The sequence below is a fragment of the Tamandua tetradactyla genome, chromosome 13, assembly GCF_023851605.1.
Source record: "Tamandua tetradactyla isolate mTamTet1 chromosome 13, mTamTet1.pri, whole genome shotgun sequence".
Classification (NCBI taxonomy): Eukaryota; Metazoa; Chordata; class Mammalia; order Pilosa; family Myrmecophagidae; genus Tamandua; species Tamandua tetradactyla.
Genome location: NC_135339.1, coordinates 75,725,809 through 75,869,987, shown reverse-complemented (window position 1 = coordinate 75,869,987; position 144,179 = coordinate 75,725,809). Strand labels below are relative to the sequence as shown.

The window sequence follows — 144,179 nt, the reverse complement described above, 5'->3', positions numbered from 1 at the left end:
GTTTAAAGTCTTGTGTTTGTGGGGTGGATGTGTAGCAGGATGTAGGGTATGGGGAGGGGCACAACAGTGTGGTGATGCATTGCAGCACAGGTAGAGGTGAAGGTTGGGGCTGTTAGGCTGGTGCTCACAAACATGGGCACCCAGCGGCCAGAGAGAATGTAGCTGTGCAGGTGCACAGGTCTGGGGGGCATAGCCCTGATGTGCATTGGTCTGGGGCATGGAGCCTTTTGTGTGCATGCGTAGAGCTATGACTTTGGGTTGGCGTTATGTCTTCATGGGCTGGGAGTGGATGTGTCCCAGCTACACAGGTCAGCACTTTCTCAGACCTGGGAAGCATGACTGAGAGCCGTGCACATGCATGGGTCTAGGAGTGCCATAAACAGGTGTTCCCAGAGCCAAAGGATGTGTTTGGGGGCCATGCACATGTATCTATCTAGGAGTGCCAAAACTAATGCTCAGAGCTCAGTGGGGGAGGGGAGCGGGGTGAGGCTGTGCTACACTATGGGCGGGGTTGGGTGTAACCTGGGTATGGAGGTTTGAGCCCACAGCCTTTATGTGCTGGAGACAGCCTGCAGGGAGCAGGGAGGGGAAGAGTACTTGGGAGGGGTGCAGGAAAGGTGGGTTGGGCTGTACTTGGTGAGGGTGTGTGGGGCAGGTACACATGCTGGAGGTTGGTGGAAATCATCACATCCGTGTATGTGATGAGTCATTTTTTTCTTATTGCTCCCAAGATTTTCTTTTTGGATCTGTCTTTCAACATTTTTAGTATGATGTATCTAGATATTCATCTCTTTGCATTTTCCACAAATTCTTTGGAGACTTTCTAGTGTCTTGGATATACAATGTTTTTGAACAAATTTTGGAGGTTCTCAGCCATTATTCAAACATTTTTCCTGCTCCTTTCTCTCTCTCTCTCCTCCTTCTGATACTCCAATACTGGTGGTCTAAATGGTGTCCCAAATTCCTCTGAGGCTGTTTTTCTTCATTCTTTTTCCTCTCTGTTTGAATTGTACAATTCTATGTATCTTCAAGTTTCTGGATTCTTTCTTTTGCAGATTCAAATCTACTCTTGAACCCCTCTAGTGATACTTTTACTTTAGTTGTGTTTTTCACATCCATAATTCTCATTTGGCTCTTTTTTCCCTTATAATTTCAATTTCTTTATTGCTATTCCATATTTGATGAGACACTGTTATTACACCTTCATTTACTTCTTTAAGTATGGTTTCTTTAGTTCTTTGAACATATTTATAATAGCTGCTTTAAGATTTTTCTCTAAGCCTGATATCTGGGTATTCTTAAAAGTTTTTGTTGCCTGTTTGGTTTTTTTTTTTCCTTATGTATGGGTCATAAGGAAAAACTTATTTGCATGTCTCATAATTTCAGGTTGAGAACTGGACATTTTAGATATTATAGTAATTTTGGATACTGGTCACCCTCCCCCCACCCTGGGGTTTAATTTTGTTTTTGTTTGCTTGTTTATTTATTTAGGGACTTGGCTGGACTATTTTAGTGAAGTCTACTTCCCCTGCAATGTGGAACTTCTGATATCCTGCCTCAGAGGGTGCAGCTTTGGGCCTGCCCACAGTCACTTTGGAATGACAATGGTTTTAGCAGGGCTCTCTTTGTCTGCCTCTATCCTTGATCTCTCTGTTAAGCTGGGTGCCTCTGCTGGTATCACATCCAGCTGTTAGACTCCAATAATTTTTCCACTGGTCGCTCTATTGTTCCCAACAATGCCCTAGGGCACAAATTGTTTTACAATCTGATCCAATAAAATTCAGGCTTCTTTATAAGAGTGGTTTTTGAAACCAGTCTTTAAGGTTTACTATGAACCCAGGAAAGCTCTTAGCTGTCTCTTACCCTGTTTTTGTTTGTTCATTTGTTTGTTTTTCTGGTAAATGAGCTGGCCTCGCTCGGGTTTAGCTTATTGCTCTCCTGGAGCTACCAACCTTTCTTATTTGCTTTCAGTCAGAATTGGCACTGTTTCCAGGAGCATGCTTAGGCTTGAACATCCCTTATATTGAACTTTACAATATAAGCAAAGTTAATTTCCTTGTGGAAAGCTTCCCAGCTCTCCATTCTTATGGGCTGCCTCTCTCTCTCTAGGCAAAGTCTCTGTACCACTACTCCAGTGCTGGGGTTGAAGACAAAGCCCTACTTTTCTCAGAGTGACTGCCCTACTTTATAAGCAGATTGCTTGGTGTGAGTGATAGCCTCTGGTCTTCTTGGATTCCATTCCCTCTCCTGGCTTGGAACCTATGAGCAAGTTGGGGTGAAGGTGTTCAGGGCCCCAGAATTCTCAGTTTGTCATGCCTGGAGAGGGCCTGCACTCTACAAGAGTTGCTGGTATAGGAAGGAAACCCTCAATTTTTTTACTGTACTCAAATGAAATTCAGCCTCTTCAATCCAGTGCTGGTGTAGGTGGGATGAAAATTTCTGCTCTACTGTACTTCCTGGGGAATTATCATAAACTTTGACTATCAGTGGGCGAGAGAGTGTCCTATTTACTTGGTTAAACCCATCTGGAGTGGAGCTTCATTCACACTGATCTGGTTTCCTGACTGGAGTTGGGGAAGGAGGGAGAGAGTCATGGCACCAGTGCCACAGATTATCTCAATTTAACAAGATTTGGATTTTCTTGACTAAATGTTTCTTCATTTACTGTATGCCCTTAGGAAATTTCCAGAGATTTTAAATGGTTATTTTTTAAGAATTTTCATCAATTTTATAATTGTTCCTAGGGAGAGGGGCCTCAGAGTGCCTCACATGCCATTCTGGAAGTAGGTACTAATATCTAGCATTAGTTATCCGTTCCACAGAATATATTTTTTAATTCTTGGATTTAAAAATTCGGGATGTGAATAGTTTAAGAAGGGTTGAACAGGAAACAGAGGACTGGCAAAGAGGGCCTATGAAGAATATACATGAGGAATTAATGTTGAATTGAAGAAAATGTTAGAGTATGAAATGATCAACTTTGAAAAGGAAGGTCAGGGTGACTAAGAGCTACTGTACATGCTCACTGGGCAACAAACAAGCAGAATGCTTAACATGTTGAGCAAAGTACATAGCTTAGACATTAGGAATAATCTCTTCACAGGGATGTTAAATAATGCAATGTACTGCCTATGAAGGTTGCAGAATAGCATTTTAAACAGGCTAGATCCTTATTTTGAGGATGATCGATCTGATGAGTGACTAAAATGCAGCTTCTCTATCACCTTACTTGTTATGATGGAATTCGGCAGATGCTGCTCAGTCTATGTGCTTTATCAACATAAATTACTAAACGACTTCAGTGTTGTATCTTTCACCTACAACAAACAAAAACACTGAAGTGTATCTTAAGGTTTATAATAACAAGGTGCAAGTAACCAAATAAGATTCTGGGCCATGCAGATGATTACCTTGTTCTTCCTCCATAAAGTTAAACAAATAATAATAGCTGCCTTTTCTACTGGATTCTCTGCAAAGCTTACTTTGGCTTATTACTGTCTAAAGACAGGGACAGGGTAAACAGCCTCATTACAGCTCATGCAATGTTGAATTCTCAGGTTATGTCACTTCCTGAATATGGGTGAGCTATTGTTTTTCCCCTCTCCAGGATGGGGTGGTAAACCATACTTCAAATATTTATACTCCTTATCCTGCCTTCTCTAATAAGGGTTTTGGTTGCAGTGTCATTTCAGATGAAATGCTAAGCATAGATCAAGTACAATTTGAAGAGCTAGATACAATTTAATAAGAAATGACTCTTTTCAAATTAAAATCTTAAAAACATTATGGAAACTGAATGCTTCTTGTACATTGGTGAGACTGAACTTGGCTTTTCTTAGTTTTAATCCTGCTCTTCTAGTGGCAGTTCAGTGATTTTTTAATAGGGAGTAGATGTAAAAACAGATATAACAGCAATATTATCTGTTAGCTTTTCTTATCAACTGAAATACATGCTTGGCATATATTTAAATCATAATTTGCAAAGTTTGATAGGTAAAGTTTCTATTTATTATAGCTAGTACTCTAAGATTGACTAGAATTTGACTTTCAGATCAAAAAGAAGAAATTAGAAACTGCAACTGGTCCAATGCACACAATATTTTGTAGTTATTTATAAAATAATAGAGATACAGCATGATTTAAAGGTTATAGAGACGTCTTCAAACTAAAAAGCTAAACTGTGTTTGAACTAAAAGAAAGCCAGCTTAAAGTGCTTAGGTGAACCTTATTCATTAATATGAAAAACAAATTCTCATTTTAGTTTATGAAAGACTAAGACTTAAAAAGTGATTTGAAGTGATTCCATTACTTTTTGAGGGGTTTAGCCCCTTTTTGAAACAATTACCCTGCACTGATACTTCACTGGATGCTGATGGGGGTGGGTGGTGGGTTGCTTCACATAACTGAAAGGCAAATTGCAGATTGCAGGAGTTTGGAAATGCATTTGGCTGTCATTTCATTACCTAAGTTCCCTGATTATATCGCCTCCTTAACAGCTGTCAAGACAAGAAATGAGCACAAAATATTATAAATGTTGGATGTATTCCATGTGTCGTGGGAAAAAAAATCACATAATAAAGAGCAATATATTTTTTTGAAAGTTGAAATCACAAAACAGCAAGATTAATGTATGCTGGACAACTCATGGTTTTTAAAATAAATTTCAATTTTGATGAAGTTCCAAAATATCCTAAAGTTTTATGTATAAAAAAGATATTTCAAACATTTTTCATGGTATATTCATGAAAAAAAGGGATAGGAATGAATATTCAATTTTTTTTCTCATGACACTTTTCTCAGGTCTGAAGTATGTTAACAAATTAGGAGTTCAAAAATATAAGTTGAATCAGCTAGAGATTGGAGTTATACAAAATTATCTCCACTAACAATTTGCATCTGGTTGGCTAAAAGTATTTTAAATGATTTTCTGAGTCCTACTAAAATATCTGTTTCTTTAAATTTACCAGTATTTGAGTTGGTTTGTAGTATGTTTCAGTGTAAAAAAGTCCTAAAGCATAAGTAACAAATTATTGTTTTGAAATCAAAATAAGAAAACAGATTTTTCCATATATATTCTAAATCACAGAATCTTTGAATGGCCCAGAACTTGCAATCTTGGTTCCATTTCCCACTCAATGTGATAAATATTCAGATTAACTGCGTAACAGCATCTATTTGAATATGTTCACTGGCAGAGAACTCAGCGCTCTCCACAGCATGAATAATTCAACGTTTTGAGCATTTACTAGTTGGCAGTCACTCTGCTAAGTGCTTTTCCTGCATTATCATAAAATAATTCTGAGAGGTATTAATATCCAGTTTTATAGATGAGGAAACAGCCTTGAAAACTAAGTAATTTGCTCAAGGCCATTCTGTTAGTAAGCGACATTGTCACACAAGCTTGCACCAAAGTTGGTGTTTTGAATATGACGTTATGTTGTGTGATAAGTTTATGCTCATTTTATATGATATCTCTTCAAATATATATATATATATTTTTTTGTTTGTTTGTTTTTTTGCATGAGTAGGTACTGGGAATTGAACCCGGGTCTCAGGCATGGCAGGTGAGAAGTCTGCCACTGAGCCACCATCACACCACCCTCTCTTTAAATATTTTAAGATAACGTTTATAGACATGCTTCCCCCAAAATTTATTTATTCAGCACTGTTTCTCCTATTGTGCCTAATTACCAGCTTGGTTATCTTTCCCAGAATATTGGCAAAACAAGCAATGTGACTGTGAAAAAAAAAATCATGTTTTCTGCACTTTATTTTGCTCTAAAAATTTACAGTACTAATTTATAGAAATGCAAACAAAACAAAATATACATGGTGCATCACATTCCAGTATATGAATGGAGCTTCATTTAATTAATATTCACCTATTGATGGACATTTAGGTTGTTTCTAGTTTTTCACTATTACAATGTTGACACACTTTTGGGCACATATGCAAATATTCTAAATAATCCATTTCTACAAGTGAAATTACTGGGTAAAAATTTTATGCATTTAAAATTTTGATAAATACTGCCAAATAGCCCTCAATAAAGATGTACAATTTATATTTCTTGAAACAGGTATAAAAGTGCCCATTTCCTGGTGTTCTCACTGAGACTTCTTAAACTTTGCAACCTCATGGGCAAAAAGTTAAATCTACCAGCAAGTCCTATTGGTCTTACCTCCTAATACTATGCCAAATCTGTCCATTTCTCCCATACTTGTCCCAACCACAATCAGCTCTTTATTGACTAGACTAAAACGACAGCATGCTAACTGCTTCCCTTCCCCTGCTTAATTCCTCAAAAAACATTTTTCACACCAGTAGCCAGAGTGATCATTTAAAATCATAAACTAGATCATCTGATTCCCCTGTTAAAACTCTATAGTGTTCTCCAGTTCAACTTTAGAAACTCAGAACGCAAATGTCCCTTAAGATTTGGCAGTGGCCACTCCACTCCACCCACTCCTCCACCCCCCAGCCAGTAGCACAAGTTTGCTCCAGCCTCATTGCCTTCTTGAAAAATGGTATGCAGGTACACAGAATTGTATTATTCATAATCCTCGGTTCTTAACCCTCCCATCATTTGTCCATTAATGGCCCTTGTTTTAAAAAATAAATATATAATAAAAACTCTTGACATCACTATTTGACATAAAAGCTAGGATCTTTTTTCCCTTTTTTGTGGAAATAGGCCTTTTTATTATATTATATTTATTTAAGTACATATTTTTCCTCCATAAGACTGCACAGTTGTAAAAATTGTGGTAACATATATGCAAAACATACAATTTGCTAGTTTGACCATTTTTAATGTGTACACTTTGGTGGCATTAATTACATTCACAGTGTGGCACTACCATCATTTCCACCCATTATCAAAACTTTTTCATCACCACAAATAGAAACGCTACCGATTAAACAATAACTTCCCATTGGCCTCCCCCCCAAAGCCTAGTAACCTCTAATTTACTTTCTGTCTCTACAAATTTGCTTATTCAATATATTTCATATGAGTGGAATCATACAATATTTATCTTTATATGCCTTGATTATTTCTATCACAGCATAACGTTTTCAAAGCTAATCCATGTTGTAACATGTATCAGATATTCATTAATTTTAATGGGTGAATACTATTTGTGTTAGTTTGCAAGCTGCTGGAATGTAAGATACCAGAACTGGAATACCTTGTAAAAAGTGGAATTTAATAAATTACAAGTTTACAGTTCTAAGGAAGTGAAAGTGTCCAAATTAAGGCATCAACAAGGAGTCACCTTCACTCAAGAAAGGCTAAGAGGTCAGGAACAACTGTGTCAGCTGGGCAGTCATGTGGCTGGCATTCGCTTTTCCTTTGCTCCTGGGTTCCATTACTTTCAGCCTCTTTTCCTGTGGAGGGTCCTCACTTTCCTTCTTCAGAACTGGCTTTCATCTCTTGGCTTCCCTTGGCTTGCTCCAGGTTCTGGAGAGATGGATGAGATGTTTAACATCTCACGGCAACATCTGCTGGGCTCCAAGCATCTTCAAATATCTATCTTTCTGCTCCATGTGTCCACATCTGTGTCAGCTCTGCTGTGAAGTTTCTGTCAGTTCTGATGCTTCTGTCATATCTCTAGGTTCTGTCATTTCTCACTCCAATATATTTCCTCTTTTAAAGGATTCCAGTAAACTAATCAAGACCCACCTGGATTGGGTAGAGTCAAAATCTCCATCTAATTAAAAGTTAATACCCACAATTGAGCACGTCACTTCTCCATGGAGATAAACTAATCAAGAGAAGAGGACTGGTTGCCTCCACAGATTGGATCAGGATTAAAACATGGCTTTTCTAGAGTACATAATACTTTCAAACCGGCATGGTATTCCATTGTATATATATATTCTACATTTTGTTTATCCATTTACCTACTGAAGGACACTTGGGTTGCTTCTATCTTTTGGTTACTGTGAATAATGCTGCTATGAACATTGGTGTACATGTATCTGTTTGAGTCTCTTCTCAAATTTTTTGGAGATACTATAGAAGCAGCACTTCCCAAATCTGTGTTCATCACTTGGCATGGCTAACAGAAGTCACATTGACTGGGGCTGAGGAGGAAAAAGAAGTTTACTTACTCCTGTGGGAGGACTGGGGAGATTTACCACATCGAACTCCCCGAAGTGATTTTTCAATTGTCCTTTATTCAGGTCAGAGACAAAGGGGACAATCATCTTAGTTAACAGGTTACAGAGGGCTGGAGAATTTCAGTAGTTTGTCTTAGTTTTTCCTATTTCCTTCAGGATTGATATCTTTTGACACTGGGAAACATGCCTCTTAGTCTAGGGCATCTTTCATCTAGATGAAAGCTTTAGTCATATCTGGGAGTTCCAGGAACATAGTCAAAAGCCTTTTCAAAAGTGAATGCAGACTTTACATTTACATATTGCTCCACTGTGAGACTAAGAGCTCCCATGAACAGTTTGCTTCCAGCTTTAAAGTTACATTTAAAGGCTTTTTTTTTCAAAACATTTTAAAGGCTACATTCCAAGGCAACTTCCAATTTCCAGCCTGCTTACCATTTTAAGATTATATTTAAAAGTTACTGTTACAGGGAGACAGGGCAAGATGATGGCATAGTGAAGGGTGGAATTTAGTTTGTCCTCCAGAGCAGCTGTGGAATGGTACAGAACAACTGCTGGGGGAACACCAGTGACTGGAGCACACAGCATACCCAGTTCCAGGTGGAACGGCTGATATCCCATACAGAACTGTAAGTTTCCCCAAGGTACAGAGGCCGGTGCCCCTCCCTCACAGGCAGCAGGCTGATTCCCTGAGGGGAAAGGAAACAGACTTTTCTAGTAGCAAGGGCTCAGCTTAACCAAGCTCCAATTGCAGAATTAATTAACAAATTCTGACTGCTGAGAACAGGCCCCCAGCATAGATAAACCTGGAAAAAGCAACAAAGGAACTAGGAGTTTTTGCCCCAGCAGAGAGGGGGCAGGGCTGATGGAAAAAAAAAAAAAAAAAAAAACAGAGGCTTTTTGAGTTATATAGCACAAAATACTGGAAAAAGGGGTGGACCCCAAGAATAGGGGACACTTAGAACCTGGAGATACATAGAGCCATGTACCAATTTAAGCTCTTGACTGACAAATTCAGAGCTAGGGGTCCAGCTCTGAAAAGGCTTTTTTGCTTTTCCTTACTTCTTAAATAGTTCATTAGATAGAACTGCCAGCACTGTCAGGGTCTGGCACTACCCCAGGTGAGGGCAGAGCCAAGGTAAGTCTGAGAGACAGAGTAACTAATCAGATGAAAGGGGTCAATTCAATAAAGGGTGCATCTTCCCCAAGAAAAGGGGGACAGGGCCCAGTTCAAGTTGAATCCTTCCTTGAATTCAGGCCCCAGGGGCTGGAAAACAGAAGAAATCAAATTCCACCTACTGTCTCACCTCTGTCTCAACCATGAACCTGGCAGGGAGATTGTGCTGAAATTAAAGGCATTGTATCCCTTTAAGCTTGTGGGAAGCCATGGGTAGAAAAGCATCACAAGCTAGGCAGGATAGGAAAGAACCGAGTCTAGAGCTTTACAGAAAAGTCTACAACGTGGCTACCAGTTTCACCTTCAGGGGAAACTGATGCTGGCTATTCTCTCCTCCTGAGACATGGGACTGCCTGGTTTGGAAATATCTGGCTGGGGTCTATAATACCTAGGGAGACCCAGGTAGGGCAAGAAACAGAAAAATAGGAACTGAAAAATTCTGATCAGTTAAACAGAACCTATGCTAGAGGTCTACAATCAGTTGAACTGAATGTCAAAGAACAGATAGAGAACAAAGACATCCAGCAAGAAAACCCTAGGTAAAAGATGAAAACAACCTCAAGAAGAAACTAATTAAGGGATTCAAATGCCTAGAAGCCAGCAAAAAATAACGAGTCACACTAGGGAAATCAAAGATGCAGCCCAGTAAAAGGAACAAACCAAAACTTCAAATGAGATACATGAGTTGAAACAACTAATTCAGGATGTTTAAACAAACATGGAAAATATCATCAAAAATCAAATTAATGAGTTGAGGAAGATATAAAGAAGACATTCAGTGAACATAAAGAAGATCTCGAAAGTTTGAAAACACAAATCACAGAACTTATGGAATGAAAGGCACAGTAGAAAAGATGAAAAAAACAATAGAAACATACAACAATGGATTTGAAGAGGCATAAGAAAGGATTAGCAAACTAGAGGACTGGACATCTGAAATCAGATACACAAAAGAAAATATAGGAAAAAGAATGGAAAAATATGAGCAGGGTATCAGTGAAGTGAATGACAACATGAAATGCATGAATATATGTGTTGGGTTTCCCAGAAGGAAAAGAGAAAGGAAAAGAAGGAGAAAGACTGATGGAGGAAATAATCATTGAAAATGTGCCATCTCTTATGAAAGACATAAAATAACAGATCCAAGAAGTGCAGCATACCCCAAGCAGAATAGGTCCAGATAACATATTCCAAGACATTTACTAATCAGATTGTCAAGTATCAAAGACAAAGAAAGAATGTTGAAAGTAGCAAGAGAAAAACAATCCATCACATACTAGGGACGTTCAATTAAGACTATGTGTGGATTTTTCAGCGGAAATCATGGAGGTGATAAGAGAGTAGTATAGAATATTTAAGATTCTGAAAAAGAAAAACTGCCAACCAAGAATTCTATACCCAGAAAAACTGTCCTTCAAAAACAAGGGGGAGATTAAAATATTTTCAGACAAATAATCACTGAGGTATTTGTGACTAAGATACTGGCTTGACAAGAAATACTAAAAGAGCACTACAAGCAGGTAGGAAAAAACAGGAGAGAGAGGTCTGGAGAAGAGTGTAGAAATAAAGGCTATCAGTAAAGTAAATAGAGAATAAAAATAAAATATTCTTTTTGGACATATAAAGTCCAAAAGACAAAATGGTAGAAGAAAGCACTGCCTTTACTGTAATAACATTAAATGTTAATGGATTAAACTCCCCAATCAAAAGTCATAGACTGGCAGAATGGATTAAAAAGCAGGACCCATCTATATGCTGTCTACAGGAGACTCATTGAGACAAAAGGACAAAAATAGGTTGAAAGTGAAATTTTGGGAAAAGATATTTCACACAAACAGCAACCAGAAAAGAGCAGAGGTAGCTATACTAATACCTGACAAATTAGACTTCAAATGTAAAACAATTAAAAGAGACAAAGAAGGACACTATGTATTAATAAAAAGAGCAATTCATCACAAAGACATAACAATCATAAATATTTATGCAACAAGCCAGAGTGCTCTAAAATACATGAGATGAACACTGAAGGGAGAAGTAGACACCGCCACCATAATAGTTGGAGACTTCTATTCCCTGCTTTCATCAATGGATAGAACATCTAGACAGAGGATCAATAAGGAAAGAAAATTTTAACAATATGATAAATGAACTAGACATAACAGACTTTTACAGAACATTACACTCCACAACAGCAGGATACACATTTTTCTCAAGTGCTCATCAACCATTCTCAAGGACAGACCCCCTGCTGGGACACAAAGCAAGTACCAACAAATTTAAAAAGAGTGAAATTACACAAAACCATTCCTTGGATCATAATGGAATGGAGTTGGAAATCAATAACAGGCAGAGGATCAGAAAATTCACAAATATATGGAAGCTAAGAAACACACTCTTAAATAACCAGTGGGTCAAGGAAAAAAATATGAGAGCAATCAGTAAATACCTCAAGGCAAATGAAAATGAAAACACAACATATCAAAATTATGGTATGTAGCAAAGGCAGTGCTGAGAAGGAAATTTATTGCCCTAAATGCCTATATTAAAAAAGAATGAGCAAAAATCGAGGATTTAACTGTTCATCTGGAAGAACTAAAGAACAGCAAACTAACCCCAAAGAAAATAAAAGGAAAGAAAAAAATTAGAGTAGAAATAAATGAGATTGAGAATATAAAAACAATAGAGAAGTTGGTTCTTTGAGAAAACCAATAAAATTGATGGACCCTTAGCTAAGCTGCAAAAAAATAAATAAATAAAGAGAGAGAGAGAGCAAATAAAATCAGAAATGGAAGAGGGGACATAACTACTGACTCCACACAAATAAAGGAGGTACTGAGAGGATACTATGAGCAACTATATGCTAATAAACTAGTCAATATAGATAAATGTACAATTTCCTAGAAAAGCATGGACAGCCAACATTGTCTCAAGAAGAAAAAGATGACCTCAATGAACCAATCACAAGTAAAGAGATTGAATCAGTCATAAAGAAGCTCTCCCCCCAAAAAAGTCCAGGATCAAATGGCTTCACATGTGAATTCTACCAAGCATTCAAGAAAGAATTAGTACCAATCCTGCTCAAACTGTGCAAAAAAATTGAAGAGGAGGGAAAGCTACCTAACTCATTCTGTGAAACCTATCACCTTAATACCAAAGCCAGACAAAGATTCTACAAGGAAAGAAAATTACAGACCAATCTCTTTAATGAATATAGACAGAAAAATCCTCAACAAAATACTTGCAAATTGAATGCAGCAGCACATTAAAAGAGTTGTACACCATTACCAAGTGGGATTTATTCCAGGTATACAAGGATGGTTCAACACAAGAAAATTAATTAATGTAATACACCATATCAATAAGTCAAAGCAGAAAAACCATATGATCATCTTGATTGATGCAGAAAAGGCATGTGAAAAAATTCAGCATCCTTTCTTGATGAAAATAATTTAAAGGATAGGAAAAGAAAGGAACTTCCTCAACACAGTAAAGGGGATGTATAAAAAACCAACAGCTAACATCATCCTCAATGGGGAAAGACTGAAAGCTTTCTCTCTAAGATCAGAAATAAGAAAATGATGCCCACTGTCACCATTGTTATTCAGCATTGTGCTGGAAGTTCTAGCCAGAGTAATTAGACAAGAAAAAGAAATAAAAGGCACCTAAATTGGAAAGGGAGAAGTAAAACTTTCACTGTTTGCAGATGACATGATACTATATGTTGAAAATCCCGAAAAACCTACAGCAATGCTACTAGAGCTAACAAATGAGTACAGCAAAGTGGCAGGGTATGAGATCATCCACTGTTGGTAGAACTTTAAAATGGAACAACCACTCTGGAAGTAGTTTGGTGGTTCCTCAGGAAGCTAAGTATAGAACTGCCATATGATCCAGCAATCCCATTGCTAGGTTTACATTCACAGGAACTAAAGGTAAAGACAAAAATGGACATTTGCACACTGGTGTCTATAGCAGCATTACTTATGATTGCCAAGAGATGGAAATAGCCCAAATGTCCATCAAGGGACAAGTGGCTAAACAAGCTGTGGTATATCTGTGCAATGGAATATTAAGCAGCTGTAAGATAGAATAAAGTTATGAAGCATGTAATAATGTGGATGAACCTTGAGGATATTACGCTGAGTGAAATTATCCAGAAATAAAAGACAAATACTGTATGGTCTCACTAATATGAGCTAATGTTAATGAGTGAATTCTGAGAATTAAAGTTAAGAACACAGGTTATAAGGAGATAGAAAGGTGGTCGAGATTTGATATTTGGTGTTGAAGAAAAACAGACTGTGCAACAAGATTGATTGTAAAAATTCAGAAATGGATGGCACAATACTACCTGATGGTAGCACATAATATAAGTGCACTGAATAAAGCTAATGTGAGTATGGTTGAGGCAGAAGTGCTGGGGAGCACGTATGAAACCAGAAGGAAAGTTAGGAGTTAAAGACTGAGATGGTATAACTTAGGAATGCCTAGAGTGGACAAAGATGGTGATTAAATGTACAAATATAAAAATGTTTTTGGGTGCACAGGTAGTTCAGTGGTTAGAATGCCTGTCTTCCATGCAGGAGATCTGGGTTCGATTCCCAGACCATGCACCCCTACCAAAAAATGTTTTTGCATGAGGGAGAACAAATGGATGTCAACATTGTAAAGGGTTGAAGTGGATGCTTTACGGGAAAAGGTATAATGAATGTAAGCTAGGGTCTATAGTCAACAGTAACATTGTAATATGGTTCCAGCGAATGCAGCAAAGGCATTTTGCTGAAACTAAATGCCAACAAGTGGAAGGCATGGGGGAGGGGCATAGATTCCATGCAGGAGTAAAGGTAATGTGTTCATATAAGATTATGGTGGTGAAAGCATGTCTATTTACTTAGGTTGGATTGTATGATGTAAAAATAAATTTTTATTTATAATTAACCAATTATAAAAATAAAAGCATTTTAATAAAAATAAATTAATAAATTAATTCTAAAAATTAATTTTAAAATGGATAGAGAGAGGACTTCTGGGAAGATGGCTGACTAGAGTAGCTCAAGATTAGCCTTGCTCCACAGAAAGTTTAGAGAAGGGACAGGAGGGCAACTGAGGTGGCATTCAGAAGTGCAACTGACCTGGGATAGCCTTCTGTACCACATGTGGCAGCCCCGGTTTCAGAGGCTGAGGAATTGAGAGGCAGAAAGCTGGAGCCTGGTGCAGAGGTGTGGAGCCATGGAGCCTGTGGGAGTGCATGGATGGGAACACGGGACTAGGAAGTCAGCCAGGCCACATTCCTTGAGTGCGTTACCCTCATCAGCGCAGCCCCATGACTGGTGACTCACCCCACACCCCACACACCTGAACCCCATCACCCACTCCCATTCCCTGCATTCCAAATACCCCCACCCCACCAGCCCTCAGTGCATATACCTGCCCCACATCCCACCCGAAGTGCAGACCAACCCACCTCTCCTGCACACCTCCCAAGCACTTCCTCCCCCTCCCCCTCCCTGTTCCCTGCAGGCTGCTGCCAGTGCATAAAGGTTGCGGGCACTAACCTCCATACCTAGGCTGCCCCTGCCCCGTCCATGGTGTCACACAGCCTCACCCTGCCCGCCCTGAGCTTAGCACCTCCATTTATGGCACTCACATTATGGCACTCACAGGCCCACACGGGCGCATAGGCCCTCAATCATGTCATTAAGCTCTGGGAACGGCACTTTACAGCAATCCTAGAAGCGTGCATGTACACAGTCCTCATCCTCACTTTCCAACTCTGCGAAAGTGCTGACCTGCACATCCAAGTCACATCTGCCCCCAATCCATTAAGGCGTAATGCCGACCTGCTGCCACAGCTCTACGCATGCACACAAAGGGCCCCATGCTTTAGACCAGCACACACCAGGGTTATGACCCCAGACCTGTGCATCTGCACAGCTACATCATTCCTGGCCACTGGGCACCCACATTCATAAGAATCAGTGTAACATCCCCAACCTGCACCCATACCTGCCCTGTAACAAATCACTGTACTGAGTGCTCCACCCTGTGCCTTGCTATCTGCTGTAGAACTGTCCCACAAACACAAGGCCTTAGACTACTGAAAGACATCAATTCCCAAAGCAAATCAATCAAGACATTTACATGTAATGAAGACAGTACAAGATCACTAAGCAAATCACAATGCAGACAGATATAGCCCTGCCTAATGACCAAATTGAAACACCCGAGGAGCCACAGACATTGGAACAATTAATCTAAGATGTTCATACAACTCTACTTAATAAAATAAGTGGGATAGCAAATGACATAAAGGAGATCAAGAAGACAGTACAAGAGCACAAAGAGGAATTTGAATGAATAAATAGAAAAATAGCAGAAATCACAGAGATTAAAGACTCTGTTGACCAATAAAAAACATACTAGAGGCATGCAACACCAGACTTGAAGAGACAGAAGAAAGAATAAGTGATATAGAGGACTGGATAATTGACTTTGAAGACTCAAAATAGCAAATGGCAAAAAAAGATGGAAAAAATTGAATGGAACTCAGGGAAATGATAGACAAAACAAAGTGCACAAATAAAAGATTCATTGGTGTCCCAGAAGGAGAAGAGAGGAGTAAAGGGCTAAGAAGAGTAGTTGAGGATATAATGGGGGAAAACTTCCCAACCCTCACAAAGGACATAAATATACAAGTCAAAGAAGCCAAAGAACTCCAAACAGAATAAATCCAAATAGGCCTTTCCAAGATACAAACTAATCAGTCTGTCAAATGTTGAAGAGAAGCAGAAAATCCCGAAAGTGGCAAGAGAAAAACAATCTACTACATACAAATGGGAAATCAAATAAGACTGAGCTCAGACTACTCAACTAGCACCCTGGAGATGAGAAGGCAGTGGCATGATATATTCAAGATCTTGAAAGAGAAAGACTTCCAGCCAAGAATCCTGTACCCAGCCAAAACATCCTTCAAAATTGAGGGAGAGATTAAAGTTTTCACAGACAAAGAAGTCCTGAAAGAATTTGTCAACAAGAGACTAGCCCTAAAAGAAATGCTAAAAGGAGTTCTGCCAGTTGAGAAAAAAAAAAAAGATAGGAGAGGGAGATCTTGAGGAAGACACAGAATTGAAGAGTACCACTAAGGGTAATTTAAAGAATCAAAGAGAAAGAGGGAAAAGGATATATAGCTCTGACAAATATAATAAAAAAGATAAGATGGTAGAATCAAGAAATGCCTTTTCAGTAATAACTTTGAATGTTAATGGACTAAATTTACCAATTAAAAGATACAGAAACATAATCCAGCTGTATGCTGCTTTTATAAGATGAGACTTATCTTAGACACAAGGACATAAATACATTGAAAGTGAAAGGATGGAAAAAGATTTTCCATGAAAGTTATAAATAAAAGAAAGTAGGATTAGCTATACTAATATTGGACAAAATAGACTTTAAATGTAAAGACATCATAAGAGACAAAGAAGGACACTATATACTAATTCAAGGGTCAATTCACCAAGAAGATATAACAATCATAAATGATTATGCACCCAATCAAGGAGCTCCAAAGTACATGAGACAGACATTGGCAAAACTAAAGGGAGTGATAGATGTTTCAACAATAATAGTAGGAGACTTCAATACACCACTGTCCTCTATAGATAGAACAACCAGACAGAAGATCAACAAGGAAATAGAGAAGTTAAGCAACTTGATAAATGAATTAGACCTAACGGACATATATAGGTTGTTGCACCCCAAAGCACAAGGTTATACATTCTTCTCTAGTGCTCATGGAGCATTCTCCAGGATAGATCATATGCTGGGACACAAAACAGCTCTTCATAAATTTAAAAATATTGAAATTATTCAAGGCACTTTCTGACCACAATGGGATGAAGCTGGATCTCAATAACCACCAAAGAATGAGAACATTCACAAATACATGAAGATTAAATAACACACTCTTATACAACCAGTGGATGAAAGAAGAAATTACTAGAGAAATCAGTAGCTATCTGGAGATGAATGAAAATGAGAATACAACTTATCAGACTTATGGGATGCAGTAAAGGTTGCGCTGAGAGGGAAATTTATTGCCTTAAATACCTATATTAAAAAACAGAAAGAGCAAAAATCAAGGGCTTAACAGCAAACCTGGAGGAACTTGAGAAAGAACAGCAAAATAACCCCAAGGCAAATAGGAGAAGAGAAATAACAAAGATTAAAGCAGAGTTACATGAATAGGAGAACAAAAGAAAAATAGAAAGAATCAATGAAACAAAAAGTTGGTTCTTTGAGAAATTCAATAAAATTGATGGGCCTCTAGCAAGACTGACAAAGAAAAAAAGAGAGAGGTGTAAATAAACAAAATCAGAAATGAGAATGGTTGTGTTACTACAGACCCTGAAGAAATAAAAAAATATCATAAGAGGATACTATGAATAAGTATATGTCAACAAACTAGACAACTTAGATGAAGTGGAAAAATTCCTGGAGACACACAAACAAGCTACACTGACTCAGGAAGAAATAGAAGATCTCAACAAACCAAGCACAAATAAAGAGATGCAATCAATCATCAAAAATCTTCCTACAAAGAAAAGCCCAGGGCCAGATGGCTTCACAGGGGAATTTTATCAAACATCTCATAAAGAACTAAGACCAATCCTGCTTAAACTTTTCCAAAAAACTGAGGAAAAAGGAACTCTACCTAACTCATTTTATGAAGCTAATATCATTTTAATACCAAAACCGAATCAAGATACTATAAGAAAGGAAAACTACAGGTCAATCTCCCTAATGAACATAGATACAAAAATTCTCAATAAAATATTAGCAAATCGAATCCAACAGCACATTAAAAGAATTATACATCATGACCAAGTGGGGGGTTATATCAGGAATGCAAGGATGGTTCAACACAAGAAAATCAATTAATGTAATACAGCACATTAACAAATTAAAAGGGGAAAAATCATATGATCATCTCGATTAATGCTGAAAAAGCATTCAACAAAATTCAGCATCCTCTTCTGATAAAAACACTCCAAATGATAGGAATCAAAGGTAACTACCTCAATATGATAAAAGGAATATATGAAAAACCAATAGCCAGCATTGTACTCAATGGAGAGAGACTGAAAGCTTTCCCTCTAAGACCGGGTACAAGACAAGGATGCCCAGTGTCAGCACTATTATTCAACATTGTGCCACAGCAATCAGGCAGGACAAATAAAAGGCATCCAAATTAGGAAAGAAGAAGTAAAACTCTCATTACTTGCAGATGATTTGATACTATACTTGGAAGATTCTGAGAAATCTACAGCAAAGTTACTTGAGCTAATCAACAAATTCAGCAAGGTGGTGGGATATAAAATTAATATGCAAAAATCAATAACATTTCTATGCACAAGCAATGACCTAGCTGAGGAGTCAGTTAAGGAAAAAATTCTATTCAAAATACCAATTAAAAGAATCAAATACTTAGGAATGAACTTAACTAGGGACATAAAGGCCTTGTACACAGAAAACTACATAACATTGCTAAAAGAAATCAAAGGAGATCTAAATTGGTGGAAAGCCATTCCCTGCTCATGAATAGGAAGGTAAACACAGTTAAGATGTCTATTCTCCTCAAATTGGTCTACGAATTCAACACAGTACCAATCAAAATTCCAACAACCTACTTTGAAGATTTGGAAAAGCTAACTACCAAATTTATCTGGAAGGGAAAGACACCCCAAATAGCTAAAAGCATCTTAAAAAAGAAGAGCGAAGTGGGAGGATTAATACTCCCTGACTTTAAAACCTATTATAAAGCCACAGTGGTCAAAACAGCATGGTACTGGCACAAAGAAAGACGCATTGACCAATGGAATCGAATCGAGAATGCAGAAATAGACCACCAAATCTATGGTCAACTGATTTTTGACAAGGCCCCTGAATCCTCTGAAGTGGGGCAAAATATCTTTTCAATAATTGGGCATGGAAGAACAGGATATCAATAGTCAACAGAATGAAAGAGGGCTCCTATCTTACACCCTATACAAAAATTAACTCAAAGAAGTAGCACCATAAAGCTTCTAGAAGAAATGTAGGAAAACATCTTCAAGACCTAGTAATAAGAGGTAGCTTCCTAAACTTTACACCCAAAGCACGAGCAACAAAAGAAAAAAACAGACAAATGGGAACTCCTCAAATGCTTCTGCTCCTCAAAAGACTTTGTCAAAAAGGTGAAGAGGTAGCCAACTCAATGGGAGAAAATATTTGGAAATCACATATCAAACAAAGGTTAGACTTCCTATATATACAAAGAAATCATACAACTTAACAACAAAAGAACAAACAATCCAATTATAAAATGGGCTAATGATATGAATTGGCATTTTTCTGAAGAGCAAATACAGATGACTCAAAAGCACATGAAGAGATGCTCATTTTCACTGGCTATAAGGGAAATGCAGCTCAAGATTACAATGAGATATCACCTCACACCTATAAGAATGGCTGCTATTAAACAAACAGGAAATCATAAATGTTGGAGAGGATGTGGAGAGATGGGGACACTTATGCACTGCTGGTGGGAATGTATAATGGGGCAGCCACTATGGAAGACTGTTTGGCGGTTCCTTAGGAAACTAAGTATCGAATTGCCCTATCACCCAGCAATAGCACTACTTGGTATATACCCAGAAGAACTGAAAGCAATGACACAAACAGATATTTGCACACCAATGTTCATAGCATTATTCACAATCACCAAAAGGTGGAAACAAACCATCTGCCCATCAACAGATGAGTGAATCAACAAAATGTGGTATATACATACAATGGAATATTATGCAGCAGTAAGATAAAATGACATCCTGAAGTACATGACAAGATGGATTAACCTTGAGGACATAATGCTGAGTGAAATTAGCCAGACACAAAAGGATAGATACTGTATGATTACACTTTTATGACCAGCATATAGGTATAATCAGAGGTTTATAATACAGAATATAGGGTACTTAGAAATACATAGAAGCTAGGATGGGTGAACCATTAGCTAATGAGGTTGAACTCCAATGTAAGGGAGTAGATAGGAGTGAATGTGGTTCTCTAGTGGGTCTAGAAGTAATATTACCATATTGAAGATGAACAAGATTGAAAGGGGTTGTATAGACCTATGTGTCCCACTGACTCATACTAGAAATATGAATGAGTTCTTGTATGAATTGCTTCAAAAATATGATTTTTGTATAAAGAGTGTTTCAGTCCAGGGTATGGGTACTCATAGCTATTGCATGCTATGAGCTATGTTCAAAAGGTAGCCATCAGCACTACCACAGCAACAGCAAAGGTAAATAGTGGGGTGAGGGACAAAAGTTAAGAGGAGATTTAGATTTCCTATTTGGTGAGGGTGTGTTTATTGGTTTTCTGTCTCTTGGGAACAATGAAATTATCTAAAATTGAGAATGTTGAAGGACTGTGGACTTTGGGGCCTATATATGATGCCTGATGAATGCAGGTGGCTGAAGGATGCACTGACGGAGAATTACATTGGTGAATACAGCAAAGGTTGTGCTGCTACAAAAAGGAAGAATGTAAGGAATGCAACGATGTGAATGAACATGTGGGACATTTCATGAGACAAAATAAGCTAGGAAGAAAAAAAACAATAATGGTATGCTCACCTTTAGAAAATGCTTATAAGAAAACAGGTGCCTCGATTCTAAGCTTTTAGAGCAGATATGTCAAGTCTGGAGTGGTGATTATTGTTTCTGGATTTTGAGAGGCTGTTTTATATATATAACCTGATATTTATAGGTAAGAACAAAGTCGAACAGGTTGGGGTTAAAGTAACTCAGAACATAGGGGTAAGGAAGACAGCGTCTATATTTTAGAATCATACATACTCTTTGAGATCAATGGAAGAAAGGTTTACTTGATCTGGAACTGAAATTTTCTGTAGTGTATAATCTAATTCAATCTTTCTGCATTGCTCATTTGAACAACTGAAACACAGAATAAGAAAGAGGTCCTTTAATCCTGTATAGATTATTGTAATGCCTGGAAACATCGTAGAATATATTAAGCAGATAATCAAATAGTATTGGCATAGTCCCCAGAGAGAGGGGAGAAAGACTATGGAACTATTAAATCTTACCATCAGGGAATCCCTGATACTGTGTCCAACTTTAGGGATACCCAAATCAATAGGCCATGCCCTCAATCATGAGGTTTACTCTTGTGAAGCTTCTGTAGGTAGTGGAGAAGCTTAGACTACCTACAGGCATGCCTAAGAGTTACTTCTGGAGGACCTCTGTTATTGCTCAGATGTGCTCAGTCTCTCTAAGCCAAACTCTGCAAGTGATATCATTGCCTTCCCTCTACGTGGGACATGACATCTAGGGGTGAACGTCTCCCTGGCAACGTGGGAGAGGACTCCCAGGGGTGAATCCAGACCTGGCACCATGGGATCAACAATTACATTCTGATAAAAAGGGGGAAAAGAAGTGTAATTAATAAAGTATCAGTGGCAGAGAGAGTTTGGATAGAGTCAAGATGCTACTCTGGAGGTTGCTCTTATGCAAGCTTCAGGTAGACCTTGCTACCTATCATAACCTGCCAACCTACAACCAGGACCATTCCAGCAAATCCTAAAGAACACCTAGTGCAATATATAAGATTCCACAAGGGTTCCAGCCACTAAAGTAACTTCCCTAGAAACCTACAACCTCCAGAAGGGACCCTGGCCCAGATAAGTCCTGAAACCTTGCCCAGCCTCTACAGAACATCAGATAGTTTCATCTCCTTACCCCATATTAGTGACAGACCCTTTCAATATCAAAAATTCAGAATTGCCAATGCCCAAACAACCCCAAAGAGAGGGATGGAAAGATCAAAGATGATAGTGGAATTATACATAGAAGACAGGACTTAAATGAATATGAATGGTGAATCATTGCATTGATAATGCTTTTAGTCTCCAGTATTTTAGAGCAGCTAGAAGGAAAAATATGAGAGGATCATATGGTAGTCCACGACAAACTCTGGGACCTATCCGGTAACCACTTCTTGAAGAGTGCTTTGAAAACTATTGCTTTTTTATTTATTTGCCTTGTATATATGTTATACTATACAATTTAAAAAGTTAAAAAAAATAGAGAGAAACAAGTGCTAGAGAAAATGTGGAGAAAGTGATGTACTTATTCACTGTTGGTTGGGAAACTGAGAGGTGCAACCTCTCTGGAGAACAGTGTAGTGGTTCCACAGGAGGCTAGGAGGGGGTTTGCCATATGATCTTGCAACCCCATTGCTAGGTATATACCTGGAGGAACTTGAGAGTGAGGACTCAAATGGACATTTGCCCACTGGTGTTTATGGTGGCAGTGTTCACGATTCACAGTAGTTTAAGGGTACAATGATGAGGAATGGAAGGGGAAACTGTGGTGTTTACATACAATGGACTACTGAGCAGCTGCAAGAAGGAATGAAGTTGTGTGGCATGCAGCTAGGTGAATGGACCTTAAGGACAGTATGTTGAATAAAATGTCAGAAGCAAAAAACCAAATATTATTGTGCCTCACTCATATGGATTAACTATAATACATAAACGCAGAGAATTGAGCTCAAGAGCATGGGTTATCAGGTTGGCGCCTATTGTAAGCTCTTAACCGCAATCACATATGTTTGGGAATTGTGACTGATGTTTTTAAATTTTGAGATACTGAGCTATTTGTATATAACTTGGTCATTCCCAGACTTCGTATGTTTATGTGACAGCTGAGAATCAGAGTTACAGCAGCGGAGCTATGAAAGTCAGCATTACCCCATACAGCAGCTGTTTAAAAAGCTGAAAAAGTGATCACACTTCACCTAGAGATATGAATGAAACTGATCTGGATAGACTAAGGTAAATCAGAATACCAGGTAAAGTACGATATGGCCGTATGTTTACACTTCAACCTCTATGTGAGACCAAAGGGAAAGATGTTTAATTGGTGCAAAATTTATATTTTGGGTAGCACACTGTGATAGATTCAGTTGTCAACTTGGCCAGGTGAAGGCACCTAGTTCTGTTGCTGTGGACATGAGCCAATGGTACGTGAACCTCATCTGTTGCTGATTACATCTGCAGCCTGCTAGGAGACGTACCTGCTGCAATGAATGACATTTGACTTAATTGGCTGGTGCTTAAATGAGAGCTCAATGCAGCACAGCCCAAGTAGCACAGCCCAAGCAGCTCGGCATACCTCATCTCAGCACTCGCAGCTCAGCCCAGGCCTTTGGAGATGCAGAAAGGAATCACCCTGGGGAAAGTTGTTGGAACCCAGAGGCCTGGAGAGAAGGCCAGCAGAGATTACCCTGAGCCTTCCTAGGTAAGAAAGAACCTCAGATGGAAGTTAGCTGCCTTTCCTCTGAAGAACTTATAAAATAAATTCCCTTTTATTAAAAGCAATCTGTTTCTGGTGTGTTGCATTCCGGAAGCTAGCAAACTAGAACACACATTATCTAATTAAGTTGTGTGGTCAGTTTACTTGAACACCATAATTACATGGAATCGAATTGGGTGTGAGATCTTATTGGTTTGTACAAGTTAGTATAATACCCCAATATACTCCAGAGTATTTGAGCAGAGAATAAAAAAGTATTTGCAAAGTTCCCTTGGGGACTGCGGAGAAAGGAGGAAATATTCAACTTCCCCATCTGGGGAATTCCTGATATTCTCACCAGCGGTGGGACCAACCAACTCAATAGGATGAGCCCTCAATCTAGGGGCTTGCCCCTTGAAGCTTATTCCTGGAAGGGAGAGGCTAAGCCTACAGATAATTATACCTAAGGGTCACCCCAGAGAACCTCTTTTGTTGTTTAGATGTCGTCTCTCTTTAAGACAACTTGGTAGGTGAACTTACTGCCCTCCTCCACTACATGAGACATGACTCTCACGGGTTTATATCTCTCTGGCAACATGGGACCTGACTCCTGGGGATGATCTCGGAACTGGCAGCATGTGAATGAAGAAGGCTTCTTGACCAAAAGGGAAGAGAGGAAAATGAGACAAAATAAAGTCTCAGTAGCTGAGAAATTTCAGTCGGGAGGTTATCCTGGAGGTTATTCTTATGCATTTTATAGATCTCCCCTTTTAGTTTATCGTGTATTGGAGTGGCTAGAATGAAATACCTGAAACTATTGAGCTGTGTTCTAGCAGCCCTTACTCTTAAAGAAGGCTGTATAACTATATCACATTTACAGTGTAACTGTGATTGTGAAAACCTTGTGTCTGATGCTCCTTTTATCCAGGGTATGGACATATGATTAAGAAAAATAAGGATAGAAAAATAAATAATAGGGGGAGATAAAGGGTAAAAATTGGGTAGATTGAAATACTGTGGGTCAATGAGAGGGAGGGGTAAGTGGTATGTGATGCATGAGTTTTTGTTTTTATCCTTTTATTTCTTTTTCTAGAGTGATGCAAATGTTTTAAAAATGACCACGGTGATGAATACAAAAGTATGTGATATTGTGAGCCATTCATTGCATAATATGGTTGGATTGTACATGTGTGGATATTTCTCAAAGATATTTTTTTAAAGTTATTGTTACAATACATCTAAGAGTTGAATTGCTGGGTCAGATGATAACCCTAAATTTAAATTTTTATAAACCGCCAAAAGGCTATCATAGTGGCTGCACCATTCTACATTTCCACCAACAATGCAGAAGGGCTCCAATTTCTCTGCATCCTCTCCAACACTAATTTCTTCCTTCCTCCCTTCCTCCCTCCCTCCCACCCTTTTTAAATAATACTCATCCTAGAGGGTTTTAAGTGGTATCTCAACTTGTTTTTTATTTGCATTTCCCTAGTAGCAATGATATTGAGGATCTTTTCATGTTTTTTTGATATTTGTATTTTGTTAAATGTCTGTTCAAATCCTTAGCCTATTTATTAATTGGGTTGTCTTTTGGTTGTTGAGTTGTAGTTCTTTATATATATATATAAGTAAGCCTTTATCACATATACGATTTGCAATTATTTTCTCTCATTCTGTAAGTTGTCTTTTCACTCTCTTTATATCCTTCAATGCACAAAAGCTTTCAGCTCTGATGAAGTCCAATTTATCTTCTATTTTGTTGGTTGTGTATTTGGTGTCATATGTAAGAATCCATTGCCAATTTCAAGGTCAGGATGATTTACCATTGCTATCGTCAGATTTTAGCTCTTATATTTAGGCTATTGATCCATTTTATTAATCATTGCATATGGTGTGAAGTCAGGGTAAAGCTAGGATCTTGATAAGTTAAATGTACTATGCTTCCCAATCGCTGCTGCCTCCCATCCAAGGTAATCACAATTTTTACTCTGAAGTTTATAATTTCCTTGTTTTTCTTTTTAAGATAAATTTATCTCATCTATATATACTCCTAAAGTATATTAGTTGTTCAAAAAATCTAAAGAAATTATATCACGGCAGTGTGAAATCTTCAGGAAGTTTTTTTCCCCATTTTCATCCACTCTATGACAACGGTTATTTCTAAGTTTTTGCTATTAGGAACACTATTGCTGTGATTTTTCTAGTGTATGTATCCTGGAATACAATACTTTCAGGCATACACTTTGGAGGGAAATTGTTGAGTCACAGTTCTCAGAAAAAGATCCATGGACATATGGAGCTTTAGAATATGGCAGAGGTAGCATGTCTTTTAAGTGAGAGAACATCTTTCAACGAAGAAAGGTAGAATAGCTTTATCCACAGGGAAATAACACAATACTGGATTCTTATCTCATACATACACAAAAATTAACTTCAGATATATTAAAGACTTAAATGTTCAAAACAAAACAAAACAAAAATTAAAAATCCCTAGCAGAAAATTATTAAATATCTTTATTGCTTGGAATAGGAACATATTTTTTTTTTTTTTTTTTTAAAGGAAGGAAAGACAGAGAAGGAAGGAAGGATGGAAGGAAGGAAGGGAGGAAGAAAGGGAAACATTTTTAAACATTTTCTTGTTTTATTATATTTTGTTTGTTTGTTTGTTTTTTACATGGGCTGGGGCCGGGAATCGAACCGGGGTCCTCCGGCACGGCAGGCAAGCACTCTTGCCCGCTGAGCCACCGCGGCCCGCCGGAACATATTTTTTAAATGAGTGACTAAAAGCATTAACCATAAAAAAAAAGAGAAAATTCGACCACATTAAATTGATGAATTTTTGTTCAGAGTCACCTTAAAGAAAGTGTAAAGGTGAGTTACATATTTACAGAAAGTATCTGCAATTACACAACTGTAATAGCATTACAAGTCAAGAAGAAAAGCACAAACAACTCAATAGAAAAAAATAGGCAAAAGACATGAATAGGCATTTGCCTACAAAAGAGTAAAAATATATGGCCAAATGGAAAAACATAAAGAAAATGTTCAGCTTCACTGGTGGTTATGGCAGTGCAAATGAACACTACAAGGAGATACCATCTTAACACCTGAATAGCAAAAACTCAAGACTGATAATTATAGTGTTAGAAAGGATGTGGATTCAGTGGCTCTCATATAGTTTGCCAGTGTGAATGTAAATTTGGAACAATTACTTTAGAAAAAAGAGGCCCAGATGACTAATGCACTTCCGTCAGTGGTTTGCATGATTGGCTTCCTTCATCATTTAAGTAAAATTGTGAGACCTTGACTCTATCTCTGGTATTATAGCACTGTTAGAGCAGTTAACCTGCTTGTCTATTTATCCATTCTCATGTTTTTCCTCCCAACTACACAGCAAGCTCTAGAAAAGGAACCTTGTATAAAATAGAGCATAAAATAGGTACTCAACAAATACCTGTATAAATGAATGCACATTTCTTGAATTAGTGGGGTTGATCATCTTTTCATTACTGTATCTCTTGTGACTTGCATGCTCATATCATTTGCCTAGTTTCCAAGCTCTTAATTAATTTGTAAGAGCTCTTCACATATTATAACATAAATACTATGCCCATTTTAAGGCTTGCAAATATTTTCTTTCATTTTGTAATTTCCTCTTTTCATTTTTGTTCAGATGCTTACAATTTTTATGTAGACAAATATGCAGTCTTTCCCAATATTGCTTTTGGGTCTTAGGTCATTCTCAGGAATGCCATCCCCACCCAATATTACAGATATTCTCCTTTATCTTCTTCTGGCATTTTTGTATTCTTTTATTTCTATGTTAAGTCATTAATTCATCTCAAATTTTGTGCATAGTATCAAGTAAAGATCTAATTTTCTTTTTGTTTCTTTCAAATGTTCCCAACACCATTTACTAAACAAATCACCTTCTCTCAAGGTATTAAAAATTTTTTTCTATTGTAGCAATGATTATATGATTTCATTTAAAAATACTTGCTGGCAGGTTTTTTTTTTAAACTAAGTATTATGTTTCTCATTTACCCAAAAGCTCAAATAATAAATCATGAAATACTAGTTTCTAAGTAATAAAATTACCTCATGATATACTTAAAACAGAATGCTTATTAAAAACAGAAACATGGCTTTAGAGAGAAAATATTTAATCTATTTCATGAAAAAATGTACAAAGTTTTAGAAAAGAGGCATTAGATTTCAGTGTACATTATAAACACATTCTTGCTCTCACGTATGAAACTTTTTCTGAGTTGGTAACAAAGACCACTTCATTCTCATTCCAAATGTCTATTGTTAACCCATGCACTTGAAAAAGTCACTGAAGTATACAGTCTTGAAATAAATGTAGAAATATACTGCTCTATAAAAATATATCAATTGGGCAACACGAAACACTTAAAAAATGCACACCAAGTAAATTATTTTAGAACTAGACTATGTCTAGAAATATCAATATATGAACTTGTAAATTGGATTTTAATTGCACATTTTATCTTTGGAGAAAAAAGTAAATATAATCAATCTTTGGAATGACAGATATGAAGTTAGCACAGCAGGCCAATTTTAATCTCAAAAATAAAACCACAAACTTTATCACACAAAAGATGGGAAAGAGTCTGTGTCCCTAAAATTTGACAGTTATGAAATGTTATAATTTGAAACAGTAATACATACATACCACATGACAAATTCTGAAATGTCCATAATTCACAGATAAAGTAATGATAGCAATTAAAATTTCTCTAAATAGGTTCTCAATGCACCCTAATAGTAAGAATTCAAAATTTTTGCTATGCTATAAAATATAATTAGGAAAGTATACTTCAAAATAGACAGAAATGAATTTTAGGCCACATAGGTATCATATCTTCTTTGAAAACAAATATTAGAAACTAGAAAAAAAATATCTACCACAACACAGTTATTCTGCCACATGTGCTATTTGTGAAACCATGATTCCTCAGTGCAACTTCTACAGAAATCATCACATTGTTTTTAAAGAGAGGGAAACCTAAGGTGTGGAGAGGAAGTGGTAGTATATTTTTTACAGGTAAATTTGGTTAATGAACATTGCAGGCATGCATGTACAATACATTTCCATTCTATGCAAACAAAAATTTGCTAGCATTTTGAACAATGTAATGAACACAGCCCATAATGTAGGTGCTCATGAAATTTGAATGTTTCTGATCAGATTAACGATAATGACTTAAAATTCTAAAAGCAGAAGTTAGTTACATGGCACAACTGTAAGTTTTCAGAAAAAAACCTGTCTGTTCTCATTCTTTATGAACATAGTACACTAGATAATCACACAAATACTATTTAAACTGTGCCTGTTTTAATCTGAAGGCTGTTTTTTTCTCTACTTCCCAGTAACATGAGCTCATTCCACTTTATTTCACATGTATATATATATATATAAGCAAGTATATTAAAAGCAGGGGATTTAATGGATGCCCATATAATTCATACTTTCAAGTTCTCAACACTAAAAAAAAAAAAAAAAACCTGACAATTTTGCTTAATTCCTTATTTCTGGAAAACCACCAGGTTTGTAAGTTGCTGCTTAAGAGGAAGGAATTCATATCATGTTCTTAGTTACAAAAATGCTTTTTAGTATATGCTTGTTCAGAGCTTTTTAGCGTATCAGCTTGCTGACACTGGTGGGGACATATATCTGGAAATATTTATGATTCATTCCTTTTAGTCCTGGGGCTTTGAATGAAACAAAATGCCCTTTGGTACACTTGAGCTTGACATGCCAGTGAAGAAAAGGGATCCACCAAACAATGAATTACTATAAGTAGGCAAACATTCCACAGCTATAGTTTTAACTTTCCAACTCTCACCTTTGAAAATAATTAAACCAAATCAGCACACAAAGAGATGAAGGGTGCAATCAGAGAAGCTGATTAGGGCTGCCTCTTGTTTCACTTCACCCAGGTTTTTTGTGGTCAGATGAGCAGTCTGAAAGCTAGAAACAGCCAGTCTAAATTGCAGTCTAATATGCGAAAGGGCCAAGGTTTGTTGATCATGGAATATATATAGGCAGATTGGTCAAGGCTCTAACTTTCTATTCTATCACTCTATTGCAAAGAAATGGGAGGAGAAGCAAACAATCATTCAAGAATAATACTGACTTACAGCTAGTGTGAATTCATTAAATAAACCATGTTTGTGCTACGAGAGGAGCAAAAGGCAATCTTGGCAATTAACAGTGAATTCTACTTTTAGAGTATGACTTTATCACCATCTCCTTAAATTGATTTTCTTACGGATTTCAAGAATGAGATTTTATAACATGACTAACAAATGCCTGTCTGCACCACAATACCATTTAATTTAAATTAGCAAACTAACAATGAAAAGATATTTGCTTTCTTGTATCTCGATGATCTTGAATCGTAATTACTGATATGTAGCATTTTGCATCTTTTTAATAGTAGCTACTGCTGGAATAATGGGTTGACTGTGGAGAAAACTTTACTATCATAGAATTGCATATATCTGAATCACTGTGGGGGTCCAATACCATAGTGATATTTATGAAGCAAGTAGAAAACTTCATGCGTATTAACAGATTTTCCAAATATTATGTTCCTAGAGCTCACTTTGGTTATTAAAACAAAATTTCCTTGAATATGAATAAGTTTCTTATGGTTTGAGATAGTCCTGTGCTAAGAATTCTGTGGCTTTATTATGATAAGCTCATCGAAAGCTATTTAACATATCTATTTGTTCCTCTGATGTACCCACCCCCCCAAAAAAAATTCAGGATATACCTGACTGAATTTAAGAGAAAAAAATCTTTTGGGAAATAATGACTATACAGCTAAAAGTGTATATTTAAAAGTCCAAAAGCTTAATATAATTCAGCATTCATTTTAATGAGTTATTTTTGGTTTCTTTGGCTTTATTAGTTATTATATAAAACTTTGAAAGATTTTTTTTTTAAAAAAAACCCGCAAAACTACTTTGAGAGGCAAAATAGCCTGGTGATTAAGCAGACTCACACCTAGCTCTGCTATTTCTTTAATATGTGATCTTGATTATGTTTGTATAACTGTATAATCTCTCCTTGCCTCAGTTTTTTTCATATGCTAAATAAGGAAAATAGTATCTCCCTAAGGTTGCTGTGAGGACTAAATAAATTAATGCGTACTAAGCACTTAGAAAAGTGCCCAAGGCACTCAAAAGATGTCAGCCATTATTCTAATTACTTTATTTAACTACCCTAAAGGTTTAAGAAGGCATTCATAAAAGTTTAATTAATATAAGTTGTTTTCATTCTTGATCTAGGAGTAGAGGTAGGAATTAGAAAACAGGTGCTAGGATAAAAGAACCACCACTCAGTATTCAGTCTTCAAAATACGTCAGGCACAACTCTAAGCATTAGACACTGATTTGGGGGCTTTCAGACCTTAAGATTTGTCACCAACATTCTGAAGCTTAGTTTCCATATCTGTAAAATGGATAAAACATCTGTTGTCTGATTCATAAGGTTTATTTTAAAGCTCAAATGAAGCAATATACATGAAGACACTTCGAAAACTATAAAGCACCATTACAGTGAAACTCTTTGTAAAGATAAAAGTATTCTGTTGCAAGCTGTTAGGCACATGTTACAGGAACGTGGTTCAGAATAAATATGTCCAGACTCTCTCCAAGGAAGTTCATAGGTCTAGTAGTCCCAGAAAGTCTTTATTTTTAAAAATATATATAACTGTAGGTATGCTTTATAACTATAATATGCTTTTTAAAACAGTGATACCCATTTTAAAACTGTTTTCTTCTTCTTAAATCCTAACTCTATGGAGAGTATTAACATATTGAATACTTGGTAGAGAAATATTTTACTATAGAAATTAGCGTTGCAAAGAAAATGTCAAGTCATGTGTCTTTGGTTATAAATTATTATTATCAATATTATCAACTAAGCCAATAGCTAGCAGGCTCATTAACTAATGTTAAGTGCTTTACAAATAATTTTTCACTGATTCCTCATAGCAACCCCATGAGGCAGGTATATTAGCCCCATTTTACAGGATTAAAATCCAACTGACTGCAAAGTACATACTCTCAACTACCTCACTACATTACACAATTAAAAACACCAGCAGGAGAAAAAAGCTACACATTTCTATCTTCACTACACTAAATGCTTAAGCAAAAAGAAATGGTAGATAAAAGGAATCTAAACAATGTTCTCATCTTTGTTAATAAAAGCGACTTCATAATAAGTGTTTACTATTCAGTTAATTTTAAATCTTTAAACATTTAATTTTTTCTAGTTTTGAAAATAATATATTGTTCAGTGTAAAAAAAATACAGAAAATTGGAATTAAAATTAAAACATCAATAATTCCATCATTGAGGATAGCTATTGTTGATATATTTCCTCTGCACATATTTTCATGCAATTGTGGCCTATGGAATTTAGTTAATTTTGGATGCTTGTTTTAAACAGAATGCCAAATTATGGCTGGACTGAAGTATTTTTGATTATCAGATATAAAATAATAGTAAATTTTGTGCAGGCAGAAAACTTTTATATCAGAGATGTCTTTAAAATATCTTTTAATATCTACATTTATTTCAAACTATGGAAAAACAATCAAAGGGCAATTTGTCTTAGTGGTATTAGCTCAAAAATATATCGGCCATAAAAGAAACGTTTATGAGAAATTCTTGAATTGATCTTATCTGTGTATGTATATACACACACACACACACACACCTATATACACAGACACACACCCACACATACTAAACTCCTCTTAGCTGTGTTAAGATTTTTAGCTTTCTGTAGGCTTGATAACACTAGAACTAAATATATTAAAAACAGCTGAGAAAAATGTTTTCAGTTACTGAACTTGGCCAAAGGTACACTTGTAGGTGATTAAACTGCAAAATTATCCCTTGTGAATAAGTTAAATATTTGCTTAAGACAAAATATTTAAGATAAGCAAAATATTACAAGGATCATACCCATTCTGGGTAAAAATTTTAAAAACGTTAACTATTTATAAAACGACATTGCAAAGATTGGAAGAAAAAATATTGACAAGCAGAATAATTTAGGACTAAGATTTCCAAAATTTTACCCTTATTAAACTATCACTGGAATAAAAATTTATGTAATAACAAAGGGAAAAGTTAAAAAAGAAAGTACAGAAGCCCTTATAGAAAAAGGAACACACAGGAGAGTCAAAAAGTTTTAAAAATAAATTTTCTAAGTGCTTCCTTTTATGTAAGAGGCTTATGTGAGTCAGATATTCTAGGAACCTTCTTATATTGTTTTAGTACGATTTACTCAAAGCCATACTAATCTATTATAAATAACATTTTAAATGTAAAAAAAAAAATGCAGACGTGCCTAAGCAACTATGAGATTGTTCAATAAGTTAGTTTTGAAAGCCAAAAAATACATAAGTCAAACCTAAAACTATCTAGGAAAACAAGGAGAAAATTACTGGATTCTAGAAAATATTTTTGGATTTTTAGTTAACATGAAATACATACATATGTAAAATACTTATGTCTATGTGTGTATTATACTGGAAAATAAATTATTAAGTATTTCTAAATTATTCAGTTAAAATTGTGTATACTTTTTTTAGAGAGTGAAACTATTTATGTCCTTAATTAGGAAATAACTGACTCAAAATATTCTCATCCCATCCAACGGAAAGGAGAAGTATAATAAATCAAATGTGATTAATAAATTGACTAAGACCTATTTGTAATAGAAGAGAATATTAATGTTATACATCCTTTTTTGGTTTTTGGAGGAAGAAAAGGTTTATGAGGCAATTAAAAGATTCCTTTTTATTTTAGATTTATGCTTCTCTTTGAAAAACTAGCTTTAGTAGATATACAAATTAAATCAGCCATGACCCATTATGTAGTTCCTGACTTTTGTGATTTTATTAATCTGAATAAAAGAAGACTGTATTTTCAAAACTATTTTAAAACGTAAAGGAAAGGACTGATGATGGTGCTTGAAGATAATAGTTGAAATTTAACACTGATTTTGAAGGGGGAAAAGGCATATCATACCATTTTGTCCATAAATATTTACTGATTAAATAAATATAGTTTACCTGATGTTCTAAAAATCTCATAAGATGATTAAATCATAAACATGTTGAATCAGTTTTAGGCAAAACAATAATAACAGGCTTTTAAACAGTTATATAGATAAATTATAATATCCATAAAAAAACTTTCAATATCTTCAGTGCCTATTTCTTTTGAGATTAAATGAATAAAATTTAAAAAGTGTTATCAAGTCACTAAGTTTTAGCCTTAATATTTTAAAGACTAATACATTAGAAAACACTACACCCATTGATAGCATTAATGTGCTTCACACTGAATTTTTCACTTTGAAGGTTTAAAAGTGGTTTTCAAAACCATCACACTAAATGCTCATAATTTAAATTCTGAATGTGGGAACCAAAACAAACAAACAAAAAAACCCACCAACAAATCTGCATTTAATGCATTTGCTTACAAGTAAAATGTAAATTTCTAAGACAACACATATATAAATTATCATCAGTTTCAGCTGTTATAATAAATTCTTTAAAGTCAAGTAGTATGACAGACAGTAATATGTCCCTAAATCTTCTTCTCTTTGAAAGTCATGATATTTCTGAATCTTATTCATCATGTGGTAAGAATGTACTCATTCAGAAAAAAAGTGAACAGAGTGGGTCCATATGTTCTTAGTGACCCAACAAGTTTTTTCTGTATAAAGTTATAAGGCATTAATCAGGATATGTTAAAACAGCAAACAATTTGTAATAAAAATAGATTATCACTCTCTTTTAAATATATCACAACTGAGAAAATCAAAGACAACAAAGAACATTTACCACTCAGGTACTCTTTAAACATCTACCATAATGAAAAGATTGTTTTTCTTAGCTTAAAACAGATCTCAAAGCCTTAAATGACAGGTGTCCTCATACAAGCATGGGGACTGGATTTTAGGTCAAAATATTTGATATTATTATCTGTATTCACGGTAAATTATATTATGATATATTCTATACCACAGTGTGCTATTAGTCTTAGGCCAAATAGCAGCATGAATTATAAAATCATGGTTTAAAAGATGGTCAATGACTTGGCTAGTCCACAGCCAGAATGAAGGAATCTGTTTATAATAAATAAGTAGAAAAGGAACACAGCTTTATTTTAATGTCAATTGCTAGAACTGAGCAATGGGTTTCTTGGTATCCCAGAGGCAGAAATAAAGCTTTTAAGTTACAGTGAAGATGAGAATGGGGGATGGGGCAGCTGTGGCAGTGGGTGGCTAAGTAGCATGCTAAAATACATACCTAAGCTCCACTGGAGCTATGTAACCTTGTTGTATTTCAGTTATTTGTAAAGGCTGAGTGAACGAAATTCCTTTCATCATACAGGCACTGCTGTCTGCGCTACAGTAATAAAGAAACACTCTTATAGATATAATGGCTTCAAGAGATAAACAATCACCAGGAATCTGTAATGATATTGTTGGTTGAGTGGAAATGCTCTCTATTTCTCCAGATGGTATCTGTCCTCGAAGAAGCCATTCATTGCCTAGAAAATAAAAAAACTAAGTCATTAAGACTGTATAAAAAGACAAGTAGGAAAGTAGAAAAACCTTTTGAAGACTTGATCAATAAATATTTATTCAAAACATCAAGTGCCAGGTATCGTGCTCTATGCAGATAAGATATACTGACCATCAGTGAGAAGCTACCAGTCAAATGATCTTTATATCAAATTATTAATATTTTCATTTGAATACTGTAAAATAAATTATTAATTTCTACCAAATCAAGCTGAATTTTGCAAATATGATCATCAATTCTTAATCTCTGAGGTGAAAATGAAACCTGCTAGGTTTCTGAAAGAAACACAATATATATATTGTGTATATATGTGTATATTTGAGAAAATAGATCATTTTTACCAAAAAAGATAAAAGTCTTACAGGATATAATATGAAAAATACAGAAAAAAAAGACCTTTAAAAAATACAAATGTATGGACAACTCTAGTGACTCTCAAGATTACTGAATATTCAAAATTAACAGTCAAAACATAACAGGGATTTCTTTGGAAATAGGTAACATTACATATATTATTTCCATGGGCTCAAATAATGTAAAAACTAAGAGATTTTGTCCACATCATTTTAATTCATAAAACTCCACCTAGATAGAGATAGGTTCTTTACTGGGATTATAAGTAACAGTGCTGAACTATCTGTGAATATAACCATATATTCTAAAGGGGTTATTTAGAATCATTTATGGCAGCAGAAGGAAAGCTAGAGGATAAAATATGGGAATGTGTAACACAGTGAGCCTTGGGTGGATGATGTTTATGATGAACACTACAAATATAAACGAGTTCTTTCACAAACTAGAACAAATATGCAACATTTGTTCAAAGAGTTAAGAGGAGAGTGGTATATGGGACAACAAGTACCTAGTGCACACTACAGATTAGAGTTAACAGCAATATCTCAATATTCTTTCATTAACAGTACCAAATGTACCATGCCAATAACAGGGGTCAACAAAAGGGGGAGCGAAGAGGATGGGGTGCTTTGAGTTTTCCTTTTTATGTCTATTTGTTATTTTTCTTTTTGGAGTAACAAAAATGTTCTATAATTGATTGTTGTGATGACTGCACTGATTATATTGTGAGATAGTAACTGTACACTTTGGATGGATTATATGGTATATGACTACATCTCAATAAATTCTGCATGCAATACGCAATAAACTTCACATAAAAAAACCAAAAAACTCTATTGAGACTTAATTTTCAGTATAACAGAAGTCTAACAAACCATTAAAAAATGTTAAGCCTTTTCATATTATAATTTCTCTAAATATCTTTATACATCCAGGGCCTTCTTTCAGAAGGAACACGTGTGTCATATTGAGGAAGTACAGCTTATACTGACATTCAGCTTTAGAACGTAGCAGATATTAAAAGCCAGGGTTTAGAAACGTATGACATGCTTTCCTGCCATCTTAAATAAGGCATACTGAACATAATTAATGACTTGGGGCCATCTTTATAAAAACAGACTATTGAGTAGCGATGAAATTCTATGTCTACTTTTTAGCTTTTTCTGTCTCTTTCCTTTGCTGGAGTCAACATTTTTGATGCCAAAATACCTGTCTCTACTGGCCCTTTCCACGTCTCTTTTAGTATACTGTTTCTAATATTCTGCTGATTTTTTGATGAAATATCAAATTTAAGATAAACATGTTAAATGAGAATGAGTGAGAAGGTGAAATGTGATACTCTAAAGAGTTAAGTGCACAGCTTTTATTCAGAAGCTACTGAACAACCATTTTTAGTGTTCTTTGGCATTCTTGGCTTATTTCTGGACTGAATATGTTTTACTTAATGTGTGATTTTGAAAGAATTCAGATTAGTAGGGTATGTTTTCTATTTTTAGTCAAAATAGGAAAATAATGAATTGTGATATTTTAATGTCTAATTATAGAAATAAAATATTTTAAAAATATTTTTATTTACATGGCATGTAGGATTTGTGAGGTTAAAGTTATGTCAGTGATGCTTTTATGTTACTTTTTATGAAATGGGAGAAGGCTTAAAACTTTTACATTTGCAACCACTTAATCTGATTACACAGATTAAGATCCAGATAAAAGAATTATTTCTCTCTCTAAATAACCAGGCAATAAGAGAAAATGTCCTTTAATCTTAGGTATACAAATACAGCCTATAAAATAAAAAATTTTCAAAAGTCTTAAATTAGGATTCTTGCCTGAAAACTTATTCACCCCTGTTAATAAAAATGGAGCCAACATCTCAGACAAATGATGACTACCTAATTATTTTCTCTATAGACTACTTCACTTCCCTTAATACTACCTATATATCTCAATGACTCAATATTAATTAATTTGTGTTTGACAGAGTTAAAATAAACACATTAATATGTCAATATGCCATGCTAAAAATCAATACACTGCTCTTTAATAACAGAGAGAGAAATTAAATTAACAGTGACTTCCAACTGATGTAACACTTCCAGACTCAAGGTCACAAACAGAACAGGTAAACTGGCTGAGGAATGGCCAGGGTTTGAGTATTCTTCTGTCCACACACACCCTCCTATTTCTGCACAGCGTGTGTGTATGTGTGTGTGCAGGAAGGAGGGTTCTATGAGCCTGGAGCTCAGTCACTCCAGAGCCATTCTATCAAATTCTAACCCACTAGTTCATTCTGGCTAGTCTAGCAAGATCTCTCTGTCCTCTTTGGTTTGGATACCTATTTGCTGTTGCAGAACCTTAGCTGCTGCCACTAAGAATGTACAAGGTAAGAAGGCATAAAGTCTGGATTTGGGTAATGTGCAAAATAAAAGTGTGTGAGAGGGTATGGGAGGAGGAATTGAGAAGGAAATGGAAGATTGAGTGAGAACATGTGAAAGAGCATGAGACCAGGGCAGGGAAAATTAGAGATAAGAAGTCATAATTTAGAGGTACTGGACCACTAATATTTTACTTTAAAATTGTTTTCATATTCTCCATTACAGATGTTGGAAAGCACTATTATAAAGTAAACCGTATATAGACTCCTTATCACTGATTTATAAGATACAATATTGAAATAAGGAGCTAGTTTACACTGACTCACATACAAATTCTAGCCTTTACATAATTTACAGTAACTGAATACTCTGAGAGTGGACTCAAATAACAAGTGTCCTTTGATTTAAAAAGACACACGTTATTAGTGAGGGTAAAATCTCTGTCTAGATTTTTTTTTATATTAATTCATTCGTATTCAATTACATATTCTCCAACGTTTTATTTCTCTACTACAATCATATGGAATACTTTTTTTTTGTATGCTGTAAGGCGAGGTCACACGTCATTGTTTTTCCTTGTGAGTATCTTGTAGTTGTAGCACCATTTTGTTAAATTTCTGCTTGTTTGTTTTTTTGTTCGTTTGCTTGTTTGTTTTTTTTGAGAAAGTGCATGCGCCAGGAATCAAACTCGGGTCTCTGACATGGCAGGCAAGAATTCTACCACTGAACTACTCTCACATCCCCATATGGAATACTTCTAAAACATAGTTTTGTGTTTTTTTGCATTGGTAGGCACCGGAAATCGAACCTGGGTCTCCAGCATGGCAGGTGAGAATTCTGCCACTGAGCCACTGTCGCACTGCCCCAAGATATAGTTTTGACATCCATTTTTGTCGTAAGCTAATGGGGTTCAAATTCTACCTCTGGTATTTCTAAAGAAAAAAAAGCAGTTTCAGGCTTAATAGCTCATATATCAAGTACTGATTCTATTGGGATAAAATGAACAGTAATTGAAAGCTCCAAAGCATTTAATAGGCATTATTTGGAAAAGTAAAAACTAATAAATAAAACAACCAAAGAATTGAATTTGAAAGGTCTTATGTCAAGTTACTTCAGTTACAAGAAAGCAGATGTTTTTTCAAATTTTATACTTAACTTGAAAATCAATTTAATTCTTTAGAATAAAATCTGTGAAATTTTTATCACTGCATTACTGGAAAGTATAGAAGTAAGCACAATTTATGCTGGATCAGGACTCTAGAAATCTAGGTTGATAGATCACCTGACTTTGAGGCAGAACTGCTAGTTAACACTATTCAGAGTTTCTACCCACACTGCCTACATATTTGTGGCTATACTTGCCTGGAAAAAAATAAACTCCCTGTTGACTAGTCTGACTTTAAATTCCTGACAGGTAAGCTCAAGTAGACCCTTAAGGCTGTTCAGCAATCACACTATATTTCTCTAGTCTAGTCACTCTCCCACTATACCCTCTTCTCTCTTTAAATTTCTAAAACCTTCTCCTTCCCTCTCTTACTCACCCTAAGCTGATGGCCTTGCTCCCCATTGTACTGAGAAAACAGAAACATTCAACAGAGCTTCCACGAGCATCTCCCTCCACAGGTACCCATCTGGGCTCAGGGCCACACACCTGGGTCTTCTTTCCTTACTAAGGAAATGTTCATCTTCCTGTCAAAGGTCACCTGATTCCATCCCCTCTCACATCTTCAAGGATACAGCCCCACCTGCCCCCCACATATCATCAAGTGTTCTGTTAGATCTTTGACCTCAATATAGCAAACATGCTGTTTTCTCAACTCTATCTTTCCTTCTTGCAACTGCCATATTTTGTTTTTCTCTCTCTAAACTCTTGAAAGAGCTGCCTAGACATGCTTTTTCTAGTTTCTCTCCAATCCTTTTTGATCCTGTTCTAATAAGGCATTTCCTCTACCATTCCAAGAGGGCTCTGGGGAGGATACCAATGATTTCTACTATATATATCAATGATCAATTCTCAGTCCTATCTTACCTGATCTAGCAACAGCATTTGACATAGCTGATCACTCTTTCCTCCATGAAATCCTTGGCTCCTAGGAAACTGTATGCTCTTAGTTTTCTTCCTACTTGCTTTCCCACTCTTGCCTTCTTTGCTGGTTCCTCTTTAATTCCTTTTCTTCCTTGATCTCTTTGTGTTGAAATGCTCTAGAACAGTGCTGCTCAAAGTGTTGTCTGTTGACTGGTGCCAGCCCACAAACCATGATGAGTTAAGTACAGAAACTGAGAGTAAACATTTGGAAACCTTAATAGCATTTGACTTTGTTATGACATCCAAATGTGTAATCAGTTGTTTTGAATTTTGTATGCTTTAAAAAAAATTCACTTCATTTCTAGGACTCTACAGTTGATTTAAAATGGAATGGCATAATGGAAAGAGCAGAAAACTAAGAACTAGCAGAACTGGATTCAAATTCCAGCTTTTGACTTAATTCCATATATACCTTTGGGCAAGTAACTTCATCTCCTTGAACCATTAGTTTCCTTATTTATAAAATAAGGGGATCATAATAGATGGTGTCTCTTGGTGTTCTTCAACTTTAAAATTCAAGGACCGATAATATTCTGAGACCACAGTACTCTGCTTCACGTGGTGGACTATCCTAAGAGGAAAATTATTATATTGCCTAGAGGCAATTATGATTGAATGGACCTAGTCTGAGTTAAAGAGCATTTGTAGGATTTTTCCTCTGAAGGGAAAAAGAAAAGCATCTTTAGCCAAACACCTAACGCTTGAAAACAATAAAAATTGCTTTTTTGCTTGTTATAAAATGTTCACAACCAGCCCTTACAATACCAACAAGTATTCTCAAAATACTATTTAGGAATATTTGATAGTCTTGATATTCCTCTAATACCATCCCAAATCAGTGGGTGATGCTGAAAACTCCCTTTACTATTTAATCCCTTTAGTCTAACTTGTTAATTTCTGTGAAAACAGACTGAAAATAGACTTAGTGTATGAAGGACCAGAAAGAGATTCAGAGGGGAAAAAAAGGAGTGCATAAAGATTACCGGAATAAAGAATTTTAGGAAAAGATGTTAAATAAGAAGGCCCTGCTCTATTTTTCTATTTCAGACATACAACTCTAAGTGGTTCTTTTTGGGAAAAAGGAGAAAATGAAGAACAAAATTAGAATAAAGGAAGAGGGATAGGGAAATCCATATTCCAAAAAACAGGACTAAAAACTGACATGCAACTTTGGGTGAGTGACTTTGTTCTTTGATAAAAAGGAACAAAAAATTTCAAATCTGCCAAAGTATGGTTAGATCTGGATTCATTTCCTGCCCAACTATAGAGTAAAAATATCATGCAACAAACGAGAAAAATTACTAAAATAAACATCAAGAACTTATGGAATATTTGTGCTTGCAAGATTGTACTCATACCTTCAGCTGTTAGAAACCAGCAACTGGCTACTCCTTCAGTTAGCTTTGTTTCTGATGGGAAGTCTAATCTTAGCTTGAACTGAAGAGTCTGGCCTGGAGATGCAGTCACTGAGGACAGCCTAATGTTTGGAGCAGATTTAGGCAGTTTGGGTAATGTCTTTTGTTTTTCTGCTAGGAATGGACCATCTACTACAGCATTTTCAGATGTGAAGACTGGGAGCTATAATATAAGAAAATGTGTTATTAAAGCACAAGTACTTTATGATAATTATAAGGTGAGAATGCTTATTTTTAGGCTTTAGCAGAAAAATGCAAGCTCTATAGCAATGAAACCTTAATTGCCATTCTAGTCTATCTTCAAAATTATTTTGTAGATACAGAAAAATACCAACACAATAACTGAGACGTAACTAAATCATCTAAAATGTCTATAAATGGTGACAAATTACAGCAAAACTTTTATCAATTTAAATGTAGTGGATGCAATATACATTCTCATTATTTTCATTACCTACTAGAAGAAGATGCACTCATCTCATATCAAAGATCTATGTCAAGAGAAATGATATTCATGTTACGGTAGTAATCTGTTTTTTATTTTAAATCACATTCCATGGAAATTCCTAGAGTTTTAGGGAGAAAAAAATGACTGCACTTTTTTTTTCAAGCAAATGTGACATTTCAGGAGATAGTTTGTAGGAGACATTTAAAATTCCCCTTTAAAATGTTAAGAGATATTAGTGACAGACCCTTCCAATATGAAATATTTAGAACTGCCATAGCCCAAACACCCCTAAAGAGAGGGATCGAAAGATCAAAGGTGATGGTAGAGTTTTACAGAGAAGATAGCACTTAACAAATGAATATGAATGCTGAATCATTAAATTGATATCTTTTAGTCTCCAGTATTTTAGAGCAGCTAAAAGTAAAAACCTAAAATTGTGGAATTGTAACCCAAGTCAATCTCTGAAATATGTTCTACAACTAATTGTGGTGCTGTGCTTTGAAATTTATAGTTTTGTATATATGTCATTTTTCTCAAAAAAAGAAGGAAAAAAGTCAATTGTGATAAAAATATTTGAACTCTCTAGCCTCCTATATTCTGGAGCAGCTTGAGAGGATCGTATGGTAGCCCATGACAAACTCTGGGATCTGTCCTGTAACTACTTGTTGAAGAGTGCATTGAAAACTATTGCTTTTTTTTTATTTGCTTTGTATGTATGTTATACTACACAATAAAAAAAAGCTATAAAAAAAAGGATACTAGATGCTTTTAATGGGGAAGACACAGGGATACAATGGAGGAGCAATCGAACTTGGACGGCTCTGCCAGAAGGTTTCCCATTGAGGTAAAACAATGAAAAGTTAGAAGAGATTATGGTGCATGTTATGAATGAGTCAGAGATTGCAGCTGTTCAAAGATGACCTGGGTTTTGTTAATTTAGTGTTTGGTGGTGTGGGTGATAAAATTCTGTACAATGGTAGAAGCTCTGCTAATACTAAAATACCCAAAGCGGGAGATCTCAGCTTCAACTCCATACCTTCCCCCCAGCTAGCCTATTCCCACAGCACCAGGCACTAAGAGAGTTCCAGTGGGTCAAAATCTGCCCACTTCTTACAGCACCTTCCACAGTGTTCTTTGTTACTCTCTCTGATTTTTCTCATTCCCTTGGTTCTGACATTTTTGACTCTTTTTTTTTTTTTAATTTTTCTTACCTCCTCAAATTTAATGATCGATATGGTTTCTCTAGCTTGAATCACTGTTCCCAGATTTTGAGAGCAGAGTTTTAAATTTTCCCTAAGATTCTGTGCATTTTCTGTGGCTCCTGAAATCTATTCTGCGGCTCCTAAATCTATTCTGCCCTCTTCTGATTTCTATTTACTCCACTGGTTTCCATATAACTGCAATCCAACAAAATGCAAACTTTCTAAGATGTTGCATATATTTACTATGGAATTGTTCAACATTTAAAAATAGAATGTAAAATTATTTGATCTGTGTAAACTAAGCTTTCCTATTAATAAACAAACCATGTATACATTTAAAAAAATGTTATGAGAAGTCATGCCTTTATCTCTAAAATTTGACCGGAACTTATAAGTTTCTTCCAGTTTAATTTTCAATGTTTTGAGAAACATGGCTTCTAGGGCTTCCTTTGGAACATTATGTGGTAATGGATTAACCACAGGAAACAAAGATTACATTATCTAAGGATTAATGTAAGAATCATTAAAAAAAAAAAAAACCCTAAACCCAACCCACACAGTACATATGTATACAGATTTGAGTCTTAAAAACAGATTTGAGTCTTCTATTTTTTTCATCTCAAACTTTCAGCATACACAGAACTTTTATTTTAAGAACAAGATATCTTTAAAGTAGTCCTACTTTCTAGTTATCAAAGTATACATCATACACATTCACACACTGTTCTACCCACCATCTATCAAATATACTGATGGAGATGGCCTACCCCAAAATTACTTGGTCAGTGCTGTGAGACTCTTAGTATGATCCTTAAAATAATACTCATTAACTTATACTCCAAGGTTACTTACCAGAGAAATTATTTTTGTTTCTAAATCTATCACTTTGATCTGATGATTATTTGTGTCTGCTATATATAATAACTGACCATTTTCTCCAATACACAAGCCTCCTGGTTCATTAAAAGTTGATTCTGTAAAATCGGAACTGATAACATTACTTGCAACTCCTGTTCCTGCGAGTGTTGCACAGTTTTTTGTTTTTGGATCCACAACTTTAATCTAAAGAAGAAAGAACAAAAATTTATGTATTTGAAGATCAATCTCATATGGTATGGAAAAGTGTATATCGAGCAAGCTAGAGAATTTCCGATTGCCATTAGTATTCTCAGTATATCTGAGCTAAAAAATTAGTATTTTCAGAAAAAGAATAGGCATTTCCATATTTTCTTGAAAAGTCAAACATTCAAATTACACGTGTTTAAGTGTAATGGAGACATTCCATTTTGAGAGCTAAAACTGATGTAAAATTTCTAGCTATAGCTTGTCTTCTAGACATAATCTCTGATGGAATTATTTTTGAAATTTTGTACTTACATTTTTTTCTTTTTCTTCACAATGGGTCATACTTTCACAATTAAACTGCTTTTCTTCTTATGACCATCTAACATTGGCTAAAAATTTGTTACTTTTGTTAAACTTAATGATTCCCAATTATGTCCTGATCTATTTATGGTCTCTTATCATGAAGTGTTAACATTTATTCTCCACTGGCTTGTATAAAAAAGGAAAATGCAATAAAAACTGAAAAAATTTAATAGACAATGCAGTAAAGACAAAAACAGAAAAACTGCTGAAAATGGAATTATTTGCTAACAGGCAGTACAACTATAAAACAATTCAAATATGTTTATTTATTATCTGACATTAATTTCCCTATTACCAGCCTTCTCCTTATTTACTGAATATGCTACTAGCAGCTTTGATGGGCTGCAATTCACAACTTTTGGTCATAGCCACTGGGGCAGTTTAGTGCCTTCCCCAGTTCAGCATACTTGCATAATCTCTTGCCAAGAAATAACCAAAAAAAGAACAGAATAAGATTGAATATAATTGTCCTAGACTGTAATCCTCTCTATATTTTAAAGTGGCAGTTGTAGGAGGCTCTCATAGATCTTTCTGCATGATATGAAATACCAGATATGAAAAACAGGGTATCATATAATTGTCAAGACTCACCTTATGATTATAGGAATCTGCCACATAAAGTAAATCCCTTTTCTTGTCCCACGTTACTCCAAGTGGGTGCTGAAGCTTTGCATTGATTCCTACTCCATCCACATCACCAAATGCAAATAAATTCTTTTATTTTTTTTTTTTTAAAAAAAGAAAAAATAGTTACAAAGCTTTGTTAAGGTATAAAGTGAAAAATTAGATAGTTGTATATGTTATTTAAGTTAAGGGGGGAAGGTCTGATTTTCAGATGAAAAGAACTGGGTGCCTGATTCAGAAGACAAGAAAAAATGAGAAAATTTTGAACCTATATTAATTTGCGGTGTTTAATGCACTAGTCAGTCACACATTTGGTCAGGAACAGGTCAAATCTGCTGGTCTAGTATTTTTCCACACCATTGCCAGATACTTAAATCATAGTTTTCTCTTCACTCTAGTGATAAATATTTTATCCTCATCTTCTCCCTGAAGTCTTAACATTTATATACAATGTAATAGAGCCAGTTCACATATCTTTGATGATTTTTTAACTTGTGTTTCTTCATATTCACATTTCCTACGATCTGACTTCCATTTTAAGTTATTAGATCAAGAACTATCTCCCCCAAATTTTTATGAACTCTCTACAATTTAGGAACTTGAAAGGTTGTTAAGCAGGCACACTATACAAAAATGATTTTCATTACCATGGGATCTCTTACACCTCCTATGAGGTGCTTCACTGCTCCATCCTTCAGCGAGACCATTCTCACAGTACTGCTCTCACTATCTGCTACAAATAGGCAGCTCCAGGGTTCTTCAGAGGCCAGTGAAAGACCTGAAGGTTGGGCAAAACCTGCCTTGTGAGGATATGAGTTGTTTCGATTCTCTTCATTTCCACTTCCAGCAAACCGAATGCAGGTTCCTTTTTTTAACTCACTAAAAAAGGGAAATTTATAGGTGGACATAACATTGGCATATTGTTTCCAATTTAGTTATTAACTGAATGTATGTAAATAACATCAGTGATGATAAGCATTGTAAATTTTTTAAAAATCTAGTGCTGTTAGCTAATTGTGCAAGTCAGCCTGCACCATAGTTTTTCTAATCATTAACTTATTCACTGTGTAGAGACCCTTCTACTTTTCTTTGATACATACAAAACTGAAACTATTCTCAAAGGTCAAAAAGGAATTTCTGCCACGGTCAGGATTATATGAGAAGAATAGTAATCAGATTATCATAGGGATATATTTTTCTCCCTCTCACTAATGGTCAGAGATAGGTATAGGAAGTATAGCTGAATCCCATCTAAATTTTTTTACCTTTGCTTCATGCAGTGTTAAGTTCTCGCAAAGGGAATTAAAAAGATTATTTGGCTTATGATAGTATAAAACTTAAGTTTTCATTAAAACATTTTTGTTTTCTTACATCTAAGTAGAGACTTGCAAAAGGAATTAAAGATTTAGTTTTTAAAAGATAGCTGAGTTAGGCATCACCCACTTTAAGAAAATGATATGGGGTTATCTGCTTTAACGTACTGATTGTACAAATCTATGTTTTACAGAGAATTTCTATTTACACTCATATATGCTAGGGAAATTCTATTTAAAGGCCTATTGCAAATTAGTATTTGAAATGCAGAGAAAACTTCAGCCCCTGGTTTCTGTTAAAAATAGTTTATGCAAGAGGGATAGTAAGGAAGACATGGGAGTGTCTTATGTTGAGGGAAGAAGCTGATTTAGGATGCAAAATGAGAAACTATGGTATAATTTCCAATATGGCACAGCATGCAAAAGTCTAAAATGACCATCAATCACTTATTGGCTGATATACTCCCAATGTTAAATTAGGGAGGAGTGGGTGGGGGATAGGGACATAGGGCTACAGAGTGTGGAAAATATGGTCACTTACTCAAGGAACTTACAAAATAATCTAGATAGAGAAATACATGTAATTAACATTCAAAACATTCAAATTAAAAGGTAGTTACTACAAGGAATCTTAACACTTAAAAAAAAGTAACTTCCTTAATTAGAGATACTAAGAGAGGGGAAAAACAGTAGCTATCACCCAGAACAGCATATTCTGGACATTTCTGTTTCTTTTGTTTTGCTATTTATAATAATTGCCTCTTGTAAAACATTATGGGTAATCTTACTGTTCAGGCTACTATTATCTTTCGCTTGGATGCTAGCAACAGCCTCTTAACAGGTATCCCTGTCTCTAGTCTTACACCAGTCCAAATGCTGCCAGAGTTCTTTCAAAAACACAAATTTAATTGTATCACTTCTCGGCTTAAAACCTTCCTATAAAGGCTTGTAGAATAATGCCAAACCTCTTAAAAGGACTCACAAGGCTCTATGTTATCTGGCTCCCATTGACACCATTAGTGTCATCTCTTGCCTGGAAAACCTCCCATACACCCTAACTCCTACTCTATCAGGTTTCAGCTTAGTAGCCACACACAGGAAGCCTCTCTTGACACCTCAAATCTTATTGATATGAGTTTTTTTTTATTTATATGAGAAAGTTTCAATTAAAGGACTGCTGCAGTGATTTCTTTTATATACAGCACTTGGCTTCTGAACTAGTTTTAAATTTTTGCTGCTCTGTTTCTTCCTCTGCAAGCCCACTGAGAACAGCAACCACATCTTTTCATTTTATTTTTAATACAGCAAGCATATCATGTCATCTGTCCTGTTCAGCATAGTGCTTAGCATATAGATTTAATAAATATTTGCTAGATGAATTAGTAAATGTTGTAAAACATCTTATAATGTTTTATAAGATAAAACATCTTATAAACGTATTATAAAGCAATATGCACACACACTATTTAGAAAATCTGATATTTTGGATTATCTATTCAACTACTCTTTCCTACTAATAAAGGTAGTAACTCAGGAGAACTCACTTTCTATGGTGATTTGGTAGCCTTTAAGTTCTGTGACTTTCATTCATTCATTTTATTCAGCAAACCCTTACTGTGGTTCTATTATGTACCAGATACTGTGCTAGGTACAGGAAACACAAATATGAAGAAGAGAGTACCCCTTCCCTTAAAAGGCAGCCTAGTAGGAGGAAAGAGTTAAACAAAAAAATAAATGCAACAAAAGGGGAGGCAGGGGGGAAAAAAGGAGGGAAAAAATATTTATATAACTCCACACAAAGTATAGTAGGGTCACAGAGAGGAGTAGGGTCAGTTCTACTTGGAATGTTTGGGAGAAGACGAAAAGCTTTATAGAAAAGATGTAAGAAACTTTGCAGGGACACTACCTTTCCATCTTTTATCCCTAACAACGGCATCAAAGCTACCTATATTTATAATATATGCCCAGCACTATGCTGAGCACTTGGCATATATTATTAATTCTCAAAATGACTTGTCTTAGATTTAAATAAGGAAACTGAGGCTTAGAAAGTTAAAGTGGCTCTCCTGAGCTCATACAGATAGTAAGTCAGAATCCAATCTCAGGCCTGACCACAAAACCTGACCTATTAACCACTCAACTATGTGGTACTCAAATATTTGAATTAATGATTGGAGATATTTGAGCCATGTCTTAGAAGATAAGCTCCATCAAACATTTCCAGTTCTCTGTTCGGATAATCAGAAAGATTGCTCTTCCCATGTCCCTGAAGTTAGGTGTGGCCAAGAGACTTGTTTTGGCTGGTGAAATGTTACGTAGAAGTGATGTGTGTCACTTCTGAGTAGAAGCTTTAAGAGCTAATATGTGACTCATGACCTCTCTTTCTCTCTGCTAGGTTGACTGGCAAAGTTCCAGATGGTGGCTGCTTCATCAGCCTTGGCAGAGTAGTGCTCCCTGACAAGTCTGTAAGAGAGCAAGAAGTAAACTTTGTTGTTTAGAGTGACTGGAAATCTGAATTGTTTGCTATGGTAATATAACCTACCATTTAATGATTAGTACAGTGACTGTTGCTGGGACAGTGACTTTGGAAAAGGGAAATCTTTGAATTCCAAATAGTGCAGTACTGCTATGGAATTAAAACACAAGGTGAAGATCTTTTATTTACCCAAACAGTGATGTTGCCACTTACTTTTTCTTTGGTAGTTTGCCATCTTCCAATAAGAGTGCCCATATCTGATGAGTACCTGCCATGGCTATCCACAGAATGTCATTTCTTTGGACCTCTGAATCTTTATAAAAATAAATAGTAATTATTATGTACCTATCTGGTAAATACAAACACTCCAACTGTTTCAGATGTTTAAATTCAGGGATGACAGCAATATGCTTATAAATTACCTGACAGAGGAAAAGAAAAAATTTACAATGTTTTATTAAGTTGTTTTGAAAATTCTCCATTTTCCTGTGAAAGGTTTACTCCTTTAGACATTACTCCTTTGTAAATTTTACCGGTCAGAACTTCCCAGAAAACCAATGTGTTCTTATCACTAATATGTTTCTGCATCTATGGTTACAATGTTTTCAAAATGTTTGATTTCTTATTTTACCTGATAGAAAAAATGGACTGACACATACTTACCAAAGGAACGCACTGACAAATACCTAGCACCAATCAACTAACTTACATGATTTAGTAATTGTTTCTTTCAATAATTTCCATTGTTAGAATTAAATCTTTTAATAGCTTAAGAAATGTGAGTAATCACACAATATTTGAATTTCGACTGAGACACATATCTGAACAGCTATTTGAAAATCCATTGTTCACTGGTTGTAAAAATTTTCAAAATATAGTTGACATTAAAAAACTAAGAAAACAATATATTACAATATAGCTCTGCTTACTAACTAATGATAAATAATTTTATATTAATATTTTAGAGATGTCACAATTTTTTAAAATATGGCAAGGCTGTATTTCTTAAATGAATTCTACTGTTAAAATATTTAATCATTTTAATTTAAAATGTATTTTGAGGCTGCTTTTAAATTTAATGGAGACATTTTTAACTAAAATAATTTAAATACATGTTAAAAGAAATATCTTGTCAAGGCTATTTTATTTGTATTTTCTTTAACTTCAAGTAATGCTCAGAAGGAATTTTTCTTCCTTAACTTGTACTATTTTCCTTATCTTTCAATTTAGCAAGAACAATAACAAAAGATGATGATGATGACAGTTCTCTATAAATTATAGTTGCTGGGTGTCAAGCACTTTACAGACTGTCACTTAAATTCTCTCAAAAGCCGTGGGAGATAGGTATTGTTATTAGGCCCATTTTACAGATGAAAAAACTGAGGCTTAGAGACATTGAGTAGCTCTATGCTCACAGAGCTAGTAAATGAAGCAACTGGAATCTGAACCCAAGCCAGTCTAACAGCAAAATCTATGCCCTTAACCGTTTCACACGTTGTCTCTTTCTCTCTGTTCTTAATTACTATCCTATAAAATCAAATTCCTTTTTCATTTACAAATATATTTGTAAACAAACTGTATTAAAAGAGACACTGGTATTCACATCTTCTGAGAATTCAGTCTCTACTTAATCACCTTAAAACTAGATCAAAAGCTTTTCATAATAATTTTTAACGTATCACATTGCTCTTTCTGTTTTTCTAGGGCCACAGTCTAAGACCTCTAGAATGAAAAGGAAACCTAAACCAATAAAAAATTCTCTGTTATTATAAACAGGATGCCATTCAAATGACATATTCAAAGTATGTGAAGCACTTAGAACAATGCCTGGAGATAGCAACATTCAAAGGTTAGCCATGATGGCTGCTTAATGAATTCAGATGTTAAGTTTATAAATAAAGTTGTGATAGAGGAGTATAAATACATTTTAAAAAGACACCACTGAGGGTGAAAAGTATAACACAATCTCTTCCACTTAATAGGTTTAATTTTTATAGCCAGCATTAATATTGCCACCCAAGAAAGCACTTGGTTTAGATTTGCTCACTTGTTTAGAACTACTGCAAATCCAAGATAATCAACTTTTCAGCATTAAACAATGACAACTGTTTTATGTTCCTGCTTAGTCACTGATATTAACTAAGGAAATGATCAGAAAAGTACTTTAGTACATAGTACAAACAAAAGACAAAGAAAGTCACATAATGAATAATCTGTTAAAATTTAACTTAATTTGGATTGTTTTCCATTCACAATAAACTAAAGCCTTTTATTTATCCAACAATATTTTTAGAATGCTATGTGAAGAACTGTAAATGATTATGTTTTCAAGTCCTCAGAATGGAACTAAACTAGGCTTTGGTGGTCTTACAGAACCCTAAGAAGCTCCCAGAAGCGTCTTTCTATCCAATGCCTTGGCTTTAGAACCAGGTGGTTCTAAATTTGAATCTGGGCTACATCACTTTCTAATTGTGTGTGCCTCATCTGTAAAATGAGGAAAATATCACCATGTCATAGGATTACTGGGAGGAGTGAATAAGATAATGTACATAAAATGCCAAACAAAGTATAGGTACTCAAGTGTGCTCCCTCTCTCCTCCTCCTGCAAAGCTTCTTCCCCAGATGTAGATCCTGTCTACTTCATCTATCACAGCACACATACCTATCACTCTCTTGCCACTTGCCCGGCCTTATTTTCCTTTGTAATACTTAATTGTTATCATACATGTTATTTATTTATTAGTTTATTTTCTTTCTCCTCTATTAGAGCATAAACTCTCAGAGGGCAGCAGCTTGGTTTAATTCATGTTTGTATTACCAGCACCTAAAATAGTGACTAGTACATAATAGATATCTAACAAATATTTGTTGGATAAGTAAACTTTTCCCCAGATACCATAAGAAAAATGCTCTAATTTTTATCATTCTGCCTATAAGCACTAAAACAGTTGGCATTTCCCAATAGTACTAATGATTCATCTCTAATCAAGAAAATCTACTATAAATGTTAACCTGTGACATTATCCTATAAAATGATTCTCAATGGGGTGGCATCACACCCTAGGAGATGCTTAGATGTCTGAGGGATAATATTTTGTACTGCAGTATAGGCATGCTAGAACTTTACATAATAAATACATTATTTTATTATAAACTACTCTTATTTCCCCCTTATATGTTTGAAAAATATGTGTAGGTGTGTTACAGTATCTATGAATAATTTTATTTCAGGTATGGTAAATGGGGCTTTAAAAATAAGTTATTATAGAAAGGGATTGGGGATCTGATAGGGATGAGACACATACAGTCTTTGACATCTTTAACAAGTTGCCATTCATGATAAAAATTTTTAGCAAACTGGGAGCAGAAGGCAATTGATTTAATGAGATATCTTTTAAAAATTTGTATAGCAAACATCATATGTAATAGAAAAATATTGAAAACATTTCCCCTGAGAATGCAAACGAGACAAGGCTATCCACAATCAATACTCTCATTAAGTAGCAGATGGTGGTTCAAGCCTGTGCAACAAAGGGAAAAATATAAATAAAAAACATAAACACTGGAAATAAAACTAATTATTAGCAGATGATATTATGTAACAGAATACCTTTAACATTTTACATACAAACTATTAGAATTCATCAAAGTAGTAAGGTGGCTGAATATGAGGTCAATAAAGAAGAACAAATTCTATTTTTATACTAGCAAACAAACAGAAAAAATGTATAATGGCATTAAAAACATCAAGTATTTAAGAATAAATCTTAAAAAAAAAAAAAATGTACAAGCCCTTTATACTGAAAACTGCAAATCATTACTGAGAGAAATAATCACAAATTTTATAGAACTCAGCTTCACTGAAAAGTCAGCCCTGGCCAATGTTAGGACCTTGTAGATAACCAGGTTGACCAAGGAAACAAAAATAAAAAAACTACATTCCTCCAGTTGCTCAGGTCATAAACCCTAGACTCATCCTTAATTCCTTTTTTCTTTCACATGTCACATCTAATCCATCAGCAAATCCTTCCTGACTCTTCATTCAAAATATATCCAGAACCTGACAACATCTTACCACTTTCACCTGATCTAAACTACCATGGGGAATTCCTACAAGGATGGCCTCCTTACTAGTCTGTCAACCTGTTCCCACCCTGAAAACAGCATCTTTGTCTCTCATCCACAGGAATATCCTACTTTGAGAAAATCTGGGGGAAACAAGGTAGACAAATTCAGTCTAATCCTTAGGAATACAAACATTTGATTTTCTTGGCATGCTTTTAATGGCTTGGTCTTAATAGAGCAGAGCTATATTGGTACATATCTGAATGAAAGATCAAATTAAGCCTTCTTTATATAGTTCTCCAAAAAGTCCAGTCTAGCTCAAACAGCGTCTCTATGAAAGCAAAAGCTTCATAGTAATAAAGTATGGCATTGGTTTGGTCTTGTTCTCTGTGTACTTATTTCCTTTAGAGGCCATGACATGTCAGGATTCATATGTAGAGGATTCTATATATCAGATGAGGATGAGGATGATGGTCATAATCACAAGAATCGAGAACATTTCCTATGTTTTATTTCCTTTATATTAACAAACTTAAGAAGCCTTATAATTACATCTCCTTTTTAAAAGAAATTGAAGTTTAAAAAGATTTCTAATAATGTACTGAAATTTACATAGCTAGTAAGTGATAGACGTGGAATGCGAATGCATTCATGAATCTGACTTCAGATAATTAGTGTCCTAATCAGAATGAAAGAACTATGGAAGTGAATTTGTGTTGCTCTGTTCAATTCTCTGCCTGGCTCTTTCTCTAACCCCTCCCTTCTGATCCTGCCCTATGGACTTAACAAGTGCATTTTCATGTGTGATCAGAAAAAGGGATCTGATAAAAGCCATAGCTTTCCACTTCAGGATGCATGGCTGGGCTCATTCCTTTTGCCGTTCTCAGCTCATAGCCTTTGGAATGGGTTTGGGTAATCTCTTTCATGTAATTTTTTCCAGCCTTCCCGTTTTTGGTTTGGTTCAGATTATCAGCATATCTGTATGACATTAATTTTTAAGACAAGACTGTACCTTATAACAAAAAAGGATTAGCAAACATTAGCATTCTGTATGTGCCAGGTGTTGTAAATACTTAACATATTTAATTCTTATAATCCTGAAAAATAAGCCTTAGATCTCATGCGATCTTCAATTTGTAGATGAGGAAACTAAGGCATAAAAAAGTTAAGTAACTTGTCCAAAGCCATGATGTGAAACTGATTAAATTAGTATGATGCCCTAATATATCCCAGAGTAACGTGGGCAACAAATAAAGTATTTGTAAAGTCCCCTTGGGGAAATGGGGAGAAAGGAAGAAATATTCAACTTCTCCATTCAGGGAATTCCTTGAAATTCTTACAAGCAGTGGGGACAACCAACTGGCTCCACAGTCTGCTCAAATCTGAAATGCTACACTGCTTCTCAAGAAGTTTTTATCCTCCCTGATTATTTCACTGAGGGCCAAAAAGTTTGTTTTGCAAATTAAATGAAAGTTTTAAAACAAAAAGGTAATCTGGTATTTATAATGCCTATCAAACTAACAAAAGAGTCATATTAATAATATAAACTGTTCATCCAGATTTTGTACTTTAGTGCACACAGTTATATCTCTGAGTATAGGTGTTCTAGTTTGCTAGCTGCCGGAATGCAATATACCAGAAACAGAATGGCTTTTAACAAGGGGAATTTAATAAGTTGCTAGCTTACAGTTCTAAGGCCAAGAGAATGTCCCAATTAAACAAGTCTATAGAATTGTCCAATTTAAGGCATCCAGGGAAAGATACCTCGGTTCAAGAAGGCCGATGAAGTTCAGGGTCTCTCTCTCAAGTGAGAAGGCACATGGCGAACACAGTCAGGGCTTCTCTCTCGGCTGGAAGGGCACATGGCGAATACGGCATCATCTGCAAGCTTTCTCTCCTGGCTTCCGGTTTCATGAAGCTCCCCGGGAGGCATTTTCCTTCTTCATCTCCAAAGGTCACTGGCTGGTGGACTCTCTGCTTCATGGTGGTGCTGCAGCATTCTCTGCTCTCTCTGAATCTCTCTCTCCAAAATGTTTCCTCTTTTCTAGGACTTCAGAAACTAATCCAGACCCACTCAAATGGGTGGAGACATGTCATCCCCTAATCCAGCTTAACAACCACTCTTGACTAAATCACATCAACCAGGGAGATGATCTCATTACAGTTTCAAATATACAGTATTGAATAGGGATTATTCTACCTTTATGAAATGGGATTTATATTAAAACATGGCTTTTCTTAGGGGACATGCTTCCTTCCAAAGCAGTACAATAGGTATTAGTTGTGTTTCTTCTAACAAGAATGTGGTAATCATGAATTTTTCATACTTAAGTTAAAAATGCATTCCATATCATTAATTTTCAACATCACTAATTAAAAACAAAAAAAAAAGCAATGACAAAAGCTGAAAAGGTTTTGAGAATAAGTTTTTTAAAAGGCAAAAACCTCATAATTATCAATAAGGAATAGAGAAATATTCCCAGAAAACAGTAATAAAATCATCAAATACGTATAAAAATAAAGAGAAAATTAGTGTGATCTAGCTTTTAAAAATTCCGGGTTGAGCATTTTAAGTTACTATGATCAGAATAGATACTACTAATTAGAACTGTCCTAATAGGATCTGTGAAATCTTTCAGTAGTGTCAATGGAGTTGTTTCTACTTAGGAAGAAGCATCAAAGTCTGTCACCCCCAGTGATTGGAAAAGACTAATTATAACTGGGGCAAGCGTGAGAAGAAAAAACTCTACCTCTGGGGAAGGGCAGAGAACAGGCTTTGGCCAGAGACTGTATACTGACACCAAGCAGAGAAACTCAACTCCTAGAGGAGAAGCAGGAAATGTGCCTAACCAATCAGAGATCCTTCCAAGGCAGAGTTCAGCTGCCAGAGAAGAAGGGCAGGAGCAATAAAAAAGCTCCCTACCATCCTTCACCAAGGACCAGGAACACAAACCAAAACAACAGTGAACACTCTCCATCCTCAACACAAGCCTAGTGGAGAGCGACAAGCGACAGCAGTCTATCTTGTGGGGAGTCACAAGAGTGTACAGAGTGAACCACTCCATGGCTTACCTGTACAGCAATGCCTAAAAGCTGAGGGTAGAGCACGAACAGAAAAACCACAGAGCATGGAGGCCCCCAAGCTAAGGCAACAAATCTTGTTGGTTTGTCCAGTTAGTATGATGCCCTGATATATCCCAGAGTAACGTGGGCAACGAATAAAGTATTTGTAAAATTCCCTTGGGGAAATGGAGAGAAAGGAAGAAATATTCAACTTCTCCATTCAGGGAATTCCTGATATTCTTATAAGCAGTGGGGACAACCAAATCAATAAGCTGATCCCTCGATCTTGGGGTTCACCCCTATGAAACTTATTCCTGCAAAGGAGAAGCTAAGCTTACTTATAATTATACCTAAGAGCCACCCCCAGAGAACCTCTTTTTTGCTCAGATGTGGCCTTTCTCTCTGAGCCAACCTGGCAGGTGAACTCACTGCCCTGCCCGCTAAGTGGGATATGACTCCTAGGGATGTAAATCTCCCTGGCAACATGGGACAAAACTCTCAGGATGAGCCAGGACCCAGCATTATAGGATTGAGAAAGCCTTCTTGACCAAAAACAGGAAAAAGAGAAATGAGACAAAATAGTTTCAGAGGCTGAGAGATTTCAAACAGTTGGGAGGTTGTTCTGGAGGTTATTCTTTTGCATTATGCATTATTTGATATCCCTTTTTAGTTTATGGTGTATTAGAGTGGCTGAAGGGAAATATCTGAAATTGCTGAGCTGTGTTCCAGTGGCCTTGATTCTTCAACACGATTATATAATGATATAGCTTTTACAATGTGACTGTGTGATTGTGAAAACCTTGTGTCTGATGCTCCTTTTAACCAGGGTATGGATTGATGAGTAAAAAAATAAGGATACAAAATAAATAAATAATGGGGGGGTGATAAAGGGTAAAAATTGGGTAGATTGAAATATTGTGGTTAATGGGTAGGAGGGATAAGGGGTATGGGGTGTATGAGTTTTTTCTTTTTTCTTTTTCTTGAGTGATGCAAATGTTCTAAAACGATCATGGTGATGAATACACAACTATGTGATGATACTGTGAGCCACTGATTTATACTATGTATGAGCTATATGTGTGTGAAGATTTCACAATAAAATATTTTTTAAAAAAGCATTATGCTAGGGGATGCAAGGATAGTTCAGTGGTAGAATTCTTGCCTGCCATGCAGGAGACCCAGGTTCAATTCCCGGTCCATGCACTTCCCAAAAAACAAACAAGCAAAACCAACCAACCAACCAAACAAACACAACAAAAAAATTCAACAAATGGTGCTGCAATAATGGGATACTCACATGGAAAAATAATGAAATGTGGCCCCGCCAAACAGCATACCAAAAAAAAGCATTATCCTAAATGAAAAACGGATTCACCGAGGAAAAGCAAAATTAAAAATAGATCATTGTTGCCAGTGGCTGAAGTGAGGGGAGGAGACTGACCACAAAGGGGCAAGAGAGAACTTTCTGGTGGTAATGGAAATATTCTATATCTTGATTGTGGTAATGGTTATAAGACAGTATAGATTTTCAACATTCATAGAATTACATACCTTATAAGATAAATTTTACTTTTTGTAATCATACCTCTTTTACCTAAGAAAAATCTTACTGACACAAAATCAAGCTGATAAGATAGTATAAGAATCTTCTCTCAAATTTTAAGTTTAAAATGCTACAATTCTTTTCATTTTAACAAAATAAAAACACTAATCATATTGAAAAACATTCCTCCAAAAAAATACGAATTTTATTTTTTTATTTTTTATTTATGATACACCACCACATACAAACACAAACATTCTTAACATATAATCATTCCATTCTTGTTATATAATCAAAACTCACATATCATCACATAGTTGTATATTCATCATCATGATCATTTCTTAGAACCCCTGATTATTTTTAAAGGATAAATATTTTATGGTATTTTACAGCACATTAATGGAAGTCAGAGAAGTATATTATCTAAGCATATAAGCATCAACCTTGTAGATTTTCAGACCAGCATTCTATATAATTAGAATTCAACCACTGAAGGTTGTGTAAGAACAGTTATACAGCAATTTAACTTCTCAGACCCTGGTGGCTGCAACCACACACCAAGCTGACTCCCCTCTGTGAGCTTCTGCAGCGGGGAAGGTGCCCAGCACCCACAGCAGGCACACAGTCACTGTCGGGGACAGGGCCCCTGTGCACACCTATCCCAGAGCCTCATGGGAGGACCACTCTTCTGTTACTTCTGAATTTTACCATGCCTGGATGGATTTCTCAATGCTTATTGAACTTTCTGTAAAATAAATTGTATTGAGGTTTCTTCTGTAACTTGCTTTTTTCACTGAACAGACTCCTCTCGGTAACTGTACATACTGCTGGGTGTAGTGGTGTTCATTCATTTGTACTGTAGAGAGGCCCACTGTATAGAGATACTGTAATACCTAGTCTATACTTCATGTTTTCCTCCTGATATTTCCATCCTCTGTCAAACTCCTAACTACAGAATTTCAGAAATATTCAGAAAGTATTAAATTACAGAAGTATTTAAAATTTTAAGTGTTTTTAGAAGAATAATTTTTCTTAGCCACAGTCTGCTTCAAGTTGCATTTATTCCCACATCTGTTTATGACACAGTTATTGAGTTGTACAATTATGTAATTTAAATATTACATAAATCAGTGAAATATGAAAACAGAAAGAAAGCTGTCTCTATGAGAACAAAATTGAATACCTGGAAAGACACAATAAAGGGGCATAGCTACATCAAACTGCTAATGAATTACACATACAAAAGATAATTGCACCAAGAGGCAAGATGGCCGCTAGTGAACTGTGGAATTTAGTTCGTCCTCCAGACCAGCTAGTAAACAGCCAGGAAGAGTAGAGAACAACTGCTGGGGCTACATCAGTGACCAGACACACAGCATACACCAGTCTGGATCACGTGGAAAGGCTGAGACCCCGCACAGAACTGTAAGCCCCTTAAGCCACGGAGGTTGGCACTCCTCACCCAAGGTCATGGCAGCCTGGTTCCCCGAGGGGTTAGGAAACAATTTACTAGCAGCAAGTGCTCAACTCAACCAAGCTTCAGTTGTAGAATTAATTATCAAATTACTGAAAGTAGGCCCCTAGCACAGATAAACTTGGAATAAGCCCAATAAAGACACTAGACCCAGCAGGGAGGGGACGGGACTGAAAGAAAAAAAAGGCTTTTTGTGTTGGACAACACGAAATAATGAAAAAGGGCTAGACCGCAAGAAAAAGGGACACATGAAGTCTGGAAACACACAGAGCCACGCACCAACTGATTGACAAGCTACTGATTGACAAACCTGAGGAGCTACGGACTCAGGTTCTGCAAAGGCTTTTTTTGGCTTTTTTTCCTACTCCTTAACAGCTCATAATATAGAACTAGTAGTTCTCTCAAGCTCCAGCACTGCCCTAGGCAAGGGGGGAGTTTCACTTGTCTGAGAGACAAAGTAAGTAGGCAGGTGAAAGGATTTAATTCCCTAAAGGTTGTATGTTCCCCAAGAGGAAGGTGGAGCCCAGCTCAAGTGGAATCCCTCCTTCAAGGAATTCAAGTCCCAAGGACTGGAAAACTGAAATAATTAATGCCAAGCCACAACCTCACCGCTGTCTCAACCACAACCCCAGCAGGGAGAGTCAGCTGAAATTAAAGGTATCACATCACTTTATCCTGGTGGGAAACTATGGGCAGACAAGTGCCACATGCTGGGAAGGATAGGAAAGGCCCAGAGTCTAGAGGTATCATAGGAAAGTCTGACAAATTGCTGGGTCTCATCTTCAGAGAAAACAGATGCTGGTGACTCTTTCCTCCTAAGACGTGGGCCCGTCTTCTGTGGGAAAATCTGACTGATATCTGAGGAGAACCTTCTCAAACAAAAAGGCAGGGCAAGAAACAGGAAAACATGAGCTGAAAAATTCTAATCAGTTCAACAGAACCTATGCTAGAGGTCTACAAACAGTTGTACTGTAAGACAAAGAACAGATAGAGAATAAAGACATCTAGCAGAAAAGTCCTAGGATAAAGAGTGAAAAAAAAAAACACCCTCCAGAATAAAGTAATTAAGGAAATCAAATGCCTAGATGCCAGCAAAAATAATGAGTCACACTAGGAAAACTGAAGATATGGCCCAGTCAAAGGAACAAACTTTGAACTGTTATTTGAATTGTCGTTCAATTGAGGGACAGAAGTTGAAACAACTAATTCAGGATGTTCAAACACACAGAAAATCTCATCAAAAATCAAATAAACGAGTTGAAGGAGGATATAAAGAAGACACTGGGCAAACATAAAGAAGAACTTGAAAGTCTGAAGAAACAAATCACAGTACTGATGGGAATGAAAGGCACAAAAGAAGAGATTAAAAAATAATGGAAACCTACAATAGATTAGTGAACTAGAGGACTGGACATCTGAAATCTGACACACAAAAGAAAATATAGGGAAAATAATAGAAAAATATGAGCAGGTCTCAGGGAATTGAATGACAACATGAAACACAGGAATATATGTGTTGTGGGGGTCCCAGAAGGAGAAGAGAAAGGAGAAGAGAAAAGGAGGAGAAAGACTAATGGAAGAAATAATCACTGAAAATTTCCTATCTCTTATGAAAGACACAAAATTACAGATATAAGGCGTGCAGCGTACCCCAAATAGAATAGATTCAACAAGATATACTCCAAGACATACTCTTAAAGAACTAGTGGGTCAAGGAATAAATTACCAGAGAAATCAGTAACTATCTCTAGGCAAGTGAAAATGAAAACACAACATATCAACATTTATGGGATGCAGCACAGGCAGTGCTGACAGGGAAATTTAATGCCTTAAATGCTTATATTAAAAAAGCAGGAGCAAGAATCAAGGAATTAACTGTTCATCTGGAAGAACTGGAGAAAGAACAGCAAACTAACCCCAAAGCAAACAAAATGAAAGAAATAACAAAGATTAGAGCAGAAATAAATGAAATTGAGAACATGAAAACAACTGAGAAAAACAACAGAACCAGAAGTTGATTCTTTGAGAAAGTCAATAAAATCAATGGACCTTTAGCTAGGTTGACAAAGAAAAAAAAAAGAGAGAGAGATGCAAATAAATAAAATCAGAAATGAAACAGAAGACATAACCACTGACCCTGCAGAAATAAAGGAAGTAATGAGAGGATACTATAAGCAACTATATGCTAATAAACTAGACAATGTAGATGAAATGTACAACCTCCTAGAAAGGCATAAACAATCAATATTGATTTGAGAAGAAACAGACAACCTCAATAACCAATCAGTAGTAAAGAGATTGAATCAGTCATAAAGAAGCACCCAAAAAAGAAAAGTCCAGGACCAGATGGCTTCACATGTGAATTCCACCAAGCATTCAAGAAAGGATTAGTACCAATCCTGCTCAAACTCTTCAAAAAAAACTGAAGGGAAAGCTACTTAACTCAATCTATGAAACCAATATCACCCTAATACCAAAGACAGACAAAGATACTACAAGACAAGAAAATTATAGACCAATCTCTCTAATGAATACAGATGCAAAAATCCTCAACAAAATATTTGCAAATATAATCCAACAGCACATTATACGAATTATACACCACGACCAAGTAGATTAATTCCAGGTATGCAAGTATGGTTCAACATAAGAAAATCAATTAATGTAACATACCATTACCATATTAACAAATCAAAGGAGAAAAACCACATGATCATCTCAATTGATGCAGAAAAGGCATGACAAAATTCAACATCCTTTCTTGATGAAACACTTCAAAGGATAGGAATAGAAGGGAACTTCCTCAACATGATAAATGGAATATATGAAAAACCCACAGCTAACATCATGGGGAAAGACTAAAAGTTTTCCCTCTAAGATCAGGAACAAGACAAGGATGCCCACTGCCACCACTGTTGCTTGACATTGTGTTGCAAGTCCTAGCCAGAGCAATTAGGAAAAAAAAGTTATAAAAGGCATCTAAATTTGGAAAGCAAGATGTCAAACTCTCATTGTTCACAGATGACATGATACTACATGCCAAAAATGCTGAAAAATCTACAGCAAAGCAACTAGAGCTAATAAGTGAGTACAGCAAAGTGGCAGGATACAAGATCAACACTCAAAAAGCTGTAGTGTTCTATACACTAGCAATGAGTAATCTGAGGAGAGAATCAAGAAAAAATTCCATTTACAATAGCAATCAAAAGAATAAAATATTTAGGAATATATTTAACTAAGGATACAAAAGACCTATACATAGAAAACTATAAGAAAATGCTAAAAGAAATCATGGAAGACCTAAATAAATGGAAGGGCATACCATGTTCATAGACTGGAAGGCTAAATATAGTTAAGATGTTAATTCTACCAGAATTGATTTAGAAATTCAATGCAATACCAATTAAAATCCCAAAAGTTATTTTGCAGAACTAGAAAAACCATTAACCAAATTTACTTGGAAGGGCAGGGTACCCCAAATAGCTAAAAATATCTTGAAAAAGAAAAATGAAGTCAGAGGTCTCCAACTACGAAGCTACAGTGGTCAAAACAGTATGGTACTAGTACAGAGACAGCTACACTGACCAATGGAATCTAACAGTGTTTACTGAATGAAACATCAGGAACAAAAAGATAAATATTATCATGCCTCAATCATATGGACTAACTATAATACAAAAACGTCAGTGAATTTAAGTCGAGAATATGGGTTAGCAGATTGGGGCCTATTGTAAAGGGTCCTAGATTGTAAGCTCTTAACAGCGGTCACATATATTCAGGAGGTGTAACTGTTATTTCTAAATTCCGAGTACTGAGTTGTTTATTTATATCCTGGTCATTCCTAGAAACTTTGGGTATTTATGTGACATCTGAGACTCAGAGTTAGAGCTCTGAAGCTATGAAAGTCAGCAGTATCCCATACAGGAAATGTTTAAAAAGTTGAAAAAGGGATCTGACTTAAGTAGAGATATGAATGAAGCTGATCTAGATAGGACTAAGGTATATTAGAATACAGGGTAAAGGATGATAAGGTCCACATTTTAAAACTTCAACTTCTATGTGAGATTAAAGGGACAGATGTTTATTTGGTGCAAAATTTATATTTTGTGTAGTGCATTTCCTAATTTAACTTGTGTGATCAGTTTAGTTGAACACCCTTAAGTACGTGGAATCTTGAATAAGGTATGAGATTTTGTTTGTTTGTCCAGTACAGTGTGATGCTCCAATATACCCCAGAGTAATTTTGGGAATGAATAAAGAATACCTATATTCTTTATTCTATATTCTTTATTAGGGGGTTTGTATCTTTGTAAGCTACCTGAGTCCTTTCAAAAATAAGGGTAGAAATAAAAATATCGTGGAATCCCTCTTTAATGAAGTAATTGGGTCTAATAACTGATGTATGTAGAATTTTGCAAAGTCCCCTTGGGGAACTGGGGAGAATGGAGGAAATGTTCAACTTCCCCATTTGAAGAATTTCTGATAGTCTCACAACAGTGAGGACAACCAAATCAATAGGCTGAGCTATCGATCTTAGGGTTCACCCCTATGACACTTATGCCTGCAAAGAATAGGCTATGCTTACTTAAAATTATGCCTGAGTCATCCCCAGAGAACCTTTTTTGTTGCTCACATGTGGTCTCTCTCTCTCTCTAAGCCAACTTGGCAGGTGAACTCACTGCCTTTCCTCCTAACATTGGACATGACTCCCAGGGGTGTAAATTTCCCTGGCAACATAGGACAGAAATCGTGGGATGAGCCAGGACCCTGCATCATGGAACTGAGAAAGCCTTCTTGACAAAGGGGGGAAGAGAGAAATGAGAAAAAATAGAGTTTCAGTGGCTAAGAGATTTCAAACAGAGTCAAAGAGGTTATCCTGGAGGTTATTCTTATGTATTATACAGATATCCCCTTTTAGTTTATGGTATATTGGAGTGGCTGGAGAGAAGTACCTGAAACCACTGAGCTGTGTTCCAATAGCCTTGATTCTTGAAGACGATTATATAAAGATATAACTTTTAATTGTAACTGGGTGAAAACCTTGTGTCTGATGTGCCTTTTATCCAGGGTATGGACAGATGAGTAAAAAATTATAGATAAATTATAGATAAGAAATAAATAATAGGGGAGATAAAGGTTAAAATAAATTGGGTAGATGGAAATACTAGTAGTCAATGATAAGGAGGAGGAGTAAGGTGTATGGTATGTATGAGTTTTTTTTCTTTTGTTTTCTAGAATGGCATAAATGTTTGAAAAAATCATCCATGTGATGATTACACAATTATGTGATGATATTGTGAGGCATTGATTGTATACTATGTATGGAATGCATGTGTGTGAAGATTTCTCAATAAAAACATTAAAAAAAGAAAAAAAAGGACCCCAAGAGACCATTTAAGGGTATGGTGGGGATTTTAAACCAAGAAGAGGGTTGGTGTGGGAAGTATTTTGTGAAGTGGGTCTGTGAATAGACACTTGTCATGAGAGTCATGGACCTTGATTTTAGTAACATGTCGTGACTATAACATGTCTATCTTTGCCTAAAATTTAGAGCTTTTATTGCCTTTGTTTTGTCCCTTCTTCACACAGATGACTAATTTCTTTGGGTATAAAATTGTGTTCTAACAGTCATAAAATAAAAAGTCAACACAGGATTTCCCAGTATATCTATTCCCCAGAAAATGTTATTGAAAGCAATTTACCTTCATTACCAATTTTGAAGAAAATACAAGTAGTACTTAAACTAAAAAATGATGAATATTTCATTTATTAGGAATGAAGTGCTTGTGTATTATATCTATAATCATGTAATCATATTTTAAAAAGTTAACTGAAAAGAATGTGCTAAACATTTTTTCATAAAAAACTAGTGGACATGAATCCTTAGATCAATTTGCAGGTGCTTTAAAATTCTTACCACACTTTAAGGAAACAAAAACAGTATATTTTGTGTGGTGCAAGAAAGACTGTCAGGGTCCCTCTTTCAGAAGTGGCTTTGGTCCTACAGTGGCTAAAAAAATGTACATTCATGTATCTTACATTTAAAATATTTTTAGATTCTTCATGATTCCCAGTTTTAACAGATTTTTTTTCTACATGCATCAGTTATTAGACCCAATTACTTCATTAAAGAGGGATTCCATGATATTTTTATTTCTACCCTTATTTTTAAAAGGACTCAGGTAGCTTACAAAGATACAAACCCACTAATAAAGAATACAGAATAAAGAATATAGGTATTCTTTTATAAATTTAATAAATAAATTTAAGATAAGTTAAGAAAATAGAAGCAAAAGGTAAGTAAAGGGTAAAAGAGATGTAGCTATTAAATTAATTTTAAAAAGGAATGCCATGTATCCATCACACTTTGCTAAAGATAAATTTATCTCTAAGTTTGCTGGCAGCCAATATAACAATGCAAACATAAACAGTTATGATATTCAAAATATCCAGGAGCCTAAAAAGAAACCTGATGTTCAGGAAAAAGTACTAGCCATAAAAAGCAATCAGAGAAAAAATTCTCCAGCAGATAATCAGAGAAGTCATTTATAAGGTAATAACTGAAACTATTAGCAAATCCTTATGGTAAAAAGAGTGACAAGTTTCTTAGGACTGTGTTTTGTTGAAATAAGTAAAAATGAAACATATATTTATATAAATGCATATTCAAAGAAATATAGATGAATGCAATGTATGTTTGAATACTGATGTAGTTTTTAATGAATGACATCATGCCAAAACACAGTTTAGTAAAAACAATTTTAAGGAGAACAAATATTCTGATCCAATGTACCTATACTCTTGACAATTTACATTAATCTGACATGAGATCATAGAGTAATAAAAAGCAATGGTTCTGGGTGGGCAACAGTGGCTCAAGTGGCAGAATTCTCACCTGCCATGCCTGAGACCCAGGTTCAATTCCCAGAGCCTGATCATGCCAAAAAAAAAAAAAAAAAAAAAAAAGAAGAAGAAAACAATGGTTCTTAAAATTTTGGGAGGTAACATGCCATTTTGAGAACATGGGAGGTTTAAATGCCTTATTAAGCCTAACTATGAATGCCTTGGGTATACAACTAACTCACGGCTAAATACTTTTGGACAAAAGCAATTGGTCAATGTGATTATAGGCTCTTCATTTATGCTTAAAAGATTTTCTCTTAGCCATCATTCTCAAAGGTGCTGAGCTTAAGGGCATTCAAGATGACTTCTCCTGCCAAGTTATCTGGAATGAAGACAGTTTAAATTCAACATGCAGAGCCATAAGCTTTTAATGACCTGCTGAACACTCAGGCACGACTTATTTTCTTTATTGAAAACTGAGGAACTTATTAAAGACAGAAATCTAAATTGCATATGACTCCAGTTGGAAGTTGAGGAAGTACTTAGAAAGCAATTCTAGCTGCATTCTCATTAGAGATAAACAACCAGAAATTCTATTCCATAAAGTATGACAAAAAAATTCAGCTTAGAAAAATTTTAAAGAACTTCTTGGCTGTTAAATAAATTCAACTTAGTAAAGCACTCAGTAAAGTACATCCTGCCTTTAAGTAATGTAAATTCTGTCATATGTGATAAACTGAATTACTGGCCTCAATTCTTCATTCCCCTACAATATTATATATCCATACCCTAGCCACTGCCTCACTGGAGGTAGAGCATATACCCCTAGCTCCTGATTTTGAGCTCTGTTATATGACTTGATTTGATAATGGTAAAGACACCTTATAACTTTTTGCTTCCTCCTTAAATTTGCATAGAATGAGTCCATCAGAGGTTGTTTGTTTTATCCACCTTTTAAGACTAACCCCACTTAACCCCATCTAGAAACAGTATCATTGCCTTTAGAACATTTTAGAGCAACATTTAAACAAGGCCTCTGAACATACATTTAAGCATGTTTAATCATAAATCGGATTGGGGTACAGGTAATTGGGGCTCACTAAAAAACACACTGATTCATTAAACTCATGACCAACAGGACTATACCTCATGCATGAACAAAGCTCATCTAACACACATATTTTCCCCACAAGGAACATACTTTCTGCTTTTTGAGTGTTTTAAGAACACTAGACAACTTTCAGCATGATGCTTTGGGGATGATTTTAAACAGCAAAATCATCAATAAAAAGTACAAAAATGCAAATTTAAAAAAATCCCAAAACCTGGTACTAAATATACCAAAGAAAGGACATTTGTTTACAGTATGGGAGCTGAAATAAGAAGGCATAGTGTACTTTTTTTTTACCTTAGTTGGGAACAACTCAACTTTCCCCACTGTTCTGCCCATGTCTGTGAATATTGATTTTTGGATTACAAATAAATTTTAGCAAGTAGGTGAATCCTCAAGTTTGGAATCCTTGAATAATGAAGATCTATTTATGAAAGACAAACAGGAGTCAAGTATGCAGACTATGGTATTTTTTCTGGGACACTAAAGTTTTGACACAGCAAATGAAGCTAGAACAGAAGTAGGTTTGGGGTTCCAGGGATGGCAAAGGAATTTATAGACACAGAAAGGAAACTTGTTTGATTCCTGATTGGACCAGGGTTCTTCCATGTTATAGAGGTGGGCTTAGGGCAGGGGCATTATTTTATATTGGGCCAAAGGTAATAAACTTGGGGCTAAATTAATTGCTTTGGCAGGGATTTCAAATTTCAAAAGATAAAAGAAAACTTAAGAAGGTATTTTTTTGGTTCTGAGTGGCCTTCAAGGCTTTCTCTATACAATTTCATCAGACTGTATATCTTAAGTATAATAATAAATTTGCTATCCTGTATGTATTACAGCTGTGTTTGTAACACAATTGGTAAACCCTGAACTATAGGTATAAAAATACAGAATCAGAATCAATTCAAATAAATGTCCCAAGAATATTTTTAAATCTTACTTTTATTAAGCAAAGTTTAATAATATTTAATATTGAAAATTTACATACCTGATGTTCCAAAAACTATATCCCAAGGGGAACTAATGGGTTGTTGCTCTCCATTTGCTCCACCTTCTTTATCTGTACCTTGCATTCCAACACCAGCTACAGTGCTCACCATCTCAGCTTCTAGGTCAACCTACAGAAATTTAATGAATGTTTTATAGGATGTGTGTTTTTTGCTTTTTGTCCTTTGATATGTAAAGATTTCCAAAAAAATACATACAGAGCATTTGCAATACAGAATTTAGGAAAAAAGTTAACCCCAGGATGGACTTGTTGTTCACATGCAACTCAGTCCCTCTTCTTTACCCACTGACCCATCCCCTTATTTTATTCCTCTTGCCCCAACTGCAGATTAGGCTTCCACCACAACTGGTGTTGATCTCATTTTAACTATAAAATATTTTAAAAGAAAGGGAAATTTTAAAACACAATCAAGCAAATTACATGTTTCTTAAAATTAAATATATATATTTCAGCTATGCTCAACTAATAACTAACACTCATATAGAGCTTAATACGTGTCACAGGCATGGATACAGAATAAACAAATCAGCCATCCCTCCGTCTACCATTCCTCATAGTGCCCTAAGACACAGGTACTATGGTTTTGATTATTTTAGAGGAAACTGAGATACACTGAGATAGTTAAGGTAACTTTCCTAAGATCCCACAACTATTAGGTTCAGGATCTGGGACTCGAAACCAGGAAGTTCTAGCTCCAATATACTATGTGGCCTCTACTTCAGACATAAACTGAAAAATTGAAGTATTCTACCAGAAAAAGAAGATCTGGTTTCATCTCTTATATCACCCACTCCCAACATTGTACCATAAAAGTTTTCAAATATACAGAATAGTTGAAAGAATTGTGCAGTCAACATCCATACAACCATCACCTAGATAGCATCTACTATCAGCATTTCACTACACTTGCTTTTTTATCCAGCTATCAAACTCTCAATTCATTTTTATTTTCTGTGTATTTCAAAGTAAATTAAGAACTTTAGTTCACTGTCCCTAAATATTTCACTGTGCTTATCAGTAACTAGACTGCCATATTTTTAGTGCCTCTTTTTTTTTTTAGGTAAAACTTACAATTAAATGCACAAAACTTAAGTGTATCATTTGATGAATTCTGACAAATGCATAAACCTGTATAACCCCAACTTCGACCGAAATAAAGAAATTATCGTCATCCCAGAAAGTTACCACATGCCTCTTTCCAGTGAGTCCTTGCCCCCAAAAGGAAACAGATGTTTTATCCATCATAGATTAGTTTTATCTCTAGGACTTCATATAAATGGAATCATAACATATCATTCTTGTGTGTGAGGCTTCTTTCACTATGTTCTTGAAATTTATTCATGTATCAGTAGCTTGTTCCTTTTTACTGCTGAGTGGAATTCCATCATATGAATACACCAAAGTTCATTTATAATTATTAACCTAATGATGGATCTTTGAGCTGTTTTCAGATAGCCACTTTATGAATAAAGTTTTTAGAAACATCCTTGTTTTTTATGCCCATGTTTTATGTACTATTCTTTTTATGTACATGTTTTCCTTTCTATTGGGCAAATACACAAGATTATTCTTGCTAGGTCATAGGATAGATAGGTAGAGTAGGCATATATTTAGTTGGATAAGTAACTGCCAGAAATTTTTTTCCAGAAGGGTCTGTAACTTTACTTTCCCACCAATGATGTGAGAGGGTTCCAATTGCTCCACATTCTTGCCAACATACAGAGCTGATGGTTTTTAAAATTTTAACCTTTCTAGTGGATGTGTAATAGCACTTCACTGTGCTTTAAATTTATATTTCCTATTTTACCTCGTGATGTTGAGCACTTTTTACGTGTCTGTGGCCATTTTTACATCTGCTTCTTTTTTTTTTTTTTTTTAACATTTCTACAATCTGCAAGTATTTTATTTTTTCCGTCTTAGGCCATGAATTCATAGGTAACAGGCTCCAGAAGCTCAGGCTTCTTTCCACTGGTGAGAACCAGTGGAAAGTTTGCTTCTCCGGGTAGAGCAGGTTGGTGCTTCAGGTGGACCCAGGTACCCTTCTCTTTGGCTTCTTTTTTCCCCTGATTTTCCTTTACACACTTCAGCAAATTATCTCGGCTGCTAGAGTGCTTAATATGCTCAATGAGCACATTAACTTTCTTGGCGAGAATCTTACCCTTCACTTGTTTGTTTATAACAATACCAATAGCATGCTGGGTAACATCATAGATACTTCCAGTTTTGCCGTGGTTAACATTTGTGGTGCATTCCTTTTTGAACAGTAATTCTGAACAGTAATTCTGTTCCCTTAATGTCTACAATATTGCCTTTCTTATAGATTCACATGTATGTGGCCAGAGGTACAGCTCCATGTTTTCTGAAAAGCCTAGAAAACATATAGCAGGCACCTCTCCTCTTTCCTTTGTGTTTATCATTTTGGCAAATTACTGCAAGATGGCAGTTCCCTCTGACATCTGCTTTTGACAATGTTCAAATCTTTGATTCAGTTTGTATTGAACCATCTTATTTTTGAGTTTTAGGAATCCTTTATGTATTGTGGATTCTAGTCCTTCAATAGATATGATTTGTGACTATTCTATTTCACATGTGGATTCTTTTTCCATCTTCTTAACAGTACATTTTTATGAACATAAGTTTATAATTTCAGTAAAGGTTAACTTATCTTTTTCATTTATGATGATTGTTTTCTGCGTCTTGTCTTGAGAAACTTTTGTCTACCTACAAGTCACAAAGATATTCTCATATGTTTTCTCGTAAGCTTTATGATTTTAGCATTTACATTTAGTGATCTACCTTGAACTGATGTTTGTACATGGTGGGTGAGAAAGGGGTCAAACTTGTTTTTTCCATATAGGTATCCAGTTGTTCCAGCAACAACTGCTGAAATGATATTCTCCATTTGATTGCTTTGACACCTTTTTGAAAATCAAAAAACTATAAGCATGGGGCAATTTCAAGGTTCTCCCTTCTTTTTCACTGATCTGTAGGGCTGACCTTATGAGCATACTACACTGTCTAGATTCCTGTAGATTTATAGTAAGTTTTGATATCAGGTGGCATAAGACCTTTAACTTTGCTCTTTTTCAAGACCGTTTTGGACAGTGTATATTCTTTATTTTGCATTTCCATTTAAATCTTGAGATCAGCTTATTATCTACCAAAAAGCCTAACAGAGTTTTGATTGGGATTGCATTAAATCTATAGATCAATTTGGAGAGAAGTGACTCTTATTTAACAGTATTGAGCATTCCAATCCAATGTTAGATACATTTCTTTCAGCAATGTTCTGTAGTTTTTAGTCTAAAGGTCTAGTACTTTTTTGGTTAAATTATCTAAGTATTTTATGTTTTGTGTTGCTAATGTAAAAGTAATTGTTATATTCCAATTTTCAGTTGATGTGATTATTACTAGTATATGAAAATATAGCTGATCTTTTTATATCTGCGTTCTACAACCTTCCTAGATTCACTTGTTAGTTCAAGTAGCTTTTTGCAGATTTCTTAGAATGTCCTATGTACATGCCTGTGTCATCAGCAAACAGTTATCATCTTCCTTTTCAAACTATATGCCTTTTATTTCTTTTTCTTGCCTTATTGCATGGCGAGGACTGCTGATACAATGTTTAATAGAAATGGTAAGAGTGGGAATCCTTGCCTTGGTGCCAAGATCATTCAATGGGGAAAATGTCTTCAACCAATGGTGCTGGGACAACTGAATATCTAACATGCAAAAGAATGAGTCTGGATCCTTACCTCATAACTATATAAAAATCAGCTTAAAATGGAATAAAAACCTAAATGGGAAGAGCTAAAACTATAAAACTCTAGAAGAAATATCTTTGTGACCCTAGTTAGATAAGGCAAAACCTTCTCAAATACAATACACCAAAAATGCAAGCATTAAAATAAAAAAAACATAAACTGGACTTCATCAAAATTAAAAACATTTGTGTGTCAAAGGACACTACCAAGAAAGTGAAAGGACAACCTACAGAAAAGGAGAAAATATTTGAAATCATATATCCGACAAGGGATTAAAAGCCAGACTATATAAAGAAATCCTACAATTCAACAACAAAAGGACAAACAGGCCCTTTAAAAAATGGGCATACGGACAGACAAAGAACAATGAACAGAACTGAGTCTAAAAATAAGTCCTTATATTTAAGGTCAATTTATTTCTGACAAAGGTGCGAGGGTAATTCATTGGGGAAAATACAGTCTGCTCAACAAATGATGCTGTAGTAACCGGATATTTACATGGAAAAAGATGAACCTGGACCCTTACCTCACACTATATACACAAACATTAACTTGAAATGGATCACAGACCTAAAGTAAGAATGAAAACAATAAAACTTGAGAATAAAACACAGGCAATGATTTTCTCAGATACGACATCAAAAGTATGGTTTACGAAAGAAAAAAACATTAAGTTGGGCCTTAAAAAAATTCAAAATTTTTGCACTTCAAAAGACAATATTAAGAAAATGAAAAGACAAGTAACAGACTGGGAGAATATTTTCAAAACATCTATCTGATAAAGGATTTGTGCTTAGAATACATAGATAATTCTTTCAACTCAGTAATAAGATGACAAAAACTGTTTTTAAAAACAGGCAAAAAATATTAAAGGCATTTCAGCAGAGAAGATACATGACTGGCCAATAAGCACATGAAAAAGATGCTCAACATCTCAGCCATAAGTGCAATACAAATTAAAATTACATTGCGATATCAGCTCACACCTACTATAATACCTATAATAAATAAATAAAACAGACTGGGGAGGATGTGGAGAAATAAGAACTTTCACACATTGTTGGTGGGAGCATAAAATGGTACAATCACTTTAGAAAATAGTTTAGCCTTTTTTCAAAATGTTAAACATGAAACATAGAACCCAGCTCAATTCCACTCCTAAGTATCTACCCAAAAGAAATGAAAACATATGTTTCATTTGTACAAAGGCTTGTACATTTAATGTTCATAGCATTATTCATAAAACCAAAAACTGGAAATAACCTAAATGTCTATCAACCAGTGAATGAATAGATAAAAGTTGGTTTATCCACACAACAAAATACTATTCAGCAGTACTACTGACACATTATTTCACAGATGAATCACAAAAATATCATGTGAAATGAAAGAAACCAGACACAAGAGATATGCTGCATGATTCTATTAATGAAATGTTCAGAAAAGACAAGTTTATAAATGTAGAAAGTAAATTAGTGGTTGCTTAGAACTGGAGTTGGGACAGGGATTAATCGTATTTGGGCATAAAAGTTCTCAATGGAAGGATAAGAATGTTCTAAAACTGATTTGTGATAATGGCTGCATCATTTGGTAAAGTTCCTAAAAGGTACTGACTTGTACACCTGAAATGGGTGAATATTATGATATGTAAAATAAGCCTCATTAAAGTTATTTAAAAACACACATACTGGGTGGGCCACGGTGGCTCAGCAGGCAGAGTTCACACCTGCCATGCTGGAGACCTGGGTTCAATTTCCGGTGCCTGCCCATGCGAAAAAACAAACAAACAAACAAATCACACATACTAACGACACTTTATATTTTACAAGGCCACATACAAAAAAGAGATGCCTTAACCATTTAAGAATGGTTGCCTATTGGTATATTTATGTAGGAAGAATGGCAGTGGGAGTGCGGAATGGAGATGGAAGAGAATGTACAAATTAATAAATAATCCAAACAAGAGAAGTGTTGCATGGAACAATGATATTCGTGAGCTGTGAAAGGAGAAGTATGATCAGCTCAACCTTCTGCAAGTGAAGTCTTAAGCAAAAATAAAATACAATAAGACGGAAAGTAATTTCACTTCACTTCTTATTTTTGCAGACACTAACCTGAGTCAGATAATATAAAAACAACAAGGTATCCTAAATTTGTTTTTATTATGTGATTTAATGCCCTATTTGAAGGATAGCACTACAGTTAATATTTCAAAACCAATTAAGTTCTAAAGCAGGAGGAATGACATACAATTAAAAAAGAATAAGTACTCCCTAAAAGCTATGGTTAAATATATTTCTACTTCAATATATTGTTAGATGTTTAAGACACTGTTGAATTATAGAAGCAGACAACTTTTATAAAGATATTCATGATAAAAAATATTGGCCTTTAAGGTCTGGGTAATGGAAAACCACTATTTCCCTAAGAACATACCATGGAACCATTAGTCCTATCAGATGTTCTACCTAAAAAATGTTTCTTGGTCAAATAAGTTTAGAAATACTGGACACATATCCCCCTATTCCTAGAAACACATAATAAATTAGCATATTAAAGTCTCCAAGAAGATCTCCAATAAATAAATCTGCTTTCATTTATTAATCTACAAGATCCCATTTTTATTTTCATGTAACATCTTTTCATATTAGGAATAATACACATTTTAAAAACTGCTTCATTGAAGAGATGTTATTTGTTCATAAATCCATTCAACAAATATCTCTTAAAATACCCACTGCGGGCCAGACCCTGTTCTAGGTGCTCTCTGAGGAATTTAAACGTAAAGAAAATACATTTCTTGTCATCATGGGGATTTATATTGCAGTCAATATTATTATATGTTCTATATATTTTAAAAATGGGGAAGTAATTTCAAACCATGATTTAGATATGGGTTAGGTGAACTTGATCACTTATTTTGAAATAGATGACAATTTAAAGACCAGTGGATTATGGTCAAAATAGCCATTAATAAGGGACTGTTGAAAATAAGTAGGTATAGCTACAATGGAATGAATACTGTGTAGTCATATTCATATAGCCAATATGGAAAAAAGTCCAAGATATATTAAGTTTAAAAAAAACTGCAGAACAGTATAAATGTATTGCATTTTTCCATTTGTTTTTAAAAAGATTCTCTAGAGATGGTCTTTCTAATATAATTTATTTGTACATAAATAGGGAATTTCTGAAAAGACAAACTTTAACAGTGGCTAGTTACCTCTGGAAAATGGGAATCAATGTTCAGGGGACTTTGACTTTTTTACCTTCATGTATTATTTGAATTTTTTAAATTTTTAACAAGAATACATGGCACTTTTATAATGAGATAAAACAATTTTAAGACTAAATATTTTCAGGCAAAGCACAGGAGCTAAAGGAAAGCAGAGTGGTATGATTTTTTTCTAGATATGAGAAAGTTTAACTGAAAAAGGACAACAGATCACTCCTTAAATAGTGGTTAGGAAAATACCTCAAAACAAGGGACTTTAGCATGATTCAACAGATAACTGTAATACAAAGGATTTTCTTAATGTATTGTTTTTGATATATATTATATATTCACATACCATGTAATAATCCAAGTGTACAATCAACAGCTCACAATATCATCATATAGCTATGTATTTATCATCCCAATAGATTTTTTTCTTTTTTGTGAAAAATAACATATATTCAAAAAAGCAATAAATTTTAAAACACATCACAACAATTAGCTGTAGAACAGATTTCAGAGTATGGGTTATAATTCTACAACTTTAGGTTTTTACTTGTAGTTGCTCTAAGATACTAGAGACTAAAAGAACTATCAGTATAATGACTCAGCAATTGTACTCATTTGTTAAACCTTACCTCCTTTGTATAACTCCACCATCACTTTTGATCTTTCTCCCACTCTTTAGGGGTATTTGGGCTATGCCCATTCTTTATGTTGGAAGGGACTGTCGATAATATGGGATAGGGAGATGGAACTAATTGATATTCTGGAGAGGCTGGTCCCTCTACAAAGGATTTTTTTTTTTTTTTAAAAAAGGGTTAATGGTTGTTTTTTTCTTTTCTGTGACAGCGGCAGGCTAACATATATAAAAACGAGATTCTTAAGAATAAAACTAAAGCAAGTACCTCTGAAAAAAAAGCTGAATACGGATGTGTTGAGAGGCATCTAAACATCACATTTTAACTTCATAGCAAAAAAACATCAGTTTTCTGATTAGAAGTATTAAAACAGAAAAATTACCTTTCTTATAAGGTGGTTTTCAGTATCTGCTACATATATGATATTATTCATTATGGCTATACCCTGTGGTGAATTAAAAGTTGACTCTGAAAATGTTCCATCTTTTCTTCCAGGGTTAGGTCCTAAAAGACAATAAAGTATTTAATGTAGGGATAAGTAACATGATACCCCTATCTAAAATCTAAAATTTTTTTCAAGATACCTATTTTTCAAATATGTTAGTTTTATTTATGACAGCGTTTATCATATAACCGTTACGAATACATGTAAGTATAGTAGCATTTAACACAGGAAAATCATTTTAAAAACATCATTTGCAGCTAGAAGGATGATTTTTAACAATCTGGATGATAAAATCCTTTGATGAGACAATGAAAATTACGAACCCTTGACATAGAAAAATATATGCTTCCATAAAATGTCACAAATTTTCAAAGCGTTCCTAGATTCCATGAGGGCCATTCACACATTTCTTAGAGTCCAAGAACCACAGGTTAAGAATCTTTCTTATCTATTTTACTCTGCCACAAAGCTCTATTAATTCATATATATTTTAAGAATGGTCTAGACAAAGGTCATTCTAGTCTAATGGCCTACTCCTCAGCTTTGTAAATGCTTCTAGAGTTTCAGGGGTGTAGAGTACATCACAATAAAATATAATTAATTGTTATTTCTATGACTAGAGGACAAATCATTTAAATTCTCTAAGTCAACATTTCCAAACTATGCTTTGAGAACACCGTTGTCCCAGACATTAATAAGAGAATTAGCATAATTAAGATAATGAATTCTAGAGTCCAAAAGACTTGTCAATTCCAGCTCTACCTCTTCCTAACTGATGATTTGGACAAGTTCTCTTGTGTCTCAGTTTCCTCTTCCATAAAATAGGACTAATAACAGTACCTACCATATATTATTATTGAGGACTGAATGAGTTAATATATCGTAACTGTATAGAATAGTGCCAGGCATACAGTAAGCACTGTAAGTGCTGGCTATGATTATGATGATCATGATTATTACTGTTGTTGTTAAGTCCCTTGAAAAAAAGGGAAGCATTCTATCAATTCATATTAGAAAACACTGTGTACTATAATCCCCTCTTGGATACTCATGAGGCAGATTAGCAGAGCAAAAGATTTTAGAAATCATTGACACCACCACCACCATAAACCACAACAAATCAGCGTTTCCCAAGTATATTTGATCAAGGAATTTTTTTTTTTTAACTGAAAAATAACTACTAATATATCATGAGAAAAGTATTATCACAAACATGGTTTGGTAAATTTAGCATGCTGTTGGTTCCTTTACTTAAAGAATATTTCCTACAATGTTTCAAAAATTTTAGAATCTATTAAAAACTCTTTTAAATCATTTAAATTCAAGCTACTATAATTAACTACTTCTGAGTAATAATTCTCATAACTGTTTGCCTGATATCAAGTAGCCAAAATAAAACAAACACCACAAAACACAAACACTAAGGATATGGTATTTTGGCATACTAAGCAAAGAATCAGGACTTAGAAGTAAATTTATTTGCATTAGGAATTCAGATAGCCTCACTCTATGTATTAACATTATGTGTGTTACTAAAGCAGGATTGCAAAGAGATAATACTTTTCTCTTTAGCTACTATGTTGTTAGAATCAGTTCAGCCTATATAAGCACAATTAATACAAACATACTTAATAGATTTTATTAATTTGTATATATAAATGAGACTTTTTAGATTTGAGATCAGGGAGATACGGAAAAAAAAAATCTATGCTTGCATGATACTTATTTTACTATACCCAAAGGGAATGGACCCATATCCTGAAGTTCTTATGGAAGAATGGAGAAAAAGTATGATGAGATACAAATTGCCACTTAATTATTTTATAATTTAAATCTCAAATTCCTGGGTATACTGTTCTGGTTTTAAAAAAGATATGGCTGGGCAGGCCACGGCGACTCAGCAGGGAGAGTTGTCACCTGCCATTCCAGAGTCCCGGGTTTGATTCTCGGTGCCTGTCCAAGCAAGATTCAGCTACATTTCAAAGGAAAGTGAACTTTAATACTTCCTTTTAAAATGTATGGAATCCAAAATGTACATAATACTTTCATAAGATATAATAATGTGGCAGTTTTTTAAAATCCAAAATAGGAATATGCATTTTTAAGGCTATAACCTGAAAACTTCCTCCTTTTAGTATGAATAGAACTTTTGAGTATTTTTGTTTGGTTATCTTTTGAGGGAATGAGAAGAGGTTAACTCTGACACACATTTAATTAACAAAATACTTTCATGATGAAGCTAAAAGTCAATGTATATTACCCTTCTATAATCAGATCTTATTTTAAACTTATTTTTAATATTATTACTTACATTATTTTTTACTGTAAAATGCAATTATATATCATAATTAGAACAAACTTTACCTCCAATGCTGTACTGAATTTGTCCATTCCTCCAGACAACCAAAATTCTATGATGTCCAGTATCTGCTATTACTAATCTATCAGTAACAAGGTCAACTGTTACTTTGCCAGGAAACAACAATGGTGAAGGTGGCAAAGAATCTTTATAGAGTTTTATTCCAATTTTATTATCTCTGATCTGTCCCCTGTCTTTGTAATAGTTTAAAGTGATTGAAGTATATAAAAACAATTTATCTTTGTGTCCCTCTCCAATCAAAGAAAACAACATGTTTCCACGGGGTCCAAGTATGACCAGAGTTGGCCAGCAAGACACTTCTAGCTCTTGCCAAAGGCTGGCATTGGCATCATTAACCACGGGGTGGGTGATATTATATCGAAGAACAGCACTCTTAATGTTATCCAGGATTTTTTCATTTGGAAACTTAGCTGAGTGAACACCAATAATTAGAAGACCATCTGAAAAAAAAAAATTAGAAGTTGAAAATTATGAAGTATTAAAGTCTGAATATCATCACTTAAACAGCAGGTTTTAGGTCATTAATAAATTAAAACAGTAAACAGATCAAAAAAGAAAAAAGTCCTTTCTGGAATTACATTAGTGTCTTCAGTTGTATTTAAACACATGTATTAAAAAAATAGCAAATTTAAATCTCATGACAATCTTGATAACTACATGAAAGCACATATGATCAAATTAATGCAGTTATTTTAGGATTAAAATACTTTATGTTCTGTATCTAGACAAAGATACAAAAAATACAATACTTTTTTAACAAGGATGTTGAAAATTTTGTCACTTTTTTCCCCACCTAGAATAAGCCCACTTGAAATTCACAAAGAATGAAATTCACAGCCATTGTGGTGGTTTGGAGTAATGTACTCCAGAAAAACATGTTCTTACACTTAATCGCCCCTATGGGTGTGAACCCACTGTAAACAGGACCTTTTGATGAGGTTATTTTAGTAAAGGTGAGGCACAACTGAATCAGGATGGGTCTTAATCCTATACGAGAGTCCTAAGCAGACCAAAATTCAGACAGTGAGAGAGGACCACAGGAAGAAGCCAGAAGTTGTTGGAACTCAGAGAAGCCAAGAGAGGCCACCATGTGCACTACCATATGAGAGAAAAGCCAAGAATCAAGGATTGCTGACAGACAGCTGCAGAATACTTTGGTCTTCAGAGAGAAACGCTGACTTGCTGATGCCTTGACTTTGGATTTCTCCTATTCTCAAAACCAAGAGCCAATAAATTCCCATTATTTAAGCCAACCCATCACATAGTATTTGTTTTAGCAGCTGGGAAACTAAAACAGTGACTATGATGGTTTGTGGTTTTTGTTGTTGTTGTTTGGTGGGGCAGAGTGTTGTAATTTGTTGTATTATTCTCTTAAGTTTTTCTGACCTAACTTTACATAACAAATGAACAGAATGAATGCAACAAAGATATTTCCATAATTTAAGTTTTTTTATTTACTTTAAATTCCTATTAACCATTCTTAGAACATAACTTCTTATAGATAAGGTAACTACTGAAAACTAAAAACAATGTATTTCATTCATCTAATCAAAATGGCATATCCACAAGTTAGTACAGAAAAAAATGCAAGAAATTTTAGGCTGGGGATTCAAAGAATAAAACTCAAAATTGACTACCAAGGTAGCAGAGGTAATAATGGAAATGTAAATTTGAATCTCCCAGTACATCCATCAAAATGTATACAAATTAGGAGGAAGAAGAAATAAAACGACTAAGATGAGAGTTCTGTTTCTGCTAAGGAGCTGCATGGTAACCTTATGGTGGTGCTGGGAACAGCCCATCTCTCTAGTTGATTACAACTATGAACTCCAGACCAAATATACACACACACACACACACACACACACACCAACTGAAGACTGTGAATGGTACACAAAAGCCAGGAGATTGTGGAAGGGAATTAAAATTTGGAAAAGCAAAAAACACAAGGGTGAATTTCCAGTTTTATTCTGTCACACCCTCCTTCCCACCATTTGATGGCTTGATTCTGGAGGTGGGCACCAGTTTTGGGACTAAAACTTCAGAAGAAACCTCACTTCTTTCTACCTTTCTGGTCCAAGGAACCAGGGCAACCAGAAATTGGGGGTTGTTCTAGTTTGCTAGCTGCCAGAATGCAACACACCAAAGACGGATTGGCTTTCAATAAAAGGGGATTTATTTAGTTAACATATAGTTCTTCAGAGGAAAGACAGCTAACTTTCAATTGAGGTTCTTTCCTACATGGGAAGGCACAGGGTGATCTCTGCTGGCCTTCTCTCTAGGCCTCAGGGTTCCAGCAACTTTCCCCGGGGTGATTTTCTGCATCTCCAAAGGCCTGGGCTGAGCTGCAAGTGCTGAGATGAGGTATGCTAAGTTGCTTTTGCTGTGCTATGTTGAGCTGTCTCATTTAAGCACCAGCCAATTAAATCAAACATTCATTGCAGCAGGCACACTTCCTAGCCGACTCAGATGTAATCAACAACAGATGAGGTTCATATGCCATTGGCTCATGTTCACAGCAATAGAATTAGGTTCCTTCACCTAGCCAAGTTAATAACTGAATCTAACTACCACATGTCCACCCCTTGTCAACTTGGCAACTACATGCATCACCTTAAACAATACTAAAGTGCAAAAAATTATCTTTTGGCTGTGGACCTATGAATCTCAAAACAAGTTATCTGGTACCAATATGCAAAGGAGGAACAGGTTTTCATTTCCATAGGTAGAAATTGGAAGGAACACAGGAGTCTTAAGACCCAAACAGTTCTGAAAACCTGCAGGGCAAACACCATTGGATTTCAAAGTCTGAAAGTCATTTATCCTTCAGCTTAAGAAAGTAGCAACCCACCCTTCGCAAGGGCCTATGCAGTGGCCTGCCTCTTTCTGAATGAGCCTCGGGGGACACTGAGGAGACCACCTTTTTCTTGACTCCACTCTCTCCAGGCATCAGGGCCACACCTGGGCTCTATGCCATTTCCAGGGCACACGTTCAACTCCTCCATGTGGTTGCAGCCAGGCTCTGCCCAGTCCCCAAAGAGTGTGCTGTACTTTTTCCAAGGCCTGAGGTGGCACAACTATTCCACTGCAACAAGATGGGAGATGCATACTCTGCCCTCAGGGCAAACTCACCCTCTCCATGTATATGGGTGGGTCCACTCTCCTGGCCCAAGGTTTCTTGGCTTCAGACCCGAATTCCATAGTTCTCACTCTGCAAACTCCAATTTGTCCCTTTGTGTCCCCCTTTATCTAGATTGGCAGTGGTTCCGTTTATACCAACAGTCTTTTCAAGCACTCTGGGACTTCTCCACCATTCTCTTCACAGTTCCTCCAAAATCTTTCCCTTATCCATCAAAAATAAAACTGGTCCAACATGTCTGGTGTTTGCAAACTGTAGCAGCACCCTACTTCTCCGGTACCAAATTCTGTTCTAGTTTGCTAGCTGCCAGAATGCAACAAACCAGGAATGGAATGGCTTTTAAAAGGGGAATTTAATAAGTTGCTAGTTTACAGTTCTAAGGCCGAGAAAATGTCCCAATTAAAACAAGTCTATAGAGATGTCCAATCAAAGGCATCCAGGGAAAGATACCATGGTTCAAGAAGGCCAACAAAGTTCAGAGTTTCTCTCTCAAAGTGAGAAGGTACATGGTGAATACAGTCACTGTTTCTCTCTCAGCTGAAAGGGTACATGGTGAGCAAGGCCTCATCTGCTTGCTTTTTCTCCCAGCTTCCTATTTCATGAAGCTCCCTGGGAGGTGTTTTCCTTCTTCATCTCCAAAGGTCGTTGGCTTGTGGGCTCTCTGCTTCTCATGGCTATGTTGTTCTTCTCTGCTGTCTCTGAATCTCCCATTCTCCAAAATGTTCCCTCTTTTATAGGACTTCAGTAAACCAATCAAGACCCACTCAAATGGGTGGAGACACGTTGTCACTTAATCCAGTTTAACAACCACTCTTGATTATATCACATTTCCAGGGAGATGATCTGATTACAATTTCAAACATACAGTACTGAATAGGGATTATTCCACCTTCATGAAATGGGATTTTTATTAAAACATGGCTTTTCTAGGGTCCATACATCCTTTCAAAACAGCACAAGGGTGGAGACAGGGGGTGTGATTCCTGAAGGAAAGAGAGCTACAGAAGGGCAGTCCCATATTTTTTTGTATGAAACCTTACAAACCTCAGCCTAACTCTAAATCACACATATGTGAGAGACCCAAACCTGTGTAGCAAATGCTTAAAGAACTGATAAATGAACCACTGTACTTACAGGAAGGAGGGCTGAGCTGCTGGAAGATGGGCTGAATGCCTACTAAAACAATTTTAAAAGTTTTTTTTATATTCTGCGGAAGACTATAAAAGAACCCAGAATCTACAAATCATAATATTCCCATGCCCAGGATATAATCTATAATTATCTGAAACTCAAAGAACAAGGTAAATGTGACCCATTCTCAAGAGAAAAAAAAAGAATCAACAGATATCAATGATAAGATGAAGCTGATGTTTGAGTTATCAAAGATGGTAAAGCAGCTATGATAATTCTGCTCCATGAGGTAAAGAAAAATACATGTGAAGTGAATTAAAAGATAGGAAACTTCAGGAGAGAAACAGAAACCATTAAGGAGAATTGAACAGAAATTTTAGATCAGAAAAATATATTTGAAATAAATTCACTTTATGGACATAATGGCAGAAAGGAAATGACAAAAGAAAGAGTCAATTAACCTGAATAGAAATTATCCAATCTAAAGAACATTAAGAAAAAAGAATAGAAAAAAATGAATAGAACTTCAGGCCTCTGTAGGACAGTTTCTAAAGACCTGACAAGTATAAACGGAGTCCTAGAAGAAGAGGAGAAAGTGTTTGAAGCAAAAAAATATTTGAAGAAAGACCGTCTAAATTTCCAATAATTGGAAAATATATAAAGTTACAGAATTAAAGCTCAGCTTATACCAAATAAGATAAATGAGAAGAAAACCATGTCTAGATATTTCACACTCAAACTGCTAAAACCAAAGATTAAAAACATACACACATCTTGAAAACAGCTAGATAAAATATACAGTGATGAGTGGCTGCCTGAGGGGTGGGAAGTGGTAGGAGTGATGGAGAGGAGCACCAAGATTGTACACGTAAAATATGTGCAGTTTCTATATGTCAATCATGTCATAATAAAGTTCTTTAAAAACCAGCATGGGCTACAGAGTCAGAATATCTGTGTTCAGATTCTGGCTTTACCACTTTCATTCTGATTTACCTTGAGCAAGTTACCCAACCTCACTCTGTACCAGTTTTCTCATTTGTAAAATGGGGAAAATAATAGTATCCACCTCATAGGTGAGTTGTAAGAATGAAAAGAAATAGTCTGTGTATAGTATTTACTATAGTACCTAATATACAGTAAAAACTCAACAAATGTTTGCTATTATTATATTTTAAAGTGATAAGTACAAAGATAACCAATAAAGGAAAAATACACACCTTCCTACATATCAAAAGAAACTACTAAAATAAAACGCAAGGAAAGCCCCTCATGTTGAAAAACACAGTAAACACAGCCCAATAAGAATAAAATTATACATAACAATCACACAATAAATGTGAATAGGCTTAACTCACCAATTAAGGAAAAAGATTTGTATCACAAAGTAAAATCCAAATACATCTTGCATATAAGAGACACATCTAAAACAAAATCAATCAGAAAGGCTAAAAGTAAAGGGATGGCAAAAATATATTAGCAGGAGTGGATTTCAAGCCCAAAAGCATTAAACATGAAAAAGGAGGAAACTAATGCTAAAAGGGTAACCAAGAAATCAGGATTTAAGGGATGATTTTGATAACTGAATCGTTATATAAATATTCCTTTTTGCTTTCTGGCATATTAGAGTAGACAAAGGGAAATAAAATACCTAAAATCTCTGAATTGTAATCCAGCTGCCCTGATCTCTGATAATGATTGTATAGCCCTTTATCTTCTGTCTCTGTGATTGTAAAAACCCTGTGACTAATTTTCATTTGAACACAGTTATCCAGTTTTTCAACGTTAGAGTCTTATAATTGCTAAAAATAGACCCTAATGTTTATTGATGCAGGGTTCTTGGGTCAGCTTAGTACTAACCCATCCCAAATCTAAAATGATCTTAATAATGGAGACTGGATCTAACCAAAGTGGGCCTACCTAACATGCACAGTAGCTCAGACTTTAACTCACAGGTCACCCATACCTTTCTGCATTTTCTTACACACGTTCTGTGACTAAGCACATAATCAATCGGTGCATGCCCAACAATTAGATAACCTCTAATTATATCATCTGGAGCCACTGTGCTCATTATCCTAAACTCTGCCCATCTTTTTCTCTAAAAAACTGTCAGAATTACTGGAGCTTGGGGAGACAGATTTTGGGCTGCTAGGCCATCTGCTTTTCTACTATGAGCCTAGTAATAAACTCTTTCTCTCTTTGAAGTGCCAGTGTCTTAGGAATTGGTTATTGAATGCTTCGGGCAAAAGAATCCATGGCCTTTGCTCAGTAACAAAAGTATTTACAATAATGATAAAACAGATATGAATATTGACGCACCAAATAATAAAGGAAGTAAATCAGTAAAGCAGAAACACACCACTCCCCGTGGGAGCCAGATCAAGTAGAGAAAAAAATAAGGAAAGATACAGATAAAATATTCAATAAGGGAGAGCTTATGGATAATGTATCAACTCTATACTCTGATATAAAGACTACAACTCTCTGTCAAGTTGTTCTAGCTTGCTAGCTGCCGGAATGGAACACACCAGAGATGGACTGGCTTTTAATAAAAGGGGATATATTTTGTTGGTTCTTCAGAGGAAAGGCAGCTAACTTTCCGCTGAGGTTCTTTCTTATGTGGAAGGCACAAGATGGTCTCTGCTGGTCTTCTTTCCAGGCCCCTGGGTTCCAACAACTTTCCCCGGGGTGACTTCTTTCTGCATCTCCAAAGGCCTGGGCTGAGCTGCAAGTGCTGAGATGAGGAATGCCAAACTGCTTAGGCTGTGCTACCTTTCGTTCTCTCATTTAAGCACCAGCCAATTAAGTCAAACGTCACTCATTGCAGCAGACACGCCTCCTAGCCGACTGCAGATGTAATTAGCAACAGATGAGATTCACGTACCATTGGCTTGTGTCCGCAGCAACAGAACTAGGTATGCTCACCTGGCCAAGTTGACAACTGACTCCAACCAACACACAAGTATACATGGAACATTTATAAATGTTGATCCAAAAAATGCATCATGAAAATTACACTCTCCAATTATAATGCAATAAACCTGGGAATTAATAACAAAATAAAAACCAAAAGGTCTTTCTATCTAGAAATTTAAAAACCTTCTCTTTAACAACTTGGGTGAAAGGGAAAAAGTTGTAGAATTCCTAAAAAAACTAATAATCATGGGGGAAGATGGTGGAGTGGGAAGCTCCAGGAATCAGTCCCTCCATCAAAACAACTATTGAATTGTCTGAATCAATAATTTTCAAACTCTGGAGTCTAGTGGAACACTGTGTAGCATTCAAGGAAGCAAGGGAAGAAGAAGCTGGTAAATTGCTGCAAATACCAGTGACTGAATTTCACCCTCCCTACAACAGCTACCATCCCCCATCCCTTTAGTAGGCAGTAGTGGGGATTTCGGCTTAGGCTCCTGGCACAGCTTGCTGGTGCCAGGGCAGGAAACAAAGATCAAGTCCTCTAAACTCTGGTATGGTCTGATCACTGATCACTGCTTTTGATCAACTACTTCAGATTGCTGGAGGCTGGTTCTGAGGGTGGCCATTGGCTATCCTGGATTCAGGCAAATGTAGCAAAGGCATACTTGCTGGCCTCTTCCCTACCTCATACCTAATGCAGGGACTCCCATTGTGGGTCCCTGATCCTCTTCCACGGACAGTAGAGTAAATCCCATATGCATATTGGGTGCTTACATATCAGTGACCCTCTCTTGGGAGGAAGTTTGAAAAACTGAACTTGGAAACTTGTCTTGTGCTCGGGCTCCCACAATTTGTCCTGAAGGCAGAGGGACACTAAAGCAGAGTAAGAAACAATTAAATGGAAGTGGACTGGGTCAAAGGACTAACTGCATTAAGTCATACAAGACAGTTCCCAGGAGGGAGTGAAAATTTCAAAGAGAATAAAGGAAGTTTTCACCGGAACTCCTGTAAACTGTAAACAGAGAATTCCGAAGGCCACTAGCAAACACAAGTCCAGGAAAAAGCAACAGATTCCAGGGCTCCAGGCAAGCTCAAATAAAAAGAGACCCTACACTTCCAATTCACCTCAGAGCTAAACTTCTTGATAGGAGAGCTAAATTTTGTGCTGGAGAAGTAAAGGACACACACTCAGTGGCCATCTCTTAGCCCTTATCTAAACCCCCACCCCCAGCCTCCTTTTCCTTCCAGGTAGGATATTTCAATCTGTTTCCATTCCACAACCTGGGGAAGATGTTAGGTCTAATGACCTGACCTGAGCAGTTTGCCCTCCTCGGAAGCCCAGCTACAATGGGATCTCTTACCCTGCTCTTTTGGACTCTGCGTGCTGTGTCAGTAATAAAAGAATAATTTGCATGTGTTCCTACGATGCATCTATAGCAACTTACTCAACACTCTGAAAGACATCACCAGCCACAGCAGAGCCAATCTGCAAAGACTGTGACAGGTGCTTTTTGCTTCGGTTCATTTCGATTGGCTCCTGATTTTCAAGAAAGTCTGCTATATCACTAGCTAGATATAAACTTAAAGAATAGACAGCTTAGAGACTAATCCCAAAGTTAACATTTTGAAATATTAAAATATACAGTGTACAAGATGATTACAAGACAAACAAAAAAAAAAAAACAGGAAATGATGGCCCATTCAAAGAAAACAAGATAAAAATCTAGAAACTTCAACAAAGATGACAGATTCTGGCCTTACAGGTCAAAAACTTAAAAACAATGATCCTGAACATGTTACCAGACAAAGGCCATGGATTCTTTTGCTCAATAATCAATTTCTGAGACACTGGGGTTTCAAAGAGAGAAAGAGTTTGTTACTAGGTGTGTAGTAGGAGAGTAGCTGGCCTTTTGGCCCAAAATTTGTCTCCTGGAATTTAGGGGGTTCAAGATTTTTAGCAAGGAGAGATGAGGTAATTTTGGATAGCAAATTCAAAGCAGAAAAGAAGATAGTGTTATCATTCTCATTTCAATAGAAAAACATAAGCTGAAAGAAGGGAGGCAGAGCTACCACTTCATTACTAAAGGTGTAAGCCAAAAGGGAAGGGAGACAAGTTTTCCTTAAATAGCAGAGTCCAGCCTTTGACTTACAAATGTCAGGGACTGAAACTTTTAATGGTTGACTTAAAATTCTTTATTAATTAGTCTTAGGGCCTTTGCCCTACAAGAAAACGACCAGAAAAAGGGAGAAACAGCTCTTACAGTCACAAAGGCACAAAATAAGGGCTTTTACAATCATTTCAGATATCAGGGTAGCTGAATTTCGTTTAGGGATTTCAGGTATTTCTCTTCGTCTACTCCAATATACCAGAAAGCAAAAAGGAATAAAATGTTTCAGTAATCAAAACCATCCCCTTAAATCCTAATTTCTCGGTTACAAATATGCTCAAGGAGATAGAGGAAACACACAGAGAGAATTAAAGGATACGAGGAAAACAATGAACATTGAGGATCTTTGAGATTCAACTCCAGTTGAATTACCTCCTTTTTGAGAATCTCGGATTCTCAATAGGAAACAAACGGAAATACTGGAGTTGAAGAACACAATAACTAAAATTAAAAATTCCACTGGGTTTCAAGAGTTCTTTTGTTTTTCTAGAGGAGGGAACAATTTGTAAAACTTTTCTACTCTGCCATTTTGTCTATTATTCTTTTATATGCTGCTGTAAATTGAATTGTTTTCTTAATTTCCTTTCCAGATTGTTCATTGTTGGTATACAGAAACACAACTGATTGTTGTGCGCTGATCTTTTACCCCACAGCTTTGCTTTATTTGCTCCAGTAGCTTTCTTGTGAATTACTTGGCATTTTCTATATATAGACTCATGTCATCTGCGAATACAGATAACTTTACATCCTCCTTTCCAGTTATATTCCGTTTTTTTTTTTTTTTTAAACATGGGCAGCCACTGGGAATAAAACCCAGGTCTCCCGCATGGCAGGCAAGAATTCTGCTACTGAGCCACCGTCACACCACCCAGATTCCTTTTATTATATATTTTTCTTGCCTAATTACTCTGGCTAGAACGTCAAATATGATGTTGAAAAACAGTGGTGAAAGTGGGCATTCTGGGATTGTTCCTGATCTTAGGAGACAGTTTTCATTCTTTCATTGTTGAGTCTGATATTAACTACAAGCCTTTCATATCTGCTCTTTATTATGATGAAAAAGACCTTATTATATTTTCATATGAATTTACTGGTCTTTGGGCACCTTGTAACTTAGTATTCAATTCTAATATAATTTTCACCCTTTTATTCTATTTCCTTCTAAAGTGTATTGGTGTATTAATCAGGGTTCTTTGGGGAAACAGAACCAATATCTGTAAATATGAGATTTTATAAAAGTGTCTCATGCAACTATGGGGCTGCTCAACTTCAAATTCCGTAGGGCAGGCTGCAAGCTGGCAACAACAATGAAAGTCAAGGCTGGCTGGCTAAAGTAGAGAGGAACGTTCTCCTTTCTGACTGCTGAAATTGTCACCTCTCCCTTAAAAGTCTTCAACTGATTGGATTCTTTCATTAAGGAAGACACTCCTTTAGTTGATTATAGATGTGAACTAAATACATGATCATAGATGCAATCAACTGACTAATGATTTAAGTATACAAAATGTCCTCACAGTAACGGTTAGGCCAGTAATTGCCCGACCAGACAACAGGACATCATCACCAGGCGACATATGATCCTAACCATCAAAATCAGTGTCCTATCTCCAAGGGAAATCATACTTTTTCTATATATGATTCTCCCACAGAAGCAATACTTCTTGGAGTCTCACTCTCTATGGTCAGTGTTATGATCTAATATGTCTAAACCTGTGCTGAGCATTTTATACTTAGTGTTGAGTTTCTCCTTTGGGAGGTAAGGGTGAGAGATATTCTTCTATTTGTGCTCTGTCTAAGTCCTCTGAACCAATCTACTTTTTCTCATGGGATCTTTTAGCCCTATCCCTTCCCATTCTAAGTATCCACAGACCTGCGGCAGCAAGACCTTTATTGGAATTTTATTTCTCAACTTATGATAATTTGAAGGCCTATGATATTCTGTCTCTAGTATTGCTGAATACAGTGTAATATGTGGTTTTATTTGCTCTGCTTGTTTTTGTTTGTTTTCTTGGGAGGGAGATTCAAATCCAGGTGTCCACCATTCTCCTCCAAACCAGAAATAGCAGTCCTAGATGCTCAAAAAAAATCAGGTTTTTTGAGACATAATTAAAGTTTGTCCTTTCATATTTTGTTAATTGAATAAATTAAGTAAATGTACTTGAATCCTAAAGCCATCCTCTTATCTAATGGGAAACACTAGAAACATTTTCAATAAGATAAGGTACAAGGCAAAGATATCCACTATCTCTGTTACTATTTAACAATGAGTTGGGATTCATTAGCCTACATAATAGAAATTAACTAAAGACAAAATAATTGCAAAATTTTATATACAGATACAACATCAAGAAACTCCAAATAATCAATGATAAAAATAAACTGAATAATAAAAGATTCAGGAAGGCAGCAAAATATAAAACCAACACACAGAAATAAGGAGCCTTTATATACCCAAACAATAAACAGTGGATATAATGATAGCCAAAACCCTATTTACAATAAATAACATATAAAAAGAACTTAATGTCACTGTAAAATTCAATTTAAAACTACACTAGATCTCATTGTAAAATGCAATTTTAAACTACCATTTCTCACTTATTTGACAAAACTTTGCAAGTATGTCAGCACATTTTATTGGAGAAGCAGTTGAGAAACAGAAAGTCTCATACATTACTAGTAGAAATCAAATTTGTGCAACCCCAATGGCAGGGTAATTTGTTAATATCTAACCAAACTACATATGCATTTAACTTGGCTCAGCAATCCATCTTCTAGGAATTTACTCTGAATATACACCACCAATAATATATAACATACCTACAAAATTATCCATTGCTTGTAACTTCTAAATACTGGCAAGAACCTAAGGGCCAATGCATAGGATAGGAGAGTGGCTAAATAAACTATGCTATATGCTCATAGTGGCGTATCAATGCAGCTATAAAGAAAAGAATCTGGAAGTTTTCTATGAACTGATATGGAAAGATAGAAGGATAAATTGTTATATGAAAAAAGCAAAGTGAAAAGAATGTCTACAGTATGTCATCTTTTATGTAAAAAAAAGTAGAAGAAATTTTTAAAAATGAGAATGTTGGAAATGGGCAGGAGGGATGGTGGATAGAATGACATTTTTCTGAGTTTACCATTCTATATAGTTCTGAACTTTTGGAAGTGTGATAGTTTGAAGCTGTTACGTATCTCAGAAAAGGCCTAGTTATTTTAATCCATTCTTGTGGGTACAGAGCTATTGGAGGTGGGACATTTTCATTAGGTTATTTCAACTGACATGTGACCCACATCACTCAAGGTGGGTGTGTGTTAGTTAGGGTTCTCTAGAGAAACAGAACCAATAGGAGAGATCTGTAAATATGAGATTTATAAAGTTGTCTCATGCAACCATGGGAACAGAAGAGTCCAAAATCCATAGGGCAGACTGTGAAGCTGGTGGCTCCAATAAAGGGTCTGGATGAACTTCACAGGAGAGGCTCATTGAGTGAAGAGGTAGTGGAAGAGTCTCTCTTCTTCTTTAAATGCCTTCAACTGATTGAATTACCTCTTGTGGGAGATACGCCTTAGTTGATGATCGCAGATGTAATCAGCCACAGATGCAATCAACTGACTGATGATTTAAAACACCAGACTTCTGGTTTATCAACCAGCCATGAAATATCCTTGCAGTAACAATCAGGCCAGTGTTTGCCTGACCAGACAACTGGGCATAATCACTTGGTCAACTTGATACCAGAACCTAACCATCAAAGTGGGTCTTAATTCCCTTACTGAAGTCCTTTATAAGAAGTCAAAAGACAGAAATTATGAGACACAGAACTTAGATAAAATTTGAGAGAATTTCAGAGAGAAACACTGAGAAAAGTTTAGAAAGAAAGCCACAAAGAAGCTAGAGCTGAAGCAACGAAACCCTGGAAAGAAGCACCAAAATATGACAAGGACATGTCAAAAGGTTTAGATATGAGTCTGAGGGAGGGCTGATAGGATATTACAGAGATATCCTAGGTGGTTTTCTGACTTGTATAACTGGATAGAGGTGGTGTAGTTCGCTCTTAGGAAATTCGGAGAAAGGACATGTTTTGAGGCAGAGGTCATGAATTTAGTTTAAAGTATCTTTGATACTTGTAGTTCATTCTCTACTTTACTTCCCATTGATCTTTACTATGATTTTGCAAGGCTGACCCCCTTCTATATGTTCATTCTCATTCTGTCCCATGCTCCCCTTTGTTCTCTAGGCTTAGTTACTTACTTCTTCAGTCCCTTTTATTTTTCATGCTTCCTGTTTTGCAGATTCTGTTTTCTCAGCCTATAATCACTTTCTGCACTCTCTTCACTTAGTTAATGCCTTCTTGTCCTTCATATCTCACCTCAGTCATCACTTCTTTAAGGAAATTTTGGAGTATATTGATCAGATAGAAAATTATTGAAGTATTTTAGGAAGAAAATGCTTCTCTGTATAATAACCAAATCCTATCTCACCAGTATCTTCTCCCTACCATTCTCCTTCCTCAGGGTATTCTAGCCACCCTGGCCTTTCTTCAGTTCCTCAAGAACATCATTCTTCTTGCTTTAACATTTGGACACATAGTGTTCCCTCTGCCTAGATTGGGGTAAGAGCTTCTCATACTTTTACTAGAAAGCCATACTTGTCTCTAAGATCCCAAGTCCAATTTTTACTTACTTTAAAAAGCATCATTTAATTTCTCCAGATTGGAGTAAACCCTCTTTATACCACTCCATAATTTTCCTTCTTGGTACTTACAGATTACAACAGTACTTGTGTGCCTATCAGAGCATGTCTTTCCCCATTATACTGTAATTCCCACAAATTATAAAAAGGAACCAAGTACATTTCATTCACTAGCACAGTGAGTGAATGGATAGGACATAAATACTGAAGACACTTATGCATTTGTGTAATACATAAACACTATCATATTGTCTAAATAGGATACGTATATTGATCTACAGTCATAGATAATTACCAAATATCTACTACCCCTTTTCTTTCAGTATAAAGAACCTTAAAGTATACAGCTTTTCTTTAAATACTTTGCTTTTTCTGTTAATCATACTGTGATGGTTACTTTCATGAAACAACTTGGTTAGCTTATGGTGTCCAGTCTTTGGTCAAGCAAACACTGGCCTGATTATTACTGTAAGGGTATTTCATGAAGGGATTTAAATCATTAGTCAGTTGATTGCATTTATGGCTAATTACATCTATAATCAACAAACGATATGGTCTTCACAATAAAACAATAAGAGAAGTCTCCACACCCAATCAGTTGAAGGCCTTAATGGGAGATCTGAGGATTTCAACAGTCAGAAGGAAGAATTTCTATCTCTACTTCAGACAGACAGCTTCTCCTGGGAAATTCACTGAACTCTTCATCAGAGTTCCCAACCTGAGGCTTCTTCTGGGGAATTCAACATCACCTTCATTGAGATCCCAATTTGTGGTCTGCCCTCTGGAATTCAGACTTGCCAAGACTCACAGCTGTGTGAGTCAATTTCTATTATACATCTCTTAATATTTACATATATCCTGTTGGTTTTGTTTCTTTGAAGAAGCCTGACAAATACATGTAAGCAGTGAGAAGTAGGATATTAAATATACATGACTTTATGAATCTTGTCAACACTAGGATCAAAACTATTCTATTCAAAATAAATTGTGGATGGCAGGAAAGAATGTGAGAGAAAGGAGAAAGAAGGGAAGAGAAGAAAGAGAGGTAGAGAGAGAGACTATATCAAAAAGAATTTCTTCTAAAATACGATAAAATAACTTTTTATAATAAATCATTTTGGGGGGTGCAGGGATAGTTCAGTGGTAGAATTCTTGCCTGCCATGTGGGAGACACGGTTTGATTCCCAGCCCGTGCACTCCCCACCCCCCACCCCCCACCCCCCAGAAAAAAATTCAACAAATGATGCTGCAATTATGTGATAGTCACATGGAAAAAGAATGAAATGCAACTCCCACCATAAACATTAAAAAAAAAAATTAAAAACTTCAAAGGTTCTCTATTTTTTAAAGAAGTATAGATATTACAACTGTATATACTGTAGTTGAAAGTGTGGTTTAATCAAGGCCCCAAAATAACCTAGCTAAATGCAAGGACTGAGAGTATTTGAGGCATTTTGGAAGATGCTAAAAAATTTTAAACTGAGGTGTTCTGAGACCTAAAAGGTGAGGTAACTTTACTAGATAAAGAAAGGATAAGAAGGGTATTCCAGGCAGAGGGAACACTAAGGGTTAAGATGCTATAGCAAAAGGAATAATATTCTTGAGAGGAAGGTAGGCCATTCTGGTTAGAACACCCTGAGGGAGGTGGAGAAAGAAGAGGAAAAGATGGTGGAGAGATAGGATTTTTGTTTTGATACTCTTAGCAATGGAAACGTGAAATGGAAGGATAAAATCACTGAACACTGTACTGAATTAGAGATCAGAAGCAAATTTTACAACAAATCAAAGTCTGACATTGGTCTGTGTCCACAGTAAACACTGTGTTTACCAAAAGTTTACCATAAATTGGCCAATGTTTTCATGGTACTTGAACCATTTAAGAACACAGAAAAATAGACAAACTTCTGGGGAAAAAAAATATATATATAAGGTTTGTACAGCGAAGGGTTAACATAGGAGGCCTGACTGCTACCCTTCGAAAGGCCTGATTACAAGGGCGATAGCCAGGAGCACGACTTTTGGGAGGAAACCATTCACAAAACTGGTAAGACTGACTCACTGTGCCTAACCTATGTAAATTATGGTTTATACTGAAAACGTGATTTCCTTTTGGGACTCAGGAAGTTTGGTAACTGTCAGGCAGAGGCTGTATGCTCAACCGGGGCAATTAGTATCTAGTGAACTTCCCTGACTGGCAACATTTCACAGGTGTTGTCACAACTCACTGCTGGGGAATTAAGCACCTCTGGGTAACTCTACTGGGAGAAGACTCTGCAAGTTTGTGCGTGGTCTTCCCAGATGTCTTCCCATTCCTTCCATGTGCTTTTTCCCTTTGATGATTTTGTTTCGTATCCTTTCACTATAATCAATCATAGCTATGACTAAGACTACATGCTGTGTCCTGAGTCCTCCTACTGAATCATCAAGCCTGAGGGTGGTCTTGGGAAACCCCAACACAGAGTGTAATTATATACTGACTTGTTTAAAGGCATAGTTTCACTATAACCTAACCTAATCTACCTTCTGCCTTTACTTTTACCATAAACCCCTACAATCTTGCTATGCTAAACTACTTACCACTCCCCCAAAACACACTCTTCTATGCTTTCATGCTTATTTACACTACAGCGCCTCAGCTAGGAGTGTCCCTCCTGCCCAATTTTTATTTTTCAGTGTATGTATGCTTATTTTTTCAGTTCCAGCTCCATTGTCTCCTTCTCTGAGAAAACTTTTCCAATGCTTCCAGGCAATGTTAGTTACTCCTTTCCCCACATTCCACTGTGTTTTTTATTCTACTTTGCTACATATTACCATAACAGTTAACAGAGTACCCTGAACATAATATATGTTTAATATGCTGTTCTTGAACAAGACCACACACATCTAAAGCCTAGGAGATAAAGAAAAACCTATAATATTCCTTAAATCCATATGGATGAATTTTTGAAAATATGATTAGCTACTGGGAACATGTGAGTTCTTGATAAATCTTCTTTATTGGCAATTTCAAGATACACTTTAAGAACATCTGGAGTTTCATTTGTACTAGATATTTTATCATTCCTTTTTTAAATTAAGTTTCAAGATACCCTTCATTTTTGTACATATGACCCCTCTCTCCTTTTTATCCACCCCAAGAGTAGAGCCTCAATTAATTTAAACCTAATTAAACGAAACCTTCAATGGTGTCATTTTCCCCCATTCTCTCTTTTTATAAAGAGGTAAATAAGAAAAAAAAAATTGATTTTTTTCAAACCTTCAGAGCAAATATTAAGTATAACCTTTTAACATCTTCAAAATTTATAACACCATAAAAGGGAATTTCCTAGTGTGCTTTAGAAACACTAACCTTTACAAATAATTTTTTAATGAAACAAGGACAAAGAAAAAGTATCCCTTAATATTTTGGATTCCATTGTAGCTCATGTCATTTGAAATTAACAGAAGGCTAATTACATTTCCTAATAAGAAGTTTAGGTAAGTTTAAACATACAAAAAGACCTTTTAACGTACTTGATCATGAAAAAAAGTAAATTATGCCCTTATCCTCAGAGGAAAACATATACTACAAGTTCTTTAGGTAGGCAAACCATTAATACTAAACTTAATCCTTCATGAAAAGGCACATGGAGTCCTTAATCCATAGATTAGAAATTACTTTTAGAATCACAAGTCTTGCCAAATGTTCAATCTCCCGTGAGGAAATGAATGAACTACTCTTCCAGTGCCTATGCCAAGATAATACATTAGAAAACAATTAAACGTAAAATACCTTTATCAGAGTATGTGTGTTCTAATGCATGGAGATCAGGCAATAGGTGAATACAATTTATGCAGCAGTAGGTGAAGAAATCAAGTACGAGGACTTTTCCACACAGATCCTTGTAGACAGAAATAGGCCCTTCTGTGTTCAGCCATTCTAATCCTGAAATTCATGCAAAATAAGTTACAATGGTTAAAGGAAAAGACAAAGAAAAAGATAATTTATCCAAAACTTTGCATTACAATGTGACTCATTCATGGTGATATGAATGAAGCTGATCTAGATAGGGACTAGGGTAGATACAGCCCATATTTTAAAACTTCAACTTCTGTGTAAGACCAAAGGGAGAGATGGTCAGTTGGTGAAAAATTTATGTTTTAAGTAGTGCATTATCTAATTTAACTTGTATGGTCAGTTTAGCTGAACACCTTAAGTACATGGAATCTTGAATAGGGCGTGAGATATTGTTGGCTGGTCCAGGTTAGTGTGATGCCCCGATATATCCCAGAGTAATTTGGGCAGTGAATAAAAAAGTATTTGCAAAGTCCCCTTGGGGGACTGGAGAGAAAAGAGGAAGTATTCAACTTCCCAACATTTGGAGAAATGCTGATATTTTCGCAACCAGTGGGGACAACCAAATCAATAGGTTGAGCCCTCAATCTTGGGGTTAGGCCCTGTGATGCTTATTCCTGCAAAGGAGAGGCTGAGCCTACTTAAAATCATGCCTAAGAGTCACCCCCAGAGAGCCTCTTCTGTTGCTCAGATGTGGCCTCTCGATCTAAGCCAACAAACTCACTGCTCTCCCCCTTATGTGGGACATGACTCCCAGGGGTGTAAATTTCCCGGGCAATGTGGGACAGAACTCCCAGGATGAGCTGGGACCCAGCATTCTGGGAATGAGAAAGCTTCTTGACCAAAAAGGAGAAGAGAGAAATGAGACAAAATCAATCTTTCAGTGGCTGAGTTGAGAGGTTATCCTGGAAGTTATTCTTATGCATTGTATAGATATCCCTTTTTAGTTTATGGTGTATTGGAGTGGCTGGAGGGAAGTACCCAAAACTGTTGAGCTGTGTTCCAGTAGCCTTGGTTCTTGAAGACAACCGTATAATGACACAGCTTTTACAATGCAACTGTATGATTGTGAAAAGCTTGTCTCTGATGTTCCTTTAACCCATGGTATGGACAGATGAATAAACAAATATTGATTTAAAAATAACAATGGGGGGATAAGGGGTGAAATAAATTGGGTAGATTGAAATACTAGTGGTCAATGAGAGGGAGGGGTAAGGGGTATGGGATATATGAGTCTTTTCTTTTTATTTCTTTTTCTGGAGTGATGCAAATGTCCTAAAAACGATTATGGTGATGAATACACAACTATGTGATGATATTGTGAGCCACTGATTGTATAATATGTATGGGCTGTATGCGTGTGAAAATTTGTCAATAAAAACATTTAAATAAATAAATAAATATGAACCACTGCTTTTCCCAAGGCTAGTGCAAGTAGTAAAAAACCTTAAGAGATAACAGTACTATATAAAGGCTGTGGCAATTGAATTTATTATTTTATTTATTAAGAACCATTCTCTTCTATCAAAAAAACAGTAAAAATAAAAGAAATATCTTTTTGACTGTGACAAAACAGATGTTCATGATATGAAGGAAAAGATCAAGAGGGCAAGTCTGTAGAGATTAAAGGTCCAAAGAGGGAAGAAAGAAGAAAAGGAGGGAATAAAGTTGTTATTATGAGGGAGGCTAAAAATACAGCAAGAAAAGCTATTGAAACCACCAGAATTCTTACAGAAATAGTGTAATAGTCTGTGTGAAAAAGGGTCAAATCAGCACATTTTTTTTACCCTTTTTGGGTAAAAAAAGGCAGAATTCTTTTTTTACCCAAAAAAAAGAATTTTTTCAGTGGCTCAGTGGCAGAATTCTTGCATGCCATGCCAGAGACTCGGGTTCATTTCCCGGTGCCTGCCCATGTAAAAAAAAAAAGTAAAATGTTTTAAATACAAAGTTAAGCAAATACACTATTATCATAGATTTCATGAGAGCAACATTAATACTGATAAAGATAATTAACTTTCTCTATCCAAAGAAAAGAAAAATAGAATCTCATTATTCTGTACTTTTTTAAATCAAAATTTACAAATTATTTGACGATAATTTACAATTTTAACTCTCCTACAACGTCCAGATGGGTCCTTGAACCAGAAAATCCTGAAATGCAGAGGGGCTGGTCTTTCCAGAACATCAACTAGTTTCATCCTTCTATCCCATATTATCAGCAGCCCCTTCCTACATGAAAAGTTAGAATGGCCATAGCCCAAATACCCCTAAAGAGTGAGAGAAAGATCAAAGGTGATGGTAGAGTTATACAGAGAAGGTAAGGTTTAACAAATGATTATGATTGCTGAATCAGTATACTGATATTTCTTTTAGTCTCTAGAAAAAGCAAATAAAAGTAAAAACTTAAAACTGTGGAATTGTAACCCATACCAAACTCTGAAATTTGTTCTACAACTAATTGTTACAACGTACTTTGAAATTTATTGTTTTATATATATGTTATTTTTGCACAAAAAAAGGGAAGGAACTATATAATAGAGAAGATAGGATTTAACAAATGAATATGACTGCTGAATACACATAAAAAAATTGTAAATACTTTAAGTAACATTATAAGAACAGCGTCCCTATTTAGCCAATTTAAGAAAAAAAAATAAGCTTATTGATTATAAGTATAATTGCAGCTAGTAAAATTATTTATATCTTAGGGTTTTGGAAATATTTTACAGCAAGCAAAAATCAGTATTAAGTAGACCAATTGAATGGTAATGGCTAATGACTACATGACTAATAACAGTAACTGGAGTAACTCAATTACAACAAATTTTTAGAAAAAAAGTCTGCAAATCAAATTAGTATTTTTGGCAAATAGTCCAATCTAGTATGGTTTCATGATAAAGTGAACTTAATCATTTATTTTAATCAAGTGTTAATTTGTATACAAGATCCAGTAATTATATAGATGTTCAAACTACTTAATATGCATTTCACATTCTAATTGCAAAATATTTATGAATTTGTCTTCTATGACTTTTCTGTATATAGTCAAGAGTGACTAAGATTGGGGGTAGGGAAGGAATTATTACATATTTATTGTGTTAGGTACTTACCAGGCTTCATTGTCATCATCATAATTTATAATAACAGTAACTGCAATAAATACAATAAAAAAACTACTAACTTTACTGAGCTCCATTGTGAGCTAAGAATTTTGCATATATTAACCTCCAATCTAACTTTTCTTACAAATTAGAAAAGAAATTATAATTCTTACACATTAGGAAATCAAGTAATTTGCTCAAAATTATGTAACAGGTAGAAGAATCGGGATTTAATCCCAGGTCTGTCTGAAGCCTTTTCCATTATACCATACTGCCTCTCATAAACATGTGCTTCTTCAAAAAATTAATAAGACACAGTGCTGAGATAAAGCTATAAGTTTATGATTTCTTGATTATGGTTTATTGATAAACTAAGAAAATATTTGTTACTTCCAGCAGAAAATTTGAATATGTGAAATACAAGGCATCATTATGTCTATGATGTATAGTAAATACTATACATCACAGAGGTCAAATGTCTCAGAAATAAATAATTGAAAATACAAACAAAACTGGAAAAATAAAAACTTTCCCAAGTCCTATCTGATGGGTTGCTCACTTATAACAGGTAACAGTGTACGATATAATTAAATTTTCACAAAGTTTCATATTTATATATAACCTTAAAGTTTCTTTGATGGGAGAAGTACCCATGCACTCAATTCTTTGCTAAATGCCACTGTATTTTAAATCCTGTATAGGATGAACAATGAAAAAAAAAGCATTTCTCAAGCAGGTGCAATAAGCTTGGAAACACACACAAAACTCTAATGTCAAAGGCAAGGTTCCTATATACCTCTCATGAGATAACTGAACCCTGACACATCCAACCTATTAACTATACATGTGGTTCCAATGTCATGCCAAGAGACATACTAACACCACCAGGCAAAACAACACCAGTTCAACCAAAGAAGGTAAAGTGCGGTTTCATTTAACATAGCAAGATGTGCTTCACAAACAGCACTGATGGGAATATCTGTTCCCTCATGTTCCAAACGCTCGCGGGGCCGGGATTCAAACCCTGGAGACAGAAAAAAATTATTCTGATTTTTAAAAAGTCTCATAACTCTGAAGTGCGGCAGGGTTAAGAAACCGGCAAATGTTGGATCTGTATAATCCAACTCCAGCATTTATCTGTAAGGTCCTGGGCACGTTACTTAACCTGTTTGTGCCTCAGTTTCCTCAACTGTAAAATAGCAGTAAGGGTACCTCATTTGGGCCAAATAAAGGATTAAATAAGATAATATCCTTTAAGTGTTTAGAACGGTGTGTGGCATACAGAACGTGATTAATGAATGTTAGCTAGGATGATGTAGAAAATGATGATGTCCACGATGCTGAGGAACTGGACATTTCAATCAGGCCAAAACGGGCCATTAAACATCCAAGGAATGTCTATTTAATGGACATCAGGCCCTGGGCTGGACTCGATACAGAGATGCCATCCAGAACCCAGCGTCTGCCCCCGCTCTGGGACTTGCTTAGTACCTGAGGCAGGGATCAGGCAGCAGCACCCGCCTCGCCCACGGCTTCGGGAAGCGTGTCGTCCTTGAGGAAGGGGAGGTCCCCCGAGAGGTTCCCACCCGAAGCCAGCCCCTCACCTTCCGGAAACTCGGGCACTGACAAGTCCTGCTCCCAGCCGTCCACTTTCTGCAGATACTGGTAGACCAGGCTGTCCTTCTCCTGCTGGGTGACGGCATCGAGCAAGGCGTACTCTAGGGAGGTCTGAACTGGGAGCAGGCCGGAGAGGGTGCAGCTTGGAGCTCTGGGAGCCGCCATGTTCTCTCCGGTCTTTCCAAAGGCGGACGCCGGACCCGCAGGATGGTCTTATTTGGGTTGAGGAAGCGTTTACGGTCCTTTGGTTTCAAAATAACACATTCACCTCACTGGCCACAGCCCTCTTCCAAGCTAATCACACTTTTTCTTTTTTTTTTAAGCATGCACCCAAAGGCCAAAGTCAAATAGTTGCAATTCCCGGGCACGTAATTAAACTACTATAGCAAACCACCCCGCCCCTTCCAGTTCCTCTCGCCACATCCGAACCTGGACATTCGGAGTGCCAGATTCAACATGGAAAAGAACCCCGGGGCTGTTCCAGAAGCTCTAAGGAAAACATGCCCCTTCCCTTCCACTTTGGGAATTAGCGTTTTTAGAACAAATTTAAAAGAAAACAAATCCGTAGGACTTGAGGGTAGAGATTTTTTCCCGTTCTTTTTAAAGTCCCGCTTTTAGACTAGGTTCAGCCGATTCGACACAGCACTGGTAGAGGAAACTGTTCCCGCCAAGACGCGAAAGGCAAAGAGGTGAGGAGACGTTCCAAGGGAAAGGCTTTTGAAGTTGGGAGTGACTGACCAGTGGCTTTAGCTTATACTTAATAGCATATTTTGTCACCGTGAGAGTGCTGAAAGTGCGGGCGCGAATAGATTGTCAGCCGAGCCAGGGGAGGGGGGCGCTGAGGGGGGCGGACGCAGCTGGAATCGCGCAGTTGTCGGGTGGGCGTCCGCGGGCATCTCAGCCTGCGGCTGTTCTGAAACTCCAGGAGAAAAAAAAAAGCTGTGAAGGCTTTTTTTTTAGAGTGTACTAGCCTAGCAGCTCGCTCGTTCCCTGCCCGGTATGTGGTCTTTGCCCACTTACTGGCCTTTGCAGTTTCCACAATCCAAAGAGAATATAGAACGGTGGGAGGCATTAGGTTAAGGCTGACGGAGAGAGGACTGGCCACCTTAGGGCAGCCCTCCTTTGGTTGGTATTAGGAATGTGCCCTCAGCGCAAGCATGACTTGACATACTTGAATTTTGTTCACTGTACAGAGTTTGGTCGTTGCTGCTGGAGGAAAGCCCTCGGCTGACCCAGGATACTGAAGTTGTTGAATATCCACGAGTCATGGATAAGAACACTTAAGTGTTTTGCTGCTCAGACATCTCTTTGCTTTTTTACCCTTCTTTGTGGGACTAGTGTTACTGGTGAGCTGGGATAACCATTTGGAACACTTTCAGAGCCAGTTGCCCAAGGCTTGTGGTTGGATTTGAAATAATTTGGGCAATTGTCCTGTTGAAGGAGAACTGACTGTAGCTGCATAACAATTTCACAAGGTTCCTTCTAGATTAAACTGCTGAACCTGTACTTCCCGTTAGTGTTAATTTTCAAAGTAATATTGCTTCTTATTTTTATGAATCTAGTCCTGGTAAAGGAATACAATGGAAAACTTTGCAGACTCTACCCCTGTGGTAGGTTTTTAAATAGTGGTATAAATGTAATGGGTGAAAGTAGTTTCCAGTATAAGGTTTATTGTTTTTTTACATTCTTCACCTGAGCTTTAGGTTCCGGTGAGTTAGTGGGGGAAGGGGGGGTGTTGTTACGTTTAGTTTTTTCTTTGAAAAATAATTCCACCTAAATTTTTGGAAATAGGAAATGGACTCTCGCTTTTCTTAAGATTGGTGCTTCTTTAATGATACAGTTATTTTGCCATGTTAGAAGACTCTGATTTGGAGGAAGACATCTGGGAATACAAATCTTTAAGAAAACCCAAACCCAGTTTGGTAAATAATTGCTCTGAAAATATTCCAGAATCTGTTGAAAAAGCGACAGATGGAAAATACCAGTCAAAACGAAGCAGAAATAAAAAGAGAACTGTGAGAGCTAAACAGAAGGCAAAGGACTCTGAAATGTGCCTTGCAGAAACAGGTAGTCAGACTCTTACGGAGTCTGATAAAAATTCAGGTTGTGGAGATTGTAGTCAACAGTCCCAAGTCAAGGAGACTACTCCAACAAAGCACTGTAGAACTCACAAAAACAAACAAGTGTCCCCAAAGATACGTCCAGTTTATGATGGATACTGTCCAAACTGCCAGATGCCTTTTGCCTCATTGCTAGGTCAAACACCTCGTTGGCATGTTTTTGAATGTTTGGATTCTCCACCAGTCTCTGAAACAGGTAAGATTACAGACAGTGGTCTCAAATGGCATAAAAAGTCCTGTATTTCAGTTCAGTGAAACGTTTCCGTTTGGTGAAACAACCTAGGCAAGTAGTAAACCAAAAGAGAGATGAGACTTGCAGTCAGTGACATAATTGTAATTAAAGTTGTAAATCTGAAAACAGTTTAAATGCATTTCATTTTCATATATGTCCCTACACACCTCAGTTATTTTTCATAAATTAAACACCTACTATGTTGGTACTTTTACTTTGTTTACTTATTTGATTCTCACAATGGTATAAAGTAGGTAGTATTGACATTTTATAGACAAGATTCTCAAAAGTTAAGTAACTTACCCATTTTGCCACTATACCTTACCCATTTCTCTTATGAAATTATATAGAAAAGTATGAATATAGTCTAATTTCTAAATATGTTCATGTTTTATTCATCATGTTAATGTACAGGAAAGGAGCTGGGAAGGAGTCTTAGGTTATTAAGATACTAATAGTAAAGCTGCTGAATAGTAATCAAAGCAATGCTTTCTTTAAAAACATATATGTATAGTATATATAATAAAGGTCCTATTTAACATATAGAAAACCCTACTTGGAGTATATGGTGAATGGCTTGTGATGAATTATACCTTTTGACGATTAGATTCAAATAATTACAATTGAGTAAAATAAAAAGGATACTCACTATGGCTTTCATGTTAACTTTGATTCTGAAGACATCCTATTATAAACATAAAATTATTTTAATAAGTCCTTCATGAAGATACAGAAGATCTTTTTTTAACATTTCGCATTAGACCGTCTCATAAAATGTATAGCAAGTGAGAGAGCTCCACCAAATTTTTGCTTTTAAATTACTTGAAAATAAGAAATAGAAGTTAGAGTCCCATAGTGAACACCTCAGAATGAAAGGTCTTATAGATAAAACCCCTTCAAAAAAATGTTCTTTTGGTTTTTCACTGACTAAGCTCCCTTGAGCGGAATCTAAGATGGACCCATCTTGAATTGAATTTCATTCAGTGACAAATACTTTCATGGGCAGTTTTAAGTTTTTAAGCAATGAAGTCTTTTTATTTAATGTGACTTTTTTTTTTTTGAGGGGGAAGTCATTTTTCTGTGAACCTGGACATTAACATATGCAGGGGCATGTTAAGATGATTTACTGAATGTTTCTCAGTCATAATATTATGATGGGGAATAGTTTCCAGATTATTAAAGCCTTATTATTAACCACTATATCAAGTTGGATTTCAAGTTTTAGACTCTAAAATATGCAGTGTATGAACAGCTATAATTATTCTTAAGATTGTTACTATTTAAACCTTCACTTATATACAATATGAATAATGAAAACTTATTTGTTACTGTAGTTATCATATATCGTTGTTGCAAGCTAAGATAAAATTGGTAGTCTTAAAAATATGATTTTAGTTCTGTTGAGAATTATACCAGTTTCTCTACTCTTTAGTGTCTGAGCAATAGTGACCTACTGAAATTGGTGGTGGTAGTTTGTAGCACCTGTTTAAGAAGTACTCTGCAAATGTGACATGTATTTTGAGGAACTCTGGTTTGTGGGAGTTAGCAAAGAAAAGTGTTACTCTCAAAACAACTTTTTTGAGAGATTATTTGAAAAATAATATAAAATATAATATACTTATTGCTCTAAAAACAGTAAGTAGCACCTTGCAAAACCATACCAGATTGAGTGTTGACATTTTATGTTAATCTTCTGATTCCATGCAATTAAGAATAGCTATTGTCTTAAGGCCTCAAAGTTGAACTGAATTTTTCACTGTGGCTTAATTTGTAATGCTAATAGTGTCAAAGCTTAGTCTGTGCTTTGATCCTTTAATACTTTTTTCTTTATTGAAACTTTCAGAGTGTCCAGATGGTCTTCTTTGTACTTCAACAATTCCTTCTCACTACAGGAGATACACTCACCGCCTGCTAGCTCAAAGTAGGGCTAGTAATAGCCCTTTGAACAGCCCATCACATTTGTCAGGTGGTAGTTTCAATTGTTCCAGTGAGACTAATTGGGGTTTTCTTGGTAGCCTAGAGGAAAGATTGTCTCTGAAAACTGAAAATGTAAAGAATGTTTCAGGTGATGCCTTCCTGATGACACAATGTCTAAAAAAATCTCAGTCTCCAACTGAACCCAATAAAAATATTTCCTTTTCTACAAATACTCAAAAGTCCCAACAAGCTCTACAATTTACAGAGTTTGTTAATAATGGCAAACTGGTAGGTACTGGTTTGCGTTTTGCTGATGAAGAATTAGACAGCCAAAACAACTCAGAACGCATCAATTTGCTGCCAGAAAATGACTGTGAAATCTCTTATTCGCCCCTGCAAAGTGATGAAGAAACTTATGATGTAGATGAAAAAAAGCTGGATGATTCACAACAGGAACGATTTTTTACTGAAAGCTCAAAAGATGGCAGCCTAGGGGAAGATGACAACAGCGCTACCTTGTTAAAAAATCTCCATGGTCCCTTACTGAGGGATTCTGAAGATAACTGCTCCAAAGTGAATAGCTTCTTAAGTCAGGATAAGTACAATGAAGAATTGTATAAATACTGCACTCTAAATGATTTGCTTCAACATATTTCCCAAAATAAAGACAGTGTTAGTCTGTGTGATGATCCAGCATGTACTGATGAGCACTTTCTATTGTTTCCACCTGCAATAGCAGGGGGGCATGCTGCTTCTAGTTACCAAACCACTAAATCAAAACCTAATGAGCCAGGATTTCACTCAACTCAATCAAATAAACAAAAACGGGTGATTGAAGAATCAGCTGTTTCCAATCATATGTCTCCTCCATTATGTAAAAATGCAATGTCAAAACCTTTTGAAAGTCAGGGAAAAGAGTATCTTTTTTGTCATTCCACCCAAAGTAAAACTACAGAATTATCAACTAACTTCAATGCTAAGAATAATGCTAATTCAGTACCTTTCTGCAGAAGGGCATTAGATGGTATGCTAGTCAATGAAGTTTCTGTTTTAAATACAGAAAATGTTTCTAGTACACCTACCGCTACTAAGTCTTTGAATGTATTGCCATCTTCTCCTAAGTGTAATGCAAGACCTCCTTCTACTAAAGTGATGAAACAAATGGATATAGGTGTGTATTTTGGACTACCACCCAAGAGAAAAGAAGAGAAATTGCAGAAGGAAAGACCATTAAAAGGGATGAACTTAAATCCAGATCTAAGTCCTAATGAAAAGAGGTCCCGGCAACGTAAGAGGAAAGCAGAAACATCTTTAAGTGATTTAGAATTTGATGCAACAAATATAAATGAGATCTGCCTTTCTGTGAAACTTTCTAGTGAGAGGGCACAGCATCAAAGAAAGAGACTTAAAAAGTTAAATTCACTACAGGAAAGAGCGTATCAGAAGACGTCAGATGACCTTATTAACAATACAGAATCTGGAAAAGTCAATTTAAGTGAAGATCAAGTCTTCATAAAATCAGCTGATTGGGGTCTGCAGAGAGGGAGTACAACCATTCCGGAGTCTTCTAACACCACAGGATTAAGAAAAAAGATATGTCCATTCTATAAGAAAATACCTGGTAAGTTGGAACATGGGTGCTTAGTATATCTATGAAGACATAGACAAATGTTTTCGAACTTCGTGCTCATTACCCAAGCTGTATGTGTGTGTGTACATGTATGTATGTATAAAGGTAACTTTTTTGTATGTTACTTTATATATGTAACTTTTTTTTTGCATGTTTCCTTTTCTTTTCATGGGTCTCCAAGGTAGATTCCTTCCCCAACCTCCATTTTATCTTTTTCTCCATTTCAGAAAAGTATAATTATACAAGGTTCTGTAACCTGTTAGGTAGATGTCACATATTATACAAAGACTGGTAAGGGAGTAATAAGGACCCAGCTTAATTTGGAGGGAGGAAAGTTGTCTCTATAAGTACTACTAATAAAAAGCACACTCTAGGGCGGGCCGCGGTGGCTCAGCGGGCAAAGTGCTTGCCTGCTATGCCAGAGGACCTCGGTTCGATTCCCGGCCCCAGCCCATGTAACAAAAAACGGAAAAACAAAATACAATAAAACAAGAAAATGTTTAAAGATGTTTCCCTTTCTTCCTTCCTTCCTTCCTTCTCTCTGTCTTTCCTTTAAAAAAAAAAAAAAAAGCACACTCTAAGCGCTTATGAGAAATACAAAGTACTAAGGAGCTTCAAAAAAGAAAAATACCACAGTTGTACATGTCATAACAAGTGCTAAATATTTTGAAACCATATTAGAACTTAATTTTTCTGCTTCTTCATATTCTTGTCATTTTTAATGTCTTCATAAATGACATAGTAGAAAAATATTCAATAAAATAAATTTTATTGTTGAAGAGGCCAATAAATATTCTTCAAATAGAATAGAAAATAAAATCAAAATATACTTGGCTTCAGAAAGATTTTTAAAAGCACAGTATTGATATTCTAGGTCTATAATTTGTTCAAAATGAAAAAAATAGCATTTATGAATCATAGTACCAGTTATATTTTTAGTGACTCTAAAACTAGTATGTGATATATTGATAAGCCTCAATAGAATTATAAAATTATGCTTATTTACTTGCAAATCACAGTACTCTTGACTTTTTATTTCATATTTTAGAGTAGTGTTTCTCAACCTTTTTTTTTTTTTTTCATTTTTACCCCTCTAAGGTGTCTTTTTGGGCATTTTTTCCCTGTTTCCCCCAACCTTCTACCCCACAATGAAATACAAATACTACGGATAGATTATCTGTCATTGTACTTTAGCCCTATAAATCACTGTAATAGCTAAACATTTTTTGATCCTCAACCATTATTGTCCCCTTGAAAGCCTGTCAACACCAATCCTCATAGGAACTTGTTTTAGATGAAAGTGAGCATTATCCTTTTGCTGAAGTAAGAATTTTAGGGGCCCAGTAAATATCGTACAAGTATAAGGTAAAACAAAGCATTGGCTTGTAGCTTAGTATTTTTATTTATTTGGTGCAGTTACTCATAAAGATACCTATACTGGGATATGTAATAGAAACTTAAACTTACTCTCATCTCTAGTATCACCTTTTGCTGAATTTGTGTGGTATAAATTTTTCAATAAATTATAAAGCTAAATTGGAAATGAGATGTATGGAGGATAAAGGGTTCAATACTTACAATCAAATTGCACATCTTTTTTGTGTGTGAGCTCTTGTTTATCCTGCTGTATTGGTGCTTTCATCGCAGGAACTGGCTTTACAGTTGATGCCTTTCAGTACGGATTGATTGAAGGTTGCACAGCATATTTTCTCACGCATTTTCATTCTGATCATTATGCCGGACTGTCTAAAAATTTCACATTTCCAGTTTATTGTAGTGAGGTAAGTTTTAGTATCCTAAAATCTGAATTTGTAGAATGCTTTGGATTTCTAGGCAACTTGGTTTAAAAAGTGGACAATTTAGATGGTAAGATCTGTTGTTCTAATAGAAAAGATATGAGAAAACAGATTCCAAATTAAGGTTCTAAAATTAAATGAGTTAATGTCCACAGTTACAATTAGTTTTTTAAAAAATTTGCTTTATTATATGGAAACAGTAAATTGTTTCATGATATACTAAAAATATTAACTTAAATCCCGTAAACATTTATTGAGCACCTAAAAAAGATATACGAGGCAAAATACCTAACTTCTAGGCGCTTACACCTTTCAGGGAAAACAGATTCACAAATGGGATCCATATTGTAATAGTGAAATGAACAGGATGCCCAGGGCCAGAGAGAAGAGAGTGCTTTACTCTAGCCAGGTTTAAGTTAAAGAAAGTTTCATAGTAAAAGAGATGCTTGAACTGATTAATAAATAGTGAACATCTGAATGCCCATCACTGAGGGCTTTAGCTGCAATCAGGTTTAATCCTCACAGCGTTCTGAAATTATCTTCTTTATATTAACAAAGCAACTGAGACTTGGAGAGGTTAAGTGATATGCTCCAAGTCACAGAGCTACTGACAGCAGAGTCAGAATTTGAATACAAATCTGTCCAAATTCAAGAACCAGAGGAGGGAGGAGAGAGAATTCCAAGTAGAGAATAGAGTTTGGTGCACAGGTGGAGCTCCTGAGAAGTATTCCCATTCCAAGCACTTTGTATAATTCAGAACAGTTTGTACATGAGATAGGAACTACCAGAGATAAAAAGGCCACAGGGGAAAAAAAAAGCCTTTAGGAAAAGAGGGCAGAGGCCAGACCACAAGGGGCTTTGTACGCGCTGCTGGGTATGACGGGCTTTTCAGAGTTGAGGGAGAGTCAGTAACAGTTTTTAAGCAAAGAAATAAGATAGTTGTTGTAGGAAGAGTCTCTTCCAGTTATGTGGAAGATAATCTTCAAGTTATTTAAATCAAGTGGGAGAACAGGGAGAATATTAAAAGCTTGATTCTGAACCAAACAGAAGTACTTGTTTAGTGTTTTACTGTATCAGCAATAAGTACATCCTGTTTTGCAGATCACTGGCAGTTTGTTGAAAAACAAGCTTCGTGTACAAGAGCAATATATCCATCCATTACCAATGGACACTGAATGTATAGTGAATGGTATTAAAATTGTTTTGCTTGACGCCAATCAGTAAGTATTAAAGGCATTGTGAAAACAGCCTATTTCTAAAATACAAGAAAAACTCATCGGCGTGGTTATTTTAAAACATTTTTATTAGTAGTAATATATTTGTTATTTCTTAGAACTTGAGTAAAACATGTTTCTCCTTTTGAAAAAATAATGTATCCAAGAAGCAGAGATTAGACATAGAAAGATCTTCTAAATGTTACCTCACCCGTTATCTACTTTAAATTGCTGTGCTTAACATATGAGACTCCATCTTCTTTTTAAAAGAATACAGTAACGTGTTGCTGCTGTTCTTCACAGGAAAACCTTTTGCCATATTCTTTGCTGTCATATATATAATCCATTCAGATATTAGAGGGTTTCTTAGATTCCAGGCCAATGCTAGTTCTTCAGGTTGCTTGTCTTCAAATTATTGCCTGTTAAGTTTGCAGCTGTTTTCTTCATTACCAATTTTGACAACTTGAGTTGTGAATGTTTTTATAACTATATTAAGGTAGATTGACATAAATAAAGTATATCCATTTTCACTGTTTGCTGAGTTTTGATAAAAGTTTATATCCATAGAACCACCACCACAATAAAAATCTAGAACATTTTCCCACCTCAAAGATTCCCTTGTGCTCCCTCCCAGTCAATTCCCAATCCCCACCTGGTACCAAGCAATAATTGATCTTTGTTTTCTATCTATATTGATAAGATTTGTTTTAGGGGTTCGTACAAATAGAATCCCAAAGTATGTACTCTTTTGTGTCTGGCTTCTCCTACTCAGCATGTTTTCAAGATTTGTCCACCCTGTTGTATGCGTGTTAGTAGTTTACTTCTTTTTATTACTGAGTCATAGCCCATTGTATAGGTACAGTACAATTTGTTTATCCATTTACTTGGTGGTGGACAATTGATTTTTGTTTATTGATCTTATTACTCTTATTTTAAGTGTTAAACACTTCATTAGTTCGGGAAGGCCTTTTGTAGATTTTTGAGGATTTGCTAAATATAAGATCACATCATCTGCAAAAAAAGATGGTTTTGTTTTACTTCTTCCTTTCCCTTCAGAGTGCTTTGTTTTTCTGCTTTGTTTGTTGTACTGGCTCAGGTCTTCATTTCAAAGTTAAAAGGAATAGTGAGAGCAGTCTTTCTCCATTAAGTATGAAATTAGCAGTAAATTTTTCATAGATAACTTTTATTGACTTAAGGAAGTACCCTTCTGTTCCTAGCTTAAGTGTCTGTAATTATGTGTTGATTTTGTCAAACACTAAATCTGCATCTGCTGAGGTGATCTTATAGTTTTTTTCCTTTATAATGTAAACATAGTACATTAAAATGATGGAATTTTTTAATGTTAAACCAGCCTTGCATTGCTGGAATAAAGCATGCTTGCTATAGTGCTGAATTTGATATGCTAATACTTTGTTAAGGATTTTTGTGTCCATTTGCCTAATGGATATTGGTCTGTAGTTTTTTCTAATGCTTTTGTTTAGTTTTGGTATCGGGATGCTGATCTCATGATGTGGTCCTTCCTCTTCTGTTTTCTGAAAAATATTGTACACTGTTGCTATTATTTCTTCCCTAAACGTTTGATAGAATTCCCCAGTAAAATCATTGGTACCTGAATTTGGGGGTCCGAGAAAATGAGAAGCTTTTTAATTACAAATTTGAGTGTTTCCTATGTTTTCTTAGAATTCAAAATAAAAGTTCCATGTACTTTTGGCAGTAACTTCCAAGCCATTTGTTTTATCAGTAATATTCAAGACCACCCTCAGTCTTGATGATTCACTAGAAGGACTCAGGAAAACTGTTTTCTGAAGTTACATTTTATTACATAAAGATACTTATTAAAATCAGCAAAGCAAATAGAGTCCAGCAATGTCTTACGCTGAACTTCAGTTAGACATTGCTACCTATCGTAACTTGCCAAAACTTCATTAGACATTGCTACCTTATCATAACTTGCCAAACCCCAACCAGAGCCATTCCAGCCAATTCTGAAGAACACCTAGGGCAATGTATAAGATTCTACAAAGGTTCCATGCCCTAGGATAACTTTCCAGAAACCTATAACCTCCAGATAAGTCCTGAAACCTTGAGGGGCCAGCCTTTCCAGAACATCAGTTAGTTTCATCTGCCTATCCCTTATTATTGACAGCCCCTTCCAACATGAAAAATTTAGAATGGCCATAGCCCAAGTAATCCTAAGGAGTGGGAGAAAGATCAAAGGTGATGGTGGAGTTATACAGAGTAGTTAGGGTTAGCAAACGATTATGAGTGCTGAATCATTATATTGACATTTCTTTTAGTCTCCAGTATCTTAGAGCAGCTAGAAGTAAAAACCTAAAATTGTGGAATTGTAACCCATACCAAACTCTGAAATCTGTTCTACAACTGATTGTGCTGTGCTTTGAAATTTATTGCTTTTTTGTATATATGCTATTTTTCACAAAATAGAAAAAAAGTGATGATAAGATATGTGTTCCTTCTAACCTCCTATATCCTGGAACAGCTAGAAGAAAAATCTGAGAGGATTGTATGGTAGTCTATGACAAACTCTGGGATCTGTCCTGTAACTTCTTGCTGAAGAGTGCTTTGAAAACTATTGCTTTTTCTTTCTTTGCTTTATATATTTATGTTATATTATACAATTTAAAAAGTTAAAACAAAACAAAACACCAGTGTAGGGGCTTTGGGATTATAATCGTGCTTAGGCTTCAGTCTGCCACATAGCTGTCTATATGCCCCTTTTTCTTCATTGGGGAAAAGTGCAACCTAAGACAGTTCTTACTCTGGAAGACAAACCAGCCAGAGAAGACAACTAATGGCTATATTAAGATGGATGTGAAAACCTTGTGCCTGATGCTCATTTTAGCCAGGGTATAGACAGATGAGTAAAAAAAAAAAAAATATATATATATATATATATATATATATATATATAAAATTAAATAAATGGGGGGATAAATGGTAAAAAAAAAAAGGGGGGGTAGATTGAAATACTAGTAGTCAATGAGAGGGAGGGGTAAGGGGTATAGAATGTATGAGTTTTTCTTTTTTCTTTTTATTTCTTTTTCTGGAGTGATGCATCACATGTTCTAAAACTGATCATGGTGATGAATACACAACTGTGTGATGATATTGTGAGCCACTGGTTGTATACTTTGCATGGACTGTGTGTGAACATATCTCAGTGAATATATTATATATTTTTATTGAACTGCATTCAGTTCTCGCAGCAACAGTGTGAAGAGTGACCAGTCAAGGAAGTCCTGAGCCTTGCTATCAGTGTTGTTATTGGGAGTGAGTCACATAGGCATGCAGTTCCTGTGGGACTGACCTCAGCTACTCAGACTCCAACTCCCCAGAACAGAAACAGACTTTAACCATAGATGACATTGCTAACTTCAACTTGTCTGATCAAAGTAGTACTGTGTGGCCCAAGGCCTCAGGCATACAAAAACATTCTTACCAAGCAGAATATTCCAGGGCCCAGAGCTCATTTCCCAGGAATCCTAAAGATAGACCTTTCTTAAGAAGGAAGGATTTTGAACACCTATGCCTACTGAGTTAACCTTTCTTGCACACACATTTTTTGTGTGTTTGTGTAATAAACTTCCTTAAGTTAAAGTGTTGTGTTTTCTTTGTGGTATGATGCCATGTCACTGGATCAACTAATAAAGTATATTAATTTGTTGATATTGAAAAAGGTATTTTTCCTTTTAAGTGTTTTGCCTGTACTAAGAATATTCCTTTGAAATGTTTGTGTTCAGCTGTCCAGGTGCTGTCATGATACTTTTTTATCTTCCTAATGGAACTGTCATATTACACACCGGAGACTTCAGAGCAGATCCCACTATGGAACGTTCTCTTCTTGCAGGCCAGAAAGTCCACCTGCTTTACTTAGATACAACGTAAGAGAGGCTTTACCCGTGTGCTGCTTTTTCCTGCAGGCAGCATTTACTGTGTAAATTATGAGTAATTTGATCATTTTTTATTTGCTCAAGTAATCAAAGTGGTGATTTATTGTCAGTTATCATTTTAAGGCTATTTATCAGGGTGATGCTATTTGAAAAAATATTCTTGCTTAAGGGCAGGTTTGGTTTTACATGTCTTAGCTTAATTTTTTGTGATATCTTTTTGAAAATATGGTTTATGTAAGAATCTTGCTACTGAAGCAAAGAAGAAAAATTGGGGGCAAACTTCAGAAAAACCCCTTTTAGGTTATCCTTTCAAATAATCCATGTACATACTGTTAAGTATAATTTGAAGGAAAACAAAACAAAATGTGATTCTGTTTTTCTGAGAATAGAAATTACACTTGTTCTTTTCTCAAAAAGGTAATTTATATATGTCAGCTTTGAATTCCTAAGAACTATAAATATAAATATATAAATATAATGGCGTAAGCTATTATCTTTTTTATGTATTAAAGTGCCTCATCAATTTGTTAGAAATTGATTAAGTTAAATATTTCAGTCCGTTTCAAGGAGTAGAGAGTTTAGACGGCATCTGTATTTTACTAGATGATCTTTCCACGTCCATCTTTCTAGCATTGCAGCTAATTTTTCCATTCTTTAAGTCACAGATAAATTGAGACCGTAATAGGTTAAAAAAAAAAATTTCTTGTTTCTTAGTTCTATTCTACATACACTTCTGAATTGTTCAGCTATTTTCTGACTGCTAACAAGCAAAAACAATTTCGAAAATTGGGAAAAATATGTTTCCTTGGGTGTTTGCACTTTATTTCATGGCCTTTTAAATAAAAATGCTTAATTTTCATCTCAAGTATATGTAGATAGCAGTGTTAGGGTTATTTTTTTTTCACTGGGTGTTATTGTTGAAATAGACGTAACTGGATCTGTTTTATCCCCATATTCTGTACTAGAAACATTTCTGTAGCTCTAAAAAGAAAAGCTACTAATGAGATGAGTATTAACTGTTTGATTTAAAACAACTTCATTAAATTTACATTTGCTGTCATTTTTAATAGTTGTTTTTTTAGTAAAACAGAATTTAGTCCAAATTTAATCCCTATCAATAGTATAGTCTTTGATAGTGATTAGAAAAATAATATTGAGGTTTACAATTGGTTCATGAATAATAAAGTAAAAAATATATCTAAAATATAATAATAAAATAGCTATTGGTTAGAAATATTCCTTGAGAAAGAAGATACCTTACAGAATATAATTTCATTATTTGAGAGTGAGAAAAGAAATATAGTGTAAAAAATATAGTCACAAACTTATAATTCCATCATAAACTGTCAATAGCTGGTAACAAATATTTTAACCACAAGCAGCAAGCAAATTGCAATGCTGTTTATGTGTAGTACTGCTGTCATATGTAATTTTACTAAAGCTTGTTTTCTAAAATAACATCCAACTTCATGCTATGGTTTTCTTATTGTCCTTATATCATATTTCCTTATTACAGATACTGTAGCCCAGAATACTCCTTTCCATCTCAACAAGAGGTTATTCAGTTTGCCATCAATACTGCCTTTGAGGCTGTAACTCTAAACCCACGTACTCTTGTTGTCTGTGGCACTTATTCTATTGGAAAAGAGAAAGTCTTTCTAGGTGAGTGCTAGTTGTATCTAATTTATACTAATATTATTATAAAGATCGATCCTTTTTGCAAAATGTCCTTTCAATTTCTGTTCTTGCAATTGATATTTATCTCCTGAAATGTTTCACTATTACCTTTGAAACTGAAGGACAATTTGGTAAATTCAAACAATTTAAATGTGTTTCACACATTTAAACTTTGAAAGGCTTAACTTGATGGAAGTATTTAATATGTGTGTCTATGGGAGCATTTATATCTACAAAATGTTTATTGAAGAATGTCTATGTACATCAGTATTTTACTAATGATTAGTCTTGAAAGATGACTAAAATATATGGCTGTGTTGCTGCATTCTTTGAGGATGACTATCAGTTAATTATTTTAGAGAGCAGTTGTAATTTTTGTTCTTAAATGATTTCTGGATGTGTAACTGTAGTTTGTCTTATAGTAATATTGTATAGTTTTGAAGTCTTTTCCTTTTTCAAAAAATTTTTACTAAAACTTTCTCAAGTATAGTTACATATATCAAACATTAAGATATGAAGTGATAAAGGAAGGATTTTAACTTCTCCACATTTCATCCTTAACCTTGTTGTAATCCTTTCTGTGTATCTTTTGCAGGTTTTAATAATAGGTTTAAAAAATTAACTCTGGAAAAAAAAAATGGCTCTCTGGCTTTCTCAAAATTTTTTCCATACAGTTTACCAGCAGAATTATTAAGCCTTTCTGAAATATTATAGGAAAAATTGTGAATGTTTTAAATTTCTTTTTGTTTGTTAAATTCTGATTTTACGATTTCATAGATTATGACTTTTTTTCATATTCTGTAGTTTTACCAGTTTTAACCTTTTTCCTTTGCTTATAGCCATTGCAGATGTTTTAGGTTCTAAAGTGGGCATGTCCCAAGAAAAATATAAAACATTACAGTGTCTCAATATATCAGAAGTTAATTCCCTCATCACTACAGACATGTGCAGTGCATTGGTTCACCTTCTCCCAATGATGCAAATTAATTTTAAGGTAAGCATTCAAGAGGTTTATCTTTTAGGATGAACTGGAAAGGATAATCTGATGATTATAAATTGGAATCTCATTTTACTCTGCATTTAACTTGAAATAATTTAATTATAATAGAGTCACCTTTAATTAAAAGCGCCCTAGAAAATCTTTTCAGAGATATTTAGAGTATATTCAACTTTTTGATGTGCAAATCTATAAAGTAATTCATATACCCACTAGGAGTTTAGGACCTAGAGAACTGCTATAAAGGAAGGAACAAAAATGGAAATTTTTCATATGCAGCTATCTGGTCATTCAAACCTTCTGCCTCTCAGATCATTTTCCAGTTCTTTCAAGGTGCATGGGGGCATGAGTGGAGAATGCCAAAAGGAATTCTTCCTTTTCTTTGGAGTCTGCTCCATTCTGTATTAATAGTAAGCCTCTATGATAGTAATATATGTTGAAACTTTTACTTTTGAGAATTAAATGAAATAATGGAAGTGCATCCTAAGAGGAAGTGCTAGCACTAATTCAGTGGTGTAAATTAAGGCATTTATGATGTGATCTCACTGTGATTTGGTGGCTGTTTGTCAGATTTATTCGTATTCCACATACTAACATTTACCACTTGATAATGGAATACATCAAACTTGTGCATTAAAAGCAGGGTGGTGTAGTGGTGGCTTAGTGACAGAATTCTTGCCTGCCATGCAAGAGACCTGGGTACAATTCCTGGAGCCTGCCCATGCCAAAAAAAGAGAGAATTCAAAGCAGAATGCATGAAAAGTATATTTTTACTTCTATAATATTCATGAAATTCATGAAATAACTTTTATTGAACTTTTTGAAAATAGCTTAGTATGCTGACTACTGTATCTGTCTTATAAATAATAACCCTCATGTTATATGTAGAAAAAGGTCTATCCCTTGAGTAAGGATATTATCAGGTATAACTGCTTCATTTGTTCATGAGCTTAAGGTAAGATTTTTATATTGTGTTTTCATGAATATACAACACATAAAAAATATCAGGGTAATCAGCCTTGCAACCATATTTAAAATTTGGGAGGGAGAGGGGCCAAGATGGCAGTTTAGCAATGTGCGCATTTTAGTTCGTCCTCCAGAACAACTACTAAATAACCAGAAAAAGTACAGAACAGCTCCTGGAGCCACGTCAGTGAACAGACACACAGCGTACCCCAGTCTAGAGCAGCTGGACTGGCTGCAAGCCTCCCCAAAACTGTGAGTTTCCCAAGCCGCGGTGGCCAGTGCCTGGCGCCCCTCCCCGACAGGCGGCTTCCCAGAGGGAAAGGAAAGAGACTCTAAACCTGGTCAAGGCAGAGGTCGCTCACTGGGCTTACAGAAAAAGAGGAAAGGGGAGGAAACGGAGGCTTTAGTGGCTGTGTCTCTACGGAGACTTGACAGCCTCTGGATTCAGCAGCGGGACTTCTTGGGCTGCAAGTGCCCCAGGCATAGGCAGAAACGGGCTGCTTTCAGGGCTGTCTCCCACCTGTGCCTTCCCCAGGAGAGGGTTGAAGCCCAACTCAGGTGGAATCCCTCCCTCAAGGAATTCAGACCCCAAGTTTGGCAATTTGAAGCCATTAAAACCAGCCTACAAACTCTCCTCCGTCTCTACCACGCCCCCAACAGGGAGAGTCTTCCAAAGTTAAAAGTGCCACAACATCTTTTGCTGGTGCGACCCACAGGCAGACGCGCCACATACTGGGCAGAATAAGAAAAACAGAGCCCAGAGACTTCACAAGAAAGTCTTTTAACCTGCTGGGTCTCACCCTCAGGGAAAACTGATGCAGGTGACTCCTTACCCCTGATAGGAGGCCAGTTTAGTCCGGGAAAACCCGGCTCGAGTCTATAATACCTACGTAGACCCTCCTAAGGGTGGGGAGGGAAAAGGTACCATACAAGCAGGGCAAGAAACAAGAAAACAAGAACTGAAAAATTATCCTCTGTTAAACAAAACCTAAGCTAGAGGTCCAGAATAAGCTGAACTGAAGGTCAAAGAACAGATAGAGAACAAATTCATCTAACAAGAAAACCCCAGGTAAGAGAAGTGAAAGCAATCACCAGAATAAACTAATTAAGGTAATTAAATGTCTAAATGCCTGCAAAAAATAACAAATCACACCAGGAAAATTGAAGATATGGCCCAGTCAAAGGAACAAACCAATAGTTCAAATGAGATAGAAGAGCTGAAACAACTAATTCAGAATATACGAACAGACATGGAAAACTTCATCAAAAACCAAATCAATGAATTGAGGGAGGATATAAAGAAGGCAAGGAACGAACAAAAAGAAGAAATGGAAAGTCTGAAAAAACAAATCACGGAACTTATGGGGATGAAAGATACAGTAGAAGAGATGAAAAAAACAATGGTAGATTTCAAGAGACAGAGGTTAGGATTAGTGAACTGGAGGATGGAACTTCTGAAATCCAACAAGATACAGAAACTATAGGGAAAAAAATGGAAAAATATGAGCAGGGACTCAGGGAACTGAATGATAATATGAAGCGCGCAAATATACGTGTTGTGGGTGTCCCGGAAGGAGAAGAGAAGGGAAAAGGAGGAGAAAAACGAATGGAGGAAATTATCACTGAAAATTTCCCAACTCTTATGAAAGACCTAAAATTACAGATCCAAGAAGTGCAGCATACCCCAAAGAGAATAGATCCAAATAGACGTTCTCCAAGACACTTACTAGTCAGAATGTCAGAGGTCAAAGAGCAAGAGAGAATCTTGAAAGCAGCAAGAGAAAAGCAATCCATCACATATAAGGGAAGCCCAATAAGACTATGTGCAGATCTCTCAGCAGAAACCATGGAGGCGAGAAGACAGTGGGATAATATATTTAAATTATTACAAGAGAAAAACTGCCAACCAAGACTTCTATATCCAGCAAAATTGTCCTCCAAAAATGAGGGAGAAATTAAAACATTTTCAGACAAAAAAAATCACTGAGAGAATTTATGACCAAGAGACCAGCTCTGCAAGAAATAGTAAAGGGAACACTAGAGACAGATATGAAGACAGAAGAGAGAGGTGTGGAGAAGAGTGTAGAAAGAAAGACTATGAGTAAAGGTAAAAAGAAGGAAAATTAGATATGACATATAAAATCCAGAAGGCAAAATAGTAGAAGAAAGTACTACCCATGCAGTAATAACACTGAATGTTAATGGATTAAACTCTCCAATCAAAAGACATAGTCTGGCAGAATGGACTAAAATACAGGACCCATCTATATGCTGTCTCTACTCAAAGGACATGAGGCCAAGGACACAAATGGACATTTACACACCAATGTTTATAGCAGCATTATTAACAATTACCAAGAGATGGAAACAGCCAAAATGTCCATCAACAGACGAGTGGCTTAACAATTTTGTTGGTTTGTTCAGAGTGATGCCCTGATGAATCCCAGAGTGATTTGATCAGTGAGTGGAAAAGTATTTGCAAAGTCCCCTTCAGGGAATGGTGAGAACGGGGGAAAACTCAACTTCCCCAAGTTGAATTCTTAATATTCTCACAAGCAGTGTGGACAACCAAAGCTATAGGCTGAGTCCCCAGTCTTGAAGTTTGTTCATATGAAACTTAACCCCACAGGGGGTAGGTCAAGCCTACTTAAAATTAAGCCTAAGAGTCACCCCCAAGAGAACCTCTTTTGTTGCTCAGATGTGGCCTCTCTCTCCAGCCAACACAGCAAGCAGACTCACCATCCTGCCCCTGTCTACATGGGACATGACTACCAGGGGTGTGGATCTTCCTGGCAGCGTGGGACAGAAATCCCAGAATAAGCTGAGATTGAGCATCAAGGGATTGAGAAAAACTCTAGAATGAGCTGAGATCCAGCGTCAAGGGATTGAGAAAACCTTCTTGACCTAAAGGGGGAAGAGTGAAATGAGACAAAGTGTCAATGGCTGAGAGATTCCAAACAGAGTCGAGAGGTTATCCTGGAGGTTGTTCTTATGCATTAAGTAGATATCACCTTGTTATCCAAGATGTAAGGGAGAGGCTGGAGGGAACTGCCTGAAAATGTAGAGCTGTGTTCTAGTAGTCATGTTTCTTGATGATGATTGTATAATGATATGGCTTTCACAGTGTGACTGTGATTGCGAAAGCCTTGTGTCTGATGCTCCTTTTATCTACCTTGTCAACAGATGAGAGGAACATATAGAATAAAAGTAAATAATAGGGGGAACAAATGTTAAAATAGATTTAGTTTGAAATGCTAGTGATCAATGAAAGGGATCAGTAAGGGGTATGGCCTGTAAAAGTTTTTTTTCTGTTTGTTATATTTTTCTGTTGTCTTTTTATTTCTTTTTCTGAATTGATGCTAATGTTCTGGGAAATGATCATGATGATGAATATGCAACTATGTGATGATATTGTGAATTGCTGAGTGTATGTGTTGGGAATGTTTGTTTCTTGTAATTTTTTTTAATTAATAAAAAATTGAAAAAAAAACTTTTTCAGTTCATAATTCATAATCACTGCCCCTGTTTTAGGGTCATGGGAGAATAAAAAAAAAGAAGAAGAAGAAGAAAAAGGGCAAAAATACAGGATTTAACTGTCCACTTGGAAGACCTGGAGAAAGAACAGCAAACTAACCCCAAAGCAAGCAAGAGGAAAGAAATAACAAAGATCAGAGCAGAAATAAATGAAATTGAGAACATGAAACAATTGAGAAAATCAGTAAAACCAGAAGTTGGTTCTATGAGAAAATCAATAAGATTGATGGGCCCTTAGCAAGATTGACAAAAAGAGGAAGAGAGAGGATGTAAATAAATAAGATCAGAAATGGAAGAGGAGACATAACCACTGACCCCACAGAAATAAAGGTGGTAATAACAGGATATTATGAACAACTTTATGCAAATAAATACAACAATTTAGATGAAATGGACAACTTCCTAGAAGGACATGAACAACCAACTTTGACTCAAGAAGAAATAGATGACCTCAACAAACCAATCACAAGTAAAGAAATTGAATCAGTCATTCAAAAGCTTCCCAAAAAGAAAAGTCCAGGACCAGACGGCTTCACATGTGAATTCTACCAGAGAGAATTAGTACCAATCCTGCTCAAACTCTTCAAAAAAAATTGAAGTGGAGAGAAAGCTACCTAATTCATTCTATGAAGCCAACATCACCCTCATACCAAAACCAGGCAAAGATATTACAAAAAAAGAAAACTGCAGATGAATCTCTCTAATGAATATAGATGCAAAATTCCTCAACAAAATTCTAGCAAATCGAATCCAGTGACGCATTAAAAGAATTATCCATCATGACCAAGTAGGATTCATCCCAGGTATGCAAGAATGGTTCAACATAAGAAAATCAATTAATGTAATACACCATATCAACAAATCAAAGCAGAAAAATCACATGATCATCTCAATTGATGCAGAGAAGGCATTTGACAAAATTCAACATCCTTTCCTGTTGAAGACACTTCAAAGGATAGGAATACAAGGGAATTTCCTTAAAATGATAAAGGGAATATATGAAAAACCCACAGCTAATATCGTCCTCAATGGGGAAAAACTGAAAACTTTCCCCCTAAGATCAGGAACAAGACAAGGATGTCCATTATCACCACTGTTATTCAACATTGTGTTGGGAGTTCTAGCCAGAGCAATTAGACAAGAAAAAGAAATACAAGGCATCAAAATTGGAAAGGAAGAAGTAAAACTATCACTGTTTGCAGATGATATGATACTATATATCAAAAACCCTGAAAAATCCACAGCAAAACTACTAGAGCTAATAAACGAGTACAGCGAAGTGGCAGGTTACAAGATCAACATTCAAAAATCTGTAGTGTTTCTATACACTAGTAATGAACAATCTGAGGGGGAATCAAGAAACGAATTCCATTTACAATTGCAACTAAAAGAGTAAAATACTTAGGAATAAATTTAACTAAGGAGACAAAAGACCTATACAAAGAAAACTACAAGAAACTGTTAAAAGAAATCACAGAAGACCTAAATAGATGGAAGGGCATACCGTGTTCATGGATTGGAAGACTAAATATAGTTAAGATGTCAATTCTACCTAAATTGATTTACAGATTTAATGCAGTACCAATCAAAATCCCAACAACGTACTTTTCAGAAATAGAAAAACCAATAAGCAAATTTATCTGGAAGGGCAGGGTGCCCCGAATTGCTAAAAGTTTTTTTGAGGGAAAAAAAACGAAGCTGTAGGTCTCACGCTGCCTGACTTTAAGGCATATTATGAAGCCATAGTGGTCAAAACAGCATGGTACTGGCATAAAGATAGATATATTGATGAATGGAATCGAATAGAGTGTTCATATATAGACCCTCTCATCAATGGACATTTGATCTTTGATAAGGCAGTCAAGCCAACTCACTTGGGACAGAACAATCTCTTCAATAAATGGTGCCTAGAGAACTGGATATCCATATGCAAAAGAATGAAAGAGGACCCGTATCTCACACCCTATACAAAAGTTAACTCAAAATGGATCAAAGATCTAAACATCAGGTCTAAGACCATAAAACAGAGGAAAATGTAGGGAAATATCTTATAAATCTTATAATTGGAGGCGGTTTTATAGACCTTATGCCTAAAGCAAGAGCACTGAAGAAAGAAAGAAAGAAATGGGAACTCCTCAAAAACACTTCTATGTATCAAAGAACTTCATCAAGAAAGTAAAAAGACAGCCTACACAATGGGAGACAATATTTGGAAACGATGTATCAGATAAAGGTCTAGTATCCAGAATTTATAAAAAGATTGTTCAACTCAATAACAAAAAGACAGCCAACCCAATTACAAAATGGGAAAAAGACTTGAACAGACAACTCTCAGAAGAGGAAATATAAATGGCCAAAAGGCACATGAAGAGATGCTCAATGTCCCTGGCCATTAGAGAAATGCAAATCAAAGCCACAATGAGATATCATCTCACACCCACCAGAATGGCCATTATCAACAAAACAGAAAATGACAAGTGCTGGAGAGGATGTGGAGAAAGAGGCACACTTATTCACTGTTGGTGGGAATGTCAAATGGTGCAACCACTGTGGAAGGCAGTTTGGTGGTTCCTCAAAAAGCTGAATATAGAATTGCCATATGACCCAACAATACATTGCTAGGTATCTACTCAGAGGACATAAGGGCAAAGACACAAACAGACATTTGCACACCAATGTTTATAGCAGCATTATTTACAATTGCAAGGAGATGGAAACAGCCAAAATGTCCCTCAGCAGACGAGTGGCTAAACAAACTGGTATATACATATGATGGAATATTATGCAGCTTTAAGACAGAATAAACTTATGAAGTATGTAACAACATGTATGGACCTTGAGAACATTATGCTGCGTGAGACTAGCCAAAAACTAAAGGACAAATACTGGATGGTCTCATTGATATGAACTGACATTAGTGAATAAACTTGGAATATTTTGTTCATAACAGAGACCATCAGGAGATAGAAATAGGGTAAGATATTGGGTAATTGGAGCTGAAGGGATACAGACTGTGCAACAGGACTGGATACACAAACTCAGAAATGGATAGCACAATACTACCTAACTGTAATATAACTATGTTAAAATACTGAAGCTGCATGTGAGAATGATAGAGGGAGGAGGGCTGGGGATATATTGAAATCAGAAAGAAAGATAGATGTTTAAGATTGAGATGGTATAATCTAGGAATGCCTAGAGTGTATAATAATAGTGAAATGTACAAGGTACAATTTTAAATATGTTTTTGCATGAGGAAGAACAAAGAAATGTCATTATTGCAGGGTACTGAAAATAGATGGTAATTAATATTTTAAAATGTCACCTGTGTGAGACTAAAGCAAAAAATGTTTATTTGTTACAAAATTTATATTTTGACTAGTGTGTTTCCTAATATAATTTATGTAGATAGTTTGATTGAACGCCATAAGTACTTGGAATCTCAGGTAGGACATGAGATTTTGTTGGTTTGTCCAGAGTGATGCCCTGATGAATCCCAGAGTGATTCGATCAGTGAGTGGAAAAGTCTGCAAAGCCCCCTTCGGGGAGTGGTGAGAACGGGAAGAAATTCAACTTCCCCAGGTTGAATTCTTGATATTCTCACAAACAGTGTGGACATCCAAAGGTATAGGCGGAGCCCCCAGTCTTGGGGTTTGTTCATATGAAGTTTAACCCCAGAAAGGATAGGTCAAGTCTACTTAAAATTTAGGCCTAAGAGTCACCCCCAAGAGAGCCTCTTTTGTTGCTCAGATGTGGCCCCACTCTCCAGCCAACAGAACGAGCAGTCTCACCACCCTACCCCTCTCTACGTGGGACATGAATCCCAGGGGTGTGGACCTTCCTGGCAACGTGGGACAGAGATCTTGGAATGAACTGAGACTCAGCATCAAGGGATTGAGAAAATCCCTAGAATGAGCTGAGACTTAGCAACAAGGGATTGAGAAAACCATCTTGACCAAAAGGGGGAAGAGGGAAATGAGACAAAGTGTCAGTGGCTGAGAGATTCCAAACAGTCAAGAGGTTATCCTGGAGGTTATTCTTATGCATCAAGTAGATATCATCTTGTTATTCAAGATGTAATGGAGAGGCTGGAGGGAACTGCCTGAAAATGTAGAGCTGTGTTCCAGTAGCCATGTTTCTTGATGATCATTGAACAATGATACAGCTTTCACAATGAGACTCTGTGAATGTGAAAACCTTTTGTCTGATGCTCCTTTTAGCTACTATATCAACAGAAGAGTAGAACAAATGGAATAAAAATAAATAATAGGGGGAACAAATGTTAAAATAAATTTAGTTTGAAGTGCTAGTGATCAATGAAGGCAAGGGGTAAGGGGTATGATAGGTATAATCTTTTTTTTTCTTCCTGTGTTCGTTTTATTTCTTTTTCTATTGTCTTTTTGTTTCCTTTTCTGAATTAATGCAAATGTTTTAAGAAATGATGAATATGCAACTAGGTGATGATATTGTGAATTACTGATTATGTTGTTTTATTTTGTTTCTTATTTTTTTAATTAATAAATAAATTTTTAAAAATTGGGAGATATGCAGTTTGTGTGGGAGTCTCACAAAATGTAGATTAATCATAAGAGTGGACATTGATATCTTGAAGAGACTGGCATATTTTTATTTCCTCTAACTTAATTCCTATTTGAATAAATTATCCATTTAGGATAATGTGGGATAGGATGCAGGAGTCATGGGTACTGTGGAAAGAAAAGGATAGAACTTTCAAAAGTGCCATATGCTACAGAGAGGCCAAATAAAGAAAGACAATTTGGCAATTAGAACATCTTTGGTGACCTGTACAAGAACTGTTTCAGTGAATTGATGAATACGAAAGCCAGGTTGCAAAGGACTAAGGAATGAATGAGGAGATATTTCTACAAAGATGTACAAATGGCCAGTAAGCACATGACAAGATGCTCAATATCATTAGCCATCAGAGAAATGCAAACCAAAACCACAATGAGATACCGCTTCATACCCACTAAGATGGCTGAAATAAAAAAGACAGATAATAGGTGTTGGTAAGGATATAAGAACTTGGAACCCTCACTCATTGCTGGTAGGGTTGAAAAACTGGTAGTTCCTCAAAAAATCAAACACGGAGTAATCATAATGACCCAGCATTTCCACTCAAAAACTTGCTTATGAATGTTCACAGCAGCATTATTCATAATAGCCCCAAAATGGAATCAACCCAAAATGTCCATCAACTGAAGAATGGACAAGCAAAATTTCATTTATCCATACAGTGGAATGTTATTTGGTTATAAAAAAGGGAATGCTACAGTATGGGTGAACTTTGAAAACATACGAAGTAAAAGAAACCAGACATGAAAGAAAGCATATTATATGTCTCCATTTATATGACATCGAGAATGCGTCAAGCTATAGAGACAAAAAGTAGATTATTGGTTGTCAGGGACCTGGGGAAAGAGGTAATGCAGAGTGACTGCTAATGCGTATGGATTTCTATTTTGGGTAATGACATTGTTTTAAAATTAGATAGTGGAAATCTATAAACACAAAAAGTTGTTATACAACTTTGTGAACATACTGAAAACCACTGAATTGCACATTAAAAAAAAGGAGACCAGCAGTTAACAGCTTTGAAGACAAAAAAATAAGAAGAAGAATGAATGGTTTGACAAATGAAGAAATAGACACAGGGAGCATGAGTATGACTGAAGGGGAACCAGATACATGGATGTGCACAAATGGGGTTAATTGGACTGCTTTCAGCCACAAGAGATGAAGATTTTTATATTGTGAGGCAAAGGAGTCCATGGATGGGGGAAATTGAAGATACATGAGAGAAAGGAATAATTGATGAAGTAAGGTTTTTGAAACAGTATCTGAAACACAGGTAGAGGGATCATTAACCATCAACAGAAAGAGACCATGTCTTTCTCTCTAATAATTTCCTCTCAACTTACAACTTTTATAGACTGTTCTTTTCTGACACACTTTGCTTTTGTTAATACAACATATATTTACAAATCCAAATGCATACAAAAATTAATCTTTGAATAACTACAAACTCAAGTTGTAAAAATTCAGATTGGCTTTAATGACACCACAAAATGTTCTTTTGAAATCAACCTTTTGATTTTTTTATTTTGAGGCTCGTGTCCTTGAAAAAAGGAACAATCTGGAGTCAAGTCTGTTTTTACTGGGTTTGTCATCTGTTGTTAGTATTGACTTTAGTAGCCTTTCCCCTTCCTCCATTAAAGTGACTGGGTATTGATAACAATTTTTGAAGATTTGTTATCTTCACAACACAGATGGAGCAGAAGCTGATGCTTACCGGAAGACTGTATTTCAGTTAGTATTTATAGCCAGTTTTACCAGCCAAAAATAGTTCAATTGCATCAAAGCTAATGACTTTTTGTGACAATGTAAACCTATTACAATTTTCAGGGTTTCCATGGCATGCCATTTAGACCCTGTAAATAATACCATTCGTGCTATTTATTTCAATATCCCAAATTCATATGTTTGGTATATAGTTGACTGTCACCTCTGATTTAAGCTTGATTGGCCAAATGTGTTAAAATATTATATATTTTATAGATGATTATTTATATACCAAGTAAACAATTGTAGTAGCAAATGCTGAAAGCATTTTCCTCACAAACTGGTTACCAGTAAACAGAGAGAGGGACAATCATAGACCAGGGATTTTATGTTGTTTAAATCATTTCTAATAAAATTCCTTGTAAGAACAGTTCTCAAATTGTGTTTAATGTAATAAGGGAAGCATATTACTTCCAATAGTTGAAGTACAAAAATGTTTTAAAATTGTTCTAGTTCATGTTTAAAGTATGAAAGGGAGTAAATACCTTGAAAGGACACTACTGTTTAAGTATAGCCATTCTTATACAATTATAACAATCTCTCACCCTATCAATCTTCTGTTGGTATTATGGCATATAAGCATGAAAATATATTTGGTTTGATATTTACCACTGTTAATATTATTATCTCTGCTGTGTGATAATAATGATCTGAATTATAATTAATTTATAAATAATTATATTTGAAGTTGCCTCATCCTACTTTTCTCAGGCTGTTGTTAAGTTTGTTTAACTTCAGATAAGGTAAGGGGAGAAAATTGTACATATTTGTGCTATTTAGATTCAGTTGTCAACTTGGCCAGGTGAAGGCACCTAGTTCTGTTGCTGTGGACATGAGCCAATGGTACGTGAACCTCATTTGTTGTTGATCACATCTGCGGTTGGCTAGGAGGCGTGCCTGCTGCGATGAATGATGTTTGATTTAATTGGCTGGTGCTTAAATGAGAGAGCGCAGCATAGCACAGTCCAAGCAGCTCAGCATACTTCATCACAGCACTCGCAGCTCAGCCCAGGCCTTTGGAGATGCAGAAAGAAATAACCCAGGAAAAGTTGTTGGAACCCGGAGGCCTGGAGAGAAGGCCAGCAGAGACTATCCTGTGCCTTCCCACTTAAAAAGAACCTCAGTTGAAAGTTAGCTGCCTTTCCTCTGAAGAACTGATGAAATAAATCCCCTTTTATTAAAAGCCAATCCATCTCTGGTGTGTCGCGTTCTGGCAGCTAGCAAATTAGAACAATATTTTTCAGTGATTTTATTTTTTTGAAGCACTGTACCAAGTTGTAGCAAGCTAATGCCTGACAAATGAAAACTACCCATGACTGTGCCAATGAAACATTTTTAGTCATTCTGTTTTGTTCCATATAATCAGTTTTTGAATCAATATACTTTTTTTATTTAACAGGGTTTACAGAGTCATTTGAAGAAGTGTGGTGGGAAATACGATCAGATTTTGGCTTTTCGACCTACAGGATGGACACATTCTGACAAGTTAACCAATATGGCAGATATTGTTCCCCAGATCAAAGGAAACATTTCAATATATGGTATAATTATTACATTTTCTCACTTTTAAAGTTAGTAACTACTTTGCATTTTTGAAAAGAGCTATAAAATTTAGAATTGAGAAAAAGAGGCACTAAAGAATCTTTACCAATTCAAGTTTTAAATCTCTCTACGTATTCTAAACCTGTATCTTCATTATGTTGTAAACTGATATGGGATCTTGGTTGTAGTAGACATTGATAATACAGATCACTTGATTATTCATTTGTGTGATCAGTGTTATTGAAAGAAAATTGTAGAACTACTGGAAGGGAACTGTGGTGTTATACTAAAAGCCTAGAGGCTGTGAAACTGAGAAGAGAAAGACTATGGATTAGATGTGGTAAGAATTTTTTCATCTTTTGGGGGAGATTTACCATTCCCCTCACAGGTTAGCTTTTTGTAGTGATGTCTGATGGAAACATTTTGAATTATCACTGCACCAATGACTTACTCTCAGCCTCTGAAGTCCTTAATTCACTCAAAATAGGACCCTCCCTTTTTCTGTAGTATTTAATCTTCAAGAAAGACGATAAAAGGATTTTTAGCATTTTTTTTCCTTTTGCTTATTTTTGTGTGTTCAGGGCTTGGTGATTAAGATCTGCTTACCTGCTTTGGGAATAAAGAGTTTCCTCCTTGTCATTCTTCAAGTTTTAGTCATATTTCTTTAAGAACTTTTCTGAAACCCATAGCTGAACAAAGTGTCTAAAGGAAAGACGTGTCTAAAAGAAGAAAAACTTAACTATAAATAGGAATCTCTAGAAATGCTTGTTAAATATCTACATATAAAAAATAGAATATTCTAATATTTTAAGATTTTACATTATTTTAGTGTTTTAATCCTTATCCATAAAAGATTTCAACATATATTCTTATCAAGAATAAAACACCAGTGAGTTTTGGCAAAAATTCTCTAAACTGCTTTGCTTTTCTTATGTTATTTTGAGTTTGTGCATTTTTTTATTTGTTTGATATTTAGTATATAATACCTTTTCTTTTGTGTGGCAGGAATTCCTTACAGTGAACACAGCAGCTACCTAGAAATGAAACGTTTTGTCCAGTGGCTGAAGCCCCAGAAAATCATTCCTACTGTAAATGTCGGCACGTTGAAAAGTAGGAACACGATGAAGAAATATTTTGAAGAGTGGAAATTGGAAGCCGGATATTGATGTAGTCTTAAAAGGATTCAGAAGTAGTTAAGTAACTTAGGTGTAGCTTTCTAGTAGTTAAATTTTTAGTGAAATGAAATATATGTTGTGTAAGAAACTTCATGAAGGTTGCTCATAAAGCTTGTTTATTCCTTTGCGTTTGACTAACACTCGTGATGCTGAATGCCTCTCAGCATCATCAGTAATAACTAAGACTGGGTCCCCCTTATATCCTTCATTTTTGCCCCTCCCCAGGGGACAGTTGTTTTCTACATTAAGCCTTAGAGGATGAAACAAAGGCATGTCGAGGGACCAAATGATTCATGATAATGAATAAACTAGATCGAAAGCATTATATTTAAGTGATTATGTATCTTTAATATTATTTAATATGGGGCATATTTTATGAGATAAAACTTTTATATGAAATGTGTACTTAAATAAAATCTTAAAATTGTAGCAGTGTCCTTTGGTTTTTAGAATTTGTAACTGTGACATTGATGCATTGTTATAAAATCTCAGTGAAAATAATTCAACGTCTGAGTTTGAAATAGATGATTCAAAGACTCTGCAAGATAATCACCCAATAAAGAATGCAAAAAAGTTTGCATAATGATGTTTATCCGAACTATTTACCCAAGACATCAGATAACTAAAAATTTTTAAAAAGCGAGATTAATATAATTTGTTTATGTATTTTGATTTCTGAAAAATAGATTAAATAGTTGATCCAAAATGAAAAATTTGGGCTAATCTATGTTAAATGTGTTTATGGGGTCCTAATAAGGAAAACAGCATAATGAATATGTTTGCGTGTATGTGCATTCTTGCATAAACTCTAGCAATGCAATGAATTTGGGGATTTCTTAATAAATACCTTCATGTAAATTATTTTCAGTAACCATTTTAGTTACCAGAAGAATGATATTCTCCATGAATTTTATTTTTATTAGCTTAGATTTTACTTTATGTTGGCAAGAGTTGTAAAGATCATGTTTAGAGTAAGAAAGCTTTAAGGAGACATATGGTAAATCCTATTTAATTATGTTCTCCATTGACTTCAATTACAAATTTTAAATATTTTAACGCTTTTGGCTTGATGTTATAAACTTTGTATAAGTTAAATTGAGTTACAATTAGAAAAAAAATCTTTATATAGTGTACAGATGTAGGTATTTTTTAGTGTAGGGGATGTTCATCAAGTCACTTAGTCATTTTTATATTTTATTTTTGAGAAAGTTTTTCCCTAGAATTGTCATTTTTCATTAGTAAAAGGTTTTTCATGAATTTGAATGTTTTTCTTTATAAAGCCAGGCATGTTATTTTAAGAGCAGCCTTATCCTTTTTACTACTGTCCCTATGCAAATACATCTTTCTATGTAAGCATCACCATTTATGGCAGGTTGACATGATTTTGTTTTGCTAGGCTAGCTATAGAACATTCAAAATCTCTTTTAGGGGCCATGCCAAATAGTTTTGTAAATAAGTCACATTTACAACCAAATTTTTCTTGGCTCTGTTGAGAGCTATCTACTAAATTCTTAGTTCCAATCCATAACACTTTGGTAGGTAAAAAAGTTTGTTTTAAAGTGAAATGAAAGGAGAAGAAATCTACCACCAACCCCAAATAGATGGAAGACAGCTCCTGAACATCCTAAAAAAATGTGTAGAGAAGTGTGCTGGTTTGAAATTGTTATATACCCCAGAAAAGCCATGTTTTCTTTCCTAATCCAATCTTGTGGGGCAGACGTATAGTTTAGGGTGAATGCAGATGTTCATAGTGCTTTATTCATAGGAGCTCTAAACTGGAAACAACCCGTATGTCCTGCAATAGGTGAATGGATAAAAAAGTTATGTATATCCCACCATGGAATACTACTCAGCCATAAAAATGAACAATTACTGATAAATATAGTAACTTAGATGGATCTTAATAGAACTATGCTGAGTGAAAAAAAGCTAATCGCAAAATTGACACACATATAAAGGTCATTCTATTTTTATATCATTCTCCTTTTTAAATATTTTTATTGACTACTCTTCACACATATATAGTCCACACATGGTAGACAATCAGTGGCTCACAATATCATCACACAGTTATGTATTCATCACCATGATCATTTTTAGAACATTTGTATTATTCCAGAAAAAGAAAAAACTCATACATCCGATACCTCTTACCCCTCCCTCTCATTGACCACTAGTATGTCAATCTACCCTATTTATTTTACCCCTTATCCCCCCATTATTTATTTGCTTTTATCCATATTTTTTCTACTCATCTGTCCATACCCTGGATAGAAGGAGCATCAGATAAGGTTTTCACAATCACAGTTACCTTGTAAAAGCTATGTTGTTATACAATCATCTTCAAGAATCAAGGCTGCTAGAACACAGCTCAACAGTTTCAGGTACTCCCCTCAAGCCATTCCAATACACTGTAAACTAAAAAGAGATATGTATATGATGCATAAGAAAAACCTCCAGGATAAACACTTGACTCTGAAATCTTTTAGCCGCTGAAATTTTATTTTTTCTCATTTCTCTCTTCCCTCTTTTGGACAAGAAGGTTTTCTTAATCCCATGATGCCAGGTCCCAGCTCATCTCTGGGAATCAGGTCCCACGTTGCCAGGGACATTTTCACCCCTGGGAGTCATGTCCCATGTAGAGGGGAGGGCAGTGAGTTTACCTGCCAAGTTGCCTATGAGAGAAAGGCCACCTTTGAGCAACAAAAGAGGTTCTCTGGGGGTGATTCTTAGGCATAATTTTAAGTAGGCTTAGCCTATTCTTTACAGGAATAAGTTTCATGGGGGCGAGCCGCAAAATCAAGGGCTCAGCTATTGATTTGGTTGTCCCCACTGCTTACAAGACTATCAGTATTTCTCCAAATGGGGAAGTTGAATATTTCCTCCTTTCTCCCCAGTCCCCCTGGGACTTTGCAAATACTTGTTTATTCACTGCCCAAATTACTCAGAAATATGTTGGAGCATCACACTAACCTAGACACATCAACAAGATCTCGCACCTTATTCAAGATTTCATGAATTTATGTTGTTCAGCTATACTGACATGCAAGTTAAATTAGATAATGCGCTACCCGAAATATAAATTTTGCACCAAATAAATATCTCTCCCTTTGATCTCACACAGAAATTGAACTTTTTAACATGTGGACGATATCATCCTGTACGCTGTGTTGTGATCTACCCCAGTCCTATCCAGATCAGCTTCATTCGTATCTGTAGTTGAGGTCTGGTCCCTTTTTCAACTTTTTAAGCAGTTCCTGTATGGGATAGTTCTGACTTTCATAGCTTCAAATCTCTAACTCTGAGTCTCAGTGGTTACATAAATACCCAAAGTTTCTGGGAACAACCAGGTTATATACAATCAGCTCAGTATCTCAGAATTTAGAAATAACATTTACAACTCCTGAATATATGTGACTGCTGTAAGAGCTTACAATCTAGGACCCTTTACAATAGGCCGCAACCTATAACCCATGCTCTTGACTTCAGTTCACCAAGTGTTTATTTTATAATTAGTCCATATGAGAGAGGTATGATAATATTTGTCCTTTTATTCCTGACATTTCATTCAACATATAGCCCTTCAGGTTTATTCACCTAGTTTCATGCCTCACAACTTCATTCCTTCTTGTGGCCTTGTAGGTACACACCACAGTTCCCCCTTCCGTTCCTCAAGTCATTGTACCCTTAGGCCACCTCCATCCATTGTGAATTGTGAACACTGCCGCTATAAACATCAGTGTACAAATGTGCATTCATGTCCCCACACTCAGTTCCTCTTGGTATATACTGAGCAAAGGGGTTGAAGATCATATGACAACCCCATTCCTAGCCTGTGGAACCACCACACTGCCCTCCAAGGGGCTGCACCTCTCAGTTTCCCTACTGACAGTGGATAATAATAAATTCCCTTTTTAAAAGCCATTCATTTCTAGTATATTGCATTCTGGCAGCATTTAACAACCTAATACAAAAAAGAAAAAATAGAATTAGGCCAATATAGGGGAAAATATATCACTTTACTTTTATAATTTTGATCTTTTCAGAAAGCTTCTATGTAGTCTTATCTGATATAATTATGATTACCAGGTACAATGACACTAGACAAGCTGATTTCAAGTTCTCAAGATTTTGATGTAACAGGAAAACCTTTTCCACTTAATATTAATGACTTTTAAATCTAAGGTATTTATCACTTACTCTATTTAATAAGTTATTTAAATATGAAACTTTTCAGGGCAAGTAATTTAAATGGATCCTTTTTTCAGTTAAGGCATTATATTCATGTGGACTAAATACATTCCGAATTTCTTTATTTGGTCCTGAATAGCCATCAGTACTGGAATTAAAGGATTAAGAAAAGTGCCATGGGGGCCTTTAAAGGGTAGGAATTAATTCTATTTAGGTAGATAGAACAAGTGTCCATAGAGCAGTTGACTTTTGATGTGGACCTTAAAAAATTAACACAAATTTTATAAACTGGAGAGCAATCCAGTGGTCGGCAAAGGTGTAGAGATGTGACAAGATAAGGTGTGGATGGGGGTCTTTGGATTATCCTGTGTTGGCACATGAAACTCAGGCTGATAAGGATAGGTTGGGGGAGATGGCAGAGGCCTTCAAAATTTATGCTAAGGTGTTTGGAGGTTATTCTGAAGAAGAGTTCCTGAATGTTTGGGGGGCAGTTAGCGTATATTTATTTTTGTGTTGGAAATGAAGTATAAATGATTTAAATGTACACACTCCACCTGCATACATACATACAAGATATATGTACAATATACATAATTGTAGTTTGATGGAATTAGACCAAGCCTAGAACCTTGAGACGTATCATGAGAGGTTCATGAGGTGGTGAGTTTAAATTCCTTTGAGGAGTTTTACGTTTCCGTAGGGGGCTAGGTAAAATTTAATATATGTAAAACACTTGGATAAACATGTGTGATTTTGTATCTTGGGAAAGGAGAGCCTGGGGTACATTGGAGTTGTATGATCTAGTTAGTGAACTAAAATGCACATGAAACCAATTTAGAAAGACTAAACAGTATATAAACAATTCATGAGTGACCAAAAGTTCATTAATTTAAATGAAACTTGGCTATAAGCGCTGCTCTTCATTTGGGGCTGCATTTTATGGATTCAAATCCCTATAGAACTGTAGTAGATTGCATAGGGATTTAAAAGCACCTAAGAATGTTCTTTACTTTATACCAGATATGGTGGACTTCTTGAAATGAAAAAAGTTTAGTAAAGTAAAAGTGTATTATCTGTTTAAGCTGTTGTTATTTCAGAATGAAAAGCAGGAACTTAAGATCAAAATGGCAGCAAAGCAGTGTCTTAATACACTATTAGATAATGTTATTAAACTTTTATTAAAGTCTGTTTGAAAGAACTGCTATGGACTTCCTGTTGAGGCAATGAACTTTTGATTACACATCACATGGGATAAACAGATAAAATTGTAAATAACTAAAAGCAACAGTGGCTGGAAAAGGAATAAAGCCCAAATAATTTAATTGTCTTCTAGCAATTTTTATATAAAATCAAGGCCAAAACCTTACACCTGATTATTTTGCTTAGATTTAAACAATACATTTTAGATCATTCATTTAATTGAGTTTTCTTGTTTTGTTGAAGCAGTCAAAAATTTTCACTTATCAGTGAATTTTATCCATGACAAGAGTGTTGAACTCTTGTTTTTGTATTTTTAAACAGCTTTATTGAGATACAATTTATATACCATAAAATCTATCCATTTAAAGTGTACAATTCAGTAATTTTTAGTATATTCACAGAGTACATCACCACAATTAATTTTCAAACATTTTTATCACCTCCAAAAAAATGCCTTCCTAATAGCAGTCACTCCCCATTTCTTTCCAACCACCCCATCCCTAGGCAACAACTGATCTACTTTCTGTCTTTATAGATTTACCTTTTCTGGATATTAAATAAAAATGGAATCATACAGTATATGGCTTTTTCACCTAGAATGTTTTTAAAATTCATCCATGTTGGAATATATATCTATCAGCACTTCATTCCTTTTTATGAATGAATAATAATCCATCATATGGCTATGCCAATTTTGTTATCCATCTATCAGTTGGTGGGAATTTAGATTTTTTCCACTTTTTGGCTATTATGAATAATGCTGCTATGAACATTTAGATGAGCACATTTTTTCCACTTTTGGCTATTATGAATAATGCTATGAACATTCAGATGAACACATTTTTACAGTTTTCTTGAATGCAGACCTGAAAGTAGAATTACTGGGTCACATGTTAACTATATGTTTAACACTTAGAAAAACTGCCAAACTGTTTTCCACAGTGGCTGCACTGTCTTACATTCCCATCAACAGTTATGGAGGATTCCAGTTTTTCCACATCCTTGCCAATACTTTCTGGTGGTTATGAAACAGTATCTCACAGTTTTGATTTGCATTTTCCTAATGTCTAATGATGTTGAGAATCTTTTCACAAACTTTCTTTTGAAAGAGAATAATATACAGAAAACTCAATTAAATGAATGATCTAAAATGTGTTGTTTAAATCTAAGCAAAATAATCAGGTGTAAGGTTTTGGCCTTGATTTTGTATAAAAATTGCTAGAAGACAATGATGTTTAATAATGACAAGCCTACAGTTTTGGTCCAATGAAAATAATTTGAATAATTAACAGGATAAATTTAAAATGCCTAGCAGTGTTGTAGTTATCATGAAGTGGTTGTATGTAGTATAGGTAAGACTTACTGCTTCAGATTGCAGGATAGGAACAAAATAAACTTTATTATTAGTTGACATGAAGGACTTCAGATGGGAAGGTTTTAAATATCAGAGTAAACAACACCAGTTGACTTTAAATGAGCAATGTCATTTTAAAAAATTGCCTTCGGTTGGTGTGAATATATAAAGCGTAAATCTTTGTACAGTTTTTAAACTTTTTAAACTGCAGTGTGTTATTAAAGATCTTCTCTGAAAGCTGGATAATGAAATAGTTAAGCTATTTGAGTCCCTTTTAGTCCTAAATCCTATAATTATGTAATTCCTGGTTAATATCAAGTTTTATTTTCAAGTGTATAATAAAAGCATAGTGTTTTAAACAACTCAGCTATTCATATGTCATGAGACTAGATAGTCGGCCAAAGAACTTATCTTTTTGTTTCAAATCTGTTGACTTTTATATAAGAATTCTACATTCATTCCAGGTTGTGTCCTCATAATTTATTCACATGTATTAAAAATTTTAACAAGTTTCTGACAAAGAGCAGGTGTGATAAGTCAGGAGTCATTAGAAGTTCAGCCCAAAGTTCTTGTCATCCTTTGAAGTCATGGACAAGTGGAAAGAAGCAGATGGGTTTGGTTAAATTTCCCTTGCAGTGCCCAATAAATCGTGGGGAAATGTCCTTTGTTACATATCTGCTTCTAGGAGCAGATGACATTTAGGAATGGTGCTTGATGTCAGCAGTGCTAGCCTTTTCAGCTGTTGGATATCATACTGGCTTGGAGCTGTATGCACCCCAGAAAAACATGTTCTTAAACTTAATCTGTTCCTGTGGGAGTGAAGCCATTGTCAATAGAACCTTTTGATGAGGTTACTTTAGTTAGGTCTGGCCCTAGCCAATCAGGATAAATCTTAATTCTATCACTGGAGTCCTTTATAAGTGGAATGACATTCAGACAGATAAAAGCCACAGGAACAGCCTCAGAAGCTGAACATCAACGGAGGAACCCGGAAGAGAAAGGAGAGACCAGGAGATACCACCATGTGCCCTGCCATGTGACAAGCTAAAGATCAAGGACTGCCAGCAGCCAGTCTCAGAAAGCCAAAGACTTCAGGAAGAAAGCATCACCTTTATGATGCCTTGATCTGGACTTTTCCCTAACCTCAAAACCGTGATCCATTAAATTCCCATTGGTTAAGCCAACCTATTGCATGATATTCAGCCAAGCAAACTAAAACAAACATTTACTAATAGCAGCTTGAAAAAAAAAAAACTTTACATGTAGTATATATAGCAAAGTTTATTTGAATCCTCATTGGGTGATTTAGTTTATTCATTAGTTTAAGCATTTATGAATGTTAATTACGTGTAAGACACTGTGCTAGGCTGAGGAGAGAGTTTGGAGCACTTAAGAAAGTCTTGAGGGATGAGGCAGCATTCAGTATGGAATTTAAAATATGAGTACAATTGGGGTACTCATAGAGGAGATAAAAGCCAAGAATGATAATCATATCTAAAAAAAAATTTTCTTCTCAAGAAAGAAGTAGATGGCATTTGTACATCTGGCAAACACTTGTGTCCATTAAAGAAGTTCAGGCAATAAGCTGGACAATTGGAACACAACCAAAAGGACAGAGATCCTTGCCTTTGTAAGATTTACAGGTTAGTGGACTATATAAAGAACTGAACAGGTACGCATAATGCCTCATAGGGAAAATAAAATGATGTGGGCAGAGGCGATGTCTAAGCTGGGAATTGAAAGATGCAAGAGTATATCCTTAGCCAATACAAAAAAAAAGGAGCCTATTTTCAATGCACTCTACAAAATTGAAAGTTATTGTAAAAGGAAAGAATTCATAAGTTAAAATTTTAGTGGAATTTCAAGTAAATTGGCAGATAAATCATACTTTTTTCCTCTCCATCCCAAGATTCATTGACATGGTGGTAAAGACATTAAAAAGAAATAGATGCACAAGCATAAGAAGGAGGAAGTGTATCAGAGAAAATGGGATTTAACAAATGAGTATAGCTGCTGGATCACTATATTAATATTCCTTCTGGCCTCCAGTGTTTTGGAGCAACTGTAAGGAAAAATCTGAGATGGTGGAATGAAAGCCCATGACAAACTCTGGGATCTGTTCTGTCACTACTTGTTGAAATGTACTTTGAAAATTATTGCTTTTTCCTTTCTTTGCTTTGTATATATGTTATATTTTATGATAGAAAAAAAATTTTTTTAAATATGGTAGAGGTGATGTAAGTGGATGAGAGATTTCAGTAAGTTTTTGAAAGACAGAAAAAAGTAAACTGCAGAATAGGTGATTTTGTAGATGATATGTTAGAGAATCTGGGATGAATTGAAGCCATGTTTGTGTGTATATGTGTATATAATTATGCAAGGGAAAACAAAGTATATTTTGACTCAAGGCAAACTAAAAGCCATACAAGAAAGGAAATATACCCTCAAGTATACTACTTGGTCCTACAATGAACAATATTTAAATATGCATGATGATGTAAATCATGATCATTAGTGAGGTAATGCTATTAAGGAATAGAGAAAGGGAAAGATATTAGAGAGACTGGACAAATCAATCCCCTGCTGAAAATTCAGCCATGGCCTCCAGTTGCAATTAGAATAAAAGTAAAATTCCTTACTATACTTTTCAGAACCCACATTGTCTGGTCCCTGACTGCCTCTCTGGTCCCACATCCTCCCTCTCTTCCCTTCTTTAACCACAGTTCAGCAATGCTGGCCTTCTATCTGATTTTTAAGCAATCAGGATCTTTCTCTCCTCTCCTTTACCCTTGATCTTCCTTCTGCTTAAAATGTCCTTTTGGCAGAGAACACTAGTTGGTCCCTGTTCTAGTTTGCTAGCTGTTGGAATGCAATATGCCTGAAACAGAATGGCTTTTTAAAATGGGAATTTAATAAGTTGCTAGTTTACAGTTCTAAGGCTGAGAAAATGTCCCAATTAAAACAAGTCTATAGAAATGTCCAATCTAAGGCATCCAGGGAAAGATACCTTGGTTTAAGAAGGCCAATGAAGTTTACGGTTTCTCTCCCAAGTGAGAAGTCACATGGCGAACACAGTCGCAGTTTCTCTCTCACCTGGAAAGGCACATGGTAAACGTGGTCAGGGTTCCTCTCTCATCTGGAAGCGCACATGGTGAACATGGCATCATCTCCTAGCTTCTTCTCCTGGCTTTCTGTTTGATGAAGCTCCCTGGGAGGCATTTTCCTTCTTCATCTCCAAAGGTCACTGCTTCTCATGGCTATGTGGTTCTGTTCCACTCTCTCTGAATCTCCTTCATTCTCCAAAATATTTCCTCTTTTACAAGACCCCAGAAACTTCTCAAGACCCATCCAAATAGGTGGAGACATGTCACCTAATCCAGCTTAACAACCACTCTTGATTAAATCACATCTCCAGGGAGATGATCTGATTACAGTTTCAAACATACAGTATTGAATAGGGATTATTCCACCTTTATGAAATGGGATTTTGATTAAAACATGGCTTTTCAAGAGTACATACATCCTTTCAAACCAGCACAGTCTCTGATATCCATTCTCTTCTTCCACAGAAATAGAATTTTAGCTCAGTACATGCTGCCCAGAATAGTAAATGCAGTTCAAGTATCCCTTGCAGCTAGGTGTGTTTATGTGACCAAAGGATGTTTATTTTTAAATGTGATTTTTTCCAAAGTGGTATATGCCCAAGTTAAAAAAATCAAGTAGGTTCAAATAAACCAGTGAAATACTATGTCATCATTAAAATGATGTTAGAATAGTGTTTAATGACATGAAAGACTCTCACAATATGAAAGTGAAAGAAATAGGTTGCAAAGCAATATGTTAATATGTAGAGCAGGATCTCATTTTTGTATATGTATGAAGCACATATGCATAAAAAAAGATGTTATGCATATTCAATGCAAATGGAAAATTCCTACTTTAGCTATAAATGAATACTTGATTTTTATTACTACAAACTGTTTTTCCTGATTAGTAAGTGTCGAATGAATATTTAAAGACTTCAGGTTTGAGGAGACACCATTTTGTCATCCTTCACTGGGTTCCTATAAGCCTTGCTCCAGACCTTCCTACTAGCCATTTAACGAGGAGTTTTACCCTTATCCTAAGAGCAGTGAGGAGCCAGTGACGTGTGTTAAGCAGGTGTGGTGTGATTAGATCGGTTTTAGGCAGAGCTCTCTCCCTGTATTATGGAAATGGTTTGGAAAGGCAAGCCTAGAATCAAATGAATGAATTGGGAAGCTGTTGCGGCAATCAAGGCAAGAAAGTGTGGATACGTAAAGTAGGAAAGGAGCAGCAGTTAGAGAGAAGAGGGCTGTTTCATGAACACTAAGAAAGAGCATGAGCAGGATTGGTGAGAGTGAGGAAATGTCCAGGACTCTAAGTTCCAGGAGGGCAGGGACCATCCCAACCTTGTTTACCACTCCAGCCCCAAGGCCTACCTAGTATGTAGTTACGTGTTGATGTTCAGTAAATATCTGTGATCTAAAGAAGAAGACAGGGTCAAGGATGAGGCTCAGAAGTCTGACTGGAACACGTGGGTGAAGCACAGTTCATTCAATGAAGTGGGAACAGGAGGGCCTGCACGGGTAGGGTAGAGGGAGTCCAGTGAATCCAGTTTGCTCATGTTGGATTATGGATGCCTGGTGCTCATTCAAGGGAAGGCCATCAGTGAGCAGTTGGATATCCAGGTCTAGAGTTGGCATGAGAATCATCAAGATAGAGATGGTATGTTTGGTCAGAGAGTGAGCAATATTTCACTGGAAGAGTATATAAGGTAAGAGGAGAACAGAGGACAGAACCCCTGAGGAACTCCCAAATTAAAGGGCAAGGACGCACGGAGGAGAATGAAAAGGAGCGATGAGAGAGGTGGGAGGGGAAAATCAGGTAGTCAGCAGTAAGAAATGCTGACAGCAGAGCATTTAAGCTCAATTCTGGAAAAAGCCTGTTGTATTTAGAACAAAGAGGGTGTTAGTGATGATCACTTGGGGAGTTTTAGAATATACAGGGAAATTGGAAAGTTTAGGAGATTGAATGACTAGCACCTTTTCCTCCATTAGCTTTTTTCCTCCTTTAATTTTAAAGAGTCTCTGAACTTGTACCCAGTGTCACCTTCTTATCAAAGTACCAATGACTAGTTTGGCAGCAGGGGAGTTTTTCCACTTGGTCACATTTGTAATCAGTGCACTATCAGTGAGCTGACAGACACTTGTTTGTGCTGGCTCTGAATGTAGCTCCCTCCAAACCAGTCTTCCAAATGCTTATTTCTCCGGCTTTATGATTACATCTACAGTTCACGTGTGGTTTTTCATTTTTTTTCTAAAGTAAAGATGCCAAAAAAAGTCTAGAGAGGGATAATAGGTTTCATGACATTAGCAATTGTGCTGCCATGATGTCCTTGATTATTGACTGATGTGTGGATTATGCATTTTTCCAAATGTTCTTGGCTGAGAATATTCTTCAGCAAATTATTTCGTGAATATAGCTTTTTCCTCCTCTTCTTTCTTCCCTCAAACTATTTCTCTTTTCATTACAGCTCCATAATGTTATTACTTTGCCTTCACAATTAGCTAGTTGTGTTTCCTGCTTCTACTTGAACAAAATGAAATCTCTGTCATCTTTCCCACCCTGTATTTCATATTTTTCTCTTTGTAAATAACTCTTGGAAGCAATGAGTGATTTGGCAAATAACATAATATCAAAGGCATGATTGCTTTGTGGTAGGGTGTATCATGTTCAAACAAAATGCTTCTAATTCTATACCATCTGTTTTGTCATCAAAACGTTGATTCAAACAGCACTTTACTGCTGAGTGGCAGGCTCATGTATGAGCTATAGATATCAATAGCGAAATCCAGGCCCGAGCTCAGGGCCTGGCACCTAGAAGCTCTTCAGCTAGTCTGTGAATGAGTGAGAGACCTCAGGTAATTACTGATACTGCTAGAGGTTTGAGGGAGAGGATGAGATGAGATTAGACCCCACACTGGAAAGTGCTGGAGATAGCACCATGACAGCCTTCCCCAGATGAGGGGTGGTATCTCAATCATCACAATTCAGGCAGGAACAGAGAAATGATAGATGACAGCTCCTGGGTACCTTTGAAGATGAACATGATTGGGTGAAACACCCTCATCCCACAGTGTGGCTCTTTAGATGATGAAAGCCTTTTGATTGGAAAGGCAACCAACCAAAGCAAGAGGAGAGTTTTGCCAGCTGCAATCTAACAAGGTGAAATTGGTCAAATAAGATGAGAATACAGCACTATTTCATGATAATCGCTGAGAATTACCGCACCATTTCATGATAATCAAAAAATAATTTTTTGATGCCTGCAAAAAGGCATCAGTGCAATCATCACACAACTGGAATTAATTCAGGATGCTTTAAGAAGAGAGCTTGCTTAGGCAGCAGGTGTGGTAGTGAAAGCTTTTGACTTAGTGTCCAGAACTTATAATTTAGGCCTGATTCTGCCACTAATTCTGTGACCTTGGGCAAACTCATTCACCTCCCTGGGGCTCTGTTTTCTCCTCTAGAACAAGAGAGCTAATTGATCTCTAAAGCCGTTCCTCTACAATTCTATGAATCTGTTAGCTCAGTTGCTATATTCTCAGAGTAATTCATGCTTTTCCAGGGCTTGGATATGATGGTATTGTTCAAGCTAATTATCACAATAGATATGGTCTATAATTTGAAAAATGTCAGATGGAAAACATTTTGAGCCAATTTATTCTGTTTATTTTATTTATTATTAGTTATTTAATTAGTCCTATTTCTGGATAAAGGAACTTCCTTCAGCTAGGGTTAGGGTTTTAAGGTAGAATAATGAATAGTAGTTAATAGTGATATTAACTGCAAAATGGCTATATTAATCATAAAATGAGTCTGGGAGCCAATAGCAACAGAACAGCCTGTTGGTAGGTGTTCTAGTTTGCTAGCTGCCAGAATGCAACACACCAGAGACAGATTAGCTTTCAGTAAAAGGGGATTTATTTAGTTTACGTATAGTTCTTCAGAGGAAAGGCAGCTAACTTTCAACTGAGGTTCTTTCTTACGTGGGAAGGCACAGGGCGATCTCTGCTGGCCTTCCCTCCAGGCCCCTGGGTTCCAACAACTTTCCATGGGATGATTCCTTTCTGCATCTCCA

General features: G+C 35.8%; 2 protein-coding genes and 1 pseudogene across 3 annotated transcripts; 1 reads left to right on the top strand and 2 right to left on the bottom strand.

Annotated features, from left to right (window-relative positions):
• Positions 1–27,789: 27,789 nt before the first annotated feature.
• On the bottom strand, positions 27,790–101,726 carry NHLRC2 (NHL repeat containing 2). The gene is made up of 11 exons (XM_077126089.1): positions 101,186–101,726; positions 96,418–96,570; positions 78,574–79,029; positions 76,147–76,268; positions 68,122–68,251; positions 49,245–49,344; positions 45,890–46,121; positions 45,210–45,332; positions 44,043–44,252; positions 41,484–41,703; positions 27,790–35,275 (listed from the first exon to the last, which is right to left on the bottom strand). The coding sequence occupies exons 1-11, from the start codon at positions 101,361–101,363 to the stop codon at positions 35,019–35,021; spliced, it is 2,181 nt and encodes a 726-aa protein (XP_076982204.1). The 5' UTR covers positions 101,364–101,726; the 3' UTR covers positions 27,790–35,018.
• On the bottom strand, positions 68,463–71,902 carry LOC143654575 (large ribosomal subunit protein eL21 pseudogene; annotated as a pseudogene).
• Positions 101,177–131,095, top strand: DCLRE1A (DNA cross-link repair 1A). 2 transcript variants are annotated; one of them, XM_077126087.1, is made up of 11 exons: positions 101,181–101,887; positions 102,392–102,451; positions 103,040–103,514; positions 105,394–107,088; positions 108,745–108,878; positions 109,995–110,113; positions 113,869–114,009; positions 115,535–115,680; positions 116,535–116,689; positions 128,955–129,096; positions 130,103–131,095. In XM_077126087.1, the coding sequence occupies exons 3-11, from the start codon at positions 103,049–103,051 to the stop codon at positions 130,261–130,263; spliced, it is 3,159 nt and encodes a 1,052-aa protein (XP_076982202.1). In that variant the 5' UTR covers positions 101,181–101,887; positions 102,392–102,451; positions 103,040–103,048; the 3' UTR covers positions 130,264–131,095. The 2 variants fall into 2 exon arrangements, with proteins under 2 accessions (XP_076982203.1, XP_076982202.1); XM_077126088.1 differs by lacking the exons at positions 128,955–129,096; positions 130,103–131,095 and adding an exon at positions 121,190–124,293 and having other exon boundaries at positions 101,177–101,887; positions 102,392–103,514.
• Positions 131,096–144,179: the final 13,084 nt, after the last annotated feature.

What these genes read in the sequence shown, in the direction of transcription:
- DCLRE1A (XM_077126087.1), top strand. Translation starts at nt 103,049, where the DNA reads ATGTTAGAAGACTCTGATTTGGAGGAAGACATCTGGGAATACAAATCT. An exon ending in TCCACCAGTCTCTGAAACAG is followed by an intron (nt 103,515 to 105,393) that starts GTAAGATTACAG and finishes TGAAACTTTCAG; the next exon opens with AGTGTCCAGATGGTCTTCTT. An exon ending in TGATGCAAATTAATTTTAAG is followed by an intron (nt 116,690 to 128,954) that starts GTAAGCATTCAA and finishes TTTATTTAACAG; the next exon opens with GGTTTACAGAGTCATTTGAA.
- NHLRC2 (XM_077126089.1), bottom strand. Translation starts at nt 101,363, where the DNA reads ATGGCGGCTCCCAGAGCTCCAAGCTGCACCCTCTCCGGCCTGCTCCCA. An exon ending in AAAACCACCTTATAAGAAAG is followed by an intron (nt 68,252 to 76,146) that starts GTAATTTTTCTG and finishes AAATTTCTGTAG; the next exon opens with GTTGACCTAGAAGCTGAGAT. An exon ending in CTGGTTTCTAACAGCTGAAG is followed by an intron (nt 35,276 to 41,483) that starts GTATGAGTACAA and finishes TTTATTTTCTAG; the next exon opens with GCAATGAATGGCTTCTTCGA.